The 142,364-nt window shown below is 47.8% G+C and overlaps 1 protein-coding gene across 4 annotated transcripts; it reads right to left on the reverse strand.

Moving 5' to 3' along the window:
• Positions 1–6,976: 6,976 nt before the first annotated feature.
• LOC140393834 (mitogen-activated protein kinase 13-like) lies at positions 6,977–113,745 on the reverse strand. 4 transcript variants are annotated; one of them, XM_072480342.1, is made up of 14 exons: positions 113,280–113,745; positions 112,996–113,125; positions 99,838–99,890; positions 99,408–99,474; positions 84,886–84,944; positions 82,872–82,977; positions 81,343–81,372; positions 50,565–50,612; positions 50,190–50,304; positions 45,347–45,418; positions 43,425–43,504; positions 41,889–41,967; positions 8,666–8,839; positions 6,977–8,304 (listed from the first exon to the last, which is right to left on the reverse strand). In XM_072480342.1, the coding sequence occupies exons 1-14, from the start codon at positions 113,393–113,395 to the stop codon at positions 8,228–8,230; spliced, it is 1,206 nt and encodes a 401-aa protein (XP_072336443.1). In that variant the 5' UTR covers positions 113,396–113,745; the 3' UTR covers positions 6,977–8,227. The 4 variants fall into 4 exon arrangements, with proteins under 4 accessions (XP_072336443.1, XP_072336444.1, XP_072336445.1 ...); XM_072480343.1 differs by lacking the exons at positions 99,408–99,474; positions 99,838–99,890 and having other exon boundaries at positions 113,280–113,740; XM_072480344.1 differs by lacking the exons at positions 99,838–99,890; positions 113,280–113,745 and having other exon boundaries at positions 112,996–113,065.
• Between the last annotated feature and the right edge of the window lie 28,619 nt (positions 113,746–142,364).

The raw sequence follows: 142,364 nt of genomic DNA on the forward strand, positions 1-142,364 counted from the left end.
ATAGCGCCCCGTAAAATTTTATGATAATGAATGTATTTAAAATGGTTTAGGTAAAATTGTGTTGCATAGGATAGGACAGTTGTAATAACCTGCACAGGACTCATCCACCTGGGGATGATTGTTCCCTGTGTTCAATTGGACTGAGTTAACCTAGCACTTGCATAAAAGGCAGGCAGCTGTAGAGCCAGCTAAAAAGGAATGAGGACCCGGTGAAAGGGAACAGGGCCCTGTGTATGTATGATGCTGTTGCTGAAATAAAGGACTTTTAAGAAGCTAGTTGGACTCCCCTGGCTTTATCGCATTGGCGACGATGATGAATTGGAGCTGTTGGCGTGCTGCTTGTTCGGCTGAGCTACCTCCCGGGAATTTTTTTAAACAAAAGAGTGGATTATGGTACCGAGTTTGTTTCTCTGGTTTTTTTTAGAGCCTCTAATGTTATGGAAGGCGAGAGCCGGGTCAAATTTTTTTTTTTGCTGCCAGCTTGTGAAGTGTGTCCGCTGGGAGTGATCTGGAGTCTGATGTGTCCGGCAGCACCTGATGCGGTATCATTCTGGTGTGGGTCGCGTAGCGTTTCGTCCGTCTCTGTCTGCTGTTGTTTCCTGATGCTGGCAGAGTGGTCCACCGGGGAGTCCGTTCTCGAGTTGCCGCCGCTGTTTTGGAACGTCATTCTGGTCGTGAGAAGAGCGTTGTGTTTGGAAGACTGTTCTACGGCAGCTTGGACTGTGGGATTTGCCTGACAGTTATTGTACGACTGCAGGTTTTGTGCCTGGAGACTCTGGTGTGGAGTTGACTGGACATTCCATATGTCACTTCTGGTCCTGTGGAAGCTTGCACGGAACCCTGCTGTGTTTTTTTATTTGCGCTGTGTGTTTAGTTGCCTGTGTACCTGTAAGAATGTTGGGACGACAGCTCCCTGGGCATTTTGGTATGTGTTTTATTTTTGGGGGTAGAATTTAGAGTGCCCAATATTAAAAATTAAGGGGAGTTTGGGAGTTGCGGGACGTTGAGGTGGATGTTGTCTGATGTCGTCCCCCCACCCCCGTTCCCTCTGTGGCTGGAAGGCATGCCATGCCGATTGGGCCTTGGGTTGATGGGTCCGATGCTGTGGCGCGCGCCGTCCCCGGGTTCGGCTGTTGGCAGCTTCGCCCCCTGTGTGACTGGTGAGGGTGTTGGGCCGGACGTAATGCTTGGTGGAGTACACGCCTGCCCGTCCTGCTTCCCCGTTCGGTGGAGCCTTATCTGAACTAATTTATTTTAGGTTTGTTGTCTGGTCACTGTGGGGTTTGCACCTGTTTGGTCCTCTCCTATCCACTCCTCCTAAATGGCCGTCCTTGTGAGGGGTTTCGGGCTTTGGGGGGGGGGGGTGTAATAACCTGCACAGGACTCATTCACCTGGGGGTGAGTGTTCCTTGTGTTCAATTGGACTGAGTTAACCTAGCACTAGCATAAAAGGCAGGCAGCTGTTGAGCCAGTTAAAAAGGAATGAGGACCCAGTGAAAGGGAACCAGGCCCTGTGTATGTATGATGCTGTTGCTGAAATAAAGGACTTTTAAGAAGCGAGTTGGACTCCCCTGGCTTTATCACAACAGTGAAGAGCCATGGGTGCCACGGTGGTCAGAAGATGAAGACGACATAGGAATGTGATGCTTCGCGTTGAGGATCACAAGGAGGGTGTGTAGCCATCTGGGATGGCCACATCCCGGTTACAAAATGGACACCCGCAAAGAATGCAGGGAAAATTGGACAATGCTAAGAAACAAGCAGGTGCACGCTCTGTCTGTTGATTAGAGCCTTAAACTCACAGACAGGACAGAAACTACCAAACAATCTACATACTAATGAGCCATCTCCGGGGACAAAAGGGAAACATTTAGATACACAATGTTAAGGCAGACTCCCCGGCGCCAGAAGAACAAAGAAAATTACAGCCCAGGAACAGGCCCTTCGGCCCTCACAGCCCGCGCCGATCCAGATCCTTTATCTAAACCTGTCACCTATTTCCCAAGGATCTACTTCCCTCTGTTCCCTGCCCGTTCATATATCTGTCCAGATGCATCTTAAATGATGCTATTGTGCCCGCCTCTACCACCTCCGCTGGCAAAGCGTTCCAGGCACCCACCACCCTCTGCGTAAAAAAACTTTCCAAGCACATCTCCCTTAAACTTTCCCCCTTCACCTTGAAATCGTGACCCCTTGTAGTTGACACCCCCACTCTTGGAAAAAGCTTGTTGCTATCCACCCTGTCCACACCTCTCATGATTTTGTAGACCTCAATCAGGTCCCCCCGCAACCCCCGTCTTTCCAACGAAAACAATCCTAATCTACTCAACCTTTCTTCATAGCTAGCACCCTCCATACCAGGCAACATCCTGGTGAACCTCCTCTGCACCCTCTCTAAAGCATCCACATCCTTCTGGTAATATGGCGACCAGAACTGCACGCAGTATTCCAAATGTGGCCTAACCAAAGTCCTATACAACTGTAACATGACCTGCCGACTCTTGTACTCAATACCCCGTCCGATGAAGGCAAGCATGCTGTATACCTTCTTGACCACTCTATCGACCTGCGTTGCCACCTTCAGGGTACAATGGACCTGAACTCCCAGATCTCTCTGCACATCAATTTTCCCCAGGACTCTTCCATTGACCGTATAGTCCTCTCTTGAATTAGATCTTCCAAAATGCATCACCTCGCATTTGCCTGGATTGAACTCCATCTGCCATTTCTCTTCCCAACTCTCCAATCTATTTATATTTTGCTGTATTCTCTGACAGTCCTCCTCGCTATCTGCAACTCCACCAATCTTAGTATCATCTGCAAACTTGCTAATCAGGCCACCTATTCGTCCAGATCATTTATGTATATCACAAACAACAGTGGTCCGAGCACGGATCCCTGTGGAACACCACTAGTCACCTTTCTCCATTTTGAGACACTCCCTTCCACCACTACTCTCTGTCTCCTGTTGCCCAGCCAGTTCTTTATCTATCTAGCTAGTACACCCTGAACCCCATACAACTTAACTTTTTCCATCAACCTGCCATAGGAAACTTTATCAAACGCCTTACTGAAGTCCATGTTTATGACATCTACAGCCCTTCCCTCATCAATTAACTTTGTCACTTCCTCAAAGAATTCTATTAGGTTTGTAAGACATGACCTTCCCTGCACAAAACCATGCTGCCTATCACTGATAAGTCTATTTTCTTCCAAATGTCAATAGATTCTATCCCTCAGTATCTTCTCCAACAGTTTGCCTACCACTGACGTCAAGCTCACAGGTCAATAATTCCCTGGATTATCCCTGCTACCCTTCGTAAACAAAGGGAAAACATTAGCAATTCTCCAGTCCTCCGGGACCTCACCCGTGCTCAAGGATGCTGCAAAGATATCTGTTAAGGCCCCAGCTATTTCTTCCCTCGCTTCCCTCATAAATCTGGGATAGATCCCATCTGGACCTGGGGACTTGTCCACCTTAATCCCTTTTAGAATACCTAAAACTTCCCCCTGCCTTATGCCGACTTGACCTAGAGTATTTAAACATCCATCCTTAGCCTCAACATCCGTCATGTCCCTCTCCTTGGTGAATACCGATGCAAAGTACTCATTCAGAATCTCACCCATTTCCTCTGACTCCACGCATAAATTCCCTCTTTTGTCTTTGAGTGGCCCAATCCTTTCTCTAGTTACCCTCTTGCTCCTTGTATACCAATAAAAGGCTTTGGAATTTTCCTTAACCCTGTTAGCCAAAGATATTTCATGACCCCTTTTAGCCCTCTTTATTGCGCGTTTGAGATTTGTCCTACTTTCCCGATATTCCTCCAAAGCTTCATCAGTTTTAAGTCGCCTAGATCTTATGTGTGCTTCCTTTTTCATCTTAGCTAGTCTCACAATTCCACCCGTCATCCATGGTTCCCTAATCTTGCCATTTGTATCCCTCATTTTTACAGGGACATGTCTGCCCTGCACTCTAATCAACCTTTCCTTAAAAGACTCCCACATTTCAAATGTGGATTTAAACTTAAAGAGCTGCTCCCAATCCACATTCCCTAGCTCCTGCCGAATTTTGTTATTCTTGGCCTTTCCCCAATTTAGCACTCTTTCTTTAGGACCACTCTCGTCTTTGTCCATGAGTATTCTAAAACTTACAGAATTGTGATCACTATTCCCAAAGTAATCACCGACTGAAACTTCAACCACCTGGCCGGGATCATTCCCCAATACCCGGTCCAGTATGGCCCCTTCCCGAGTTGGACTATTTACATACTGCTCTAAAAAACTCTCCTGGATGCTCCTTACAAATTCTGCTCCATCTACACCTTCAACAGTACATGAGTCCCATTCAATGCAGGGGAAGTTGACACCTCCCATCACGACCACCCTATTGCTCCTACATTTTTCTATAATCTGTCTACATATTTGTACCTCTACTTCACGCTCGCTTTTGGGAGGCCTGTAGTAAAGTCCCAACAATGTTACTGCACCCTTCCTATTTCTTAGCTCTACCCTTATTGCCCCAGTGCTTGAATCCTCCATCGTGCCCTCCTTAATCATAGCTGTGATATCATCTCTGACCAGTAATGCAACTCCTCCACCCCTTTTGCCTTCCTCTCTATCCCTCCTGAAGCATCTATACCTTGGGATATTTAGTTGCCAGTCTTGCCCTTCCCTCAACCAAGTCTCCGTAATACCAATAACATCATATTCCCAGGTACTAATCCAAGCCCTAGGTTCATTTGCCTTACCTGCTACACTTCTCGCATTGAAACAAATACACCTCAGACCACCTGTCCCTTTGCGTTCATCATCTCTTCCCTGTCTACTCTTCCCCTTAGTCACATTGAGTTTATTATCTAGTACCTTATTGGCTTTAGTTGCTGCCTCTTTACTGACCTCTAACTTCCTAATCTGGTTACCATCCCCCTGCCACATTAGTTTAAAACCTCCCCAACAGTGTTAGCAAAAGCACCCCCTTGGACATTGGTTCCAGTCCTGCCCAGGTGTAGACCATCCGATTTGTGATGGCCCCACTGCCCCCAGAACCGGTTCCAATGTCGCAAAAATCTGAATCCCTCCCTCCTGCACCATCTCTCAAACCACGTATTCATTCTGACTATTCTTGAATTTCTACTCTGACTGTCTCGTGGTACTGGTAGCAATCCTGAGATTACTACCGTTGAGGTCCTACTTTTTAAACTTATCTCCGAACTCCCTAAATTCTGATTGTAGGACCTCCTCCCGTTTTTTACCTATATCGTTGGTGCCTATATGCACCATGACAACTGGCTGTTCACCCTCCCCCCTCAGTATGTCCTGCAGCCGATCTGAGACATACCTGACCCGTGCACCCGGGAGGCAACATACCATTCGGGAGTCTCGTTTTCGACCACAGAAACGCCTGTCTACTCTCCTTACGCTTGATTCCCCTACGGCTATAGCCATGACAGTCTTTTTCCCGCCCTTCTGTGCAGCAGAGCCAGCCACGGTGCCATGAGCCTGGCTACTACTGCCTTCCCCTGGTGAGTCATCTCCCCCAACAGTATCCAAAACGGTATACCTGTTTTGGAGGGAGATGACCGCAGGGGATACCTGCACTGCTTTCCTGCTCTTTCTCTGCATTTTGGTCACCCATTCCCTGTCTCGCTCACCAACCCTAATCTGCAGTGTGACCAACTCACTGAACGTGCTATCCACGACCTCCTCAGCATCGCGGATGCTCCAAAGTGAGTCCATCCGCAGCTCCAGAAGCTAAGACAAAGCAGACTGACAGTCACCAGGATACGCCCAGCGATCAGGGAACCACCCCTCTATTGGAGGAAAATCGATACAGATGATTGGGAAAGACCTAATTAGTTGAGGCCAAGTTCAAGGCCCGCCCAAAAGCGCGCAAAGCCCTTTTGAGTATAAAAGGTACCCCCAAGGGAGAAACTCCCCCCTTTGGCTTTGGCTCTCACCGAAGAGAGAGACCTGCCTAGCAGCTGCATCAGACCAAGTAAGTCCCAAATCAACGCACACTACGAGATAGACGCTCCTAGTTGCTACCCTGTAAACAGCTCAACCGAGCAACGGCCATTGTTTCTCTGACTGAGTGGGCACCCAAAGCTAAGTATAGGCTTTAGTAATAGTGGTAGTTTAGTTTGTAGAGTTTATGCATGAGTAGATTTGACTGTGTGTAAATAAATGAGCATTGCTTTTGAACTTACTAACTGGTGTATCGAGTCATTGATCAGTATTCGGTTCTGAACCTTGTGGCGGTGTCGAAAGATACCTGGCGACTCTTGAGCAAACATAATTAAACAGAGCCAACCAAAAGTTAGCAACACCATCTGGTCCCCATTTGTGGAGACCAGTATTGAATGGCGCTCACCCGAAGTCTCTGAGGCGAAGGGGATAGATCCCAACTCCTCGGGTGCCTCGAGAAACTGAATATTAGAGTGAGACTAGCTGTGTCGCTCTAATGTGCAGATTTGCCAAAAAAGTGATCCACACTGGGCAGGATTTACATCACATGTCTCGCAGGGTCGAGTTAGATTTCACAAGGCTTTGCAAGCCTCTATTGGAGGAAAATCGACACAGATGATTGGGAAAGACCCAATTGGTTGAGGCCAAGTTCAAGGCCCGCCCAAAAGCAAGCAAAGCCCCATTGAGTATAAAAGGTATCCCACAAGGGAGAAACGCTCTCCTTTGGCGTTCTATCAGCCACGTTGCGCTGTGACATGCTATTTCTCTGGTGCAGCTTCTTGGCCGTTCGATCGTGCCCAACATCTGAATCCATTATTCACACCTTACTTTGCACATTCTCCCTGTGTCTGGATGGGTTCCACAATATAAAGATGAGCAGGGTAGGTGGATTGGCCATGCTAAATTGCCCCTTAATTGGAAAACAATAATTGGGTACTCTAAATTTATTTTTTTAAAAGACCTTACTAAATGACAAGTATTGTCCACAATAAAATATTCATTACAGTCAGTGTTTTAAATTGTTATTCTTTTATGGTCAGTGGAACTTCAAGGCACACAACAAATGATGCACTGTCTCACAATGTTTCCTTGCCCCGGAGGTAATCCTCCTATTTTTAAACGGTATAAATATGCAACAGGTTTTTAATTTATGGAGTGGCCATAAATGGACAACATATTGATCATCTTTTACATAGATGATTTCCAGGATTTTGAAATCCAGGATTTCCTTTTGATTGAAGTGCAAGGGTCCTTCCTGTTTATTCCCATATTTCCCCTTTCTTTTATTTTGTCGTTATCATTTTTGCTCCATGGGTGATTAATGGACATGTATCTTTAGGTCAAGCAGCAGAGAGGAGTGAGGAATTCAGAAGTTACAGAAGAGAACACTCTGCTAGACAAGGACCCACTCCCACTCTCCAGAAAGGAGAGTGTAATGCTGAAACTACAGACACCTGAATAAATCTACAGTAAAAGCCTCGGACAGAAACCAAAGTTTGAAGAGGAGGAAGGTGCTAAAAAAGACAATCTAAAACAAAGACTCTTTTACTTATGATTTTCACCCCTATCCTTCCCTCTGTGTGTGTGTGTGTGTGTGTATAAAGAGGGTGGGGCAAGTTAAAGTGGGGAATTAGGAATTAGATGATAGTTAACTTGTTGTATTTTCTGCATATTTCATTGTAGTTTTAGTTATTAATGAAAAGTAATTGTGTTTACACTTACAAACCAGTGACTGTAATTATTGGGCAGCCAAGTGTCAAAGCCTTTGGGTATTTTTCTCAGAATTATTGGTTAATTCACTTGTGTTGTGACTCTGGGTCAAGTGGGGCTGGAATTGATCGCGCATTAGCCCAAGGTGCCAACTAGAAGTCATTATATAAAGGAAATGTTGGAACTGGGGCAGTATATAATAGACAGCCAAGGCACTGCCACTTATTTTCCACCACCCAATTAAAATCAGCCCTGGAGATGATATAAAGACGCTAACATTTACATACAGTTTTCCTATTAATTACATTCATGTCAATAATTTTATAGAAAGTTACCAGTTGATTTGAGTCATACATAGATACAGTTTGATTTAAGTGATGAACACTTAGAATTGATACAATTCTGTAACTTCTAAACATAAATGTACAATTCCAAAATTTTTGAATTGATAAAAATACTGTAGCCTGAACACACAGAAATGTTAGCATTTTCCTGTTGCATTATTATCTCACAAACTGCAGGTCAGACTATATTGGTAACAGGGTGGCCATAACTATAATGCTGTTTCCATGGGTCTCTTGTGCAAACTTGAAAAAGGAGCAAAGTTCATCACCTCCTGGAATGCATGTCCTAGAAATAACAGTACAATGTTAAATGTCTTTCTCGTGTGCATCGCAAATTTATTTATTTTACATTTATCTAAGCATTTTAAACAGCTTATATATGATCAGAGTCTTGATTGAAGGAAATTGAATATTATGATTAACTATGATCACATATTTGTGCTGTACATAATTACATTTTTCCTTTTTTAACTTTCCATGAACTGATCGGTATCAATCAGTGCATCAGGAAATTACACATGTATCCAGTTTGTTCATTATGTTTGCAATAAGCTAACATTTTAATGTTTGCATTAGAAATACATTGCATTTATAATGTTAAATTAACTTGACATGGGCTAGTTATTAGACATTCTATAATTACTCACTTTTCCACAGATCAACTGACAATTTCAGCTGGTCCAAAGAATCATCAAAAGGCTCAGGTTTAGTCTCTTCTTCTAGATCTCGGAATGGTTCAAAGTAGGGATGACTTAAAGCTTCAGCAGCCGATAAACGTTTGTCCGCATCCAACACTAACATTTTCTCCAGGAGGTCCACAGCTGAGATAAGTAATTGAAATTTATAAAGGAAGGAAAGTTTAAACTCCTTCATCTAAAATTCATATTTAGAAACACATTTATGCAGATTTCATTCACACTTCTATTAACATTTCTATTCTATTTAGCTTTATTCTTCTATAGAAGGAGGTCAACTGCAGTAAGGTCAGTAAAATAAAATGTCTTCCTCAACATCAATTTCACAAGTGGTATGTTGTTAATGGCAGTCGGTTCAATTCAGTTCCTCATTCTTAGAAGGCAGCGCAGTGGTTAGCACGGCTGCCTCACATCACCAGGGACCCGGGTTCAATTCGGCTTTGGGTGACAGTGGAGTTTGCACGTTCCCCCATGTCTACATGGGTTTCCTCTGGCTTCCTCCCACAGTCCAAAGATGTGCAGGTTAGGTGGATTGGTGATGCTAAATTGTCCCTTCGTGTCTAAAGGTTAGGTGGGGTTACAGGGATAGGGTGCGGAAGTGGGCCTAGGTTGGGATGCTCTTTCGGAGGGTTGGTGTGGACCTGATGGGCCGAATGGCCTCCTGCACTGTAGGGATTTTATAATTTGAATGAAGTGGTATAACATTTTCAGGAGGAATAAAGAGTGTTTTTTATTCCTCATGAGATTTTGCACATCTGGTAGATAATCTTTCACTTAGAGATGGCAAGATATAGAGCTTTAAAAATCAATAATTCTGAAAGCATCAAATCCACACAAAAATCATAAATAAAAATTAATAGTCTGATTGGCAACTTAAGAGTTACGTTAGAAATTCAGATGAAACCAAAATTAGCGGGTGGAGCTAAGCCAAAAGCACATTAGTATGAAAATGCCCAAGGCCTCATCCCAATAATGCAAGTGCAGCAGAGCAGAAACTCGGTCTATCCTTATCCAAGGCCAGATATCCCATCCTGAATTTTGGGGATTAAGTCATCTGCCTTGTGAGGCGAGCAGCTGGTTGCTGAAAGTGTGTATCAGTGGTTGCTGCTGTGCCCATGATTATTTTCGCTTCTAATGGAGTGCAAAGTCCTCCCTAGGTCCAATTTGTTTTCTAATGCCACTGAAGCAACTAAATGTGAGAAGGGGCGGGATTCTTCGACCCCCGCCGGGTCGGAGAATCCCCGGGGGATGGCGGGAATCCTGCCCCGCCACTCCGACGCCGGCTGTCGTATTCTCCGGCGCCAGTTTTCGGGCGTGGGCAGGGATCACGCCGCGCATGTCGGGGGCCGTTGGCAGCGGCCCCCCCAGCAATTCTCCGGGCCCCGATGGGCAGAGTGGCCGTCGGTTTCTGGCCAGTCCCGCCGGCATTGATTGGCCATGGTCCCACACTGCGGTACCTGGCAGGTAAGTTGGCTGGTGCGGTCCTCGGGGGGGGGGGGCGTGCGGGGATCCGACCCCGGGGTGGGCCCCCACGGTGGCCTGGCCCGCGATCGGGGCCCACCGATCTGCGGGCGGGTCTGTGCCGTGGGGGCACACCTTCCTTCCGCACCGGCCCCTTTAGGGCTCCGCCATGGCTGGCGCGGAGAAGACACGGGGGGGTTGATCTGCGCATGCGCTAGAATATGCTGGTCGATCTACGCATGCGCTGAACCACGCCAGCAGGTCTGCACATGCGCTAACATGCGCAGTCTCTTTGGCGCCGGCTGGCACGGCGCCAACCCCCCGGCGCTGGCCTAGCCCCCAGAAGTGCGGAGAATTCCGCAACTTCCAGTCGACCCGATGCTGGAGTGGTTCACGCCGTTTTTTACGCTGGCGTCGGGCCATCGCGCGGATTCAGAGAATCCCGCCTAAGGTATTTACCCCCTCCAGGACTGAGTACTGTAGGAAAGCTAATCATATATAAAGAAATAATTCCTGGTCTCAACTAGTTTGTTCCACTGAGACATTAAGGGCATAAAGCAACAAATTTCTTCAGAGAACTCTTGTGTAAGACAGTAACTACATTGGTCCTCCTACACCAACAAGTATGGGGATGGGTGAAAGATCTGCCCATGACCCTTCAGCCTTAAAGTTAAAAACCCAACCTAATTGAGGTGGAGTCCTTAGCCTATACAGAGCATGTCTTCTCCACAAATTTCCAATCATTGTTTGAATGATAAACTGTGATTTGTTAAATTTAACAATAGGAGGGGGAAATATATTTAACCAGAAATGTGCTGTTCTACTAACTTTTTTTGTGGGGTGGGGAGAAGAGAGAGGAAGTATGATATTCAATATCCCATGACCAGTTGTGAGATTAGGAAATTTCATTATTTTGAATCTAATTTTGGTGGGACAACATGAGAGTCTGAAGCCATGTGCAGTTAGACAATCTCATATCTTTAAAAAACGTGAGAATCTCATAACCTAATTGGTTTTTAAAAATGTTTAGAGTACCCAATTCATTTTTCCAATTATGGGGCAATTTGACGTGGCCAACCCACCTATCCTGCACATTTTTGGGTTGTGGGGGTGAAACCCACGCAAACACAGGGAGACTGTGCAAACTCCACACGGACAGTGACTCTGAGCCGGGATCGAACCTGGCACCTCGGCGCCGTGAGGCAGCAGTGCTAACCACTGTGCCACCGTGCTGCCCCCATAACCTAATTGTTTAATCCAGGATACTAGTAAAAGATAGATCGGTTGATTTACAGTTTTGCTATCCTCGGTAGATTGACATTTTAGGACTGACAAAGTTGTGACTTGTAAATAGCTAATGTTTCCCATGTCATGTATTGCCTGCTTGGCATAATATCCATGTGTTTCTCCTTGTCAGCCTGTTAATTCTATAGTTCAATGGGACAGTGAATGAATGGATTTCTGCTCAACTGGTATTCAGGAACAGAAAGGTTGCTGGTTTCAGATGTGTACATACAAGTGGTTCCCCAACAAAGATACCATCAATATGAATGGATGGTCTAACTCGGGGCTTCCCAAACTGTGGGTCATGGCCAGAGTGCAGTCGCGGTACAAGTATTTTGGGGTGGTGAGCTCTTACGTAGCAATGGTAGTTGTGGAGCGGAGACTATTGGCGTGATCTGCTGGCCATGTTGCACTCCCATTCGGGTGCACCGGGGGGGGGGGGGGTGGGGGGTGGCAGGCAGATGCCGGGAGAGGCCTCTTCCAGGATCTATCCGGCTCGCCACACCTCACGAGATCTAATGGGATCTCGCGAGACATCGCAATCTGGATCCTGCCCATTGTGGTTGGGATCAGTATTTGGCAAATCTGTAAATTAGAGTGAGCAGCTAGTCTCACTCTAATATGCATATCACCTGATCTATCCGCGGTGTTGGGTTTTAACCCCTTTGCCTCGGAGACCTTAGCAGAGCGCTGTTCAGTACTGGGCCCCACAAACGGGAACCAGGCGGAACAGCAATTGGGGGGGGGTGTCCTCCCATGGGATTGGAGGCCCTCTGGTGGTTGGCCTCCATGCAGGGTAGCACCCTGGCCTTGCTGGTGCCACCTGGGCACCTCGGCACTGCAAGCCTGGCAGCACAATCTGGGCGCCAGCCTGTCACTGCCAAGGTGCCCAGGTGGCACTGCCAGGCTGGCTGGGGTTCGCATCAGGGGCGGTGATCGAGAGATCAGGTACCATTTAAAAATGGTATCTCACTCTCCTCCTCCTCTATACTGAGGATTTCTGACGAGTGGAGCTCTTCAGTGCAGGAAATTGGACTAAGTGTGGCCTCGGCGGCCCATTCCCCACTGAAGTCCTGGATTGCAAAAGAGTCCGGTTTGATAGCATAATCTTTCCCGTCGATACGGGACTCTGCTGCAATTCGATTCGATTGTGCCCAAGATTTGACAATCCTGGGATCGGCTGCAAGGCGTCTTTATATATACATGATTTATTTTTTGGTGGACATACTGATGAAGTGAAACTCAATCTTCATCACCAGAGCTTGCAAGATAGTCGAGGTCCTTTTTCAGGTTTCTTTTGTGCCTGTCCTTTTTCAAATCAACAATGTCCCCTTAAACACCGCAATACTGGGGTCACACCAAGTATGAAGCATTAAAATGAAAAAGTGGTCACAAAGAGTGGCACTGTAGCACAGTGGTTAGCACTGTTGCTTCACAGCGCCAAGGTCCCAGGTTAGATTTCAGGCTTGGGTTACTGTCTGTGTGGAGTTCTCCCCGTGTCTGCGTGGGTTTCCTCCGGGTGCTCCAGTTTCCTCCCCCAAGTCCTGAAAGACGTGCTGTTAGGTAATTTGAACATTCTGAATCCCTCCATGTACCCGAACAGGCGCCGGAATGTGGCGTCTAGGGGCTTTTCACGGTAACTTCATTGCTGTGTTAATGTAAGCCTACTTGTGACAATAAAGATTATTATTATTATCAGGAAAAATTGAGAAGCACTGGTCTAATTCAAGTAATAACATAAATAAGTAAACAGTATCTTAAATTACAGTGGTCAGATTAACTTGACGGAAGCTATCAATCTAATTTTGCATTGTACGTTCTATTTATGCTTCTTTCCAGGGTCTACACAATGGAGGTCAAAACTTAGATGCAGCATGATAAATGATCACATGCATCCATTGGCTGTCTGAAAACTAACAAGGAGAAAGGGAGCTTAAACTTGTGATGCATCTCCTTCAAACAGTTAAATGAAGGCTGTAAACTCTGGTGTTGCACACAAGTGTCAAATACTCTTCTGCACTTGATGCAAAGGAGCACATACCACAGCAAGCACTCAACTAAGTGACTATAATTCAGAGCTTCCATTTGACCTGAAATTTAAGATTTTACTCTGCAAGCGGTTTAATTTTCTCAGCTGGAGTGAAAAATATAAATAGGTAAAACACTTTGTCAACAAAATGAATGCAAATAACAAACCAAATTCAGTAAAGCTTGATAATTCTACAAAATCAATTCCTATGCAGTTGTGGCAGTGGACTGTTTGGAATGTCAGGAATGTTCTGAGGAGCTGCCCGAGGTCACAGTAAGTTACAAGGATAATTTAAATACAGGTCTGAATCACCATGAAGCAGATTGATGCCAAAGATGAATAACCAGCAGATTAATGGAAAAACGTATTCCTTTTTTGATCTTAAACTGGTTAAATCTTTGAAAGCATCTTCAAGAAAATAGTAAATTCTCATATTCACTCTATTTAGAGGATATTGCTTTGTGCCGTTGATATGCCACTGATTGCTCAGTGTTTTGTTTTTAACCATCAGTCAGCTATTTGAAAACTCAATGAAACAGAGAAAAAACAAGACATTATTATCACAACTGAGTTTTGAACATCGATAGCTTTATAGTAGTTTTACGTCTATAGGAATGAGAGCACCCAAACATGATGAATTGGAGCTATCCTGATGTCACACTACCCAACAGACTGACGTTACACAATTCCATGTTTGAACAACGCAAGTCCTGCCTGTATTGTCCACTCAAAAAAGGAAACAATAAACAGCAAGACGGGCCTGCAGTAGCATTACCAAAGGGTCAAGCACTCTGATTGCAGGCAAGTTAGATTTTTGGAAAGTGGTCTATTATTTTTGGAGATGTTTTGGTAAATTGCTGGAAAATGCTGCCACATACTTACAGTGTCAGAAGGGGAAGTAGTTGATCTGTCCACACAAATACTACAACAGGAATGGGGATAACAGTAGTAGTGCATCTGGATCAGGAGCATGACACACAAATGGAGCAAAGGCTGGGGAGCTCGCAAGCTTCATAAGTTGGAGCCTGAAGCCTCCGTGCTCCTTGACAGACAGGAGGCTACCCGGCAGACCAGCCAATGCACTGAGTAGTTCATGGTACATGCCTGTCATGATATGCACTCATGCACATAATGAGATACAGACAGGCAGTGACAGACACACAGGACAGAACACAACCAATCACCAGGCAGAACACTACAAGGTGGTTTCCCACTATAAAACACACGAGGCATCAACACTCTGCCTCTTTCCCACTGGTGACAACTGGAGTGACAGTCAGGGTGTATATATCAGTTAGCACCTTCTACACGTGGCTCAGAGCTAGTCTGGTCTAGTTAGTTATAGTAAGCACGCTTAGATTAGAAGAGTGTCAAACCCACGGCGAACTGGGTGCACTGCTTAACAAGTTCAATAAAGTTATTGAACCAACACCAAAGTTTAGAGTCTACTTTCAAGTACAACTGCATCCAGTTGCAGTCTGTGTTACCCCTGGGTGATTAACACGACATGGTACCAGTAGTCTACTATCTCGAAGTGGTTTACCTCGAGTGATTCCGTGATGACCAGCAAGTGCCTTCCAGGGGAATGGAGAAGGTCCAGCCCCCTCCACAGCTAAGGATCTTCGGCAATCTCGGTGCCAACTGGCGGGTCTTCAAGCAGAGGTTCCTTCTCTACATTGAGGCCTCAGACCGCGAGGATGCGTCCGATGCCAGAAAATCACGCTGCTCCTATCAACTGCGGGGGACCAAGCCATCCAGATTTTCAACTCCCTTAATTTTACCATGGCCAGGACAAGACCAAATTGGAGAAGTTCAACAGTCACTGTGAAGTCGAACCAAACGAGAACTTTGAGCGCTATATCTTCCAGCAACACCTTCAGGGTAAGGATGAACCGTTCCAATCCTTTCTAACTCATCTCCGTATATTAGCGCAGACCTGCAATTATGGTGCAACCGCTGATTCCATGATCAGGGATCAGATCGTGTTTGGGGTGCACTCCGATTCCTTGTGGGAGCAACTCCTCAAAATTTAGCCCATGACCCTGCCAGTTGCAATCGAGACGGTAAAGTGCATGAACAGGCGAGAAATCAGTACTCAGAAAATCAGAAAAAATTGCCTCCCACGAGGCAGGGAGTGTACATGCCATCGCCCGGATGCAGCGCCTCAGTATCGATGAAAGCAGCCATTTCACGTGCTTTTCTCGGGGCCCCATGCATGCGCGATATGAACGGGAGAACGAAGTGGCCGAAAACCAGGTGCGAACGTCAGCTGACTGCACTGCGCATGTGCGACGACGCACGGAACGTAATGACGTCAACGTCATGACTTGCCCGAACTGCGGCACCGCCCACTTAAAGCGACAGTGCCCTGCAAAAGGCAGGCGATTGGTTAAATTGCGGGAAGCCTGGACATTATGCAGCCTTGTGCAGGTCTGCACCACCAGTCAAGGGCCAGCGATCCCAATTCCAACACAAGCACGTTCGATGTGTACAGCAAGGTTTACTGGATTCTGATCCTGGTAGCACCACGGATCCAGAGGACGACTGCCTGGAGTCCCCCTATAGTGTGGGCATCATCACTACATGTGAGTATGCCTCTTCAAATTCAGCAAGACGCCTATCTATCCTCAATGTGGATTCCGCGGACGAATGGCGTGCTGTCATACAAGTTAATCAATGCAGCATCCAGTTCAAGCTGGACACTGGTGCTTCTGCCAATCTCATCTCTCAAGGTGATTTTGACTGCATTAAAAAGCAACCTAAAATTCTTCTGCCAGCCTGCCAGCTCCTCGATTATAATGGCAATGCCATAACTGCACTAGGATCTTGTCATCTATTCGTCTCCAACAAGACCATCAATGCCACACTGCAATTCAAAATCGTCAAGCCTGATAAGGCATCCCTGTTCGGTGCCCATGCATGCAAGCTACTCAACCTCGTACAGCGAGTCCATGCCATGTCTTCTTCCAATGTGGATCTTCAGGCTGACATTGATGACATCCTTGCTCAATATCCAGATGTGTTTGATGGAATGGGCACTCTGCCATACTGCTACAAGATCCTACTCAGGCCTGATGCCACACCTGTAAACCATGCACCACGCCGGTTGCCGGCTCCTCTGAAGAAATGTTTAAAGGCACAGCTGCGGGAGCTCCAAGACCAAGGCATCATTTCCAAAGTGACGGAACCGACTGACTGGGTCAGCTCGATGGCCTGTGTGAAGAAGCCCTCAGGAGAGTTGCGGATATGCATAGATCCCAAAGATCTTAACCAGAACATAATGCGGGAACACTACACGATCCCGAAGCAGGAGGAACTGACCAGTGAGATGGCACATGCCAAATTCTTCACGAAGCTAGCTGTATCGCGTGGTTTCTGGCAGATACAACTGGATGAGTCCAGCAGGAAGCTCTGCACATTCAACACACCATTTGGCAGGTACTGTTATAACCGTATGCCGTTCGGCATTGTCTCAGCCTCTGAAATCTTCCACAGGATCATGGAGCAGACGATGGAGGGCATTGAGGGTGTGCGTGTCTACGTAGATGATGTAATCATATGGTCCACGACCCCCGAGGAACACATATCTCGTCTCAAACAAGTCTTTCGACGTGTCCATGCAAACGGCCTCAAGCTGAACAAGGCCAAGTGCTCCTTTGGCATGTCAACCATAACGTTCTTGGGCGACCAGATATCCCAGCAGGGTGTGTGACCAGATTCGGACAAGGTCAAGGCCATTAACGCCATGAAGATCCCGGCAGACAAGAAGGCGGTACTATGCTTCATCAGGAATGGTGAACGTCTTGGGAAAATTCAATCCCAACTTGGCCTCACACACCACGGCTCTCAGGCATCTGGGGAAGAAGTCCACTGCATTCCAGTGGCTACCCACACATCAAGAAGAGTGGCTCGAGCTCAAAGCAAAGCTCACCACTGCTCTGGTCCTAGCGTTTTGTGACCGGACAGGGAAACAAAAATCTCCACGGACGCAAGCCAGGACGGCATTGGTGTGGTGCTCCTCCAGAGGGACGACTCCTCGTCCTGGGCTCCAGTTGCTTATGCGTCAAGGGCCATGACTCCGACTGAACAGAGGTACGCCCAAACAGAAAAAGAGTGCCTGGGCCTCCTAACCAGCATTGTAAAGTTCCATGACTACATCTACGGTCTACCTATATTCACAGTGGAGACTGACCACAGACCCTTGGTCCATATCATTCATAAGGACTTGAATGACATGACGCCCAGGCTTCAGCGCATTCTCCTTCGACTCCGAAGGTATGATTTTGAGTTAGTATACACACCAGGCAAGGAGCTGATAATTGCGGATGCCCTGTCCCGCTCCATCACCTCGCCCTTTGAACAGGTTGACTTCATCCGCCAGATTGAGGCACAGGTGCAGCTGTGTGCCAGCAACCTCCCGGCCTCAGATGAAAGAGTGGTCAACATTCATGAAGAGACTGCCAAAGACCCTCTTCTGCAGCGTGTAATGCACCACCTTGCAAATGGCTGGCAAAAAGGGCAATGCTCTCAGTTCGTTAATGTGAAGGACGACCTGACAGTCATCGAGGGGATCTTCCTCCAGCTAGATCATATTGTTATTCCTCACAGTCTGCAGAGCTTAGTATTCAAACAGATCCACGAGGGACACCTAGGTGTTGAAAAGTGTAGGCGCAGGGCCCGAGGCGCAGGGCCCGGCAGGCTGTCTATTGGCCTGGAATCAGCCAGGCCATATCCAACATGGTTCTCAATTGTGCGACCTGCCAGTGCTTCCAGCCTGCTCAAACAAAAGAAACACTCCAGCAACACAAGATCGTGACCTCGCCGTGGTCCAAGGTGGGACTCTACCTTTTTCACGCCAATGGGCGTGACTGTGCTCATCATAGATTACTTCTCAAATTACCCGGAAGTTGTGAAACTGTCAGACCTCACATCAAGGACAGTCATCAAGGCCTGCAAGGAGACATTTGCCAGGCCTGGTATTCCACTCACTGTCATGAGTGACAATGGTCCCTGTTTCCACAGCCAAGAGTGGTCCAATTTCGCCAAGTCCTACCAATTCAAACACATTACCTCAAGCCCACACTACCCGCAGTCCAATGGGAAGGTCGGGAAAGGGGTCCATATAGTGAAGCAACTGCTCTGCAAGGCTGCGGACTCGGCCTCTGACTTCAACCTTGCGCTGTTGGCGTACAGGGCAACCCCTCTGTCCACCGGTATGTCTCCGGCTCAACTCCTCATGAATAGAGACCTGCGGACGACTGTTCCAGCCATTCATTTACCAGACCTGGATCACGTCCCAGTGCTGCAAAAGATGCAGCACCTCAGGAACTGGCAATAGCTGATGTACGATGCTCATGCTACCGATTTGAAAATGAAATTAAATGAAAATCGCTTATTGTCACAAGTAGGCTTCAATGAAGTTACTGTGAAAAGCCCCTAGTCGCCACATTCCGGCGCCTGTTCGGGGAGGCTGGTACGGGTTTGCCTGTGCTATCTCTGGAAGATGCTGTTCGGATCAAGCTACCTGATGGAGGCTGGTCAGCTCCAGCTGTTGGTGTTTGACAGGCTGCTCCCAGATCGTTTGTAGTTCGTAAGGCTGATGGCTCCATTGTCAGGTGCAACAGAAGGGCACTGCGCAAAGTTGCCTGCCCACCACCAGATCCTACTTTTCCATATGTTGTCGTGCCTCCTCCGGACACCTCGCACCACGAGGCCACCAATCTGGCAGCAATCCCGCCTGTCAAGGCGCCGTCGTCCCCACCTCCACCTCTCAGGTGGTCGACAAGGATCCGACGCCAGCCCCAAAGATTGGACTTATAGACATTTATCTTGTAAATTTTGTTCTGTATCTGCACGCTAGACACCTCTTATGTATATATTCATCCACTCGCCATTTAATGTAAATAGTTCTACATGTAAATACAGTCGCATATGCTTCAAGCAACCAACATTTTTTTTCTAAAAAAAGGGGAGATGTCATGATATGCACTCATGCACATAATGAGGTACAGACAGACAGTGACAGACACCCAGTACAGCCAATCAACACACAGGACAGAACACAATCAACCCCTTGTGTACATGCAGAGATAGAGATCACTACAGCAGGGTCTGTCAGTGCTGGCTGCATCACCAGAATGACCGGCACTGAATTCCGAAAGAAATGAATGACCTCTTTAGGGCAGATCAGGTGGGTCATGTGCGCCTGGATTCACTCCCGACCATTACTACTGACATCAGTCCCAAATCCCTTGTTGTTGTTGGTGTTGTTGGCCTCTAACATTTCGCAGTGCGGAATAATAATAATTATAATTATTCACATCATTCAGGGACAATTAGGGATGGACAACAAATGTTGGCCCTGTCAGCTATGCTCACATTCCGTGAAGAAAAAAAAAATATTTAAAATAATTTAATTCACCAAGAGGGCGAACTCTGATGGTGATTAAACCTAACACTTGTTAAACTTGCAAAGCACGCCATTCTTATATACTGCTTTGAACCATACTAAATTATAGCTAGTGATAGAGAAGGACAAAAAGGGAACATGCTTGCAGAACACTCCTGTTCGGTACTTGAATCAGGAATTAACCAGACTTAACCAGGGCAGCACGGTAGCATTGTGGATAGCACAATTGCTTCACAGCTCCAGGGTCTCAGGTTCAATTCCGGCTTGGGTCACTGTCTGTGCGGAGTCTGCACATCCTCCCCGTATGTGCGTGGGTTTCCTCCGGGTGCTCCGGTTTCCTCCCACAGTCCAAAGATGTGCAAGTTAGGTGGATTGGCCATGTTAAATTGCCCTTAGTGTCCAAAATTGCCCTTAGTGTTGGGTGGGGTTACTGGGTTATGGGGATAGGGTGGAGGTGTTGACCTTGAGTAGGGTGCTCTTTCCAGGAGCCGGTGCAGACCCGATGGGCCGAATGGCCTCCTTCTACACTGTAAATTCTATGATCTAAATTAAGTCAAGCAAAAGAAGTGAGCAACTCAAAAGTTCCAACATAGTACACTGTGCTAGCTTTCAAACTCAGGCATTGTGGCACCTGAGATATCGAAGGGACTCGGTTGATTGGTTGGCTGGTGGCCAATGAATTGGCCAAAAAGCCATATTCTTCCTGGTGACAGGCGGTGATTGGGTCCTACCCAAGTGGGATGGATTTCAGACAACCAAGGAAAGGACAAATTTTCCTGGACGCTCAGAGGGAGGAAACTTCTCTTTCTCCAGAAAAGCTGCATAGCTGCTGTATTACTGAACCTGCAGAGAGCCTGGCTGAATCTACAATTTAAACCATTCCAGAATAAAGCAGAAACTAGAACTGAAAGACTGGACTGAAGGAAGGTGTGCTAGAAACCACCTGAAACAAAGACTCTTATCTTTTAACTTTCATTATTATTTTTACACCCCTCTTTTCCCATCTGTGTTTGTTTGTCTCTCTTGTGTGTGTGTATAGCCTACTTGTTACAATAATAAAGATTATTAGATAGATATTAGTTAAAGAGGGGGGGTAGGAATTAGATAATAGTTAACCAGTTGAATTTGCTGCATATTTAACTATAGTTACTGTTATTAATCAAAAAATAATTGTGTTTAAATTTACACACCTTGTGACTGTACCTATTGTGCAGTCCTTGGGTGTTTTTCTAAGAATTATTTGTTAATTTCAAATTGTGTTGCGGCTTCCAGTCAAGTGGAGCTGGAATTGACCGCGCACTAGCCCGGGAGGTCGTAACATAACATCTATGGTAAAGAAAACGTTAACATCACTAAGAATAAAATCACTACATACTGAAAATGATAAGTAGCAGGCACAGATTTTAAAAGTTACCGCCGCGCATGGCATTTTGGTAATGGACATGATAGCTGTAGGAAATGAAGTGCACATCGGATGCAGGGACTTTCAGGAAGCCTTTTACAAGATGCCATATTGGAGGTTACTGGATAAGATTTAAGGGATATGGAATTAGTGGGAGGAGCGAAAAAGGGATGAAAAATAAAAAGGTGTCAATTTCAGCTCAATGGTAAAACTGATTCTGTGTCAGAAGATGTGGGTTCAATCCAGAGATTTGAGCACATAATCTAAATTGGAACTTCTGTAGAACTGAGGGAGTGTGGAAATGTTGGACGTGCTGTCTTTCTGATAAGACACCAAACTGAGGTCCTGTCTGCCCTTTCCGGTGGATGAAAAAATATCACAACTAGTGTAGAGGTATTACGGTACCTGGTAATGCTGGAACACCATTGGTAGATATTGTATGTTTCCTATTGGTCAAGCTGTATGGTAGCTCCGCACTGCAAGGCGGGGTATAAGAGCCCGTGCTGCCCCAGCAGCCTTCTTTCTGTACCTGAGCTGCTGGGGGAAACATGTAGCCTATTAAAGCCTTCAGTTGGTCTACAACCTCGCTTTAGTGGTCATTGATCGTGCATCAATTTGATAAGCTAGATTTAAAAGGATGGAGCTCCGAATCAAGCCGGAGTGTCTGCAACTCAGCCCCCACGCGGTGAACTCAGCAGCAACCTTCAAGCACTGGCTGGCGTGTTTTAAAGGATATCATGGAACGGCCGAAAACACACCACGGGAGAACAGAAATTGCAAGTCCGGCACTCGAGGGTGAGCCCGGAAATTTACACCCTCATCGAGGACGCGACGACTTCGATGCAGCAATGGAGCTGCTAAAAGGACATTATATTCGCCCGGTAAACCAGGTCTATGCCCGACATCTGCTAGCAACGAGGCGACAAATCCACGGGGAATCGCTAGAAGAATTCTACCGTGCGCTCCTGGTTTTGGGGAGAAACTGCAGCTGCCCGCAAGTTTCGGCGAGCGACCACACAGAACTCTTGATCCGGGACGCTTTTGTGGCAGGTATGCTGTCCTCCCAAATCCGCCAGCGATTGCTGGAAAAAGACACCCTAGGCCTCAAGGAGGCACGGGTCCTTGCAGGCTCCCTGGATGTGGCCTGCCGAAACGCCCGCGCTTACGTTCCCGACCGCGCGGCAGCCCCCTGGGCAGCGTGGAACCCCTCCACAGCCGACCTCAAGACATCCCCCATCCCCCCATAAGCTTGTGCTGCAAGATGGCCTGGCAACCCCGGGGGGCCCCGCTGCTACCTTTGTGGGCAGGCCAAGCACCCCCGGCAGCGCTGCCCGGCCCGCGCATCCACCTGCAAGGGATGCAGTAAAAAGGGCCACTTCGTGGTGGTATGCCAGGCCTGTGCGGTCGCGTGGTCTCCGGTGGCGAATGCAGACCGCCACCACAAACCTCTCCACGGTCCCCGTGCGGCCAGCGGGCGCCGCCATCTTCCTCCTCCAGGGCCATGTGCGGCCCCCGGGCGCCACCATCTTGTCCCGCAGACGCCACGTTTGATGGATGGGCACAGCCATTTTGTGCACTCCCAGCCATGTGCGACCAATGGGAGCCGCCATCTTGGATGGACTCCCAGGACCCCAGCTCGGCTGACCGCACACCGCCCGAAGAGAACACTCAACTGCTGCGATTAGCCTCGGTGACCCTGGATCAGTCCCGGCCTCGAACACTCTCAACTGCTACAACAACAGTACTAATCAACGGGCAAGAGACGTCCTGCTTAATCGCCTCTGGGAGCATGGAGAGCTTTATACACTCCGACATGGTAAGGCGCTGTTCTGTCCTCGTCCACCCCGTTAGTCAAAAAATCTCCCTGGCCTCCGGTTCCCACTCAGTAGAGATAAAGGGGTTTTGTGTAGCAAACCTCACGGTCCAGGGAAGGGAGTTCAAAAATTACTGGCTCTACGTCCTTCCCCACCTCTGCGCGGCCACACTCCAAGGTTTAGACTTCCAGTGTAATCTCCAAAGTCTAACTTTCAAATTCGGCGGCCCTATACCGCCACCCTCACTGTCTGCGGTCTCACGACCCTCAAGGTCGATCCGCCTTCCCTGTTTACAAACCTCACCCCGGATTGCAAACCCGTCGCCACCAGGATCAGACGGTACAGCGCCCAGGATCGGATCTTTATTAGGTCAGAGGTCCAAAGGCTACTGAGGGAAGGAGTCATTGAAGCGAGCAACAGTCCCTGGAGAGCTCAAGTAGTGGTGGTAAAGACCGGGGAGAAGCATAGGATGGTCATTGACTACAGTCAGACCATTAACAGGTTTACGAAGCTCTTACCCTCTTATCCTCTCCCCCGCATATCCAACCTGGTAAACAGGATCGCGCATTACGAGGTCTTCTCCACGGTGGATCTTAAGTCCGCCTACCACCAGTTCCCCATCCGCACTAGTGACCGCAAATACACTGCCTTCGAGGCAGATGGGCGGCTCTATCACTTCTTAAGGGTTCCCTTCGGTGTCACCAACGAGGTCTCGGTCTTCCAGCGCGAGATGGACCGAATGGTTGACCGGTACGGTTTACGGGCAACATTCCCGTTTCTCGATGATGTCACCATCTGCGGCCACGACGAGCAGGACCACGACACCAACCTCCGAAAATTCCTCCAGACCACAAAGGTCCTTAACCTTATGTATAACAAGGATAAATGCGTGTTTAGCACCGACCGCCTAGCCATCCTCGACTACGTAGTGCAAAATGGAGTTATAGGCCCCGACCATGAACGCATGCGCCCCCTTATGGAGTTCCCCCTCCCTCACTGCTCCAAGGCCCTGAAGCGCTGCCTAGGGTTTTTCTCTTACTATGCCCAGTGGGACCCCAACTACGCGGACAAGGCCCGTCCCCTGATCCAATCCGCAGCTTTTCCCCTGTCGATAGAGGCCCGCCAGGTCTTCAGCCGCATTAAAGCAGACATTACAAAGGCCACGATGCACGCCATTGACGAGTCCCTCCCCTTCCAGGTCGAGAGCGACACGTCTGACGTAGCTCTGGCGGCCACCCTCAACCAAGTGGGCAGACCCGTGGCCTTCTTCTCACGTACCCTCCATGCTTCCGAAATCCACCACTCCTCAGTCGAAAAGGAGGCCCAGGCCATAGTAGAAGCTGTGCGACATTGGAGGCATTACCTGGCCGGCAGGAGATTCACTCTCCGCACTGACCAACGATCGGTTGCTTTCATGTTCAATAATGCACAGCGGGGCAAGATAAAAAATGATAAGATCTTGCGGTGGAGGATCGAACTCTCCACCTACAACTACAAGATCTTGTATCGTCCCGGGAACACATGTGCCAACGCACAAGTGGACCGACTCCGAGCCCTCCACGAGGACCTCTGCCACCCGGGGGTCACTCACTTCTTCCACCTTATCAAGACCCGCAACCTGCCCTACTCCATTGAGGAGGTCAGGACGGTCACCAGGGACTGCCAAATCTGCGCAGAGTGCAAATCGCACTTCTACCAGCCAGAGAAAGCGCACCTGATAAAGGCTTCCCGTCCCTTTGAACGCCTCAGCATGGACTTCAAAGGCCTCCTCCCCTCCACCGACCGCAACACCTACTTCCTGAACGTGATTGACGAGTACTCCCGGTTCCCATTCGCCATCTGCTGCCCCGACATGACCACAACCATCGTCATTAAGGCCCTCCATAGCATCTTTGCACTGTTCGGGTTTCCCGCTTAAATAGATAGTGAGAGGGGGTCCTCCTTTACGAGCGACGAACTGCGTCAATTCCTGCTCAGCAAGGGCATCGCCTCGAGCAGGACGACCAGTTACAACCCCCGGGGTAACGGACAGGTAGAGAGGGAGAATGGAACGGTCTGGAAGACCGTCCTACTGGCCCTACGGTCCAGGAATCTCCCAGTCTCCCGCTGGCAGGAAGTCCTCCTGGATGCCCTCCACTCCATCCGGTCACTGCTTTGTACCACGACCAACCAAACACCTCACGAACGTCTCCTTGTCTTCCCCAGGAAGTCCTCCTCTGGGACCTCGCTCCCGACCTGGCTGGCAGCTCCTGGACCCATCCTGCTCCGAAAACACGTGATGGCACACAAGTCGTACCTGTTGGTCGAGAGGGTCTATCTTCTCCATGCTAACCCCCAGTACGCCTACGTGGCGTACCACGACGGCCGACAAGCTACGGTCTCTCTACGAGACCTGCCGCCCGCCGGAGCCCCACGCACACCCCAGCCACCAGTCCCACCCTCCCTCCCACCGGTGCACCTTACAGGAGGATCGGTCCTTCCGCCGGCCCCGTCTAGGACCCCCTCCCCACCCACCGACGCACCCTGCAGACGCTCCATTCCCAGATCAACCATTTTCCCCACCAGCGCCGTCTAGGGGTGTTGAAGCTGCCACAGAGATCGAGGCCACGCTCCCAGAGTCACAGACGCCCGAGCCTCCACCGACGTCACCACTGAAGCTTCGACGATCACAGAGGACGACCAGGGTCCCCGATCGACTGATTGCTTCATTTTAAAGTGTATAGTTAATTGTGAATCTGTAAATAGTTACAAAATGCTGTACGGAGGTATTACGTTCCCTCCATAACTATAATTTCTACCACGTTACCATGTTGTAATATCAAGCCACCACCCCGGCCGGACTCGTTTTTAGCAGGGAGTGAATGTGGTAGTCTGTGTAGAGGTATTACGGTTCCTTGTAATGCTGGAACACCATTGGTAGATATTGTATGTTTCCTGTTGGTCAAGCTGTATGGTAGCTCCGCCCTGCAAGGCGGGGTATAAGAGCCCGTGCCTCCCCAGCAGCCTTCTTTCTTTACCTGAGCTGCTGGGGGAAACATCTCGCTTATTAAAGCCTTCAGTTGGACTACAACCTCGCTTTAGTGGTCATTGATCGTGCATCAACAATATTATCCAAAGAAGAACAGGGGAGCTCCCAGTGCAGTGACCAATATTTATTCCTCAACCAACAAAAAATGATCAGCTAATTTCTTTAATTGTTGCATGCAGAACCTTGCTGTATGCAAATTGGCTGTGTGTTTCAATACTGACTACATTTCAAAAGTACTTCATTGGTTATAAAACACTTTAGGCCAAGAATTTCAGAATGGCGAGGTTTTCCTTCCTGCCTTCCAAAGAGTTGGAGGAGAACACATCCCGCAGACATTGCCTGCCCTACAGTGATTCCATGCCCCAATGAGCATTAATTGGCTGGAGGTGGGCCTTTCGCCTCTTAATTAGAAAGCCCTGCCTCAGAGAACTGCTGCCAAACTGATTAGCTGGTAGCTCTCTAGTCCCTGCAGTGCCAGAAGCTGCAGTGGAGGGGACTGGAACTGCATGCAGCCACCAGAGCCCAAGTCCAAGGTTCCAGGAAGAGAAGAAGAGAAACATTTTATTTTGGGGAGGATGGGGTTGTGGGGGTGAGGGGGGTACAGGGTGTGGATAGTGGGAGACATGTGTGTTGGAAAAATGTCTGGGGTGGGAAGGGGGAAGACTTGCGGTTACCAGACCTTAAGGCAAGGATGAGAGGGTGTGGGCACCTGATGTTAAAAGGAGGCTGTTGATGGAGATTCCTCCCACCTTCACGCTGAGGCCTGACCTCGATTATTTGTGAGCTTCCCTCATATCCCAGAATTCCTCCTACCAGACTAAAAAGTAAGGCGGAGCTGGAAATGCCCCTTAATTGGTCACTTAAGGGCCTCAATTAGGGAAAGGGTGGGTGGGCCAGCTAAGACCTCGCTGGACCCAATATGAAATTGCAGAGAGATCGGGTCGGGCAGCAACCCAGCAGGAAGCCCATCTGAGGAATTCTGCATTCATTCCCCCACCTACAAACCCACCAGCTGGGTAGGGTAAAGTTTTGCCCTAAATTATGAAAGGCACAGATGCTGCCAGACCTGCTGAGTTTTTCCAGCATTTTCTGTTTTTATTGCAGATCCCCAACATCCGCAGTAATTTGCTTTTAACCCTGCAGTCTTTTTTTCAGTCCTCAGCAGATCCACGGGGGAACAGTGCGCTCTGGTGTGCTCACTCCTAACTGGCCTGGCCACCAGCACCTGCACTTGTGCATATGTGTATTTTGCATCGCCAACAGAACCCTCACTCTCCAACTCAGTCGCTGTACCAATGTTTGTGATGGTGCTCGAGGGTGATGGTGGTGACATGTGGTGGTGGCTCCTCAAAGATCACACTCTTCTGAGGGGTATTTTTGAAGAGAGATCTGACACAGTTGCAGAACACACGCATCAGTGCAATTTGAAAGAGTCAGGCTGGCTGAATGTGCCAAATGAAGAGATACAGATAATTGTCAGAGATTCTGTTCAATTAAGGTGTCAACCTCAAAAAGCCTGATGTGTACAGCCCTGGAAGGCCCATAAATTTCCACAGCTTGTCACTCAGGTTTGTTGATGATCTTTGGGTTAGCTGGTCTTCCCACCACAGACTTGCTCCTCTCCGTTAGTATGCTGTTTCATCTTACAGAAAGAGAGGGATTGACTACAGTGCATGTGTGTGTGGGGCTTATGTTGATACTGCTTCTTTGCCCTCTTGGCATATGCAAGAAGAATGAGGAAGCATTGTATGGGATGCTCATGTGTACTGTATGAAGTGAGGAAGAATTGCTGCGAGAAGTTAGTAAAGATTGTAAGTAAACAAAAGGCAAACACACTCATTAACACCACATTGAGTACTAGTATTGAGGCCTTATGAGGAAGTGTGATTTATTTCTCAAATGATACGTCTTTCAGCACCCGGCAAACGAACGAAGCCCGAATGAAATGCAACCTTGCTTTAAGAGGTGCACCCAGAAATTGCATCTGGAGTGGGCAGGTTTCCAGTTGGGATTGGAAAGCTGCAGGTGAAGTTATAATGAGGCCCAGGAGTAAAAATAACCTGGATTTATTTTTGGCTGCAAGGATAGATTTTAAATTGAAACCAAAACTTATCCACTGAAAAGTGGTCCAGAGTTAAAGTCTGGGCTTTATCTCTCCCTTTTTCTCTCTCATTCACGCTGAACTTTTCTCGTCTCTGTCTAAACTTTTCTCACTGTCTGTCTGAACTTTATTTCTTCAACTGAATTTCTTTTTCTTACTCTTGACTTCCCCTTAACCCTTTTATTGACCCCAAGTTCACTTAACTGTTTCTTTCTTCTCGGCCGTGGCTCAGTGGTGGCACTCTCACCTCTTTCAGGAGGTTGTGAATTAAGCTACATTCCCGATGGACTAATACTTCCGTGTTGTACTGAGGGAGTACTTAATATGTGAAGGGGCATCTTTTGGATGAATCAAGGTCCCACCCGGCCTTTGCAGTAGATGTAAAAGATCTCATGAAACTACTTGAAGACGTTCTCCTGGTGTCCTCGCCAATATTTATCCATAAACTGCCACCACCACCACCAAAACTGATTATTTGATCATTACTCTCATTGGTATTCATGGGACCTGACAAATTGACTGTTGTTTTTTTCCTTATAAGTGACTAACTACTCTTCAAAAACTATTTAATTAACTGTGAAGCTCTTGGGATCTGGGATAATATATAAATGCAAGTTCTTCTTTTCGTTCTCCTTGCACCCCCCCCCCCTCCCCTCCCCCCCCCCCCCCCACCCCCCCTCCCCCCCCCCCCCCCCCCACCCCCCCCAACCACCCTCAGCCCTGGAGAGGTGGCCGATAGAGGTGGGCAGAGTTGGTGTTATTAGCATTTTAAGATCAAAGGTCTTGCAGCTGGTGAAGAATATCTGTAACCTCAGACACGATCAGAGTCTGAGCCAGGCATGGTGGATTTTATGTGGCTGCTGCTTCTGATTTGCTGCCTCTTTACTCTCGGTGACTTTGTGGATCCTATCCACACTGTTGTTTCCTGCTCACTTCTGCCTCAACTGCTTTTACCTCTGAATTACCAGTAATTTAGGTGGGGCATTGGGGTCTGATGAGGGGCTGTTACCATGCCACTGTTGATGAATGTGGTCTAAATGCACTGATTGCAGCAAATGAACAACCACCCAGCCTGGGAATTCAAACCGGTAAAACCAGCTCATTGCAACTGAGGAAGCAAATAGAGAAGGAGAAGCGCAAATTTACAAAATAAAACATGTAAATTTATGACTGGATGCCCATCCCTGCTTGTTCTCTCATAACACATAAAAAAAGCTGCTGTGGCAGTAAAGCATGTGTTTAAATGTATGTTTTTGTTCTGCATTATTATGTGTACACGGCCCTATCCCGGCTGGCAGTATGTGTGTATTTAACAAATGTGCTTCAGACACTACAGCTACTGGTTTCAAATTGCTGGAAGTTTCACTTTAGCCATAAATATAACCTGAGAAAAGATAGGCTGTTGTAATCTGACCCAAAATATTGGAACAAAGACCCATTCCAAAGCATATCCATTTGTGGTAAACACCACTGGTAACACATTGCATGTATTACGGTACTGCCACTGTATTACAGGTACCACAGTAAATCCCAGCCTGCTGGCTCCTCCCAGCAGGCGACGTGGAGTATAAATGTGTGTGCTCTCCTGCGCTGCTCCCATTCTGGTTCCAGCTGCAGGAGGCACAACATCTTGTGCAATAAAGTCTCGATTGTTTCACCATTCTCGTCTCGTGGTAATTGACGGTACATCAATTTGTTGCATAAGATTTTAAAAGACGGACTTCCTAATCAAGCCTGATCGCCTGGAGCTGAGCCCTCACGCAGCCAACGCCACATCCGCCTTCGAGCACTGGCTAGCCTGCTTTGAAGGCTACCTTAGAGCAGCCACTGAAGAACTCTCGGACCCACAGAAGCTCCAAGTCCTCTACTCACGGGTGAGCCCTGAAATGTTTCCCCTCATCCAGGATGCGCCCACCTACACAGAAGAGATGACGCTACTAAAGGGACAGTACATTAAGTTGGTGAATCAAGTGTATGGCAGGCACCTCCTGGCCACGAGACAGCAACTCCCGGGGGCAACTCTGGATATTTCTTGCGGGCTCTACAGATTCTCGGTAGGAACTGTGACTGCCAGGCAGTTTCGGCAGTCCATCACACCGAACTACTAATCAGAGACGCTTATGGCACGAGCATTAAGTCTACGTACGTTCGCCAGCGGCTACTGGAAGGGGGTACGCTCGATCTTGCAGAGACTGTGCAGTTTGCCAATTCCTGGAAGTGGCCTCCCGTAATCTGGAGGCCTACACCTCCGACCGCGCGGCACCCTCGTGGGCATCGTGGGCCCCACCAGCTGCCGACTCGAGTACACCGCAAGCCTGCGCCGCGCGGCAGCAAGCCAACTCCAGAGGGCCCAAATGTAATATTTGTGGCCACAGCAAACTTCCCAGGCTGCGCTGCCCGGCGCGGAGCGTGACCTGCAACGGGTGCGGGAAGAAGGGCCACTTTGTTTCCGTTTGCCAGGCCCGGTCAGTCGCCACTGTTTCCAGGCCCAGCATTGCTACACCCCCCACGTGTGATCCAGGAACGCCGCTATCTTCTCCACCACAAGCCACGTGCGGCCCGTGGGCGCCGCCATCTTTGGCGCTGCCCGCCATGTGCGCCCCTTGGGCGCCGCCATCTTCGGCGCCATTTTGGACCACGCCTCAGGATCCCTCTCGTCGGGCTGTTCGCTGCCCGCTGATACCTCCGCCACCGCTGATCAGCCCGGGACCTCCCAACATCTTCTGCATCCATCACCCTGGATCAGTCTCGACCCCGCAACCTCGCGACCGCAACGACGACGGTAAAGATCAACGGGCACGAGATGACCTGCCTCTCTGACTCCGGGAGCACAGAGTTTCATCCACACTGTTACGGATGGCTGCTCCCTCCCGGTACTCCCCGTCACCCAGAAAATCTCCCTGGCCTCCGGATCCCATTCTGTGGAAATCCGGGGGTACTGTCTCGCGACCCTCACCGTTCAGGGCGTAGAGTTCAGCAACTTCAGGCTCTACTTCCTCCCACATCTCTGCGCTGCCCTGTTACTTTTTAAAAAATATATATATTTATTAAAGTTTTTTAACACAATTTTTCTCCCTTACAAACAATAACCCCCCCCGTAACAAAAAAAAAAACGAGAAATCGCGCAGAGCAAGATATATACATGGCAAAATGATATATTTACACAGCTTTGTACACTGGCCCTCACCCGTACGTGCCAGTTTCCCCAACCCTTCATGTTATTTCTTGCACATCCACCCTCCCAGGCAGTCCCCCGTTCCCCTCCCCCCTGCCTCCCCTCTCCCAGGACGTGTCCCCCCCGCCCCCCCACCCCCGTCCCCCAAGGTTGCTGCTGCTGCTGACCGACCTTCCTCTAACGCTCCACGAGATAGTCTAGGAACGCTTGCCACCGCCTGTAGAACCCCTGCGCAGACCCTCTCAAGGCAAACTTAATCCTCTCCAACTTTATGAACCCAGCCATATCATTTATCCAGGCATCCAGGCTGGGGGGCTTCGCCTCCTTCCACATTAGCAAGATCCTTCGCCGGGCTACTAGGGACGCAAAGGCCAGAATGCTGGCCTCTTTCGCCTCCTGCACTCCCGGTTCGTCCACTACTCCAAATATTGCTAGCCCCCAGCTTGGCTTGACCCGGACTTTCACCACCTGAGATATTGCTCCCGCCACTCCTCTTCAGAACCCCTCCAGTGCCGGGCATGACCAAAACATATGGACATGGTTCGCCAGGCTCCCTGAGCACCTTCCACATCTGTCCTCCACCCCAAAGAACCTACTCAACCTCGCCCCTGTCAAGTGCGCTCTGTGGACCACCTTAAATTGTATCAGGCTGAGCCTGGCACACGATTAGGAGGAATTAACCCTACCTAGGGCATCAGCCCACAGAACCTTCCTCGATCTCCTCCCCCAGCTCCTCCTCCCATTTACCCTTCAACTCTTCTACCAGCGCTTCCCCCTCTTTTTTCAACTCCTGGTGTATTTCCGACACCTTGCCCTCCCCGACCCATACACCCGAGATCACCCTATCTTGAACTTCTTGTGCCGGGAGCAACGGGAATTCCCTCACCTGTCGCCTCACAAAAGCCCTCACCTGCATATATCTAAAGGCATTTCCCAGGGGTAACTCAAACTTTTCCTCCAGTGCCCCTAGGCTCGCAAACGTCCCGTCGATGAACAGGTCCCCCATTCTTCCAATCCCCGCCCGATGCCAGCTCTGGAACCCACCGTCCATCTTCCCCGGGACAAACCGGTGGTTACCCCTGATCGGGGACCACACCGATGCTCCCATTGCACCCCGGTGCCATCTCCACTGGCCCCAGATCCTTAGCGTTGCCGCCACCACCGGGCTCGTGGTATACTTTGTCGGCGAGAGCGGCAGCAGTGCCGTCACCAACGCCCCCGGGCTCGTTCCTTTACAGGACGCCATCTCCATCCTCTTCCATGCCGCCCCCTCTCCCTCCATAACCCACTTGCGGATCATCGCCACATTTGCTGCCCAGTAGTAGCTCCCCAGGTTTGGCAGCGCCAAACCTCCTCGGTCCCTACTGCGTTCCAGGAGCCTTCTCCTTACTCTCGGGGTCTTATTCGCCCACACAAACCCCATAATACTCCTGCCTACTCTCTTAAAAAAGGCCTTAGTGATCACGATGGGAAGGCACTGAAACACAAACAGAAACCTCGGAAGGACCACCATTTTGACCGACTGCACTCTACCCGCCAGCGAGAGCGGTAACATGTCCCATCTTTTGAAATCCTCCTCCATTTGCTCCACCAACCTCGTCAGATTCAGTTTATGTAGGGTCCCCAACTACTGGCTATCTGGATCCCCAGATACCGAAAGCTCCCCTCCGCCCTCCTCAGCGATAGGTCCCCTATCCCTCTTTCTTGGTCCCCCGCCTGTAATACAAAGAGCTCACTCTTCCCTACATTGAGCTTATAGCCCAAAAACTCCCCAAACTCCCTTAGAGTCTCCATGACCTCCACCATCCCCTCCATTGGATCCGCCACGTACAGCAACAGGTCATCCGTATATAGCGACACCCGATGCTCTTCTCCCCCTCGGACCATCCCCCTCCATTTATTAGACTCCCTCAATGGCATGGCCAATGGTTCGATCGCCAATGCGAACAACAGGGGGGACAGGGGGCACCCCTGCCTCGTCCCTCGGTACAGTCGAAAGTACTCCGACCTCCGCCGGTTCGTCACTACACTCGCCATCGGGGCTCTGTAAAGGAGCTTAACCCAATTGATAAACCCTACCCCGAACCCAAACCTACGCAGCATCTCCCAGAGGTACTCCCACTCTACTCGGTCAAAGGCCTTTTCCGCGTCCATAGCTGCCACTATCTCCGCCTCTCCCTCCTCCGATGGCATCATTATCACGTTTAAGAGCCGCCGCACATTGGTGTTTAGTTGCCTGCCCTTTACAAATCCCGTCTGGTCCTCGTGGATTACCCCCGGGACACAGTCCTCGATCCTCGTGGCCAGCACTTTTGCCAGCAACTTTGCATCCACATTGAGGAGCGAGATCGGCCTGTACGATCCACATTGCAGTGGGTCCTTGTCCCGCTTTAGGATCAAAGAAATTGTCGCTTCCGACATTGTCGGGGGCAGGGTCCCCTCCTCTCTTGCCTCATTAAAGGTCCTCACCAGTAGCGGGGCCAACAGGTCTGCGTACCTCCTGTAGAACTCCACCGGGAATCCGTCCGGTCCCGGGGCCTTCTCCGCCTGCATGCTCCCCAAACCCTTGCTCAGCTCCTCCAACCCAATTGGTGCCCCCAAACCAGTCACCTCTTGCTCCTCCACCCTCGGGAATCTCAGCTGATCTAGGAATCGTCTCATCCCCTCTTCCCCCGCTGGGAGCTGGGATCTGGACAGCTCTTCATAAAAGGCCTTAAATACCTTGTTTATTTTCGAACCGTGGCTCCCCTTCCATCTTTGACTCCCCCTATTTCCCTCGCTGCCATCCTCTTACGGAGCTGGTGTGCCAGCATCCGACTAGCCTTTTCCCCATACTCGTAGGTCGCCCCCTGCGCTTTCCTCCACTGTGCCTCCGCCTTCCCTGTGGTCAACAGGTCAAACTCTGTCTGGAGCCGTCGTCTTTCCCCAAGTAATCTTTCCTCCGGGGCCTCTGGGTATCTCCTGTCCACTCTCAAAATCTCCCCCACTAACCTCTCCCTTTCCATACCCTCGGTCTTCTCCCTATGAGCCCAGATGGAGATTAGCTCTCCCCTGATCACCGCCTTCAACGCCTCCCATACCACCCCCACCCGCACCTCCCCGTTGTCGTTGGCCTCCAAGTACCTTTCGATACACCCCCTCACCTTCCCACACACCACCTCTTCCGCCAGCAGTCCCACATCCAGCCGCCCAACGGGCGTTGGTCCCGCTCCTCTCCCAGCTCCAGTTCCACCGAGTACGGGGCATGGTCTGAAACGGCTATGGCCGAATACTCCGTCCCCTCCACCCTCGGGATGAGCGCCCTACCCAGAACAAAGAAATCTATCCGGGAGTAGGCTTTGTGTACATGGGAGAAGAAAGAAAATTCCCTGGCCTGCGGCCTTGCAAACCGCCATGGGTCCACTCCCCCCATCTGATCCATAAACCCCCTAAGTACCTTGGCCGCCGCCGGCCTCTTTCCAGTGCTTGATTTGGAGCGGTCCAGTGCTGGATCCAACACTGTATTGAAGTCCCCTCCCGTTATCAGGCCTCCTATCTCCAGGTCTGGAATGCGCCCCAACATGCGCTTCATGAATCCTGCATCATCCCAGTTCGGGGCGTATACGTTTACCAACATCACCCACGTCCCTTGCAGCCTACCGCTCACCATTACATATCGCCCTCCATTGTCCGCTACAATAGTCTTGGCCTCAAATGATACCCGCTTTCCCACCAATATTGCCACCCCTCTATTCTTCGCGTCCAGTCCCGAGTGGAATACCTGTCCTACCCATCCCTTTCTTAGCCTGACCTGGTCCGCCACCTTCAGGTGTGTCTCTTGGAGCATGACCACGTCCGCCTTCAGTCCCTTTAAGTGCGCGAACACTTGAGCCCTCTTCACCGGCCCAGTCAGGCCCCTCACATTCCACGTTATCAGCCGGATTGGAGGGCCTCCCCCCCCCCCCCCCCCCCCCCCCGGCCGACTAGCCATCTCCTTTTCTGGGCCAGTCCCGTGTCCACACCTCCCTCACCCTCCAGTCCCCCAGAGGGGGGATCCCCGTTCCGACCACCTCTTCTGTGTCCCATTCCCTTTCGGCCAGTGCAGCAGCAACCCTTTCCCCCCCCCCCCCTCCCCTCCCCCCTCCCCCCCCCCCCCCCCCCCCCCCCCCCCCGCTAGACCCCTGTCTAGCTTTTTTGCTCCCCCACGTCACTCCTGTTAGTTAACTAACGCCTGCTGACCCCGGCTTCCCCCGCCGTCCCATTGACCTTCCCGTGTAGGAGTCTCCCAATCCATATGCATTCCTTCGTTCCCCTTCCCGCCTTTCTTCCCGCGCACGGGAAAACACCCCGCGCTTTCCAAAGCCCGCTCCGCCCCCTCTGGCGCAGCTCCTGTCGCGGCCTTGTCTCGCTCCCCCAGCCCATGTAACATTTCCTGCGCATGATTGACCCCCTATATACAACAACCATTACACATCAAACCCCAAAACATCCCCCCCACCCTCACAAACCCTCAGTTAGAGTCCAACTTTTCGGCTTGTACAAAGGTCCACGCCTCTTCAGGCGTTTCGAAGTAATAGTGTTGGCCCTTGTATGTGACCCACAGTCGCGCTGGCTGCAGCATTCCGAATTTCACTTCTTTCCGGTACAACGCCGCTTTGACCCGGTTGAAACCCGCTCTCCGCTGTGCAACCTCCGTGCTCCAGTCCGGGTATATTCGGATCTCTGCATTGTCCCACTTACTGCTCCGCTCCTTCTTGGCCCATCTCAGGACCCACTCTCTGTCCGTGAACCGGTGGAACCTCACCACCATCGCCCTTGGCGGCTCATTTGCCTGGGGCTTCTTCGCCAGCACCCGATGTGCCCCGTCCAACTCCAGCGGCCTCTAAGGGGCCTTCGTGCCCATCATCGCCTCGAGCATCGTGCTCGCGTATGCCCCGGCATCAGCCCCCTCCACTCCCTCAGGGAGACCCAGGATTCGCAGATTCTTTCTCCTCGACCTGTTCTCCAGGTCTTCGAGTCTTCCCGCCCACCTCTTGTGTAGCGCCTCGTTCTGCTCCACTCTCACCGCCAGGCCCACGAGCTCGTCCTCGTTCTGACTGACTCTTTTCTGTACCTCCTGGATCTGAGCTTCGTGGGCCTTCTGGGTGATCCCGAGTCCTTCAATTGTCGAAAGCATAGGCGCCAACATCTCCTTGCGCATCTCCTCGCGCTGCTCCTCGAAGCAGCGCTTGATGAACTCCTGCAGCTCCCCTTTGTCCCTGGCTGCCGCCATTTTGTTTTCTTTCCCTCGCTTCTCCCGTTGCTCCAGTGCCGCTCCTTTGGCCGTTGCACTTCTGGTCCGTTTCATAGAAGTTGGAGGGGGACCTCTCTCTTCCCTTCCCCACGGGTTGCATCAAAAAAAAAAAAAAGTTCCGGTGTGGCTCCTCTAACGAGCCTGAAAGTCCGTGGTAGCGGGGGCTGCCGAATCATGCGGCTTAGCTCCGCATAGTCGCAACCGGAAGTCTCGCCCTGTTACTTTTAATGTCACCTCCAAAGCCTTACTTTGAAATTCGGCGGACCCCTGCCTCCCTTCACCGTCTGCGGCCTCACGATCATTTAAGGTCGATCCACCTTCACTGTTTGCAAACCTCACCCCGGACTGCAAGCCCGTCGCCACTAGGAGCAGGTAGTACAGTGCGTAGGACAGGGCCTTTATCAAGTCGGAGGTCCCAACGGCTTCTGCGGGAGGGGATAATTGAGACCAGCAACAGCCTCTGGAGTGCTCAAGTAGTGGTAGTAAAGACTGGGGGGAAGCACAGGATGCTCATTGACTACAGTCAGATCATCAACCGGTACACGCAGCTCGACGCGTACACCCTCCTACGCATATCTGACATGGCCAATCAGATTGCGCAGCATCGAGTCTTCTCCACAGTAGACTTGAAGTCCGCTAATCACCAGCTCCCATCCGCCCGGAGGACCGCCAATACACTGCACTCGAAGCAGATGCCGCCTCTATCATTTCCTTAGAGTTCCCTTCGGCGTCACCAATGTGGTCTCGGTCTTCCAGCGAGAAATGGACCGAATGGTTGACCAGTACGGGCTGCAGGCCATGTTCCCATACCTAGATAATGTCACCATCTGCGGCCACGATCAGCAGGACCACGACGCAAACCTCCAAACATTCCTCCATAACGCCAAACTCCTTAACCTCACCTACAATAAGGAGAAATGCGTGTTCTGCACCAACCGCTTAGCCATCCTTGGCTACATAGTGGAAAATGGAGTCCTAGGGCCCGACCCTGACCGCATGCGCCCCCTCCTGGAACTCCCTCTCCCCCACTGTCCCAAGGCTCTGAAACGATGCCTGGGGTCTTTTCCTATTACGCCCAGTGGGTCCCTAATTGTCCGGACAAGGTCCGCCCACTCATCAAGTCCACAGTTTTTCCTCTGACAGCTGAGGCCCGCCAGGCCTTCAACCATATCAAGGTGGACATCGCCAAGGCCACGATGCACGCAGTCGACGAGACCCTCCCTTTTCAGGTGGAGAGCGATGCATCAGACGTAGCTCTGGTCACCACCCTCAACCAGGTGGGCAGACCCGTGGCTTTCTTTTCCCGCACCCTCCATGCCTCCGAAATTCATCATTCCTCTGTCGAAAAGGACGCCCAAGCCATTGTGGAAGCTGTGCGACATTGGCGGCATTACCTGGCCAGCAGGAGATTCACTATCCTCACCAACCAACGGTCGGTTGCCTTCATGCTTAACAACACGCAGCGGGGCAAGATCAAAAATGACAAGATTTTGAGGTGGAGGATCGAGCTCTCCACCTATAACTATGAGATCTTGTATCGCCCGGGGAAGCTCAATGAGCCCCCTGATGCTCTATCCCGCGGTACATGTGCCAGCGCACAAGTGGACCGACTCCGGGCTCTCCACACTAACCTCTGCCACCCGGGGATCATCCGGGGATCACCCGATTCTTCCATTTTGTCCATTGAGGAGGTCAGGACCGTAACCAGAGACTGCCAAGTCTGCGCAGAATGCAAGCCGCACTTCTACCGGCCAGATAGAGCGCGTCTGGTGAAGGTCTCCCGCCCCTTTAAGTGCCTCAGCATGGATTTCAAAGAGCCCCTCCCCTCCACCGAGCGCAACGTGTACTTCCTCAACATAATCGGTGAGTACTCCCGATTCCCTTTCGCTATCCCATGCCCCAACATGACTTCTGCCATGGTCATCAAAGCCCTGCACAGCATCTTCACTCTGTTCGGTTTCCCCACCTACGTCCACAGCGATCGGGATCCTCCTTCATGAGTGATGAGCTGCGTCAGTTCCTGCTCAGCAAGGGCATCGCCTCGAGCAGGACGACCAGCTACAACCCCCGGCGAAACTGGCAGATGGAGAGGGAGAACGGGACGGTCTGGAAGGCCGTCCTGCTGGCCCTTCGGTCTAGAGATCTCCTGGTCTCCCGCTGGTAGGAGGTCCTCCCCGATGCGCTCCACTCCATCCGGTCGCTCCTATGCACTGCTACTAATGAGACCTGTTACGAATGTGTGTTTGCCTTCTCTAGGAAGTCCACCTCCGGGGTCTCGCTCCCAACATGGCTGACAGTTCCTGGACCCGTCCTCCTCCGGAAGCATGTGCGGAGCCATAAATCGGATCCCTTAGTTGAGAAAGTCCACCTCCTCCATGCAAACCCGCAGTGCACCTACGTGGCATACCCCGACGGGCGACAGGACACAGTCTCCCTCCGGGACCTGGCACCCGCTGGGTCCCCACCCACAACCCCTGACCTGATACCACTCCTCCCCCTCCCGGTTGCCTCATTCACCCCTGCACCACCCACCCTCCCACCAGCGAACCTCACCCCAGCCCCCATCCCAGCAGGATCCGTCTCCTCACTGGATCCACTAAGGGGTGACAAAGAAGAGGACAACACGCTCCCGGAGTCGCAGGTGACCACGTCGGCACCCACATCACCACCAGGACTGTGGCGATCGCAGCGGAGGGTCAGAGCCCCCGACAGACTCAATCTGTAACGTTTTTCTTCACCCCCGCCGTACTCTTTTTTAAGCAGGGGGTGAATGTGGTAAACACCACTGGTAACACATTGCATGTATTACGGGAGTGCCACTGTATTACAGGTACCACAGTAAATCCCAGCCTGCTGGCTCCTCCCAGCAGGCGGCGTATAAAAGTGTATCCTCTCCTGCGCTGCTCCCATTCTGGTTCCGGCTGCAGGAGGCACAACATCTTGTGCAATAAAGCCTCGATTGATTCACCATTCGCGTCTCGTGGTAATTGATGGTACATCACCATTTTTAAAAAACAAACAGGATTATCTCACACTTTTAATGAAATATCCAAAACATTTCCCGATACTGCAATAATGAAAAACATTTCTTAATGGCCCCAAACTTCCATGGAGGGGCAATCACTGTCGACTGTCACTCTGCTCCTTTTTACTTACTATCGTCTCGCCTGGACTTCCAACCCAGGCTTGTTGAGACCTGTGCGGCGTAGGAGCTCCGGGAGTCCCTTCTGTGGTGCAGATTTGTCGGGGGAGGTGAAGCTACCTCCTTTTTTATGGCAGCAGCTGCTGTAAACTGGTAAGTTCGAAAGTCGCAGCCACCGACAGGAGAGAAGGTAAGTCGGGGGGGGGGGGGGGGGGGGGGGGGGGGATCGAGGGATGGGGGGGGGCGTGATCGAAGGATGGGGTGGGGGGGGAGAATGGCTAGACAGGGGGTGGTCAGCTAGTCAGGGGTTCGGGAAGTTGGGGCTGGGGCCAGTCAGGAGTAGAGGTGAGCACTGTCGATGAGGGCGAGGGTGAGGGGGGACGGGGGGGGAGGGGTTGAATATTGCTGTGTGTGTTGGAGTGCCTTTGACATTCCAGCTGGTTTACTTAATAGTTCATCTGTTGGTTTTATACCTGCTATGAAAAACTCTGAAGTAAATCTGTGTAAAAAACAGGGTAAGTATTGGGCAAACAGCCCAGCCCTGTGTGATTCTGGCCAATCACTGGGAAATCTGGGCAGGTTAAACTTATGTTCAGAAGTGTAAACTTCCCATCTAAGAACTGGGAATGTGCTTACGTCGGGACATCTGATGGGCCCTGTACGCATCCTTCAGTGTACCTCCGTCCGGAGACCGGTGAATCTGAGCCAATATTTACACAGGTCTTTGTATCTTTGGATAACCTGTTGTGTATCAATATGATATGTAAGAAAGATGGAAATTCACTTAAACGCTTCTCAAAGTAAGTGTCCTGGGATCCCATAGAATTTTAGTTTTCATGTAACCATTGCCTCAATAATTTACATGTCATTAGTGTTGTGATTGAGCCATGGATAATAATTCTGATTTTCTAATTTGATAGCTGAAGTTAAAATAAACAATTTCTACAGCAAATGTCACACAAATCAGTATTTAACAAGATAGTAAAGGTTTGACCATATGGACTGCAGCAAACTCCAAAGGTTTAAAATTACAAATGAGGTCAAATGTTCAGAGTGGGGAGAAACAGTTCGATTAATATTTTAGTAAATGCTATAAATTGAATTGGCATTATTTTCATGGGGGACGTGATGGCAAAGTGGTTAATGTCACTAGACTGGAAATCCAGAAGACACGTGGGTTCCAATCCCACCATGGCAGGTGATGGAATTTAAATTCAATTAACAAAATCTGAAGTAAAGAGCTCGTCTCAGTTATAGTGGCTGTGAATCCATTGTCAATTGTTGTAAAACCCCATCTGACTCATTTGTGCCCTTTGGGTCAATCCTTACCTGGTGTGGCCTGCATGTGACTCCAGACCTATAGCAATGTGGTTGACCCTTAACTACTCTCTGAAATGGCCTAGCAAACCACTCAGATGTAGCAAAGCTCTAAAAAGTCTGCAAAAAGGAATGAAACTAGACAGGCCCAGGCACCAGAAATTGCAATGGAAACCCAGCCCTGTAACCCCCAAAATCCTCCTTACTAACATCTGGAGCTTGTGTTAAAATTGTGTGAGCAAGCAACAGCTTGACATAGTCACTCTCCACTTGACTGGATGAGTGCAGCTCCAACAACACTCAAGATGCAAGTGGGCCACTTGATTGGCACCCCATCCATCACCTTATATATTCACTCCCTGCACCACCAATGCACAATTGCAGCACCATTTACAAGATGCACTGCAGCAACTCACCAAGGCTCCTTTAACAGCACCTTCCTTACCCACAACCTCAAAGGACAAGGTCAACAGACGAACGAGAACACCATCACCTGCAAGTTCCCCTCCAAGACACACACTATTCTGCATTGGAACTATATTGCTGTTTCTTCACTGTTACTGGATCAAAATTCTGGAACTCCCTTCTTAACTGTTTTGTAGGTGTACCTACACCATATGCAGTGGTTCAAGAAGACAGCTCACCATCACTTTGTTAAGGGCAATTAGGGACGAGCAGTACATGCTGGTATAGCCAGTGACACCAAAATCCTGTGAAAGAATACAAGAATCAAAAACTTACCTAAAGGACTGGCATTAGAAAATAGGGAGGTAAAATCTTTTTTCTTAATGTAGGGTAGAGTTCTGATATAATTTCGGGCCTAAGAATGAAAATAAATACATTAGAGATTATAGGAAAGCCATAAATTATTTAATTTTAAAGTTACATTTGTGCCAACTTGAAATCTATATATGTGGGAATACCTCAATGTATGAAACAAATGAAGTTGACAGACTGAGAAAGGAGGGAGAGAAGACAACTGAGAAAAAGAGAAATCAGCTTTTGGGACAGCGTGTACAGAGAAATATTGAAAATTAGTTGAGCAGCAAAGAGAATAACAAAATTCTTCAAACATTTACAAACGGAAAGAAATAGAAGAACAGTGTGGTATGAAGACATAATACATTAGAGATTTGGTAAAGCAATGAAGAAGAACTTTAAAATATATATTGTAGACCCATGCTTTAAGCAGAACTAAATTGACTCAAATTTGAAAGTAATGAGCAAGAGGGCTGGATTCTTCTGCCACCCCCACCCCAAGAAAGCCACGGGCGAGCCGCGGACAATAGAGAAGTCCATTGACCTCGGACGAGATTCTCCGGTCGCCGGGCTGACGCAGCCGGAGAATCCTACCCAGAGTTTCCTTTTTGGATACAATCACCGATCTGGGTGAAATTTGCCCTCAAAATTCTAGTTTTGCAAGTACATTTTTTGCACAAGTTTTCGCTCACAGTTCACTGAACATAAAATCTGCCATGAATCAGTGTAATGAAACAGCTTTTCAGACTGTATATTTTTAGATTTTGCATCGGAAGTAATTCCTTGATATTTTTATATCAACCTGCAGCAATTTGATAAAGACAGCTGAAAATTAGCACATCACAAAAAAAATAAGCATTTTTAATCAGACTTAGTTTACCAGCTGTGAATACCACAATGTTAAAGAACTGAACAATATTTTCAAAAACTATACAGAAGCACGTACTAGTTACATTGGTGTACAGTACTGCAGTCCATTCCTTTGTGAGTTAAAAAGTTAATACTTAAAAGCTTATTAGTTAGTGCCTGTGCCGAACATGGCTTAATTTCAAGAGCCTCTTCAAAGTTTCGCAACCAGATGCAATTAGCGGAAACCTGTCATGGTGATTAATACAATCTAGTGCATGGCCTGTTGTGTAGGTGGGGGGACTGGTTTCCAGTAACATGTTTTTAAATTAGTGTAAAAGATTGTGGAAACTGCATTTGCTTTCGGCACAATTTGCACTTGAAATTCTTGATCCTTTGTATGATTGGGCCAATTTTGGAGGAATTATGCTGAAAATATGAGTGTAATCCAACTGAAACTCCAGGCCCTTATATAGTAGTTGATGTTTAGACATTGAGAGGTGTGAGGGGATGTGGAGAAAGAAGACTGACCTTGCAATTCTTAATAGAAGCACATGGGCAATTTGTAAAAAAAAACCATTAATAATGGGATGAACTGCTTCACAATTTAAGTATACTATATCACACTGAATGCCATGTTCATTCTGTAAAATCATTGGAATGTTGCATTACCTCCATGCTGTCTAATTTTTGAATGAAATCAGAACTGGGAGTTCCTGTTATCTTCATAATCTGTGCTAGCTGATCAAGGTCTAGTTCTTTGAGTCAAGAATCAATTACTGTTTTCAAAACAACCATTTATCAAATACTTAATTTGTCTATAACTGTTAACAAAAGTATGTTAAATTAAAATATTCTAACTTCTGGCACGCATTATATAATTGCTATCGTAATTCAATAGAGAGATTAATTCATAAATGGGACTAATTTGCCGAATCGATTTTTTGCAAAAAATAAACATCCAAATTAAATAAAGCACTTGAATCAATAAGAAATACAAAATGTACAGGAAACAATTGATCAGAGTCCGAACGTGAAGAAATGGGATAAAGAAAATTAACAGAGGTGTCAGAAAACACATTCCACAAGTCCAAAAGCCAATGGGGTTACATATTTCTCAATGTCTCCCACCTTATTGCATTCTCAAGTTGGTAACAATTTTCAGTATCAATTTATTCCACTCGTTTACAGAAATCATGGACTCGTGTTCAACTATGAGGTCCCATGATTCTGAAGAACAATAGAGAAATATTCCCCCCATGAGGAATTCTTACCCTACTTTGCTCCAGTGCCTGATTGGATGCTGATTCAGATTCAGGCTGCATTTACACTTTAATTGCAGCATTGGTACAAAGCATAATTTCTTCACATCAACTCAACAGCTGTAGTATAACTGTATGTTAAGTGGTCACTCTTCATTTGGCAAAGAGTGAAAGGCTGCTTAACTGAAGGAGATTATACTGCCAATCCAAGCTGTCCCGATCAGACAATTCAGCAGGAATCAATGGACAGAAATATACCTGAGGAATGCTGACAATTTGTTCCTTCCTGACCCAGGGAAATTGATGTAAAGTATTGCACCCTTATCGTAATGTAAAACCGCCATAGTCCCAGATGACCATAGGCTGCTATCCCCTTTGAGGGGGAGAGTTGATTGGCGGTGATTGAACCTGAGGATCACCACACCTCTTACGAGAGGCAAGTTGAGAAGGTGGGCCTTCATGAATAACCTGAGCCAGTACGAGAATTGCATCTGTGCTGATAGCCTCGTTCTGCATCACATATCAGCTGTCCAGCCAACTGAGTTCAACTGACCCACTCCTTCATAATATACCTGGCTGGGACCATTTAAATCAGCATAGACCAGGGGCGGGATTCTCCATAGCCCGATGCCGAAATCGTGATTGGCGATTGGGCGGAGAATGGATTCCGACACCGTATTCGGGGCCGGCGCCTGTTTGATGCCAGTCCGCCATGCTCTGCCCCCTCCAAACTGCTGTCATTGTGATGTGCACTGCGCGCTGTTTCAACGGCATGTCATCGGTCAGCCCACACACAATGCTCTGCCCCGATGGGCCACGTTCCCAACGGCGCAGGACACGTGTGTTCCCGTATGTGCTGGAACACGACGTGCGGGCTGCGGACTGTGTCCAGCGCCATCACACTCGGCCAGGATCCATGCCGCTGGCTTCCGCTACGGCTGGGGGGACTGTGGAGTGTGGCCAGAGGGTGGGCTGTGGGGTCCCAGTTGGCTGGTTGGGTTCGCGCATGGCCGACGCGTTGTATGGCGCGACTGGTGCAGGTCGTCAGCTGTGCGCATGCCCGCCCCGGTAGCCGGCCATTCTCTGGCCGTTTTCGGCACGGTACACGGGAGTTTCAATCGTCGCTGGTGCTAGCCCCTCACCAGTACCGGAATCTGTGAGTGTTTCAAGCCAATTTTCCATTCGTGAAAGACCAAACATGCTCCGCTGGCGTCAGCACTTAGTGTCCCAAATGGAGAATCCAGCCCCAGATATTTGAATCTGCTACCTTTTAAATCTGTATAGCTTACACTAGGTACATGAGTTGCATCACCAATGCTGGATAAAGGATACAGTCTTTTCCTTTGAACAGTATCTTGCCAGTGATCATTTCAGCAAAAATACAGCCAACAGACCAAATATCAACTGAAATTGAAAACAAAAAAGGGGTTATCTACATTACTTACAAAATAAACAAAATATTGCACTGTATTATGGACCATATGTTACATCCTGTTACTTCAACCAAAGTTAATGAAGTATATATAATAGTACATATACAAGTATATATAGCTGTTGGGGCTAAAGGGATATGGGGGAAGGCGGGATCAGGATATTGAACTTAATGATCAGCCATGATCATAATGAATGGCAGAGCAGGCCCAAAGGGAAAATAGCCTTCTCCTGCTTCTATTTTTTATGTTTCTATGTTTCTGTATATAATCCAATATAAATCTGGGCCCAAATCCTCTGGTCCCCAGTTCGTCGGAGACTGGAGGGACGACAGAGATGCACATTGGGTTCTATGGAAGTCCTGATACATGGACCCACGTGGCAATTGCCTGGTTCAACTTCCAAAAATCAATTCTCCAGCTCCTTGGACCCTCTGCAAATGTCGATCTGTGAGATAGAGTCGGAGATTTCGGATAGTTACCTGTATAATTACCCAGGCAATGTTAGACTGATTAAAACCTAGTCTAACATCTGGGTAACTACACAACCGACCCCTGAATCACTCGCACTGATCCCAACTCCCCGACCACCCAGCCACCTCCCTGACAACACAACCCCACCCCGAAGCCCAAGCCAGTCCCCCCCCAACCACACTTCCAGACCTGACCCCACTAACCTTCAACCACCTGACTACCCCTGCCTCCCACCCACCCTACCATTTGAACCATTCCATTCACTAACGTTAACACTGGACCTTTAAGCCTACCATACAGCAACTAGTGCCATAGAATGAGGGTGTGTCCTGTCTTTCCACTGGCCCCCCAGTCCTCCCGAATCTACTCCGCTTTGAGGGAGCTCTCTGAAGATGCTGCGCTATGCATTTCTGAAAAAGCCAGGCACAGAAGATCCTAGAAGAAATGTGAGCAGCGTTGAGTTGGGGGACATTTTGAGGGAAGCACCAATCCGACGATGATTGCTGCTCCTCGGAAGATCTGTGCCTACATATACTTTTTAATAACACTCCTATAGACTGTATATGCAATAAAGGATAACAACAATTTCTTGTTTAATTGCAGAAATTGAAATTTATCAACTAAGCTGTGGTTAAGCAACAATATAGATCCAGCTAAGCTGTGATGTATGTCCACACTAAGGAAATAAGCTTCCTTCAGTGGCAGATTTTCCTCAGGGAGCCTTTAGTATTTATTCACAGTGGGCTACAGGCACCATTCGTGCCATTTATGGACGAGCTACCTCTGGAGCTTTTGAGACAAATTCCACAGGAGTCGACCCACCACCACCTTGTCAGGGGAACTTGGGATGGGGAAGTTAAAGCTGCGTTGCTAGGGTCACAACCAGCCAGAATGTTGTTTTTTGAAACAAACAGCAGGATGCTGTGCAGGGTACTGCAGCATATCAGAAATGTGTTACTTATTGGTTTTATCTGTCTGTCAGCCATATAAATTAATATTTTAAAAAGTGGCATCCATATCCAACAGAATTTAGTTGGATGTCCATGATTTGGACAATGGATCTGCCACAAGCACTCGCGGCAGCCATTTGTTACTGGTTCTATAAGTCTGCATTACATTACTGTCTCAGACCCTAATGACTGCAAAGAATGCAATCCAAGAATCAAACAGGATATGGAACAAAATAGCTGAGGGGACAAAAGGATGCATCAAATGAAGACAGATGACATTACATCTGGATTATAACTGGTAATATTGCCAATGCTGATCACTGAATAATGACAGAGATACCAGCAACTGAGGATTTTAAGGCATCGAGGGCCATAAATGCAACATAATTTTGCTTACCGTGTGTATCACTGAGTCACTGAATCTTAATGTTATGGCTTATGGCTCATAAAACATTTTTGTTTTTAAAATATTTTTATTCTCCATTTTCACAATTTCTTCAGAATTTACACCCCACCAACAAACAGTAAACGGTAACAAATACAATGTCACACCCCTTATCAACAACGATCCCATCCACCCACCACCCCCCAAATAACGGCCCGCCTGACAATATAAGCATCAAATAAAACAAATCCTCCCAAATGTGGGAAAAGAAAGGAAAAAAGAAAAAGGAATCAGGAATCGCCTATGGTCACCAATGACATATACAATCCCCCCCCCCCCCCACAAACCCACCCCCCTAATATTCAATGGCATACAATCCCCGAAAGAGTACATGCACCAACACGCAGTGAAAAACTAAAGTTACATGAGGCTACATCGGTACACGACCGTTTCTCAATTCTGCCACAGTCCTTCTGCCTTCGCAAACTCCTCCGCTGCTTCCACCGTGCCAAAATAAAAGTCCTTGGATTTGTAGGTCACCCTCAACTTAGCTGAACCTTGCTAATGTACAGTGCCTTCTTCACCCAGCTGAAGGCAACCCACCTCCTCGCCAGCTCCACTGTAAAGTCTTGGCACATACGTATACCAGCTCCAGCCCACTGCACCTCTCGCTTCAGTTTTGCCCAGCACAGGACTTTCTCCTTCACGCTATACCTACGGAAACACACAGTTTCTACTCTTGGCGGCTCACCCGCCTTTGGTATAGGCCTCCACGACCGATGAGCCCGATCCAGTTCATATCGGGAGGGATCGTCCACCTCCCCCAATAGCTTCGCCAACAACGTGGCAAAATACTCCGTCGGCCTCGGGCCTTCCACCCCTTCGGGCAGACCCACAATCCTCAGATTCTGTCGCCTGGATCTGTTTTCCAGGTCTTCCATTTTGGCTTGCTAACCCTTGTTGGTCTCTATCACCCTCCGCGACTCCTTCCCCATCGAGGTGAGTTGATCACTGTGCTGCGATAATGCCTCTTCCACTTCCTTCAGTGTCTCACCTTGCTTCCGCACCTCCGCCGCTGCGCGCGATACCGCCGCCTTCACCGGGGCAATCGCCTCCTCCACCAGCACTTTCAATACCGCCCCCATCTCCTTCTTCATCGCTTCCATGTGTTTTGTGAACTGTTTTTCAAGTTCCACAGCCATCACCGTGGTCATTTCTTCTGCTGTGAACGATGCGGCCTCCCCTGGTTCTCCAGCCTCCGTTTTCCTTACAGTTCCTGCGCTGACTTTTTCACTCACCTGCGGACTTCCGTTAACCCCCTTTATCACGGCTGTCTTTCTCCCAGATTTGGATATTTCTCCTCCCTCTGCCTTCGTACAGCCTTTTTGACTGAAGGCACAGTTAAGGGTCCAGGGAACGCGTGTTGGGGCTGAATGACCTCACCCTTCTGCGACGCCCCCTTTTCACGCTGCTCACCAGCCCACGTGTCAAAAATAGAAAAGCGAATTACTGCGGATGCTGGAATCTGAAACAAAAACGGAAAATGCTGGGGGGAGGGGGGCATCTCCTCATGTCATGCTCGATCTTTCGGCCGTGCCGCTTCCTTTGTTGTGACTTTTATTATATCAAGAAAGCTCCGACTTTGTTGCAGAAACTTTTTTTTTGGAGGGGAAACCAGAAAGGTGTGGTGGTGGCTAAATCCATAAAACATTTTTATTACTAGGACACACAACTCGCATCCCCCCACACCCCCTCACAAATCTAACCTTCTGTTCACTAGGTTAGTTACATTTTGCAAGTAAATTCTGTTCACAACCAGCAGCTAATTCAATTTCAAATAATTTTAATAGCATTACAGAACGCCATATGTACCTTAATAAAAAAATCTATATTTTTTGAATTGCAGAAATAAAACTCATCATTTTATAATAATAAATTCTACCAATGCAAGAAATCTGTCAACAGAACGGTTTCTGCTTTTCAGTGCTGAGGTCCCAGGTTCGATCCCAGGCCCGGGTCACTGTCCGTGTGGAATTTGCACATTCTCCCCATGTTTGCGAGAGTTTTACCCCCACAACCCAAAGATGTGAAGGTTAGGTGGGTTGGCCACGCTAAATTGCGCTTTAATTGAAAAAAATGAACCGGGTACTCTTCAGTTTTAAAAAAACAAAAAAAAAACAGAAGGGTTTCACACCTAAACTATTACACAGTCTTTCGTTCATAGACTTTACTATTCCAGCATACGCCAGGCTGGCATTCCACATTTTTCACAAAACTCTGCTGCCCATAACCTACCAAAGCAAGCCCTGTTTGTTCTTGACCACTCTGTTCGCTAACCTACATTGGCTCCAGATGAAGCAACGCCTCGATTTGAAAATTTCAGGCTTGTTTTCAAATCCCTCCATGGCCTTTCTCCTCCCCGTCCCTGCAATCCCCTCCAGCCCAACAATCCTTCGAGATAACTGCGCTCTTCTAATTCTGGCCTCTTGAGAATTCTTGATTTTAAGCACTTCACGATTGGTGTTTTCTGCTGCCAAGGCCCTAAGGCCTGGAACTGCCTCCCCAGATGCCACCCCTCTCTTTTTGTTTCTTTAATATTCTCCTTAAAACATATCTCTTTGTCCATATTTTTGCTCACATTCCCTAACATCGTTTTACGTGGCTTGGTGTCGAATTTTGTTTGTAACAGTCCTGTGAAGCGCCTCGAGATGTTTAATATATTACAGGTGCTATTTGAATATAAGCTGTTGTAGTATTTTGTGTTTGCAGGTGTTGACTGATCTGCTGTGTATTTCCAGCATTTAGTTCTCACCTTATTTAGTTATAGCAATGTATTTTAAACATTTATACAAAATAAACTTTACACGTGCCACGGCGGAACTACTTTGAATCGGGGAATAAATTATTTTTTGCAATTAAGCATTAAGGGGACTCACCAGACTGAGCGTAGTGCCTCCAGTTCAGGATGATCTCAGGTGCACGGTACCACCGTGTGACCACATACCCCGTCATCTCCGAATCCGTGTGTCTAGCAAGGCCGAAGTCAATGATCTACACAGTGTCAGAAAAATATGCAGATCCAATTTGAAACATTTCTTTCTGGGTAATTCAAGGTCTTTTTTTTAAATAATGGAAAAATATAAATGAAGCCAATAGATCTCTGTACTCTTCTATCAGTCTACAACCATATTACATTATTCAGTTAAACTAACTGAAATTTAAAGTTACCAAATGGAGAAAATTCCACTTGAAACTTCTGGATATTAGACAAAGCAACATACATTTACAACCAGTCAAAAAAAATCAATTACCTTCAAACCACAGTCTTTATTTATAGCCAAATTACCAGGTTTCAAATCCTAAAAGCAAAATAAAGTGTAACATAATTTTAAAAGTCTTTCAGTGCAATAACAAATATTTCAGGCGCGATTCAGCCACCCTGTTGTGCCGCTTACCAGGCAAAAGAAAAGGACGGTTTAGAGTTCATCACCAAGCAGGGAGTTGTTGAGGACAGAACTCTTGTTTGAAGAAATAGTGGTGAGTAAAAACCAAGGAATCACCAGAGGGTACCCTTGCTACTGGAAGTCCATTTAATTATGCTCAGAAGATTGAGTGAAAGGTGAACACTGGAAAATTCACCCTGGTGGGGCAGTGATCAGAGATCTGACTAAAACTGGGAGGAGCTTGGGATTTTTAAATTACAAATGTTTGGAATTATTTTAATTAAAAAAAAATTTAGAGTACCCGATTCATTTTTTCCAATTAAGGGGCAATTTAGTGTGGCCAATCCACCTATCCTGCACATCTTTGGGCTGTGGGGGCGGAACCCACGCAAACACGGGGAGAATGTGCAAACTCCACACGGACAGTGGCCCAGAGCCGGGATCGAACCTGGGACCTCGGCACCTTGAGGCAAAGGGCTAACCCACTGTGCCACCGTGCTGCCCAAATGTTTGGAATTATGATATTACGGACTTTAATGGACAACTATTTTTAAAGGACAACTATTTTTAAATGAACATTTCTGTTTTCAAACCTTCACATTGCATTTTGAAGCTTTTTTAAAAATGCAAGTACGGACAGACTTCCAGTGTTTGTTCAAACCTTGCTAGACTTGTATCACTAGAGCTGTTATTAAAGAGTTGTTAAAAATGCAAAGCCCCTCCACCAATGCTCATTGATTTCTAAAAAGTTGTGAAAAGCCCTCTTACTTATTTTATTTTATTTTAAAATTTTTAAATAAATTTAGAGTAGCCAATTATTAGTTTTTCACTTAAGGGGCAATTTAGCGTGGCCAATCCACCTAGCCTGCGCATCTTTGGGTTGTGGGGGTGAAACCAACGCAGACAGGGGGGAGGAATGTGCAAACTCCACATGGACAGTGACCCAGGGCCGGGATTCGAAACCGGGTCCTCAGAGCCATAGTCCCAGTGCTAACCACTGTGCCAAGTGCCACCCCTAAAAGCCCTCTTACTTATGAGGGAACAGGAGCCAGGAAGGGACTGCACAGGACCTCAGCATAATTAACTTCTTTGCTTCATCAAAACTAACATAGCAATCAAGTTACAGTTTGGAACTACATAAAGTTTGTTTGAGAACAGCCACTTTCTGTGCAGAACCCTAGGAAGAGCTCTGAGAACTAACATGAGGGGATTCTTGGCTAAGGGAGGACAAAGAGGAAGGCATTAAGAAATCAACTGCTCTTCTGCTGAAAGAGTTCAAGAAAACTACAAGCGCTGTAACTGAAGAATTAGTAAGGAATAGGAAACCCTGGGCTGAATTCTCCGCCGTCGGGATTCTTCATTTTGCTGGCAGTCCGGGGGTATCCCGATGGCGTGGGGCTGCCCCACAATGGGAAACCCCATTGACCAGCCGGCGAAATGGAGAATCCCGCCCCATATCTCTCTCTTTCTCTCCCGCAACAACCTGCCGAACGGCTGAGTCCACCTGAAAAAAGGCAACCATTGACTGGTCGACTGCAGAAGCCACCGCAGCTGCGAAACCAAAAGTTTCAACCCCTTCACTTCAGAATAAAGGGACTTGAGCAACAATCCCACAATGCTAATTCAAAGAGACTGATTTGAAATCTCATCTTTAAGTATCTTTTTCCTTTCCCTGCATTTTAATCTTTGTATCTGAATTTTTAGTTCATAATTTTATCAATTTTACTTAAATAACTTGCAGCAGTAGTTTTGTAATAACTAACGTTTATCTTGTCTGCTGGATCATTTTAAAATTGTACCATTCAAATTAAAAGGGGGATAAATACACATACAAATTGTGCCAAAATATGAGATTAAATATTTGCTGTGTGCAAAATTATGTATAAACATAGCTAGGGTTCTTGGTTGTGTTAAAAAGTTAATAAGGAATACCTTTTCTTTAGCTTAGTGTATTAGCTGCCTGCCAGATAATGTTTAGTCATTGATTTTAGTTTGGTTAGTTGATTTTAGTTTGTTTGTTACAGTAAAGTCTTAAAACGTGAAATCCTATCATACAATTCTTTGGTTTGGTCTGGGAAATTCAATCCGCATTTAAAAGTATATCTGTCTTGTCAGGGATCAGAGTTTTACTTTTACTGTAGTTGCAAATCATGGTGCAGTCCAAATAATATTCCAGATTTTGCACTTTTTGTTAAATTCGAACTGACCATATTGACCTTTTATTTTCTGACATTGTGCACCTGTGTTCGCTGCAAGTGCCAAACGGCACAAAATCTCACGAAACTCAAAAAACAAGAATCTTGCCAGAGAAATCATGGGCGGGATTCTCCACCCCCACGCCGAAGTGGCCGCGCCGTCGTGAACGCCGTCGAGGTTCACGACGGCGCGGAACGGCCGGCGTCTGTGGAGGGAGGTGGCAGAGGCCGTCACCGCTGTGGCCCTGACACCACGGACAGGCACCCAGTGCCACAAGAAGGTGAACGACCTCGTCAGAGCAGCCAGGGTGAGCCTCCCCCCTGCCCGATATCCATATCCCCCTCCCCCATATCCCCCCTCCCCCATATCCCCCTCCCCCATATCCCCCTCCCCCATATCGCCCCTCCCCCATATCCTCCATATCCCCCCTCCCTCATACCCCCCATATCCCCCCTCCCCCATATCCCCCTCCCCCATATCCCCCCTCCCCATATCCCCCCTCCCCCGTATCCCCCCTCCCCCGTATCCCCCCTATCCCCCCCTCCCCCATATCCCCCCTCCCCATGTCCCCCCTCCCCCATATCCCCCATATCCCCCCTCCCCCATATCCGCCTTCCCCCATTTCCCCAAGTGAATCCAGCCCTAACCTTAACCTCTGCAATACACGCGCAACCGATGGCGTGCATTCATATACCTGTCTAACACTGTTGCCTTTTACCCCTGCCACCACCCCCCCCCCTCCCCCCGCCCCCCACAGGAGAAACGCGCACACAACAATAAGGAGCATGTGAGGACTGAAGGAGGCCCCGCTGATGAGAGGCCACTGACCGAACACGAGGAAATGGCCCTGGAACTGGCTGGCGGACCTGAGGACCGGGAGGTTGCTGATGCAGAGGTCGGGGGCGTACTAGTAAGTGAGCCACCGACAGCCCGCCCCCATATCCCCCCTCGCCTATATCACCCTCCCCCATATCACCTGTGTGTCTAACCATGCATGCTTCATTGTGTATCGCAGGAGCAAACGTCGAGGCACCCATCCCCGCAGATGCAGACCGCCCGCATGATGCCCCTCGGAGGCCACGGGAGACGGAGAGACCCGGACCCTCCGGCATGCGATGCCCGCAGGATGCCCCTCGCACACCACAGGAGACGGAGAGACCCAGACCCTCCGGCATGCGACGCCCGCAGGATGTCCCTTGGAGACCACTGGAGACAGAGAGACCTGGAGCAACAGGGAGACGACGCCCCCGTCTCGTGCAGGTGCGACGACGCAGGCGAGTGCCACCCAGCGACGAGAGGGGCAGCCACAGGCCCCCGTCACAGCTGAGCCAGGACACCACTCCCCAGGACACAACTCCCCAGGACACCACTACCCAGGACACCACTACCCAGGACACCCCTACCCGGGACAGCACTACCCAGGAAAACAAAATACCGGACAGTGACACAGAATGGATGGGTGGAGACGAACCCCCACCCCAAAGTGCCATGGACTCAGAGTGGGACGAAGAGCACGACACAACGCCACTGCTGTCACCAACACCCTCCACCATCGCAGAAACACTCACCTCGGTTGGGCACTTTAGTGATGAGGCGTCTGGTATCATAGAATTATCATAGAATCATAGAATTTACAGTGCAGAAGGAGGCCATTCGGCCCATCGAGTCTGCACCGGCTCTTGGAAAGAGCACCCTACCCAAGGTCAACACCGCCACCCTATCCCTAATAACCCAGTAACCCCACCCAACACTAAGGGCAATTTTGGACACTAAGGGAAATTTATCATGGCCAATCCACCTAACCTGCACATCTTTGGACTGTGGGAGGAAACCGGAGCACCCGGAGGAAACCCACGCACACACGGGGAGGATGTGCAGACTCCGCACAGACAGTGACCCAAGCCAGAATCGAACCTGGGACCCTGGAGCTGTGAAGCAATTGTGCTATCCACAAGGCTACCGTGCTGTCCCAAATTTCTCTCAAGGAAGGGCAATCATATTTTGCAAAGGTGCCCTCTATAATGCACTATACATGATTATACACTACCTGTAGGTGATATCCAAGTGTCTAGTTATGATCATGCTGCACTGCAAACAAGGCAGATTTGGAGTTGAAGTAGTTGGGAGTTTAGGCTTGGGAATTGGTTGCGTATTGGGTAAGATGGAGAAAAGAAGATCCTGCTTATTTTCAGCCATACTAAAACGAGATGCATCTATTTGCATTGAATGAATCAGTGTGACCATTCCTATCAACTCAATTTAAAATCAGACCAATTAATTGGAAACGATAAGTAGTTTTTCCGTGATGAAAACTACTTGCTATTAAGAGGGTATTGAAGAGTACACTCACTGGTGCGCACAACACAGCTGTCCCGGTACAGCAGGTGGAGGTAGGAGCAGCAGAGGGGCCGGGCGGTCGGAGGGCAGCCCAGCCCAAGCGAACATCTGCCGCCCAGATGGATCCCGGGTTCCTGGAGTTACCACACCCACCCATAGATCCGATGCAACCACCGAACTGGAGACAAGCGAAGAGGGTGACGGCCGGCTTGCGGCGGCTGCAGTCGCAGGTGGAGGAGTCCACCCGCGTCCAGGAGCTGGGAGTGGTGCCGGTCATGCGTGCCACCCAGGCCGACACCGCACGGGTGGCGCCGCGGTGGAGGCAATGGGTGCGACGGTGTCAGACATGGGGAGCGGTTTGCGAGGCCTGGGGCTTTCCGTGCAGGCGGCGCCTGTGGGCCAGGACATGGCTGCCCTCTCACAGGAGGCCATGAGCCAGCGCCAGCGGCAGATGGCAGAGGCACTCAACGCCATGGCCCAGTCTCAACAGTCCATAGCCCAGTCTCTGCAGGCCTTGGCCCAGTCTCAGCAGGCCATGGCCCAATCTCAGCAGGCTATCGCTGAGGGCATCGGCGCCATTGGCCATGTGCGAGCCGGCTTCGCACAGTCACAGACAGTGTTTGCCAATCCCCTGAGCTCCATGGCTGCAAACCTGCAGACCCCTGTCGATACCAGCACGGGCCTCCAGGACTGGCAGCGCCAGATGTCGGGGGGGCGTCGGATAGCCAGTCCGTTCGCATCCCCCACCCATGTAGAGGCCTGGGGGCCATCGGGCACCCCAAGGGAGGAGGAGGTGCTGTGGTCCGTCCCGGGTCCCCCTGTAGGGGAGGTCCCGGAACACCGCGACACCTCGGACTCCCCCCCCTTCCGTCCCAGGTGCATCTGGTGGGCAACGGGCAGGACAGGCTGGCAGCTCGCCATCCCAGTCACCCGGGCCGCAGCCTGGCCCATCTAGGCCAGGACGCCCCAGGAAACGGCCGCCAAAGGGATCCCGTGTCAGAGGGCAGGAATCACAGGAGTCCACCTCCAGTTCTGCTGTGCCGTCTGGGGAACCACGTGGACGTAGTCAAAGGGCCCGTAAGGCCAAACAATTAGACACTGAGTAAGTTGGCATGGGTGCAGGGCACAGATGAGTTTTAGGGGCTAGGGCACGTGCATGAACTCCTTTGGTTATTAAAGTCAATGTTACACCTACAGAAGCTGCCTTTGTGCTCTGTCCAAAGCGTGCGGGGGTGTCATGTACGTTGAGCGCAAGTGTGTGTGTGAGGGGTGGTCTTGCCTCAGCCCCAGGTGAGTCTGCCCCCTTCCCCCTGGGCCGCCATCAACATCCCCCCGGGCAGAGGACGGGACCGTGCGCTGCAGTGTCACAGCCGCATGCATGGATGGTCCGGGTGGATGGTGGTACTGTGGCCATGGGTCAGACATAGTCCAACGATGTGGAGCCAGGAGCTCATCGCAGGGCGGGTTGTCATCATCCTCCATGGCCTGCAATAGACACGCGTCCACCGGCAACTGTGTGAGCCCGGCCGTTGTGCCGCAGGTGGATCGGCAATGGGGGGGTGGTGTGCATGCGGGTGGGGTGGGTGGGGTTGGGGAGGGGGGTGAGGGTGCTGGGTGGGTGGATGGGTGGGGTGTGTGGGTGGTCGGCTGTTGCCATGGTGTGCGGTCTGCGGCCATACAACCCGATTGCCACGCCCATCTAGTCAGTGAAGCGGGCGGCTATCAGCCTGTCCCGTGCCCGCAAGCCCAGCCGGTAACGGTGGACAGCCACCCGCCCATGTCTAGCCCGTCTGGCCTGACCATTGCCCCCATCCCCCTCATCTGGGGAGGACTGCGCCTCTTCCTGCTGCTCCTCCACTCCGCCCTCCTCTGCCTGCGGCACATCGCCCCTCTGCTGGGCTATATTGTGCAGGACGCAGCACACCACAATGATGCGGCCGACCCTATTTGACCGATACTGGAGGGCGCCCCCAGAGAGGTCCAGGCACCTGAAACGCATCTTCAGCACGCCAAAGCACCTCTCTATCACTCCCCTTGTCGCTACATGGGCATCATTGTAGCGGTTCTCCGCCTCATTGCATGGCCTCATTATAGGCGTCATCAGCCACGATCGCAATGGGTAGCCCCTGTCGCCCAGCAACCAGCCCCTCAGCCGGGGATGGCGTCCCTCGTACATGCCGGGGGTGCATGACCGTGACAACATGTATGAGTCGTGTACACTGCCCGGGTACCGGGCGCAGACGTGCAGGATCATCATGCGGTGGTCACAGACCACCTGTATGTACATCGAATAGGTCCCCTTCCTATTGGTGAACACGGCCCTGTTATCTGCAGGTGGCCGCACGGCGACGTGCATCCCATCAATCGCGTCCTGGACCATGGGGAACCCGGCCACGGCAGAGAAGCCCACGGCCCGGGCATCTTGGCTGGCCCGGTCCACAGGGAAACGGATGTAGCAGTGCGCCATGGCATAAAGGGCGTCTGTCACTGCCCGGATGCACCGATGTCTGCGATATGCCGGACAGGTCCCCACTCGGTGCCTGGAATGACCCCATTGCATAAAAGTTCAGGGCTGACGGACACGGGGAGAGGGTGTCCCCCGCCGGTGCCACACGGTGACAGGTGTGCCAACAGGTGGCAGATGTGTGCCACGGTTTCCCGCCTCATCCGGAATCTCCTCCTGCATTCCCGGTCCGTGAGGTCCTGGTATGACTGCCGGGGCCGGTACACACGGGGCGCCCTTGGGTGCCTCCGTTGCCGTGGGGCCGCAACGTCCTCCTCCCCCTCCTCGTCCTGTCGGTCGGGTGTCCCTCCAGCCTGGGCGGCTGCCGCCTGCCCCTCTGCGGCAGCCTGCGCCGCCTCTCTGGCACGCTCCTCCTCCTCCTCATCCAGGGCAACATAGACATTAGCGGCTGCCGCCACGGCGGCCAAAATCGCTGGATGATCGGAAAACATGACGGCCTGGTGGGGGGGGGGGGGGCGACGACATGTCATCATTGCCCATACCCCCTCCTCCCCCCAGCCAGGTGGCATGGACCGCATGTGTCCAACTGTTGGAGGCTGGCACCTGGCCAGGTGGACCAACTCGCTTGCCCTCGCACCCCCCCTCCCCAGCACGGACCCCCCCCCCCCCCCCCCATCCCCCCTCCCCGGCACGGACCCCACCATCCCCCCTCCCCGGCACAGACCCCCCATCCTCCACCCCGGCACGGACCGCCCCATCCTCCTCCCCGGCACGGACCCCCCCCCCATTCCCACCTCCCCGGCACGGACCCCCCCATCCTCCTCCCCGGCACGGACCCCCCCACCCCCCTCCCCGGCACGGACCCCCCCCCCCATTCCCACCTCCCCGGCACGGACCCCCCCATCCTCCTCCCGGCACGGACCCCCCCTCCCCGGCACAGACCCCCCTTCCTCCTCCCGGCACGGACCCCCCCATCCTCCTCCCCGGCACGGACCCCCCCCCCCCCCAACACCCCCCTTCCTCCTCCCGGCACGGACCCCCCATCCTCCTCCCCGGCACGGACCCCACCATCCTCCTCCCCGGCACGGACCCCCCCCCCCCAACCCCCTCCCCGGCACGGACCCCCCATCCCCGGCACGGACCCCCCATCCTCCTCCCCGGCACGGACCCCCCCATCCTCCTCCCCGGCACGGACCCCGCCCCCCCCATCCTCCTCCCCGGCACGGACCCCCCCATCCCCCTTCCCCGGCACGGACCCCCCCATCCTCCTCCCCGGCACGGACCCCCCCATACTCCTCCCCGGCACGGACCCCCCCCCCCCCATCCCCCCTCCCCGGCACGGACCCCCCCCCATCCTCCTCCCCGGCACGGACTCCCCCATCCTCCCCCCCGGCACGGATCCGTCCATCCTCCTCCCCGGCACGGACCCCCCCCCATCCCCCCTCCCCGGCACGGACCCCATCCTCCTCCCCGGCACGGACCCCATCCTCCTCCCCGGCACGGACCCCCACATCCCCCCTCCCTGGCACGGACCCCATCCTCCTCCCCGGCACGGACCCCATCCTCCTCCCCGGCACTCACCCCCCCTCCCGGCACTCCCCCGGAGCCCAGCCCACTCTAACCACCCCCCCCCCCCCCCCCCCCCCCCCCCCGCCGCACACACACACACAAAACCCTACACACACCTCTCCCCCACACATTCAGACTGCGGCCACGCCATTGCCTCTCCAGCGCCCAACCCCCCAGGCCGTCACCCACCTCCACGCTGGTCGGCGTAAACCTTGAGCACAGGTTGACGCCGATTGAAAGGAGGTTTGATTTACGTCGACGTGAACGGTCATCACGTCGACGGGACTTTGGCCCATCTGGACGGGAGAATATCGGCAGGCCCAAAATCCATTGCCTTGCGCCCACCCGTGCCATTCTCCGAGGTCTGCGGCGCCATTGACGCCCCGCCGACTTTTCTCCCTTCGGAGACTTCGGCGGGCGGCGGGGGCGGAATTCACGGCGGCCAACGGCCATTCTCCGACCCGCTGGGGGGTCGGAGAATGACGCCCGAGATTCCCACCCAAGAAAGGTCGGAAATCTCATTTTAATAAATTATAAATATAAGTCAAGGGCCTCCCGGGTATCACACCCCCCTCCCCCGCCCCAATTTTGGAATTACTCTCTCGCCAGCGTGATGTTACGTCGATGAGGTTGACAACTGCTTTTGCAAAAGGTGAAGGGATCTCTGTACTAGGGGCTCCCTCTGGGGAGCTCCATTGGGGATGGGGTTCCCCTTATCCATGGGGCGGGGGGTGGGGGTTGCCCTTGTGTGTGTAGGGAAGGGTTCCCCTTATGGGTTGGGAGGTGGGAGAGGGGGTGTATTTAAAAAAAATTGTTGCCAGCTCTATTAGGCCCCACCCCACCGGCGTGACAGCACAGACCACACCGGGAGATTTGTTTTGGAACAGAAGTCTGTAAAACGTGGCGATAAAAGCCTGCTGTGCAGCCTGCGATCTGCTTTCTTGCCTCAGCCAGCACTCTGTGCAAATAGTGGAAAATTCTGCCCTATGTTACCGAGGCAGAAATTTCCCTGCGGGTGTCTGAACCCCCGATCCCACTCAAATGGGGGTTGGAAGCCCATACTGTGGGCTGGATGTTATGCAGCACGACATGGCAGGAACCATGATGGCCAGGCCCACAATTATGGGAGGGACCCCACAGTCTCCTTGTGTCGGGGAAACGTCTCCCGATTAAGTAAGAAACTAAATAGATCCCCAGCTGTACGTTTCTAATTAGATTCTTTAGTGAGGCAATTGACACCCATTATCCCTGAGCCCACCACGATTTAGCGGTGGCTCACTGTTCAAACGGAGGACACATGGTTTCCTGCATGCTCGGAAAGCCACCCAGCAAAACCTGGCAGGTTTGCCAGTGGCCTCCCCAGGGGGTCCCTTGCTTAGTTTGTGCCTGATCAAGGGACCACACAGCAGGAGGGGGGGATGGGGCCTCTAAGCCATCCCCTGCCCTTCCCTCTGACTGCAATCCATAACCAACCGTCAATCACCTGTGGCCTGCGGCCCCTCCACAATCTTGGGCCTCAGGTGGGTGTAACCACCTCAACTCCCGTTCCAGCTGGCAGCACAAGGAGCCTCCGATTTGCCAGCAATTGGGGATCTCAATCTAGAGTACAGATTTTCAAAGTCAAAACCAGCACATGTTTAAAAACCCTGGGAAGGCAGGACTCTAATAATTAAAAAGGGTGGTTATTTTAAGAACAAAGCAGATCCATCATCACTGCCTATTAAATCGGAGGGCAATATAAATGTGTTAGGAGTACGTAAACTGCCCAGAGACCAAACTTGATTTGCTTCGATTAACAAGTTCGACAGCGACCATTACTTCCGACAAGTGATTGACAGGTTGCAGGGCCACAAAGGACATAATGGCAGACTCCAACTGACCAATTGGAACTTCATTGTATTCACCTTTCGGGCAAGATGTAATTCTTTTTTTGGGGGGGGGACGGGACATGAAAAAGTATTTTGAGAAATTGTTTTTTTCTTGTGGGGTAAGATATAAGAGGTAAGAGTGTAAATAAACTTAATTCAGCTGAAGACTGTACCAGAAAACAGTTGGAAGAACACCGCGTCACAGTGGCTAGCAATGCGACCTCACAGCACCAGGGACCCGAGTTCGATTCCAGACTCGCGTGACTGTGTGAAGTCTGCACGTTCTCCCGTGTGTGCGTGAGTTTCTCTGTGTGCTCCGGTTTCCTCCCACAGTCCAAAGATTAGGTTAGGTGGATTGGCCATGCTAAATTACCCCTTAGTGTCCGAGGATGTGCAGGTTAGGTGGGGTTACGGGGATAGGGCAGGGGAGTGGGCATAGGTAGGATGCTCCTTCAGAGAGTCGGTGCAGACTCATTCGGCCAAATGGCCTCCTCTGCACTGTATGGATCCTATGAAATGTTTAACAGTTAGATCTGTCCTACTGAGGACTCCAGATGTTCGAGAGGAGGGACTCTGTGCATTCAGGAATGTTCCGTCCCATCCTCTTATTGGTGGGTAGCTATGGCCCCCAACACCTTAGCCAATCTCCAGGGAAATGGCCCACTATGGGATAGAGCCAAACAAAGATGTTGATAGAAACATAGAAAATAGGAGCAGGAGGAGGCCATTTGCCCCTTTGAGCCTGTTCCACCAGTCGTGATGATCATGGCTGATCGTCCAACTCAATAGCCCAATCCCGCCTTCCTCACAACAATCCTTTGATCCCCTTCGCCCCAAGTGCTACATCTAACTGCTTCTTGAAAACACACAATTGCTTTGTGTGGTAGTGAATTCCACAGGCTCACCACTCTCTGGGTGAAGAAATACCTCCTCATCGCAGTCCTGAAAGGTCTACCCTGTATCCTCAAACTGTGACCCCTGGTTCTGTACACCCCCACCATCAGGAACATCCTTCCTGCATCTGCCTTGTCTAGTCCTGTTAGAATTTTATAAGTTTCTATGAGATTCCGCTCCCTCCCCATTCTTCTGAACTCCAGCGAATACAATCCGACCCAACTCAGTCCCCTCATACGAGTCCTGCCACCCCAGGAATCAGTCTGGTAAACCTTCTGTCCGGATGTGTTGTCAACGGAGAATCGATTCCCGTGATGTGCTGAGAGCAATTCTGAGGTGAGGGGTAATTAGTGATTTGTCCTCCAGGTGGCGTGTGTGTTTTCTTTTTGATGCACTGAGTGTCTGGTTCGGCCATTTCAGAGAGGGCAGTTAAGAGTCGACCACATTGCTGTGTTGGGGGAGTGGGGTCTGGAGCCGCATATAGGCCAGACAGGGGCAAGGATGGCAGATTTCCCCTTCCCTAAAGGGATATTAGTGACCCTGATGGGTTTTTACGACGATCGATGACCTCTGGATTACCAAGCCAGTGACAATACCACCATCGCCCCAGTGGATGGATCCGTACAGAATATACCCAGCCCCACTCACTACTCAGTTTACACTGACTTCAACCACCGGCCGGCCCTCCCCACCAATGGGATCTTCCAGTCCCACATCAGGCTTTGTCGCTGTAATATTGCTTCCATTCAATCAGATTCTGGCTGGTACTTCACCTCATTTACTCGCCCTGACTCCATAACCCCTACTTAACATAAATCTATCCAACTAAGTCTTCAAAATGTTTCCATGGGAGCCCCACCTATTTCCGGAGCGAGATAAAGTTCTGGATTTCCACCCCACTCTGTGAGGAAAGTGCTTCCTGACCTCACCCGCTGAACGGCTTGGCTATCATTTTCCCTCCCGCCCCTTGTTCTGGACTCTTCGCAACCCCCTCCCCCCAACCAGAGGAGATAATTTCGCTGATCTACCCTGTCAACTTCTTCAAATAGATTTTACTGTTAATCTTCCAAATTCAGTCGAATGGGGCGTCAGGGATGCAAACATCTCGCCCCCCACCGCTCCCCACCCCCACCCCCACCCCGCCCCCCCCCCCCCCCCACCCCCATGAGGTCAGGGGTTGGGACATCTCCCTCCCCCTCCCCACCCCCACCCCCGCCTCATGGAGTCTGACGTTGGAACATCCCCCCTCATGGGGCCAGGGGTTGGGACATCTCCTCCCCCCCTCACCCCGCCTCATGGGGTTCAGCGTTGCAACATCTTCCCCCACCCTCATGGGGTACACTGTTGAAACATGGTTTCAGTGTTGCAGAGTTTCTTGATTGCAAGCAAATAAAAGACCCTCTTTTGGGGGGTCGGTGTAGATTCGATGGGCTGAATGGTCATCCTCTGCACGGTAGGGATTCTTGGATATCGTAATTATGTAATCTGGCGAACACACCCTGATTATTAAGGTTTAGTACTCATCAACGCACAAGCTGCTGATTCTGCTTTTATGCTTCAGAAAACACAACAATCACTGTTGCTACTGGAAACGGCCTTGGTTGTTCACAACGCCAGCAAGAAAGTGCAGAGTCGATTTTTTTTTTTTAAAGACTATGTTACAACGTTGCTCCAAATATCAATCACAAACTATGAAAGATTAAATGGCAGTACATATTACTTGCTTAGGTAAGCGTTGTCTACACATCCTCCCCATGTCTGCGTGGGTTTCACCCCCACAACCCAAAGATGTGCAGGTTAGGTGAATTGGCCACGCTAAATTGCCCCTTAATTGGAAAAAAAATTATAATTAAGTACTTAAAATTTAAAAAAATAAACAAATAAAAGGGTAAGCGTTGTCTATAACCAAGTGCCTTGGCAAACCGTTTCAGTTTCTCACTCTCTCGCTGTCTTAGCCTTTCTTGGCTTTCCTGTGACCCGAGCCCTGTAACTTTTCCCTCTCAATGTATTTGCTCTTTATCTATTTACTGTCGCTGGTGTTCAGAATATTCCTCACTCGCTTGTTCTATGTTCCAAATACATAAACGTACAACTTTGCTATGTTGGAATAAGACATTTTTCATTTCCGGGGACATTAAAATTGTAGAACTTCTTTCTGTCCTTCTTTCCTCCCCCAATTCTCAGGGTTTTCAGATTCTAAATTAGCATTGCCTGAATCAGATCACCTTGATTTACTTAAAATGCACCTGCTTTGAGTTCTGGAGGCTCAGATCCTTCAATGTAGGTAATATTTTTTAACTGTCTGAAAATGCTACAGTGCAATGAGAAACAAATTTTCATCATAAAATGCCATCTATATCATCAACATGAAAGTGATGCGCAATTGTTTCAAATATTCGCTCTCCATGAACTCATTACAGTCAGAGAAACTGTATGGAAAGAACTGGGCAAAGTCTGAAAAGTGGTGAATAATTTCTTAAAATTTCACAGTAAAACTGGAAAATATATGATTTTATTCTCACTCAACTTACATCATATTTACCAGAGCATACCCCTCTGTTTAGACAAACCAGTCATTTGATGGAGGCTAAAATCCATTGCCTTAGGCTGGGTAGATAATTTGAAGATACAGAAAGCAAATACATTTTTCTGAAAAAAAACCCTAACAGTCTCACTAACAAAATGCTACTGGCAGAAATGTGCTGGTGATTTTTCAATACACAATTCTTGTGCAGGAGGCTGCAATCAGGAAAAAAGTGCTGGGATTGCTAAGGCTATCGCAAGGAAAGGTCTGGGTGCATTGAGAATTGGCAAGGGGCAACACAAGACTTGAATATTGTAAAAGCTTTGCAGATATCACAGGAATGCCTGAATAAACAGAATAGGGAATAAGTAACATCACAGTGATGTATTAAGCGTGATTTCCAGAGATTAGGATTGTGTCACGTTGCTGAAATGAAGTAGAATAAATCAGTACCAATCGGTGAGCAGTTTTGGACAATTTCCACCCCAGTATGCTCACGGCAGGGATGACTGTATACCTGTAATGAATCTTATGATTTTTCGATACGCCCTGTTCAATTTTGCTCCATGTGCTACACCTGGGGCGCGATTCTACGACCCCCCACAGGGTCGGAGAATCGCCGGGGGCTGGCGTGAATCCCGCCCCCGGCGGTTGCCGAATTCTCCGGCACCGAGGGGCCGAAGTCCCGCCGCTGTCAACTCACGCCAGCCGGCGTGGATTGAACCACCTTTGGCACGGCGGGGCACGGCGGCGTGGGTGGGCTCCGGGATCCTGGGGGGGGGTGGGGCGATCTGGCCCCGGGGGGGGGGGGGCCCCACGGTGGCCTGGCCCACGATCGGAGCCCACCGATCCGCGGGCAGGCCTGTGCCGTGGGGGCACTCTTCCGTCTCCACCATGGCGGAGGCGGAAGAGAGTCCCTCCACTGCGCATGCGCGGAGATGCCGTGAGCGGCCGCTGACGCTCCCACGCAATGTCATTTCCGCGCCAGCTGGCGGGGCACCAAAGGCCTTTCCCGCCAGCTGGCGGGGCGGAAATCAGTCCAGCGTGGGCCTAGCCTCTCAAGGTTAGGGCTCGGCTGGTCAAGATGCGGAGGATTCCGCACCTTTGGGGCGGCGCGATGCCGGACTGATTTGCGCCGTTTTTGGCGCCGGTCGGCGTACATCGTGCCTATATCGGAGAATCCCGCCCCTGATAAGAATCTTTATTCTTGTCATATGTAGGCTTACATTAACATTGCAATGAAGTTAATGTGAAAATCCCCTAATCGCCACACTCCGGCGCCTGTTCGGGTACACAGAGGGAGAATTTAGAATGTCTAAATTACCTAACAACATGTCTTTCGGAACTTGTGGGAGGAACCAGAGCACCCTGAGACAACCCACGCAGACATGGGGAGAACATGCAGACTTCACACAGATAGTGACTCAAGCCAGGACAGGAACCTGGGACCCGGGCGCTGTGAAGCGACAGTGCTAACCACTATGCTAACGTGCCACCCTATCTGGGTCTTTATACTAAATGGAATAACAAAAAACAGTGGCCGGGATTCTCCGAGCCCCCGCGCCGAAATCGTGCTCGGCGTGGGGACGGAGAATGGGGGTCTCAGACCCGCGATCAGATCCGACGACAGGGCGCGATTCTCCAGCGACCAGAGAATCGGCGCCAGTCGCACGTGCGGTCGACGCGGCGCCAGTCGGGGGCCCTTGAAAGAGGCCCCCCGCGGTGATTCTCCGACCGGCCAAGTTCCCGTTGAGTTCCGCCGGTGTGGTTCCCGCATGGTTTCACCCGGCGGGAGCTCGGACTCGCGGTGGCCATCATGGTGGGGGATCAGACTCTGGGGGGACCTTCATGATGGCCAGGCCCGCGATTGGGAGCTACTGATAGGTGGGCGTGCACGATGCGGGGGGGCCTATCTTCTTCCGCGCCGGCCCACTGTGTGGCTCCGCCATGTTGCGCAGGGGCCAGCGCGAAAACGGCGGCCACGCACATGCGCGGACCCGCGGCCGGAAGTGCAGGGCCCCATATCGGCAGCAGGAGCTGCGGGGTGCACACCGAGGCCCTGCGATCCCTCTTGAAGACGGAGAATCACTCCGGACTTTTTGAAAAAAGTCTGGAGTGATTGGCACCCGTTTTCCGCCGGGTGTGGGATCGTAGCCCCATTTTCAGAGAATCCCGGCCAGTGTCTTTGAACCAGTTGGTGACTAAGGAATCGGACTGCTGTTTCTGAACAGATTAAGTTCTTCCTGTACATTCCTACTTTTAAAAGCAACTCTATTAATGATTAAACCTGCTTAATCTTCTGAAGTGTGCTCAGACCTAATGGAATTCTTATTTGCTGCCCAGGAACAATGAAAGAGTTAATTGTTCACTCATGGCATGTTACATTAGAAAATGAACATGCTTCGTAGCCAGCAATAAATCGGGTAACCAAAGTATACTGGCCTAAGGAGCTAGGTTTACCCTGTTGCTCCCGGTGAATATAACCACTCCGAAGCTGTTACAAAACAACAGACTAGCCCTTTGGGGTGGAGTACCTGGAAAATCTGGTGGGTAATAGTAGAGCCATTGTTGTAGCCCTTAAAGGAGACAAGTTAAAGATGGCACAAGCCCCATAAATATGTAAAGATTATTCTGAAAGATTGCATAGGAGAGCAAGAGATGGCCTGAGCCTCTTCTATTCTCTTTAGTAATCTTACAGCTACTGCACACTCAGGACCATGCACCCTCTTCTGTTTCAATGACAGGTTGCAGTATTTCAGAATGTAAGGCAAGAACATTAATTGGTTTCTTAAGACTCTTTCCTCACAGGAATTGAAATACAGCAGGATAGCTGAGGAGTAGCTGGCCAAGTTTCCTAATTGGAAGAGGAGGGTAGAAAGAATGTCTCAAAGGGTGGATTTATGGGAAGGCGATGGCATAGTGGTATTTGTCATGATATTCAGGTAAACATCATGGTACAAACATACATACATACTGATGGACAGATCAACGGACCAATCAACACACACAGCCAATCACAGGCAAGAGCATACACAGTACAAAACAGGGAACACGGCACTTCCCAGGCATTCCAGCAGGAGACAGCTCAGGGCACAGAGCCCACAGCAAGCCACTCAGACATACACCATGTGCTGAGTGCCATTACAAGATAGTATTAGGAATAGGTCCACAGATTCTAGGGTTATGATCGAACCTCAGTAACCAGTTTACCACTGTAAATAAATGTTAGTCATAAAACTGAGTTGTACCATTCGCAACCGTGTTGGTTTGTCTGTGTAGCAGAGTACCCAACACATCAGTATTGTCACTAGACTAATAATCCAGAGACCCAGTGTAATGCTCCAGGCTCCTAGATTAAAATCCCGCCACTGCAGGTGGTGAAATTTTTTAAATTTTATTTTGAGTACGCAAATCTTTTATTTCCAATTAAGGGGCAATTTAGCGAGGCCAATCCATCTACCCTGCAGATCTTTGGGTTGTGGGGGTAAGACCTACGCAAACACTGGGAGAATGTGCAAACTCCACATAGACAGTGACCCAGAGCTGGGATCGAATCTGGTACCTCGGTGCCGTGAGAGCCACCGTGCTGCCTCTCGATGAAATTTGAATTCAATAAAAATGTGGATTTAAGAGTCAAATGATGACCATGTATCGATTGTGGTAAAAAACTATCTGGTTCACTAATGCCCTTTAGGGAAGGAAATCTGCCTACATGTGACTCCAGATCCACAGCAACATGGTTGACTCTTAACTTCCCCCCTCATGGGCAATTAGGAATGGGCAATAAATACTGGTTCAGCCTGCCATGTCCATGTCCCATGAACGAATAAAAAAAGGAATTTGTCAGCGAGCTTCCCACCCCATTTTTCCCATTAACCAAATGAAATTGAGTGGTACAGTAGAGTATAATCAAGAAATCTTCACAATGCCAAATAATCTTTGAACACAAACCGTCTAATTACAATTGTTATTCAATGTTCAGATTGGTTCTGTTGCATCATATACTAGAAATTGTTCTGGACACCACCATGCATTCCAGATCTCAACTGTTAGAAAACACAAGATTGAGCTAAAAAGTAATTAATCCATATTTATGAGGAAGCAAAATTATACAGATGTAAAACTGACAAATGTGATATAAAATAGTTAGTTTAAATATTAGTTACAGTAATGTCGATGTAGGCCAGTTTAATTCTAGTGAGTTCACAAAGGACAAAGCACAAAGGATTTCAGAAATCATGGCAAGGAAGGGGGAGGGGTGTCTGGTAGAGGAGGGGAAAAGGATGCTGGGTCACAAGAGGCCCAGGGTTAAGGAATGAGAAGTGAGCCAATTAGGATGTATGGCCAGGTCAGGAGGGGTATAGGATGACCTATGGGAATCGTGTATGTGAACCTGATGCCATTTGAATGTATTTGCAGAGATCCCTTTGTCTCTGACCTCATTCATTTTCCAAGGGGTCCAGGAGACAGTTTCTGTGTTCTGTGTCCCTGTGAAGCGAGTCAGCCTTGCAGGTTGGTTAAAATAAATAATACTATACCTACAAATCCATCTCGAGTTTTATTGAGGCCAGACTGACGGGTAAAGAATTCAATATTGTCAAAACCATCAACATTTTACTTAGATTGTGCTTTACCTCATCTGTTTAAAACTATAAAAGTTTCAAAGCCTGTAAAATTTAGCTTTGCAACTTTTGAGCTGTACGTCCACGATGAAAAGCATTGCATGTGGCTGAATTTATGAAATATTCTTTATCCCCACAGTAGATCAGAAACAAAGAATAACCCTGAGGCACAGAGGTTGCCAGCTCAGACATTATACCCCTCTTCCCTTTTCAAACAACGGTAGCACAAAAGTAAAAATGTCGGCAATGAATATATATCACATATTGTGGCATATAAGTCGACCTTGTGGCGAAGACAACCTTATTGACCAGCACCAAAATGCATGTCTCGGCCAATACTTTGCGAATAAATTTCCTCAGTCTACCTGGATTATAGCAGTTTCAAAAGCACCAATTTTCAAAAATGTTTTGTTGGGTTGTCACTGCCTGTGATGTGCACTGCTTAGACACCATTAAGCCGTCTTGTAGAAGTTACCAAGAAGTCTTTGTTAGCATTACAGAACTATGTACATATTTGCAACAGAAGGTACAAGTATGGGGAGGACTCTATGGGCATGCCCTTACATGTTGCTACCGCTCTATAGCCTGACCTAAGTTCTAGGTCAGGTGACTTCTTACGTCACCCAGGGGAGAGCAGTACTGTTCTCAGTCTCAGGTTAGCCCATGATGTACTGGATCCTTCTACTACAGTTGAAATGCAGTATGACTGTATGAATTCAATCATACCATGGGGAAACATCATTGAAATTTATAGTTACATGATTTACAACTTTTAAAGAAATCATTTACTAAAACCATATTGAGAATTTACAATTAAAATGTTAAATATTTCACCCTGGTTACTAGCATTTGTCATTCCATTTCTTGTCAGAGGAAGTGGGTGAGATCCTTAATGAGTATTTTGCATTGGTATTCACCAAGGAGAGGGACATGACGGATGTTGATGTTCGTGATGGGTGTGTGAACACTCTATGACATGTCAGGATAATGATGGAGGAAATGTTAGATACCATAAAATGCATTAAGGTAGAAAAGTCCCCTGGGCCGGATGGGATACATCCCAGGTTACTGTGGGAGGCAACAGAGGAAATAGCTGGGGCCTTAACAGATATCTTTGAATCATCTTTGACCACAGGAAAGGTTGCAGGGGACTGGAGAATAACCAATGTTGTACTTTTGTTTAAGAAGGGAAGCAGGGAAAATCCAGGTAATTATAGGCGGGTGAGCCTGATATCAGTGGTAGGGAAGCTGATATTGTTGGAGATGATATTGAGGGACAAGATTTATTCACATTTGGAAACAAATGGACGTGTTAGTGATAGACAACATGGTTTTGTGCAGGGAAGGTCATGACTTGCCAACTTGATAGAGTTTTTTGAGGAGGTGCCAAATTAATTGATGAGGGAAAGGCTGTGGATGTCATCTACATGGACCTTAGTAAGGAGTTTGACATGGTCCCTCATGGTAGGCTGGTACAAAAGATAAAGTTGCATGCGATTCGGGGTGTTCTAGCTAGATGGATAAAGAACTGGATTGGCAACAGGAGACAGAGAGTAACAGTGAAAGGGAGTTTTTCAGAATAGAGATCTGTAACTAGTGGTGCATCACAGGGATAATGCTGGGACCACTGTTGTTTGTAATATATATAAATGATCTGGAGGAAAATGTAGATGGTCTGATGAGCAAGTTTGCAGATGACACTAAGATAGTTGTTGAAGATAGTGAAGGGGACGTCAGAGAATACAGCAGAATATAAGTAGAATGGAGAATTGGGCAGACAAATGGCAGATGAAGTTCAATCCCAACAAATACGAGGTGATGCATTTTGGAAAATCAAATTCAGGTGTGACTTATACAGTAAATGGCAGAACTCTTAGGAACATTGACATACAGAGGGATCTGGGCATGCAGGTCTATAGTTCCATGAAAGTGGCAATGCAGGTGAACAAGGTGGTCAAGAAGGCATATGGCATGCTTGCCTTCATCAGCCGGGGCATTGAGTACAAGAGCTGGCAGGTCATGTTACAGTTGTATAAAACTTTAGTTGGGCCATATTTGGAAAACTGCGTGCAGTTCTGGTCACCACACTACCAGAAGGACGTGGATGTTTTAGAGAGAGTGCGAAGAAGGTCTATCAGGAGGTTGCCTGGTCTGGAGGATGTTAGCTACACGGAGAGGTTGCATAAACTCGGATTGTTTCCGTTGGAAAGACGGAGGCTGAAGGGAGACCTGATTGAGGTCTACAAAAGTACGAGAGGTATAGACAGGGTGACTGGTCAGATCCTTTTTTCCCAGGGTGCAAGACTCATTACAAGGGGGCACAGGTTCAAGGTGAGAGGGGGAAAGTTTAGAGGAGGTGTACAGGGAAAGTTTTTCACCAGAAGGTGGTGGGTGCCTGGGACACATTGCCAGTGGAGGTGGTGGAGGCAGGCTCGATAGCAATGTTTAAGATGTATCTTGATAGACACATGAACGGGCGGCGAATGGAGGGATACAGATCGTTTGGGCAATAAGTAGTAGGTCTAAATAAGGAATCTGGATAGGCGCAGGGTTGGTGGGCCGAAGGGCCTGTTCCTGCGCCGTAATGTTTTTTGTTCTTGTGGCTGTAAAGCTAGTCAGTGGACAAACACCATCGGTTGCATGTGTACATTTTATCCCCTCGACTCTGGGATTGCCCTAACCTGCAATAGATTTATGGAGATCTTGTTATTTGCTGATACTCGAAGCAGGGACACTTGTGGACAGTAAAAGTGCCTTAAAAGAGATTGGCGTTGTGTGCAGATCTAAAAAGAGTCTGAGTTGAAAAAAAAAGGTAAGGACAGTTTGGACGAACGAAAACCAGGAACATTTCATTTAAGGCATTTTGCAGAACACACGATGTGACCAAAATAAAAGAAACATTGGCAATCTGGAAACGGGCCCACAGCGAATAGATTTGAAATGAATAGATTCTATGTTCAGTGAGCGTGCATGATTTTAATTAATCTGAAAGCAGGAACAAATTTTTTATGGAGTTACAGGTGCACCAATCAGTCAAATAAAGATGGATGGTCTCCTATAAAAAAGCGAAATACTATTGATGCTGGAAATCTGTAAAAGCAGGAAATTCCGGAAAACCACAACCGGTCAGGCAGCATCTGTGGAGAGAGAAAGAGAGTTAACGTTTTGAATCCAATGAGTCACATTGGACTTGAAGCATTAACTCTGTTTCTCAATGGTCGCCTGTGTTGTTTTTGTATCGGTAGGTCATAATGAGGTGAGAGAAAAGCTTGAATTTCACCACTGAATTTAAATATATGTTCAGTACATCTCTCGTTTCCTTTGCTGGGTGTAGTTACATGGGTGGAAAGTAATTCATTTTATTTTGCCACAAATGTCTATCGCAAGGTACGAGAACAAGTTAGATTTAACAAAACATTGAAAATATTCCTCCTTCCCCAAAAAGAGAAAAGTTCAGCTTTTCCATCTTCCAACTAAGCCGTGTACCATTTTTCTGTGCCTCCTAAGGCTTCGTATTTATGTTCATTTTGCTGCTTGGCTTGAAATATTTTACACTTTGCATATAAGTCGACTCCCATTATTAGAAACAAGGAATTGTTATGGTACAGGAGGCACCCCTCGGCCCATTGTACCTGCGCCAGCTCTTCAATGAGCATTGTGACTTAGTGCCTTCCTCCTGCCTTTTCTCCATTCAAATAACCATCTGATGCCCTCTTGAATACCTTGATTGAACCTGCCTCCACCACAGTTCCAGGCAGAGCATTCCAGACCCCAACCACTCACATCACATTTGCCTCTTGTGCAAATCACATTCAATCTGTGCCCTCTTGTTCTTGATTCTTTGACGAGAGGGACAGTTTCTCCACATCTACTCTGTCCAGACCCCTCTTGATTTTGAATACCTCTATCAAATCTTGTCTTAGCCTTCTCTTCCCCGGGGAGAAGCGTGCAGCTTCTCCAATCTCTCTTCATAACTGAAGTTTCTCATCCCTGGTATAATTCTTGTAAACCTTTTCTGCACTCTCTCCAATGTGTTCACATCCTTCCTGTAGTGTGGCACCCAGAACTGTACACAGTAGTCTAGCTAAGGTCTAACTATTGTCTTATACAATTCAGAATAACCTCCTTGCTGCTGCACTCTATGGCACTGTTAATAAAGCCCAGGATACTGTTTGCTCTATTAACTGCTCTCTCCATCTATCCTGCCACCTTTGATGATTTATGCATGGATACACCAGGGTCCCTCTGCTCCGATACACTCTTAAGAATTGTACCCCTTATCTTATATTGGCCGGAATTCTCCCATCCCGCTCAGGACAGGTTTGGTGACAGGCGGGAGCGGAGAATCCAACGGGAGCTGAAAAATTGGAAACATGCCAGCGTAAAAATATTTTGAAATTCTCCCAATTGCTGGTTAATGGCAAGTTGGTTATCCCGCTGCCTGGTGGCGTGAACGCCATTTGTATTCATTCACATCTCATGAAAACAGCTGCTCGCCGGAATTTCCTCATGCCCTCCAATCTGTGTAATGTCAGCAGGAAATCATGTTAGCCTCAAACCTGTTTGAAAAAGAATGGTGTGTACAAGGCTGAGCTCAGTTCACTAGAGACTTTGAGGGGAGTACAACATACAAAGCCTATCTGCCGTAGTGCTGCACCATTCCTGATGCGCTGAACGCCACTCTGCTGGGGCAGACCGGTTGGTGCCCTGCTGCTCAATACCGAGCTGGTCTTGATGGACAACATTATGCCTATGGACCCTTCCCCAGGGTTAGGGAGTGCAGCGGTCTTCTGCTCCTGGTAACCACACCATTGTCTGTCTGGACAGTGCTGTGCTGCGGGACTCGTGCAGCCTCCATGGATTGAACTGAATTTCAACCAGTGGTGTGATGCAGCTGATGATGGCGGGGCGGGGGGGGGGGGGGGCAGGCAATGTCGAAGCAGGGCTGTGCAAGGGTGGGTTGGGGAGGGGAGGGAAAGTGAGGGACACAATGGCAGTTGGGAGGCAAGGAAGTGAATGAGGATGATGAACAATGGAAGGCAGAGGGAAGACCAATGGGAGGGGAGCTGGATACCGACAAGGTTGCATGAAATGCTGACAAAGGGGTTAAAGGAACACTACATTGTTTACTGGAAGGGGATGCACACAGACTCCAGATGGGTGGGTAGAGGTCCATGAGGGACATGGGTGTCTCGCAGGTGATGGACTCGGGAGGAGGGGGTGGGAATGTCCACCACAACAATACAGGATCCAGTATTAGTGGGGAAGGATGGAGAATAACAGGAGGCTCCAGGTAAATCAGAGGCATCTGGATGGTGAGGGAGGGAGGGTCAAACTTCATCCTGTAGTAAAGGTGAAGCACTACCATCTTGGTCATCTTGGAACAATGGCATTGCGTAAAAACAAAAGTATGATCAATTCTTTCTAGGAGGGGTGTGAGGCAGTATGGAGGGACCACTCCACTGGGCTACAAGTGGTCACAATCCAGATGGCTTAAAAAGGACAGAGGCCTCATACATCAATATGCCACATTTTTCATGAAGACCTGATGCCACAAGAGGCTGGAGGATTCCCCCTGCCAGTGGCCTTGAAGGGGATGACAGCAACCCAATTTCTTTGCCTCGGGGTCCATCAAGGGATCAACAGGGGACCTATGCAGCATCTCTCAGTCCGCATCAGATCGCTGCATAAAGGAGGTGACCAGTGCCCTTTACAGGAAGGCCCATCACTATGTCAGGTTTGTTCTGGACAAAGATAGCCAGTCTGAAAGATTCATCGACTTCACAGCCATCTCAGTCTTCCCAAGAGTTTAGATCTCCATCGGCTGCACCTATGTGGCTGTACAGTGTCCTTGCCGGTGCCGCCTAATGTTTAGAAAAGGCTACCATTCCATCAATGTGATACTTGTGTGTAAACATCGCAAGCACATCCTGAACTTGTGTGCATGCTACCATGACTCCAACATCTACAGTTGCTCTCAGGTGCCTGGGATTTTTGAGAGGTCAGAATGACTGTAGGATGATTGCTGGGGTATAAGAGGGTGCGGGAGGCGCGAGCACGGGACTGGCCTAAGATAGGAGATGGCTAGTCGGCGGGGGGGGAGTGGGGGGGGGGGGGGTGGAGGTAACCCCCCAATCCGGCTGCTCATGTGGAATGTGAGAGGCCTAAATGGGCCGGTAAAGAGGGCCCGAGTGTTCGCGCACCTAAAGGGACTGAAGGCAGACGTGATCATGCTTCAGGAGACACATCTGAAGGTGGCAGATCAGGTCAGGTTAAGGAAGGGATGGGTGGGACAGGTGTTCCATTCGGTGCTGGATGCGAAGAATAGAGGGGTGGCAATACTGGTGGGAAAGCGGGTGTCGTTTGAGGCCAAGAGCATAGTAGCGGACAAGGGAGGCCGATACGTGATGGTGAGTGGTAGGTTGCAGGGGACGGAGGTGGGACTGGTGAATGTATATGCCCCGAACTGGGACGATGCTGGATTCATGAAACGGATGTTGGGGCGTATTCCGGACCTGGAGGTAGGGAGCTTGATAATGGGTGCGGATTTTAACACGGTGCTGGACCCAGCATTAGATCGCTCCAGATCTAGGACGGGGAAGAGGCCGGCTGCGGCCAAGGTGCTTAGGGGGTTTATGGATCAGATGGGGGGAGTAGATCCGTGGAGATTTGCCAGGCCTCTGGCCAGAGAATTTTCTTTTTTCTCCCACGTACATAAGACCTACTCCCGGATAGATTTTTTTGTTCTGGGCAGGGCATTGATCCCGAAAGTGGAGGGAACGGAGTATTTGGCCATAGCCATTTCAGACCATGCCCCGCACTGGGTGGAGCTGGAGCTGGGGGAGGAGAGGGACCAACGCCCGTTGTGGACGTTGGATGTGGGACTGCTGGCTGACGAGGAAGTGTGCGGGAGGGTGTGGGGGTGTATTGAAAGGTATCTGGAGGCCAACGACAATGGGGAGGTGCAGGTGGGAGTAGTATGGGAGGCGCTGAAGGCGGTGGTCAGGGGAGAGTTAATCTCCATCAGGGCTCACAGGGTGAAGAGAGAGGGCAGGGAAAGGGAGAGGTTAGTGGGGGAGATTTTAAGGGTGGACAGGAGCTATGCAGAGGCTCTTGATGAGGGACTACTCAGGGAGAGACGAAGTCTCCAGACGGAGTTCGACCTGTTGACCACAGGGAAGGCAGAGGCACAGTGGAGGAAGGCACATGGGGCGATATATGAATATGGGGAGAAGGCGAGCCGGATGCTGGCACACCAGCTCCGTAAGAGGATGGCAGCGAGGGAAATAGGCGGAGTCAAAGATGGCAGGGGAACTACGGTGCAGAGTGCAGGGAACGTGAATGAGGCTTTTAAGGCGTTTTACGAGGAACTGTATAGGTCCCAGCCCCCAGGGGGAAAATAGGGGATGCGGCGATTCTTGGACCAATTGAGGTTCCCAAGGGTGGAGGTGCAGGAGGTGGCTGGTTTGGGGGCGCCAATTGGGGTGGAGGAGCTGGTTAAAGGGCTGGGGAGCATGCAGGCAGGGAAGGCCCCGGGGCCGGATGGGTTCCCGGTGGAGTTCTACAGGAAGTATGTAGACCTGTTAGCCCCGTTGCTGGTAAGGACTTTCAATGAGGCAAGGGAGGGGGGTCCCTGCCCACGACAATGTCGGAGGCGACGATCTCTTTGATCTTGAAGCGGGATAAGGACCCACTGCAATGTGGGTCGTATAGACCGATCTCGCTCCTTACTGTAGATGCTAAGTTGCTGGCAAAAATGTTGGCCATGGGGGCTTCACAGCGCCAGGGTCCCAGGTTCGATTCCCCGCTGGGTCACTGTCTGTGCGGAGTTTGCACGTTCTCCCCGTGTGTGCGTGGGTTTCCTCCGGGTGCTCCGGTTTCCTCCCACAGTCCAAAGACGTGCAGGTTAGGTGGATTGGCCATGCTAAATTACCCGTAGTGTCCATAAGGGTTGGGAGGGGTTATTGGGTTGCGGGGATAAGGTGGAAGTGAGGGATTAATGTGGGTCGGTGCAGACTCGATGGGCCGAATGGCCTCCTTCTGCACTGTATGTTCTATGTAATATGAGGATTGAGGACTGTGTCCCGGGGTTGAGTCACGAGGACCAGACGGGATTCGTAAAGGGTAGGCAGTTAAATGCTAATGTGCAAAGGCTCCTAAATGTGATAATGATGCCATCGGTGGAGGGAGAAGCGGGAATAGTGACAGCCATGGACGCGGAGAAGGCCTTTGATCGGGTAGAGTGGGAGTATCTCTGGGAAGTGTTGAGGAGGTTTGGGTTCGGGGGAGGGTTTATTAGTTGGGTTAAGCTCCTGTATAGAGCCCCGGTGGCGAGTGTGGTCACGAACCGGCGGAGGTCGGAGTATTTCCGGCTGCACCGAGGGACGAGGCAGGGGTGCCCCCTGTCTCCTCTGCTGTTTGCATTAGCAATTGAACCTTTGGCCATGGCGTTAAGGGAGTCGGGGAAATGGAAGGGGATGGTTCGAGGGGGAGAGGAACATCGAGTGTCGCTGTACGTAGACGACCTGTTGCTGTATGTGATGGATCCAGTGGAGGGGATGGTTGAGGTAATGAAGATCCTACGGGAGTTTGGAGACTTTTCGGGCTATAAGCTCAATGTGGGAAAGAGTGTGCTCTTTGTGATCCATCCGGGGGACCAGGGAAGAGGGATAGACGACCTACCGTTGAGAAGGGCGGAAAGGAGCTTTCGATACTTGGGGATTCAGGTAGCTAGGAGCTGGGGGGCACTGCACAAACTTAATTTGACGCGGTTGGTGGAACAGATGGAGGAGGATTTTAAAAGGTGGGACATGTTGCCACTCTCGCTGGCGGGTAGGGTACAGTCGGTTAAAATGGTGGTCTTCCCGAGATTTCTTTTTGTATTCCAATGCCTCCCAATTGTGATTACTAAGGCCTTTTTTAAGAGGGTAAGCAGGAGCATTACGGGATTTGTGTGGGCGAGCAAGACCCCGTGGGTAAGGAGGGGGTTCTTGGAGTGTAGCAAAGATAGAGGAGGGTTGACGTTGCCGAATTTGGGTGGTTATTATTGGGCAGCCAATGTGGCAATGATTCGTAAGTGGGTGATGGAGGGAGAGGGGGCGGCATGGAAGAGGTTGGAGATGACGTCCTGCAAAGGAACAAGCCTGGGGGTGCTGGTGACGGCACCGCTGCCGCTCTCGCCGACAAGGTACACCACGAGCCCGGTGGTGGTGGCAACGCTAAAGATCTGGGGGCAGTGGAGACGGCACAGGGATGTGACGGGAGCCTCGGTGTGGTCCCCGATCAGAGACAACCATCGGTTTGTCCCAGGAAGGATGGACGGGGAATTTCAGAGCTGGCATCGGGTAGGGATTAGAAGAATGGGGGACCTGTTCATTGACGGGACGTTTGCGAGCTTAGGGGCGCTGGAAGAGAAGTTTGGGCTACCCCCGGGAAACGCTTTCAGGTACATGCAAGTGAGGGCGTTTGTGAGGCGGCAGGTGAGGGAATTTCCGCTACTCCCGGCACAGAGTATTCAAGATAGGGTGATTTTGGGCGTATAGGTCGGAGAGGGCAAGGTGTCGGCGATATACCAGGAGATGAAAGAAGAGGGGGAGGCTTTGGTAGAGGAGCTGAAGGGTAAATGGGAGGAGGAGTTGGGGGAGGAGATTGAGGAGTGGCTATGGGCTGATGCCCTAAGTAGGGTTAATTCCTCTTCCTCGTGTGCCAGGCTTAGCCTGATACAATTTAAGGTGGTTCATAGAGCGCATATGACGGGGGCGAGGCTGAGTAGGTTCTTTGGGGTGGAGGACAGATGTGGGAGGTGCTCAGGAAGCCCGGTGAACCATGTCCATATGTTTTGGTCATGCCCGGCACTGGAGGGGTTCTGGAGGGGAGTTGCGGGAACAGTATCTAAGGTGGTGAACGTCCGGGTCAAGCCAAGCTGGGGGCTAGCACTATTTGTAGTAGTGGACGAGCCGGGAGTGCAGGAGGCGAAAGAGGCCGGCATTCTGGCCTTTGCGTCCCTAGTAGCCCGGCGAAGGATCTTGCTAATGTGGAAGGAGGCGAAGCCCCCCAGCGTGGAGGCCTGGATAAATGATATGGCTGGGTTTATCAAGTTGGAAAGGATAAAGTTTGCCTTGAGAGGGTCTGCGCAGGAGTTCTACAGGCGGTGGCAACCGTTCCTAGACCATCTCGCGGAGCGTTAGATGAAGGTCGGACAGCAGCAACAGCAACCCAGGGGGGGAGGGGGGGGAGAGAGATTGTTCGAGGGGGGGAGGGAGGGGGGGGGGGGGAAGGGGGGGGGGGGGGCATTTGAGCAAGAAAACACATGAATGATCCGGAAACTGACACGTACGGGAAGATTCCAATGTACAAAGTTCTGTATCTTATTGACTTGCCATGTTCATGTCTTGCCACGCGAGTTCTCTTTCTTTTCTTTGTTACGGCGGGGGGGTTTGTTTGTAAGGTGGAAAATATTGTTGTTGAAAAATTCTTAATAAAAACATATTTTAAAAAAAAAGAAATTGTCCCCTGCACACCAAGATCTAGATCATTAATGTATATCAGGAAGAGCGAGGGTCCCAATACCGACCCTTGGTGAACCCGACTACAAAATGTCCTTCAGCCTGTTAAGGTAGAAATTGTACATGGAGAAGTTAAAATTAAGGGTCTCTCTGTTTTAATTCTGCTTGCAATAATGTAACTGGGATTCTGCAAAGATCAGGTGCAGCTTGCAATAATGTGATTGGAAGATTCTGCAAAGTTCTGGATACAAAAGTGCAACAAACTAACCGTTTACTGTTGAGACACCTGCTATTCTTGTAACAAGGAGTTGTGGACATCAGTTATCGAATGCTTTCAGAGGAATGTGATTGGAAGCTAATTGTTGCTAGGGGGACCTCATTGGTCATGTATGTAACCCCTTCAAGCTTATGAGGAACATGTATAAAAAAGGCTAACTGCCGCTGTGAAATTGACACGGTGACTGCGAGCACTGCGGAGTGCCGGCTCTTCTCCCAAAAGCTTTTGCCAATAAATGGACTTGACTCAACTCTTTGGCGTGGACAGGTTATTACCCACTTCAAGCCCGAAAAATATTTCTTTACTATTACTTTCTGTTACCTATTACTCAGCCAATTTTTTTTTTTTTTAATTTAGATTTCCCAATTATTTTTTCCAATTAAGGGGCAATTTAGTGTGGCCAATCCACCTACTCTGCACATTTTTGGGTTGTGGAGGCGAAATCCACGCAGACACGGGGAGAATGTGCAAACTCCACACGGACAGTGACCCAGAGCCGGGATCGAACCAGGGACCTCAGCGCCGTGAGGCAGTTGTGCTAACCACAAGGCCACCGTGCTGCCCGTTACTCAGCCAATTTTGTATCCACTTTGTTACTACCCCTTTTATTCCAAGAGCTATAATTTTGCAACACTGTATCAAATGCCTTTTGGAAGCCCACGTAAACCACATCAACAACATTACCCTCATCAACCCTCTCGTCACCTCTTCCTGTAGGAAATCCATGCTGGCTATTACTATTCGACCCAACTTTTTCCATGTGACTATTAATTCTATTCTAAATAATTGTTTCCAGAAGAATCCCCACCACCAAAGTTAAACCAATTCATCTGTAATTGCTGGCTTATCTTTATACAACCTTTTATGAACAAGAGCATAATGTTTGCAATTCTCTCAATCCTTTGGCACCTTCCTTGGGCTTAGGGAAGACTGAAAGATTGTGGCCAGTAACATACGGAAGGATATTTAGAAGCAATATTTTAAAAGCCCCTCAGATTCCCAATTCCAGTGAAATCACACACAAATTTGGACAGAATGAAGCTACATGTGCGTTGTCTGCAAGGCGTGAGAATGAATGGAAGAGTAAGTTACAGCAGGCTAAGTAGGGGCACATGACCAATAAGTACAGCCAAATGACCAATATTAATTATGTCTTACAATTTGGAGGCTTTATTTTTTGAACACATTTGTTACATTAATTTCTTAATGTGAGTCATTCTACACATCGCATCCCCCCCCACACTCAATTAAAATAGATGCTGACAAACCAGACAAATGTTTATATTTTACACATCTACACATTCTAACATAAAATACTGACAAGTGAAATACTCTCCCGGACGGTACAGCTTTCTCTTCTTAATAACATTGATATTTAAAATCAGCTTACCCGGTGGATAATTCCAGTTGAATGAATATACTGAAAGAAAATGGATAGTATTTATCATAAATATTGTTGCAACTAGTTTATTTAATTAAACGTTCTGGTTTTATTTCAGGAAAGTCATCAATGAGAATGGAAAAATGAAAATAAGTCCAATGTTAACTCACTTAAAACCCATTCATTTATTGACTTAAAACCGGGCACCGGGTATCAAAATAGGTGGAATGGAAAAAAATAGAAAGAGCAAGCACATGGTGTGGTGCAGCAATATAAAAATATGCAGCGTTTAACCGTAACACACGGCAATTTCAGAACTCCAATTTGGCCCCTAATCCCTCCAATTGGTCAGGAGGGAAAAAAAGTTAAATATGGCTGCAGCTATGTTGATATTATCTTTTTGTTCTCTCCTTAAAAATGGACAAGAATCCTCGCACTGACTGCTGAGCTCTCCCCTTTATCAGGCATGGATATCACATGGGCCTTTTTCTTTCAAGGGGGACGAATGAAACAGGCACCATTTAGTCACTCAACATCCAATCTGTAAATGGAAATGCAAGTAGAATTAATGGTCACTACCTGAACCATGGTTATTGGAGCACACAACTGACTTGCCCATGGCACCCTTGTACAAATTCCACATGTCGTCCTCCTGGGTTCTCAGAAACTAGTGTTAAAATTGGGAGACATGTCCCTGAATTATGTTTTCAGATTACATATTATTCTTTCCCTAGGACGGCACGACGGCACGGCGGCACAGTGGCTAGCACTGCTGCCTCACGGCGCCGAGGGCCCGGTTTCTGACCCGACCCCGGGTCACTGTCTGTGTGGAGTTTGCACATTCTCCCCGTGCCTGCGTGGGTCTCACCCCCACAATCCAAAGATGTGCAGGGTAGGTTGATTGGCCACTGCTAAATTGTCCCTTAATTGGAAAAGCATTTTTAAAAAAAATTATTCATATCCTAAAATTAAACTTGGGGCATTATTAAAGATGATGCCCCTTGTGGTGAAGGCCTCCATGTGTTTTTTTTCTGGGCATTATTTACTTTCCTCTCTTTCACATAGTCTCTCCCTTTACATATCAAACAGCAAAGTTCTATTTTGTGGGCAAATTTTCTTTTGGGGTGTTTTAATGAATAGCAATGGCTCAACGATTAAATGATCGACTCACATTTCTCCTCATTGAAGGTTTAGATCTCACTGGAAATCAATGCTCAAAAACAGCATCTGCTGCTCTTATACCATGATGTATACCAGTAAATTGTTTTCCAGTATGTAGTCAAGGACTGATCCACTGACTCAGTGTCACTTTAATATCTTATGCCATTCAGAGGATGCACAAAAGGCCAATTTACCTTATTCAAGCTACACATTCCTGCTGTTCCGTACTTAAACCACTACACTAAAAATTTCCACTGGAGTTCAACATTTACTTTACTTTTAGTTTATGCATTTATGTGACTTCCATACTTGTCATAATGATTCTAAATAATGTTTCCAAAAGTGTTGAAGTTGTCAACTTCTTTTTTATTTCTTACCTTAATGCCTCTTAATATCTGATATAAAAGATATTGAATTCTGTCTTCTGACAGCCTTCCCATGACCTTGTTCAAATCAGCATCCATAAATGGCATAACCAGGTAGCTAAAATTAAAGTCATTCAAGATAAGCAGACATTTTATTTTTTACATAAAATAACTATCAGCGACACAAATTCAGTCAAAGTATTCCAAGTGAATATTGGGTTGCATGTGCTCAGATCAGTCCAATTATTTCAAAATAATCACATGTACCTAACCTTTATTCAAGTGCTTAATGCAAGCTATATCATCACTTGGGACCGGAGGAGTTGGGTCCTCCATTTCCAGACACTATAATGATCAAGTACAGGTTCAAAGGTGACATTTTGAGGATTGCAGGGGAGCAACTACAACTGTGTGACCAGCTGGAAGACAATGGGCCCCGTACCCCACTCTCTTTTTCCTTAAAGATATACTTATTGTTGGCCATTGAGGTTTCGCGGTTATTCGGAGAATGGGGTTGTGGGCATGTCAGTCAGTGGCTTTGCATCGCCTCATGGCACATTTTGTTCCGGAGGCGCTTGGAGAAGACAGCCAAAGAGAAAATATGTGCGTGGAAATCGAGGTGAACAAGGACTGATGGCAAAAGTGAGCTATTTGTGAATGTGGGGGGGGGGTCTGATCAGTAAGCTTGCAGATGACACAAAATTGGTGGTGTGATAATTAGGAAGGATGAAAGCCTTAGGTTACAGGACGACATAGACGTGCCGGTCAGATGGGCAGAACGGTGACACATGGAATTTAATCCTGAAAAGTGTGAGACGGCGCATTTTGGGAGGACTGAAAGGCAAGGGAATGAATAATAGGACTCTAGGAAGAGCAGAGGACGAGATGGTCCTTAGGGTGCATGTCCAAAGATCCCTGAAGACAGTTAACAGGTAGATTAAGTGGTTAAGAAGGCAAATGTGATATTTGCCTTTATTAGTCAAGGCATAGAATATAAGAGCAGAGGGGATATGACTGAACTGTATAAAACACTCGATATGCCACAGCTAGAGTGCTTCGTACAGTTCCAGTCAACACACTATAGGAAGGATGTGATTGCATTAGAAAGAGTGCAGAGAATATTCACCTGGATGTTTCCTGGCCTGGAACATTTCAGCTATGAAGAGAAGTTTGTTAGGCTGGGGCTGTTTTCCTTTGAGCAGAGAAGGCTGAGGGGGGAACCTAGTTGAAGTGTACACATTTCTGAGAGACATAGATAGGATAGATAGTAAGAAACCTTTACCCTTAGTAGAGGGGTCAATAACCAGGGGGCATAGATTTAATGTAACGTGGGGGAATTTGAGGAAAAGCTTTTTCACCCAGAGGGTGTGGGAATCTGGAACTCACTGCCTGAAAGGGTGGTAGAGGCGAGAATCCTCATAACACTTAAGAAGCATTTAGAAGAGCACTTGAGGGGCGGCACAGTGGCGCAGTGGTTAGCACTGCTATCTCGCGGCGCTGAGGACCCGGATTCAATCCCGGCCCAGGGTCACTGTCTGTGTGGAGCTTGCACATTCTCCCCGTGTCTGCATGGGTCTCCCCGTCCACAACCCAAAGTTGTGCAGGGTACGTGGATTGGCCATGCTAAATTGCCCGTTAATTGGAAAAAAAAATAATTGGGTACTCTAAATTAAAAAAAAATAGAGGAGCACTTGAAACACCATAGCACACAAGGCTATGGACCAAGTGTTGGAAATTGTGATTTGAATAGATAGGTGCTTGATGGCCAACGTGGGCATGATGGACCGATGGGCCTTTTTTGGTGTTGTAAAATTCTACAACTCTCAATATGGAGCTAGATATTTGTTAGACTTAAATCATAGCTTAAAGCATACTGATGTTTAATTTCATATTTGATTTTGGCAGTGCAAGTAATGCTGTGTCTATCATTGTTCTCTGTTACTGATTTGAGTATTTATTTTTGACAATAGCAGTGCAGTTTTGACCACAAAGTTGTTTAGACAACGTATGTTTTCAGAACACTTACAAGTCATGAAATCCATCCAATGTAAGAGCTGGTGTAAAGACATCAATGAGACCAATAACCTGGAAATGAATTGTACAGTATTTAGGCAGGCTCTATCTTGCAGTAACCACTTTTTGCCAACTCCTGTGAAAACTAAATAAATTCTGTGTTATGATTGCAGTTATTTTTCTGTTTCCAAAACCTGACCACAACCTCAGGAAAGCTATTAATGTGCACACAAAAGTTTGTTTTTCTAACTGTAAAGTCACCTGAGAAAACCTTTCAAATTCCTGACCTTTATATGTGGTGCTCTTACAAGAAGACGACAAAGGACGAGAGCGGCCTATTGGTTTATTTTTCAAAGAAATTAAATAAGCACCAGAAGAAGTATTCAACATTTGAGAAGGAGACTTTGAGCTTGGTGCTGGCTTTGCAACATTTTCAAATTTATATTAACAGCAATTCGTCTGAAACAATTATATACAGTGATCATAATCCACTGACGTTTTTGGAGCAGTTCCGGAATAACAATGCCAGACTGTTTCGATGGTGTTTATTGTTACAGCCATTACATTTAAAAATAATACATGTGGCAGGATGAGAAATAACGTGATAGCTGTTGCTTTGTCACGAATGTGACGAAGAGAAGAGGGATTCCAGTTGCAAGAAGAAGAACTAAAATGGACTATGTTCTTATAAATGTTTGCGTGTTTTGTTTTGTTAAACCAAAAAGTATATTTACTGTCAATAATTCTTAAAGGAAAGTGAAAAGGTGAAAAATGAAACCATATTGAAGTTGATGGTTTATTTTTTTTCTTGGGGGGAGGTGTCATGTGAGGGTCCCTTTAATAAAAGTATGTTTGATCAAATGGCTGCAATGATGTCATTGTGTGGGTGGAGCTGGGCTGTGATTCAGTCTTCTACTTACGTTTTGAGCTGGAAGCTGCTTTGTGGCTCTGAGTTTTTTTGTTTCGTTTTCAGTTGGGAGCTGCATTTAAACAATGAAGGTGTATTTTTGGTCTCTCTCTGTGCATGTTAAAGAATGTCTCCAGACCACTAGATAATTTTAAAGTACTACCTGTTTTTCTGTAAGGAATTCAAACCTACTGTTTTGGAGAAAAAGAGTTTTTGGCTTTTGGATGTTGATAGGAAAGTTATTAAGGGTTACCTATAGAGTACTGTATCTTTAGGGGGTATTTGTGTTAGTAGTTGATACGATGTTTACTGTGTGTTTATAAAATGTTAACTGAATTCATAGAATACACATTCTTTTGTTTAAAAATACTTAAGATCTCTGTTGCATAACACCTGGAAATTGGGCCCTTGTGATCCTCACAACCAAAATCTATTAAAAGTTGTAGGTCAGGTGAACTATAGAATTTACAGTGCAGAAGGAGGCCATTTGGCTCATCGAGTCTGCACCGGCTCTTGGAAAGAGCACCCTACCCAACCGCACACCTCCACCCTATCCCCATAACCCAGTAACCTCACCCAACACTAAGGGCAATTTTGGACACTAAGGGCAATTTAGCATGGCCAATCCAACTAATCTGCACATCTTTGGACTGTGGGAGGAAACCGGATCACCCGGAGGAAACCGATGTTCACACGTGGAGAACGTGCAGACATCACTCAGACAGTGACCCAAGCCGGGAATCGAACCTGGGACCTGGAACTCCATGATATACTTTGGTGTTCCCTAAACCCTGGCCCATAATAAGCCCCACAACTCCATTCTAACATGAAATTAAACAGACAGTTTAAAGTACAACCATTTGTAAAACGTGGGACAGGATTCTCCGACCCCCCGCCGGATCGGAGAATCGCCAGGGGGCAGCATGAATCCCGCCCCCGCCGGCTGCCAAATTCTCCGGCGCCGGGGATTTGGCGAGGGCGGGAATCGCGCCACGCTGGTCAGGGGCCGTTGGCACCGAGTGGCCGCCTGTTTTCGGTGGGTCCCGCCGGCGTATGTTATGACAGGTACTTACCGACGGGACCTGACTCTGCGGGTGGCCTCCGGGGTCCTCGGGGGGGGGGGGGGTACGGGGGGGGGGGGGATCTGGTCTCGGGGGGGTGCCCCCATGGTGGCCTGACCCGCGACCGGAGCCCACCGATCCACGGGCGGGCCTGTGCCGTGGTGGCACTCTATTCCTCCGCGCTGGCCGGTGTAACGGTCCGCGATGGCCGGCACGGAGATGAATCTCTCCTGCGCATTCATTAGGATGATGCCAGCACACGCTGGCACTCCCGCATATGCACCAACTCGCGCCGGCCGGCGGAGGCCCTTCGGCACCGGTTGGCGTGGCGCCAAGCCCCTTCCGCGCCAGGCGGTGTGGCACAAACCACTCCGCCGCCGGCCTAGCCCCTGAAGGTGCGGAGGATTCCGCACCTTCGGGGCGGCCCGACGCCGGAGTGGTTCACGCCACTCCTTCGTGCCAGAGTTGTCCGCCCCGCCGGTTTCCGAAGAATCCTGCCCCTTATATTCTCAACAATTTCCCCGTGAGACTTAGAGACTAACAATCTTCCCACAGTCAACAAAACTGGACTTGCTAGTGTCTACAAATGTAAAGACATAAAGTATGTATTTAGTTGGTCAGCCATTTCTTTGTTCCCCATTATAAATTTCTCTGTTCTGACTGTAAGGGACCTACATTTGTTTTCACCAATCTTTTTATCTTCACATACCTATAGATCTTTTACAGTCAGTTTTTGTGTTCCTTGCAAGCTTACTCTTGTAGTCTGCTTTCCCTTTCTTTAAAAAAAACAAAAATTAGAGTATCCAATTCATTTTTTCCAATTAAGGGGCAATTTAGTACGCGGAGACAAAGCCTGGTGCGTGTAGATGACGCGGCCCCGATCCTAGCCCATTGTCGGGGCCTGAATCGATCGGGATCGGGACCGTTTCGCGCTGTCATGAACCTCGATGCCGTTCACGACGGCGTGGGCACTTCGGCGCGGGAGTGGAGAATCCTGCCCCCGGTTTGGCCACCTCCCCTGTTTTATTTTTGCACCAGACAGAGATTAACAATGTTTGCCATTGCCAATCCATCGTCATCCTTTGGGGTGACATTCCACAATCCATCATAGCCAACTTGCACCGCATACCATCATAGTTTCCTTTATTTAGATTCACTAAATAGGCAATCCATGGGAAAGAGTATCCATTTTATTTTGAATTGTTCTTTTCTTTTATTAATTCTTGTTATAAATGTTTCTCACAGAAGTAACATTTTGAGTTGAGGTAGCAATCTAAACCTAGAATCGGTTCTGTAGAATTGCCTATATGCAGGACTGTAGGCCCACATCGTAAAGATTCACTCTTCTGTGGAGAGCCTAAGGGCCAATTTAAAAAAGTTGGCTATCTTTTGAATCATTGTCCATTTTCGGCAACTTTCTCATTTGGCATTGGTAGCTTTGAAAAACTAGTTGAACTGAATTCTCAGTTTTACTCACTTTTCTCCTTGGGCAAGTAGATTCAATTTAAAATGCTTCAGATTTGCTTACGTTTACAGCAATGGATATTTGATTGATAACCCTTTAGTTTGACACTTTCAGATGCAAAAGTAATGGGGCGGAATTCTCTGTTCCTGAGACGAAGTGTTGACGCTGTGGCCGGATTCATGGACTGCTATGAAAACAAAACTGCCGCCACACGTGGACCGATTCTGCTCCTGTTGAGGGGCTACCACCGGCGCCACGTGAAACACAATCAATTCCAATGAGAAACGGTGCGGGATTCGCCAGATTCGCTATTGGAATTCAGGACGCCTATAAGCTGCAGCCGCATAAACACACTTCACACCCTACACACCCTCATCCCAAGCAACAGGATGGCATTGGTTGCGCTGGAGCACATCCATCCCGCTGATGGGTCGGCTGGGGCCAGAGGGCACCCAGGAGGATAGCCTGGGGTATACCCATTCGACCTGTGGCCTTAAGTTCACAGTGGGCTGTTAATGGCGTGTGCAGCTGCACAGCTGCCTTGCAGGCTGCAGCAATGGTGTTCCGTGCCCACCCACCCCGACCCCACAGACCACCTTCTGGCCACCCACAGCTACTCCCCCAGGCCCTGGCAGAAGCCCCCCCCCCCCCCCCCCCCCCCCCGGCCAACGGCACAACTATCAGCAAACTATGGCGATGCTAGACACTTTCCGTACCCCCCTCCCTCCCTCAGCAGCCACAATGCCTGTTTCACGATTTTTAAAAGCCACAAGTGAACCTCGCAACCGGGAATTCCCCCCCCAGTGGAGGCAGAGAATGGTGGAGACCCCAGAGAATACAGAGTCAGCCCTGCTAATGATACGCCAACAGCGTTAACTGTACGTGCGAGTGGGACGCATTGACTCTGCTGCCGAGGCACCGGAGAATTGCGATTTGGCGTGAAACCGGCACCGACCACGATTTCGGCGTCAGAACTGATTCTCTGCCCAATCACGTTTCCCCATTCCAGCCTCAGCCGACAGAGAATCCCGCCAATGATGTGGCAAATTCTTTTCAAAAGTAACGCTTTTAATTATGTGTAGAATATATCAATTGCTGCTGATATGTTTTGCCACGAGGGGGCACAATCTCACTGTAATACCTGGAGCAGGAGTATTAGGTCACATTGTTTGTGAGGATATGCAACTTCTCAAAACAATATTTACACTGAAATGGAAGCCAACCCATATAGTATCAAGAGCTGTTTGACATTCAGCCTTCTCGTGCTCATTATCCTTGCAGCAAAATGAGCAACTCCAGAATGGCCGTTGGCTTGGTTTACTAAAACACTTGTGTCACAATTTGGCAAGATATTTCTATTCAAATCCAAAGTGAGGAATTCAGCAAAGAAAATAAAAGAACGCTGATGCTTCTAAAGAGGCATCATTAGAATCCTCAGAGCTGGTCTTGGGAGAGGAAATGTAATGTGATGAAGTTGGATCAAAACCCAAATCAAAAAAGGAAAAATCACGTTTTTAATAAGCCACCATTATGCCTGACAATTATGTCTGAATCAATGCACTTGGTTACCCATTAGCACTTACTGCTCATCCATGCTTGAAAGCCCTCAAATTTTAAAAAATACTTCCAAAAAACTCACATTACACATGTGAAAAAAACATACCACTTTGGACAATGTCAAACCTATCAAACTGTTTACTCAGCCTCAAAATATCCTGTTTTATTTTTACCTGCAACGTACATCTATCAGGAATTATATGCAATTTTCATTTAATGCTCAGTCATTTTCTTCCATCAAAACAAATATTCCACCAGCAGGAGGAAGAGAATAGATCAGTACAAAGGTGGGGAAGATGTCATCCTATGTCTCGCTAAAGATCGATATGTGTGCCTGAGATTCTAAATCTGTAGATACTGTGGCAGCCCTTTTTGACCAGTACACTGACTGTCCGTGAACGGCTGACTTTCTGTACGCTCATGATTGATGGGTGAAGGTTTAATTTTCACTAAAGTTTACTGTATGAGACAGTCGAGACCACAGAAAAATGTAAACAATTCTTTTGGAACGGAACAGAAAAACACGGATTGGAGAACAGAGATAAAGTCTACACGTTGAGTAATTTTGTGTTAGTGTCACTGCAGTTGATTCCTTTTTTTCACTTTTTAAAAATAAATTTAGAGTACCCAATTCATTTTTTCCAATTAAGGGGTAATTTAGCGTGGCCAATCCACCTACCTTGCACATCTTTGGGTTGTGGGGGCGAAACCCATGCAAACACGGGGAGAATGTGCCAACTCCACACGGACAGTGACCCAGAGCCGAGATCGAACCTGGAACCTCGGCGCTGTGAGGCAGCAATGCTAACCACGGTGCCACCGTGCTGTCCTCAGTTGATGTGATTCCTGACATTCATGTTTCACAATGCTCAAAGTGAAAATGGTTAAATATCTGAAAACAGGAACAGCCAACACCATATGTGACATTGCAGGAGCAGTCAGAAAGCAGCTGGAGGGAACATTTTCACACCATATAATTCAGAGCTTTTAATGGCTTTGAATTTTTGTTAAAGCATAAAAAATGTAATGCACTGGAAGGGCATTGAAAATTAATAGCATTAGTCCACTGTGCACTCATAAATGGTAAATTTATCACTCTTGGCAATTAAACCTAGTCATGCCCAGCTGTGTCTGTAATGTCTAATTTCAATCACAGATGCCTTCAACTGATGCTGTCAACTGTTAAATGACCAGAACAGGGATAGCCGATATAGATAGATCCTATTTTGTTTGTTGACATCTAGAATTCTAATTCTTTCCTGGCTAACAGTTTAAATTATATATTTTCAAGTTAACCAAAATAAGATGCTGCAGACATTTCTTCCACTGGAATTTAATGGAACAGCAAAGTACAGGTTGCAGTAATTCTGTCTGTGGGCAGAAGTGCATTTATATTGTTTTATTGTCTCCATACATTCTGCATGATTGAAATGCTATCTTGCTGAGGACTGGCTGGGCTTGAGGTGACTATTTTCCTTCCTTCCATCCACAATACGCCTACAGAATTTAATGTGAAACATCAGATATACTGTGGGCAGGTTTAAACATAGCTCTTCAACTTAAAATTGTTGGGAGTGACATATGGTTTATTTTTATTCGGTTTACTGTCCTGTAGCTGCCAGTACTGGGGTTTACAGCAAATACCACAGGTGGTCTGTACCGCAGAGATCTTTTATTTTTGACCCTGCTATGCCCATTTTTCAGGCGTTGAATTTCCTGCTCAGCCCCCAATAAGGCAAGTAGAAAGCATGAGCAAACTTCCAGCCAGAGGTACAATTAACTGTGCCATTGAAAATAAGGGCCTTTTTGAGGCCTTCACTGTCTGAAGCAGCCAGCACTTGCTGCACTTGGTAAACCATGCTGTTCATTTTTATTTACCCTCGTATGGAGCCTGGGGGAGGTGTTGCGGCGCAGTGATAGTATCCTTACCTCTGGGCCTGAAGCTCCGAGTTCCCACCTCAGGACCTGATGAATGCCCCAGGAGGGTGCATTCATTATGTGGCCAAATCAGGTTGATCAGCCTGGAAATATGTCCAGTACACCTGATGGCAGGTGAGTTTCTTGGTCAGCCAAACGGTAGAAGCAATGACAAATCACTGTAGTAATTTGCCCCTCATAATCATGGAGCAATCTAACGCAAGTCCACGGTTGCCAATGCCCTCTTGGGACATGGTACCTGTAGGAGGGATGCAGAGCTCAGTGTGCACCCCCCCGCAAACCGACTCGCTATTTATAGAAAGCACACTGCCACACTTGAACCCAATCCACCACTCCTCCCCCTAACCCCCACCACTGGCTTGTTGCAACTCACTCCTGAATGCCTGCCTTTTCTCCTCACCTCCACACCATCCAACCAGCTATTAATGCTCTCGCCACCTCACCTTCCAAGTTAACCATCTATCTCGGGGGCAGCATGGCGGCGCAATGGCTAGCACTGCTGCCTCACGGCACAGAGGACCCAGGTTCGATCCCAGCCCCGGGTCAATGTCCGCGTGGAGTTTGCACATTCTCCCCCTGTCTGCGTGGGTCTCACCCCCTCAACCCAAAAAGATGTGCAGGGTAGGTGGATTAGCCATGCTAAATCACCCCTTGGAAAAAACAGAATTGGGTACTCAAAATTAAAATAAATTTTTAAAACCCTTCAATCCCAATTCCTGGCCTCCTAGCCTTCCTTCTGTCCACTCTCTCTGATTTAATGGCCTCAATTAGCTGAGTGCTACACTGACCACAAACAAAGCCCAATCTCTGTTTTCAGCTTGGCTAGTCATGCCAAATGGTTCCCTGTCATGGGGCCCAGAGCCTCGCCGTTCTGGTAAAGTGCTCGCACTCTGTGCCCCTGTGTGACCATGTCTGATTTTCCAGGTCCCTATGCCAATGGCTGGTACCAGTGTTTTAGAAGCAAATCTGGCCCAATAGCTGATCTTTCCCAGCCTGCAAAGCCGGACCGTCTGTTCCTTCTACTGGCAAAAACAGCTGCACTGCTGATGAGCTCATGGAAATTTTGTTTCATAAAAACTTGAGTCAGCGTTACCAACATGTTTGGGCCTTCAGTATTGTGGTTTCCTGAGGCAGGTCATGGCCAATGGGGGAAAGAAAGTAGCACGACTGGAAATGGGAACTTATGTCAATTCACTGCACTCCTGTTAAAGCTCATGGCAGTCTCTGAGGTTTTTCCCATGAGCAAATCGGCAGTTTCCCATCCACAGATTTTTCCAGAGCTGATTATTTTTTGCGAATGTTCCCCCATGAGGTACGCTGACTGCATCTACTTAATAAGTGCTAAACCTGCATTTGCTGGCACACCAGTCTCCACCACAGGTCACAAATGAAGAGACTATGCGATTCCTGCTCCAAACACTTGGCCGCCCCTGAGCATTCCTTCCCATCGTGCAACTCGGTGGTTATTGTTAATCTACCAGCAAACCAAGTTCTGAGTCTGTTGCTTCTACCAACTACCCAAATCGCTGCCAGCTGCCTTAAACTGAGAAAGGTTATACAAGGAAATTATGGGCAGGTTTATCAAGTTTGGAAAAATGTCCATCGTCCGTAGTCTGAGGTGAAATCAGTTAACAGAAAGATAAATTAACTCAGCAAGAACCTTCATAGATTTGTAAATGACGAGTCATGCTTCACTAATTCAATCACATTTTTTGAGAAAATGACAAGTTTTCAAATAACAGGAATGCAATGGAAGCTGTTATATATGGATTTTCAGAGGGCTTGATAATGAGCCAGATACGAAACTTGTTACAAAAATTTTAAAAATCATGATTAATATAACAACACGATGGAGAAGTGGGCAGCAAACAGGAAGTAAGGAAGTGCCACATCAAAGGATTACTACGCAAGATGAGTGAAGAACAAGAACAAAGAAAAGTACAGCACAGGGACAGGCCCTTCGGCCCTCCAAGCCCATGCCGATCATGCTGCCCGACTAAACTACAATCTTCTACACTTCCAGAATCCGTATCCCTCTATTCCCATCCTATTCATGTATTTGTCAAGATGCCTCTTAAATGTCACTATCGTCCCTGCTTCCACCACCTCCTCCGGCAGCGAGTTCCAGGCACCCACTACCCTCTGTGTAAAAAACATGCCTCATACATCTACTCTAAACCTTGCCCCTCGCACCTTAAATCTATGCCCCCTAGTAATTGACCCCTCAGTGACCTGTGGACCTGTACACCTAGATCTCTCTCTGACTTTCAATACTCGTGAGGGTTCTACCATTCACTGTATATTGCCTACCTGCATTAGACCTTCCAAAATGCATTACCTCACATTTGTCCGGATTAAACTCCAACTGCCATCACTCCGCCCAAGACTCCAAACGATCTAAATCCTGCTGTATCCTCTGACAGTCCTCATCTCATCGCTATCCGCAATTCCACCAACCTTTGTGTCATCTGCTAACTTACTAATCAGACCAGTTACATTTTCCTCCAAATCATTTATATACACTACGAACAGCAAAGATCCCAGCACTGATCCCTGCAGAACACCACTAGTCACAGCCCTCCAATTAGAAAAGCACCCTTCCATTGCTACTCTCTGCCTTCTATGACCTAGCCAGTTCTGTATCCACCTTGCCAGCTCACCCCTGATCCCGTGTGACTTCACCTTTTGTACCAGTCTACCATGAGGGACCTTGTCAAAGGCCTTACTGAAGTCCATATAGACAACATCCACTGCCCTACCTGCATCAATCATCTTTGTGACCTCTTCGAAAAACTCTATCAAGTTCGTGAGACACAACCTCCCTTTCACAAAACCATGCTGCCTCTCACTAATACGTCCATTTGCTTCCAAATGGGAGTAGAACCTGTCTCGAAGTTTTCTCTCCAGTAATCTCCCTACCACTGACGTAAGGCTCACCGGCCTGTACCTCCCTGGATTATCCTTGCTACCCTTCTTAAACCCGTGGGCAGCACGGTAGCATGGTGGTTAGCACAATTGCTTCACAGCTCCAGGGTCCCAAGTTCGATTCCCGCTTCGGTCACTGTCTGTGCAGAGTCTGCACGTTCTCCCCGTGTGTGCGTGGGTTTCCCCGGGTGTCCAGTTTCCTCCCACAGTCTAAAGATGTGCAGGTTAGGTGGATTGACCATGCTAAATTGCCCTTCGTGTCCAAAATTGCCCTTAGTGTTGGCCGGGGTTACTGGGTTGTGGGGATAGGGTGGAGGCGTGCTCTTGGGTAGGGTGCTCTTTCGGAGAGCCGGTGCAGACTCCTTCTGCACTGTAAATCCTATGAGTAAACAAAGGAACAGCATTGGCTATTCTCCAGTCCTCCGGGACATCACCTGAAGACAGTGAGGATCCAAAGATGCACATGGTGTCAGAGGTAAAATATTAGCAGGGGGGTGAAGAATTGGTTAACGAACATCAAACAGAAAATAGGGATAAGTGGGTCATTTTCGGGTTGGCAATCTGTAATTAAGGAAGTGTCACAGGGATCAGTGCTGGGGCCTCAACTATTTACAAACTATTTCAATGACTTGGATGAAGGCACCTGAATGTTTGGTAGCTAAATTAGCTGATGACACAAAGTAAGTTGTTAAGAAGTGGTAGAGAGTCTGTGAAGGGATGTAGACAGGTTCAGTGAGTGAGATGGACGTTGGCAGGTTTGGCGAGAGAGAGGGACGTCGACAGGTTCAGCGAGTGAGAGGGATGTCGGCAGGTTTGGCGAGAGAGAGGGACATCGACAGGTTCAGCGAGTGAGAGGGACATCGACAGGTTCGGTGAGAGAGGGATGCCGGCAGGTTTGGCGAGAGGGACGTCGGCAGGTTCGGTGAGAGAGACGGATGTTGGCAGATTTGGCGAGAGAGAGGGATGTCGGCAGGTTCGGCGAGAGAGAGGGACATCGACCGGTTCGGCGAGAGATAGGGACGTCGGCAGGTTTGGCGAGGGAGAGGGACATCGACAAGTTCAGCGAGTGAGAGTGACATCGACAGGTTCGGTGAGAGAGGGATGTCGGCAGGTTTGGCGAGAGGGACGTCGGCAGGTTCGGTGAGAGAGAGGGATGTCGGCAGGTTCGGCGAAAGAGGGATGTCGGCAGGTTTGACGAGAGAGAGGGACGTCGACAGGTTCAGTGAGTAAGAGAGACGTCGACAGGTTCGGTGAGAGGGATGTCAGCAGGTTTGGCGAGAGAGGGATGTTGACAGGTTCAGCAAGAGAGAGGGACGTCTTTAGGTTCAGCGAGAGAGAGGGACGTCGACAGGTTCAGCGAGAGAGAGGGACGTCAACAGATTCGGCGAGAGAGAGGGACGTCTTTAGGTTCAGCGAGAGAGAGGGATGTTGACAGGTTCAGCAAGAGAGAGGGACGTCTTTAGGTTAAGCGAGAGAGAGGGACGTCGACAGGTTCAGCAAGAGAGAGGGACGTCTTTAGGTTCAGCGAGAGAGAGGGACGTCGACAGGTTCGGCGAGAGAGGGATAGGTTCGGCGAGAGAGAGGGACGTCGACAGGTTCAGCGGGAGAGAGGGACGTCTTCAGGTTTGGTGAGAGAGAGGGACGTTGGCAGGTTTGGCGAGAGAGAGGGATGTTGACAGGTTCGGCGAGTGAGCGAAAACTTGGCAGATGGCGTATAATGTGGAAAAATGTGAACTTATTCATTTTGGCAGAAAGAATAGAAAAGCAGTGTACTATTTACATGAAGAGAGATTGCAGCACTCTGCGCTACAGAGGGATCTGGTTGTCCTGGTACAGGAATCATAAAAAGTTAGTATGCAAACACAGCAAGTACTGGGAAGGTGAATGGAATATTGATGTTTATTGCAAGGGGATCGGAATATAAAAGTAGAAATGTTTTACAACAGTCGAGGAAGGTCCCCTGGGGGTACTTGATTGAGTGGATAGCAGGAGTATTTTCCCTCTTGTAGGGAAGACCAGAACGGGGGTACACAATTTAAGAATAAGAGGTCTCCCTTTTAAGACAGAGATGATGAGAATCTTTTTCTCTCAGAGGGTTGTTTGTCTGTGGAACTTTCTTCCCCAGAAAGCAGTGGAGGCTGAGTCATTGAATTTATTCAAGGCAGAGTTAGGTAGAATTTTGATGGACAGGGAAATCAAGGGTTCTAGAGGCAGGCAGGAAAGTAGGGTTGAGATCATTGTCAGATCCGCCATGAAAGGCGGAGCAGGCTCGGAGGGTCAGATATTCCTCTGCTGCTCCCAATTCCTATGTTCCCAATTGAGATAAATGGATGTTCTGGAGTGTTAGCTGGATATGTTAACGATTTGCTCCAAGGACTGCTTTTTCTTTTACAACTATAAAATCATAGAATTGTATTGCATATCAAGGGGCCAATTGGTTCAGTATGTCTGCATGGGCTTACTTGAAGAGGCAGCAATTTAGCTCTTTTCTTCTGTCCTTTCATTTGAACATAGGCACGAGAGAATTGACATGAAGTTTGCTGGTGTTACTAAATTAGGAAGCTTGGCAAACTGCGCGGAAAATGGAGGAGATTGCAAGAGGACAAAGACAGTTGTTTCTAAAGATATTATAGCCCATAAATCTTTCACAATGCATCCGGATAAGAGGTTTGCATTCTACTGAATGCCACTTAGATACCTTGTTGCCTGTCAAATTGAATTTCAAAATTCTCATTTCAGCTGTCTCTTTCAGTCAGCATATACCAGATGTGAAGGCAGTTGGTTCTCAGCATACCCACTTAATAAACCGACCCAGGCACCCAAGGGGAAGCATCCATTTTCTTTTATCACAAACGTGCAAGTAGTTACAATACATAAACTGACACAGACTGCTTTCAACGGGTCAGGTTTCTAATACAACGCACTCTACTCTGGTGAGACAAAATCTCATTTGAAAGTTGGTCAGTTTATTGAGCTGATAACCCATTTTCAGCTCTCTTGCTTTTGACAAGCTGCATACTGCATGGATTCACTTTCCAATTTTGCTTCATAACCAACAAAGCATCAAGTAGTTATTAGAACTCACAGGAACGACATTGTAGTTCACTGCTTGGTCCGTTGCCCAGCATTTTACTTAATTGTACCTTGCATCACATGAGTCATTTTGCTTGCCAAAAAAATCCTTTCTGAGAAAAAACATGAGGCATGTTCTCTAGTAAGAAATTAATACTTGGAACAAGTGCGGCTCAGACTGAACTTGCAGATCAAACTTCATAATAACTTTGGTGATAGTAGCTCGTCAGTAATAGAAAGTTGTTAAGACTATAGGTCTGGCTAGTTTTTATTTCAAGTTGTACAGCTGAATAAATGTGATTGTTCTATTTCTGGAACCCTAGAGACTAGCCTGTGAATATTAGTTACCCAAGTCTGACCAAAGTCAGATGTAATATTTAAGAGTTTCTAAAAGAGCGAAACCACTTGGGGCCATGAGGAGGGGAACTTGTTTTTACTCAGAGGGTTACAGATCTATGGAATTGTCTACCCTAGAGGGCTGTGAAAGCTCAGTCATTAAATATGTTTAAAGCTGAGACTGACAGATTTCTAGATATCAATGACATAAAGAGATCTGGGGATAGTGTGGGAAATAGGCATTGAAGTGGAGGATCAGCCATGATCGTATTGAATGACGGGGCAGGCTAGACAGGCTGAATGGCCTACTCCCATTCCTAATATACATGATTGTTCATAATCAATAACAGAACATTATCCACAACTTCTCAGAGGTAGACAGCAGCAAAGTTTCCTTTAGCATAGTAAAATTCAGCAGAAGATTGATTAAAATGCTACAAGACCAGGTTAAAGCGAGCAACAGACTGTGCTATTAATAGCATGGTGACGAGGCTGAAAACATTTACAATTTATAAAAACTTTCTGAATAATGCCACTGACTCTTATTCAAAGATGCAAACACAGAATTATCTATTTATTTTTATTCTAAAAATAAATTTAGTGTACCCAATTCATTTTTTTCCAATTAAGGGGCAATTTAGCGTGACCAATCCACCTACCCTGCACATTTTTTTTTTGAGTTGTGGGGGCGAAACCCACGCAAACACGGGGAGAATGGGCAAACTCCACACGGACAGTGACCCAGAGCCGGGATCGAACCTGGGACCTCGGCGCTGTGAGGCAGCAATGCTAACCACTGTGCCACCGTGCTGCCCTCGAATTATCTATTTATGAGTGAAAACATTTTGGTAGACAAGACATGAAGATCAATCGTTTATAACTTTGTTTTGATTTCCTAAAGATGTTTATTGCGGTGGTAAAGAAATCTGTCAAAGTAGGGCAGCACGGTGGCACAGTGGGTTAGCCCTGCTGCCTCACGGCACTGAGGTCCCAGGTTCGATCTTGGCTCTGGATCACTGTCTGTGTGGGGTTTGCACATTCTCCCCACATTTGCGTGGGTTTCGCCCCCACAACCCAAAGATGTGCAGGATAGGTGGATTGGCCATGCCAAATTGGAAAAAATGAATTGGCTACTCTAAATTTATTTTAAAAACGAAATCTGTCAAAGTAACCTAGGGATGTGCAAGTACTGACAAATTCAACAGAGCATTTTTGTACAGTAAAAGAGCGCAAGGAAAATGGGAACACAAAAGTCCCTGAACAATAATATTTACCAAGTGCTTTTGCAAGATCAGTGATTTGGATCTGTACTGCAATGGGCGGAATTCCAAGTTGGATTGCCTACAATAGATGGATTATTTTCAGATGAGATGCCAAAAACATTCCCATGGAGCAGAAGTGAACATTTGCTGACATTGCAGAGCTCATTGAAGCAGCACATTGACTATTTTGTGGCAGGGTGCCTTAATGTTTTCCACTCTTCTGGCTTTGTTTTTCATAGGAAATGTAAGTCAGGGTCTCATTTCATTAGTTGAATTGAGAACGGTTCTATTTGGCGTATTTAGATTGCTACTTGGGGGGCAGCACATTAATGCAGTGGTTAGCACTGCTGCCTCACAGCGCCGAGGACCCGGGTTCGATCCCGGCCCCGGGTCACTGTCCGTGTGCAGTTAGTACAGTTTCCCCGTTTCTGCGTGGTCTTACCTCCACAAACCAAAGATGTGCAGGGTAGGTGGATTGGCCACTCTAAACTGCTCCTATAATTGAAAAAAAAAAAATAATTGGGTACTCTAAATTTTAAAAAATGTTTAAAAAAACAAAATAATATTTCTTAGTTCTCAGCTGAATTGCTGGACTACCCATCCAACTACGGGACAAACAAACATTGTCCCTCACCAGCTTTCTCACTAAATAAGTGTCTTTTTTTTTGGTAGAAGAAAATAGCATTGTAATCACATTGTCATTCGAGGCACTGAAGCACCTGAAACCTATTTATCTACAACATAGTAAAATAAAGAAAATCTAGACTGTACAGGTGAGTGACTATAAAGAATAAAGATAAAACTGGCTAAAGTAACAAAACAAGCAGCGCCGCAAAAATATTGTTAAGATTTGTCACCGTATAAAGTTAGCAAGGGGCAGGGTGACAGCCTCAATTGATTTTCATTACCCAAATGGGCAGGAGGAGAATTTGCCAGATTACCACTCACCTTCCACTAATTGGCCTGTGTTTATCTGCTTTCTCAACTCTCCCACATCGTTCTATGGCTTCCTGGTGGGGTGCGGAGTGTAATTGGCATCGCAACTAAGTGGAACAGGCTGAATGACTAGGGTGTCTTCCCATCGTCTTCATGTTTTTGTATGCTCACTATATCTGACCCAGGTATATTAGGCTAAATGGCCTCCTGTGCTGTATTGTTTAAGTGCCAATTGTGCACATAATGTGAAGAACAAGATAAACCTGAATTAATCAATGGATAATTTTTCACCAAACAGATTCTGCACTTTAAGAAATAAAAACCGAAGGAAGTGGAAAAGCAGGCCCCTCAAGCCTACTTTACCATTCAAAAAGATCATGCTGATTTTCTACTTCAACTCCACTTTCCCCCACCCCAGTCCCCATATCCCTTGATTTCTTTAGAGTTCAAAATCTTCAGCCATTAGTATACTTAATGACTGAGCATCCACGACCCATGGAGGTCGAGAATTTGAAAGATTCACAACCCCTTTGAGTGAAGAAATCTCTCACCTCAGTCCTAAATGACTGATCCTTTGTCCTGAGATCATGCCTTTGTTCTAGATTCTTCGGCCATGGGAAACCACCTCACAGCATTTATCCTGTCAAGCCCCTTCAGAATCTACGGGCGGGATTCCCCGACCCCCCGCCGGGTCGGAGAATCGGCGGGGGCGGCGTTAATCCCGCCCTGTGGCTCCGATGCTGGCTGCCGAATTCTCCAGAGCCGTTTTTTTGACGGGGGCGGGGATCACGTCACGCCAGTCGGGGGCTGTTGGCTGTAGCCCCCCGCCCCCGCCCCCCCCCCCCGTCGATTCTCCAAGTCCCTGATGGGCCGAGCGGCCGCCCGTTTTCAGCCGGTCCCACCGGTGTGAAATACACAAGGTCCATACTGGCGGGACCTGGCTCTGAGGGCGGCCTGCGGAGTACTCGGCGGGGCGCGGGGGGATCCGGCCCCGGGAAGGGGGGCGGGGGGGCCACGACAACTGGCATGCCTTCAGATGATGTCATGAGGCATCTATTGAAATGCAGCCATGGATAGATCTGCGGGGAACTCCAGTGACAGTGCTCTCCTCTATGGCTCTGAGGTCTTGCCTGTCTCCTCACCTCCATTCCTTTTCCCCGGGGGCAATTCACCTCTGGATACTCCCGCCCCTCTCTCAGATTCCCTCTCTCCCACACTCACTGCTCCTCCAATCAGTGCTTCCCATTTTAACACTTGATTGTAAAATGTTACTTTATGTACTCATATAGGCCTCAGCTATGCTACACACACGCCATCTCCAAATCTCCTCCCACATTCATTCCTTTAAAAACCTGCCTTCCCACACTAACCAGTTGCTCTCCTCTCTCCCACTTTGGGTCTCATATGCCGGTGTCTCTGAAGTCTGGGGTAGGGAGCCTGTACAACAGCCAGACAGGAGCAGATGTACAGCAAAATTTGAAGCCACCACTCACCTTTCTAGCTCAGACCTGTTTTTTCCTACTTCATACACAAGTCAGTCTCTCTCAAGGCTGACCTCTGCCTATATCCAAGTCAGTGCAGAAACATCCTGAGGCCCATTTGGCATTCGCCACTGTTGCGAGTCGTTCTTATACTCTTTTCTCTGTCCTTTCTGTGGCTCTGTTCCAATTATGGCAATCAGTGAACTTGCCCTTCTTTCTATGTTATCTATGTCCTAATGCTTAGAGTCGCCAGGTATCAAATGATACCACCACAAGGTTCAACCGGCTATCGATCAAAGAGCCCAACACCAGTTAGTTAGTTCAAGATCAAAGGTACTTTATTTACACACAATTAGTCATGCAACATAAACACCAATAGTTAATTACACCTATCGACTAAGACAACCTGTACTTAACTTTGGGCACCCGGCTTAAGTCAGAGAAAAGTGGCCACTGTTCGATTCTGGATCTTCTCGGGTCCGGAGGAGTAACTGCTGCTCAGCTGGGCTCATCCGTCTGGTAACGAGCGTTGAACTTGGACTTGCTTCTGGTGTTGCTGCACTTGGCGATGGCCGTGACCGGGGTACCAGGGCCAAGAGAGGGTGAACATGTGCTGAACTCTTCTTATACTTAGGGGTTTTCGAGCTCTTTTGGGCGGTCCTTCGATTTGGGCCTTACTAATTGGATGATCCCTGATCACTCTGTTCGATTCCTTAACCAATAAGTGGGCGGGGATCTGGATGGCTGGGCGTGTCCCAAGCGGTCACTGACCCCGTTGTTTGTGTTTCCCTTGAACTGGGAGTGGCGCCGAAATGTCTGGGACTGTCCCGGTTGCTCGAGTACCAGTCCTTTGTTTTGGGAAGATGGGCCATCAAATGCTAATCGGCCCCATTAAAATGCTAATTAGTCGGAGTATCGATACCGTCTGGACTTCTTGCTGACAAATATACACTTCAGGCTCTGAGCCTGCCTGAGTCTTGGCTTCTCCATTTTACCTGCTAGGCTTTACGAGTTTCTCTGTACCTAGTTGGAAGTGGCTATCCCAGATGGCTACACTCCGTCCTATTGATCCTCAACGCGAAGCGTGAAAGATCACAATGCTGGGTCTTCTTTGGTCTCTGAAATGCCAGGTACCCTTAACCAAGGACAGGTTCTACTCTACTCTGTCCTATGGGTCAAAAACATTTACCTAATTTTCCCTAAACAACACCCATCTAAGAATTCCTAAGGGGCCATTTAACATTCCTAAAAAAGGGGAACCTCTAACTGTCTCTAACTAGACTACACTCATGCTGCTATTTAACAATCAAAGAACTTATCTTACAATACAAAAATCCGATAGCAGCATCACATTTCTTATTATCACTAACATTCATACAGAGAAAAATAAGCTTTATTAACAAAAACAATAACTGCGGAATTTATTAAAGAGGAAGGTTCAGAAAGAGTGTGGGGTTTGCTGGAGTCCGAGGAAAGGGGCTCTAAAGGTGTATACTGGAGGGCGGCAGGCTCTCCTTCTCCATTTCCGCAATCTAATTGTCTGGATAACACTGTACAATATGGCTATCACTAGTAAGGCTTCCATTGTGCATGACAGGGAATACCACTTAACGAGATACTCACACCATGTGGAGGTATCGGTGGCTGGGTCTATGTGTGGTGTAGTTGTCCGGGCTGGGGGTGTTGTATTGGGTAGTCGTGTTCGGGGCCTGTGTGATGAGGGAGGTAGAGGTGGGTAATGCGCGCAACTGGACTGTTCCAGCGACGGTCATGATGCAGATCATCAGGGTCGTCTTCATCTTGTTCAGGTTTTCCTTCGCCGTTGAGTATCTTCATATCTTCCTAGGGGAACAAGCATAATATCAGTCATTATCTTGCCGCTTAACATCTCGTTTGTCTGTCTGTTTCTCCTTAACGTCAATTTTCCATTACAATTGTCACCATATGTGACTCCCTCATTTTTTTTTTAAACAACCATTTGCGGAGACAAAACATCCGGAAAACAAATTCTGTGTCACAGTGCGAGCACTCTCGCAGCCTCTGGTCGATGGGCTGAGTGGGCGGACAATTTCTCCGTCCTCTGCAAACTTGTTTTTCCACCCAAGTGTTTCTGACATGTAAACAGTATGTGGGGGATAGCAACTGGAAGGTTGCCGGAAAGGACAAAAGTTGTGGCAAAAAGCATTCTTTAAACCACAGCACTGAAAAGAACAGCAAAAGTTTCGAAAACAATTATCCAAATGGGGTGGTGCGTATGATCCGCGGCAGGGCAAGAATGGGTGGAATCCCCGGGTAGGGCGGTGACCAATGCTGTTGCTCCACTACCCGAGCTTGGCTGATCAAATGTATAGGGGGTCCTCAGGCAGGGCGGGATAAGTGCCATTAATCCACTGCACTGAGTGACCTTCCAAGAGCGGTAAGAATTTGCAAATATATGGCTCCAACAAACTTATTTCTCTAACTGCAATGTGACGTCAGAAGAGTAATTATGATTGCAGCAAGAAAGCGTCCATGAGGACGACACTCAAAATCGTACAAGAGAGAACGAACAACATTTAAACACAAACTAAACATAAAAGCGGGCAGGTTCCATCAGAGTATAGGACACCGTGAATCTCAATCGGTTCCTGACTCTCATTATCTGGACATCTCAAGGTTCTATTCCAAAAAGATTTTCAAAGGGGTTACCATGGTGGGAGTCAGACTCGGAGTCATCACCATCTCCCGGGGGCCAAACTCGTTCATGGAGTTTGCGTGCTAACGCGGCGTGTGCCGATGTCGGGTCCATTTCATCATTCCTTGTTAGATGACAGGAATTATTACAGTGCCAGTGTTTCATGTTCCATAGGGAGGTTGCAATCGTCGGGTGGCAGGTCAGGTTCTGGTGTGGGCAAATAAATCGTCTCAAAGCGGCTGAGCGTATCGTGGTCGGGGTCTCTGGGCCTGTAGTGACTGGGGCCTGGTTCGTGGGAGCTTTGTTCGGGTCTCTCGGGGCTTCAGTTGTGCTGTCGCTGTCGCTAGCAGCCGAATCAATCGTCAGGGTGAAATTTGATTCTGGGGGCGTGGTCAAGGTCGTGTCTGTGGACGAGCTGCTGCTGCTGGGGGAGGGTGAAAATGGGTGGTCAGTGGGCGGGTCCTCATTGTCTGCCATCGCCAATGAGAGGTGGTGCGAGTGGCTGCACTGCGTTCCATAAACCTTAAGCTGGTTTACATGGAACTATCCTGATTTTCCGTTCAGATACATGATTTTATAAACTGCGGGGCTTACTTTGCCTGAGATTGAATAGGGTCCTGCAAATTTAGGGGAGAGGAATGAGCTGGGGTTGTATAAGGTGATCAACACTTGCTGTCTGAGTGTATACTCTGTCGGGTGTACTGTTTTATCAAAGCAGGCCTTACTCTGCTTTCGTTTAGCGCCTAGTCAAACAGCTGCAGCGAGCTGTGCTGCTTTAATATTCTCTACCATGTGCTGGACTGCTTTCTCATGGGTCAGGGCGGTGACTGCGGGACCGGCCAAATCAAGTCCGAATAAGTATTCGGTACCCTTCATGGGTCGTCCAGTCATGAGGGTATGGGGGGTATATCCTGTTGAGCTCGACACTGTGTTGTGAATAAACATCAGTGTGCATGGGAGCACTGTGTCCCATGTCGTGTTGTGCTGCTGCACCATTTTTCTAAGTATGGCCTTTAGTGTCTGATTCATGTGCTCCACAATGCCGCTGGACTGTGGGTGATAGGCAATGTGGAACTTTTGTTTAATCCCAAATATCGTCATAATATTTTTCATGACCCTGCCCGTAAAGTGGGAACCTTGGTCCGACTCAATACTACGGGGGAGACCCCATCTCGTAAAAATTTGTTTGGTTAAGATCTTTGCCATGGCCTTGGCTGTATTTGTTCTCGAGGGGAACGCTTCAACCCATTTCGTAAATGTGTCTATCACCACTAACTCATACTTGTATCCATTTCTGCAGGGGGGGAGGGGACCAATATAATCCAATTGAAGGTTTGTCCACGGGCCATTTACAGGGCGGGTGTGTCGTAGCTGGGCTTTTTTTGCATACCGATCGGGGTTGTTTTGAGCCCAAATTAAGCAATTTCCGACGTAATGGGTCACGTCGGTTCTCAAATCAGGCCACCAGCAGAGGGGTCTGAGGTGGGCAAGGGTGGATTCAATCCCTTGGTGTCCATGTCTGTCATGGAACTTACAAATTATCTCATTCCTGTCCTGGGTGGGGACTACATAAATTCCATCAGGAACGAATCGGGGTGCTGGACAATGTAAGCGATGGCTACTAACTCGGCTGCCTGCGAACCTAAGTGTCCAGGCAATTTTAAAGCTATCTCTTCTAAAGCGTGTCCCTGCACATCCTCTACATAAATACCACAGCCTGTTATCCTTTTTCGCTCAAGGACTGTGGCAGAGCCATCTACGTAAATTCTTAGTGCTTGGTCTGTGGGCTGGGGTCCGATACCTGTCTTTCTTGGCACGGACTTGGGAACAAAGGGTGCTGTGCTGTGCTGGGGGGCTATGATCTCGCACTCATGTGGGGTTCCTGCATATGCAAATTATCGGCCAGAAACGTGTGCATTTTTGTCCGTTTTACAGTGATGTTGCGTCTCTGTAGGAGTAGGGTCCATCGTGCTGCTCGAATTTGGCTTACTGTACCGTCTTTTAGTCTGCCGTCCAATAAAAGCTGTGTCGGGGTGTGCTCGGTCAAAATGGTTACTGGGTTGAGTCCGGTTCTGTACGAGAAGTACTGTACTGCCCAGAAAATCGCTAACAGGTGCATCTCGCAGGCTGAAAATCCTTGTTCCACCAGATCCAAGACTCGTGAGGCATAGGCTATGGGTCCTAGACGATCGTGCCTTTCCTGCAGGAGTACGGCCGAAAGGGTTCGGTCTGTGGTCGCTACCTCTATCGCGTCTGGGGAGTGTGGATCTGGGGCTTGCAAAGCGGGGGCTCTACTCAGGGCGCGTTTCAAAGCATCCACGGCAGCCGTGTGCTGTGGAAGCCATTTGTATGGGGCCTGTTTCTTTAGGAGCTCGGAAAGTGGGGCTCCTTTTGTGGCAAATCCGTCTATGTGGTTCCTACAATATCCAATCAGTCCTAAAAATGACCGGAGTGCTGTAACGTTTTGGGGCAAGGGCAATTTGACAATGGAATCTATGCGTTTGAGTTCTATCTCACGCTTCCCAGGCGTGATGACCGTACGTAAATATGTGACTTTTTCCTGTAGGATTTGGGCTTTCTTGGGGTTAATTTTGCATCCAATCGTTGTGAGCAGTTCTAATAATTCAGAAAGAAGCGAGATGTGCTCTTCCTTGGTGTCGTCTGTAGGAGCAAGCGTCCACATACTGAACAAGTCATTCGGGGAGGGAAAATTTAGATAATCCGTTTGCCAATTGTCTGTGAAAAATGGAGGGGGAGTTGTGGAAGCCTTGTGGAAGGCACGTCCACGTGTACTGCTGTCCTTGGAAAGTGAATGCAAATTTATACTAACATGCTTTGTCCAGTGGTATGGACCAAAAGCCATTGCTGATGTCCAGTACATAAAAAGTTTCGACTGGAGTCCCTGTCTCAATATGGTCTCGGGACTCGTGGCAACGGTGGGGGCTGCTAGGGGAGACACTTTGTTCAATTCTCTGTAGTCGATGGTCAGTCGCCATGATCCATCGGGTTTTCTTACTGGCCAAATCAGGGCATTATTCGTCGATGCGACCGGTCGAATCATGCCTTGATTCAATAAACTTTGAATTACCTTGGCTATCTCTCCCTCGGCTTGCTGGGGAAGCCACACTGTTTCTGGGGCTTGGGATCGGTACCTGTAATGTTTACTACACCTGGGATTTTGCCGTAGTCGTGCTTGTGCTGGGCAAATGCAGCTTTATGTCTTTTCAAGACCTCTCCAACCGCTTTGTCTGTGGTAATGGTTTGTGGATCAAACCAGTACTCTCCGACTGAGCTGATTCTATGGGCATAATTTCCTACTGTGAGAGGGGTGGGGGCTCGCACTGCTCTAGCCATTTTCCATATGCATCGGTTGACTGGGTCGAATGAAAGGTTGTGTGCACTCATGAAATCGATGCCTAGGATGTGTTCTGCTGCCTGGGGCAAATCTACTAAAAGAAATGAGTTTTGGAGGAGTTTAACGTGGTTCGGGACCCTCCTGTGTCCCAAAGGAATTCTACGGGGTGTCCCCGGACTGTGCCTGCAACTATCGGCCTTCCGGACTTATCCCAAAGGGTATCACAGACCCAGTTGGGGAGCCCGAACACCGTCAGTCGGTGCCATTCATGGCCGAATTATCTGGTCGGGCGCTAACACTGTGGATGGGTCTGGTATTGTTTCTGGGGTGGACATTTGGGTGCTGATTCAGTTACTGCTTTGGGGGGGCATTGCATTCTCGGGCATAATATCCCTTGTGTCCACAATTATAGCATTCCTGTGTCTTGGGGTGCTGCGTGCTACCTCTGCCTTCATTTACCCATGCGGGATTTTGGTGTGCCCTTACTGGGCTCATTGTGGCATCTGCTCTCTCATGCTCTGTCTTTTTCTGTACAGACTGTTCCCAAGCTCTGGACAATCACTTTAGAACCAACACTTCATTGTGTGCTGGGTCTGAGGGGTCGTAACTGGCACATGCCTTCTGTCCTGCCTCTATGGCATGGGATACTAACGTACGAGTCCATTTGGCCGTATTGTCTACTGATAAATGGGCACGGGCTAACTCACCAAATACCGCAGTAAAATGGATCCAGAGGCGTCCAGCAAACGCTGTTGGATACTCTGCCTTTTTCTGCCTGCACTGGTTGTGTCCATCTGCCGGGTCTCTTCTATTATATCCTATGGCGTCTAAAATGGCCGTTTTCATTTCTTGGAGGCTACCTCCTCCTACATTTTGTGGGTCGGGAAGGGCTGAACTAACTGACGGGCCCAGGCTCATCACTATGAGCTTTACCTCTTCCTGCTCGTCTAAACCGTACATGAGGGTCTGTTGTTTCACTAACTCGAAAAAGTGATGTGGGTCCGATGTGGGGTGGAAAGCCTCTATCTTCTCGCGGGCATCTCTTAACTGGGTGATAGTTAATGGGGTGGTGTACACAAAATCGGGTTGGCCTTCCGTGGTAACCCTGCGCTGTGTGGTAATGGGGCACATTGGGTTGGGTGCTGCCTGTGCAGTCGATGGTGCGGGTGCTTTTCTTTTCGGGGCCTGGGGGGCTCTATTTTGATTCTGGGTCTCACTTACATACCGTTGGGCCGTTTCACTGAGTTCCTGCCAATCGGGGCTGTCTTCCTGGTCTAGCTGTGGGCCAAAGGTGGCTCTAAACCCATTTTGAACCGATAGCAGGGATTGCAACTTTGCAATTTGCTGCCTGCACTTGGCATGATCCACCAAACTCTGCCTCTGTTCCGTGGTGGAACTGTGGAGTGCCTTTAGATCATCGCACTGTTTCCTTAACTGTTGTACCTGATTCTCTGTCTCTTCTCTTACCATTACAGCACGTTGTGTGTCCTGGTAGGCCTTATCGTACTGGATTTGGAAACTGCTAAGGTGGGTGAGACAGGATTGATGTGCCCTCTTGACATCATCCATTTCTTTGTCCTTCGCTGCTAACTGCTCCCGGAGCTGTACATTTAACCTTTCGCTTTCACTTAAATCTCCTTCTCTACTTCTCTCCTTCTCCTCAAGCTGCTTACGGAGCGTCCTCACGATCTCCTCTGTGCCTCGCAATTGTGCCAGACAGGACACGATTGCCATCAGCTTACGAACCTTAGTCAAACTCTTCTTATGGATCTCGGTCAGGCTGTCCCACCAAGTCTGTCCTATGCTGCCAAAACCTGTCTCTTCATTGGCGCAAAATTCCGACCATAGGGGCCATCCTTTCCCCTTTAGGTATTTCCTAATCTCTTCTTCCCATACGGGACACTGTTCTGATCTATTGGTCGCTGCGACCTCAGGCTCTTGTGGATGCATAAGGCGTTCCATTGCCTTCATGGCCATCCCTACAATTACTTCTGTCTACCGGAAATTTGGAACAAGGGAGAATAAAGCGGTGGTGCAAACACGGGTATGGCTCAAGCTATTTTCCGGTTTACACAACTCCCGAATGTTTCACGCAACAAAATCTACCGAGTTTCCCTTATATCCCTTTGTTAGTACGCATGCAGATTACACACTTCCGAATTCTGGAGTTTGATCGATACTGGTTTCGCTTGTGGTTTCTTTACTTTGCCAATTTGGATTCTAATTCAAATGCTATCTCTCGGAGCTACATGGTCACTTCTGGGTCGAGTCCCGTCAGATGTCGCCAACAATGTTGCGAGTCGTTCTTATACTCTTTTCTCTGTCCTTTCTGTGGCTCTGTTCCAATTATGGCAATCAGTGAACTTGCCCTTCTTTCTATGTTATCTATGTCCTAATGCTTAGAGTCGCCAGGTAACAAATGATACCACCACAAGGTTCAACCTGCTATCGATCAAAGAGCCCAACACCAGTTAGTTAGTTCAAGATCAAAGGTACTTTATTTACACACAATTAGTCATGCAACATAAACACTACTAGTTAATTACACCTATCGACTAAGACAACCTGTACTTAACTTCGGGCACCCGGCTTAGGTCAGAGAACAGTGGCCGCTGTTCGATTCTGGATCTTCTCAGGTCCGGAGGAGTAACTGCTGCTCAGCTCGGCTCATCCGTCTGGTAGCGAGCGTTGAACTTGCACTTGCTTCTGGTGTTGCTGCACTTGGCGATGGCCGTGACCGGGATACCAGGACCAAGAGAGAGTGAACATGTGCCGAACTCTTCGTCTTATACTCGGGGTTTTTTCACGCTCTTTTGGGCGGTCCTTCAATTTGGGCCTTACTAATTGGGTGATCCCTGATCCCTCTGTTCGATTCCTTAACCAATAAGTGGGCGGGAATCTGGATGGCTGGGCGTGTCCCAAGCGGTCACTGACCCCGTTGTTTGCGTTTCCCTTGAACAGGGAGTGGCGCCAAAAGTCTGGGACTGTCCCGGTTGCTCGAGTACCAGTCCTTTGTTTTGGTGAAGATGGGCCATCAAATGCTAATCGGCCCCATTAAAATGCTAATTGGACGGAGTTTTGATACAGTCTGGACTTCTTGCTGATAAATATGCATTTCAGGCTCTGAGCCTGCCTGAGTCTTGGCTTGTCCATTTTACCCGCTAGGCTTTGCGAGTTTCTCTGTACCTAGTTGGAAGTGGCCATCCCAGATGGCTACACCACAAAAGTATTTTTTAAAGTTAAAGAGCCGTTTGGGCTCACTGTCCATCAGTGGGATTGATCTAATGAGTCAGGAGCTGTCCCATCTTGCCTCCAGACTGGGTCATCTCCACTCCACAGTTGCCATTGCTGCTCAGAAGAGGGGGCAGCTCGCAGCCCCAAATGTAACCTCTAAGATGGGACGTCATGGCCCACAGTTTGGGAACCACTACGAGGTACTTCCACCAAATGCTGCATACATGCTCCTCAATTCAAAATTACTATCATAAAACGTATCCTTCCTATAACAACGTACAGTGCGAAAGCTATATTGATAATTAATCATAATAATAATCTTTTATTATTGTCACAAGTAGGCTTACATTAACATTGCAATGAAGTTACTGTGAAAAGCCCCTAGTCACCACATTCCGGTGCCTGTTCGGCTACACTGAGGGAAAATTCAGAACGTCCAATTCACCTAGAAAGCCCGTCTTTTGGGACTGTAGGAGGAAACTGGAGCACCCGGAGGAAACCCACGCAGACATGGGGAGAACATGCAGACTCCTCACAGTCAGTGACCCAAGCCAGGAATCGGGCCCGGGTCCTTTGCGCTGTGAAGCAAATGTGCTAGCCACTGTGCTACCCTGCTGCCCCATATGGTTCTTTGTTCCCAGTTCCTCTTTTTTTAATCTATACTTATCTGTTTTCCTGAAGGAAACACTCCAGGATAAGATGCCACAGTGACCTCGCCATCAGTATTCATTCAAATGATATCTGTAGATTTTTTTAAAATTGCTGTTTTTTTACAAAACTTTAGGACCACCATCACCATCTTCCTGTTTCTAAAGCTGGGTGTTATCAATATTTGGTTTATTTTTTGGTCCATATCCTTAGTTCCGCGTTCCTGCAGTGTTTATTGTTTTCAGTTACATAGATCATTTTCACTTTTCACATTGTTTCAAAGACATTCAATTTTGCAAAGAGGACCTTCTAAGAAAATGGCTATTCACTGGCATTATCTAGGAACCTGTCAATGGCACTTCACCATCAGCCAATAGAAATAGATTCATTGACCTGTCACCTTCTCCCACAACTCTCTTGCAGAATATCTTGTCAATGCTCATTTAGCAGCTTGCAATCAGCTTGCTTAATCAATGTGCACAAGACAGTCAATTTGTGAATATATAACAAGGGCCCACAAACTGTACCAGCTAATTTGTTCAGAGATGATGTTGGCTGAAGCTTATACATTGGTCAAGGAGGACTACCCTCCTCGTCCTCAAAATAACGTATGGAAATCTTAACAACATCAACCGCAAGACCCTGACCCCCCCCCCCCCCCCCCCAATTACTTCCCTACATTGTACTTACATTTTATGTTAAGGTGTGTATAAATCTGTGGTTCATTTACATTTTATTTCATTTTCATTGATTTTCATTTCATTTTTACTGATGTGCTCTAAAGGCAGCGCCTTGTGGCAACAACCTCTTGCCATTTAACTGGTTAGCTCCACCATCTGTGCGTATTTTTGAGATATGTCTTCTAGCATTTAATATCACAATCGGTATTTTTAAAAAGCTGCCTACAGTTTTCAATTAACCTCAGGATCTTAGATATTAGTGACCTTAGAGTGACACTCCACGTAAACCAGTGACCCTTACCGCAAAATAACACACTGGTTATGAAGCGGCCTGTGTGTCTGTGAGTTCCATAAAATAGGGCACACCCAGATTTGGGGTGCAATTCCATGGGATTTACTGTGAGATGAATAAACAACTAAGAAAGCAGAAATATTTCAACTGCCCCCCCCCCCCCCCTCTGACTTCAATCATCCCCACTTCCAAAGATGTTTGCAGCTAATGACATTGAACAAATATTAAACTTTCGCATTGAGCGCAAAACACAAAAGGAGAGTGTTGTTCAAAGGGGGGGGGGGGGGGGGAAGGACTTACATTTTCATGTTTCATGTGTTTCAGTAGTTTCAACTCTCTGTAAGCCCGCTTGGCGAAAATTTCAGACTGAAATGGGCGGTACAGTTTCTTAATCGCGACTTTGTTCCCCGTTCGCCTGTCCATTGCAGAGCTGTTGATATCAGAATGTGAATAACATCAATATTTACGTTCCTCTCTCAGCGTTTCTATCAGGCTGCAGAGATATTTTTACGTGACACGGCTTAAGATCAAAGCAAACCATCTGTCCCAGTCACCCAGCATATATACACTTCTTGTAAATTTACCAAACTGTGCCATAGGCTCCGGATCCTATGGGAGAAAGATTCACGTATCGTTCTCGCACTTCCCAAACGGTGTTCTCGATGTCTTGACGGGAGGAATGTGTTTGCGGGTCGTTCATGTCGTCCTGTTGTTCTGGGGTGCGGTGGCGGGGGAGATGGTTAAAACATGAAACTTGCGAGATCAACGATTGCAACAAAAAAAAACACCCAAGATTCTGCAAACTTCTTGAACAATGGCTGCAGTGAAAAGTTTTTGCAATGCTTCAAGAAATCCAGTTATCACTTCCTGTCTCCCAAAATGCGAATCGCTCCAGGTAGAGGGTGTGTACCCAGTCACAGGGTAATATCCACATTTGGTAAAGGCACAGGCGAAATCAACTTGGCAGAAACTTGCATCTTGCGAATAATCGAGCTTAACAAATAAACCAGCATCGAAAATGAGAACAGAAAAGGCTAAAACAGTTCTTCCACAAATGTTGATGCGTTTGAATACAGTATTCCTGGTTTTTTTAAAGTGCAATTGCATAACACTCAGTGGACGGCAGCCAAACACTAAGTTTTGCTTTTGGGAGTTAAATGGGTTGTCTGGCATTCACTTACTTGGATGATTCACTTGCGAAACCCTGCTCACATTGGGGGAAAACGATTTTGACCTTTATATTAGTCAGTTAGTAGTCCTCCACTTTACTATTTAGTAGGATTACATGAACTCCCATTCAAACTAACAAAAAAATAAAACTTCTCAGAGCCAATCATAGTCCAAAGATGTGCATGTTAGGTGGGCAATTTTCCCCTTAGTGTCCAAGGATGTGCAAGTTAGGTTAAGGGGGTTTGATGGGCTGGTGAGTGGACCTAGGTAGAGTGGAGGGTCTGTGCAGACTAGATGGGCTAAATGGCCTCTATGATTATGTAGAACACATTTTTATTATTTCTCGCTCATCTGTAGCTCACAGCCTCCCCGCACTGCACCCCTTCTCCTATCTCCTCCTGTACCAAAAACCTCCCTCACTACAATGTTCTCTTGGGCCACTGAACCGCTAAAATCAGAATCGCACAAGGTGTAACACCTGCCCCTTTACCTCTTTCATGCTTAACATCCCAGGCCCAAAACACTCATTCTAGGTTAAACCAGCGTTTCACTTGCATCTCTTCCAATTTGGCCTACTGCATTTGCTGCTCCCAATGTGGTCTCCTCTATATCGGAGAGACCAAAGGCAGACTGGGTGATGGCTTTGCTGAGCATCTTCGGTCTGTGTGCATTCAGGACCCTGACCTTCCTGTTGCTTGCCATTTTAACAAAAGACCCTGCTCCCATGCCCACATGGCCTGCTGCAATGTTCCAGTGAAGCGCAACGCAAACTGGAGGAACAACATCTCATCTTCCAGTTAGGCACGCTACAGCCTTCCGGCCTGAACATCGAATTCAACAACTTCAGATGATCAGCTCTACCCCACATTGATCCATTTGTTTTCATTTCATTTTATCTGTCTTTTACCATTTCTGTCTTTCTTAATATATATATATTTAATTCTCCCCCCAATCCTATCCACCTTTCCTTCATCTTTCTCCTCCTTGCTTCCCCCTTCCCCTCCCCCCACATCTACAGTTCATCCTCTGATGTTAGTTTCCCTACTGTTTGACCTTTCACATCTTTTGGCCTCTCTGGGGACTGCCATTAGCACTCTTTCCCCTTGGTTTCTGTGGCCATTAGCATCCGGTTTCCCTGGGTTTCTGTGGCTATGACTCATCTTTCATTCTCACTCCACAGTATAAATATTTCCCACTTTCTCTGTCTGTTAGCTTTGACAAAGAGTCATCGGACTCGAAACGTTAGCTCTTTTCTCTCCCTACAGACGTTGCCAGACTTGCTGAGATTTTCCAGCATTTTCTCTTTCGCCTCTAAAATCAGACCCTCATCAAGTTAAGGCTCGATTTTGGATTGGAATGGTTTATTCCCACCTGTACCGAGGTACAGTGAAAAGTGTTGTTCTGCGTACAGTTCAGACAGATCATTCCATACATGAAAAGAAATACATAATAGGGCAAACAAAAAAACCACAATGTAAATACATATACACAGATGAAGCATCCAGGAGTGTAGCACTCCTCGGTAGAGAATTTGTGTGAAGAGATCAGTTCAGTCCATAAGAGGGTCGTTTAGGAGTCTGGTAACAGCGGGGAAGAAGGTGTTTTTGAATCTGTTAGTGCGTGTTCTCAGACTTCTGGATCTCCTGCCCGATGGAAGAAGTTGGAAGAGTGAATAAGCCGGGTGGGATGCTTGAACTCATCCAAAATGCCAGGGCATATATCCTCAGCTACATAAACCCTAATGTTCCATAATCCCTGTGCTTGCAACACGTCAATGAATTCCCCAGATCCCAGTGTGTTGATCTCCAAATTGCATATTACAGCTATGCTTCTCCTTGGTGATCTAAACCTTCCTGCCAAGATCACTGGTTGCCCTAACCATTTGACCCCTACTTGCCCCTTTCCATGTGACTGCTTATTCCGGCCACTGAAGATGTTGATTAAATGGAAATGTGTAGTTGGAAAAGGAAGGTTTCGCGAACATTGTTTTAAAACGGGGTCGTAAGTGACAAAGCAAAGATAACTGGGTCGAAAATCCCAGACAGCTGGAGCATAGCTCTCAGTTGCATAGGCCCTAAAGCTCGAACTCCTTCTCTACATCTGTCCACATTTTTACCTCACTTTCTTCATTTCAGATTCTCTTTAGGACCTACCTCTTTAAGGTTTTGGTCATCTAACTGATACTGTGGGCACGATCTAATGAAAGAAAAACAGAGTACGTTCTGGGCGGGATTAGCACCGGGAACTTCCCCGCTATTTAACGGGGTTTTTTCGTGTCTCACCGGGGAACGCCCCATCGAGACCGCACTCAGTGGCATTTCCAGCACTGAGGAGCTCCACTCGTCAGTGTAGGAAAATCTCTCGACCCCTGATGCGATCGCCAGACTTCCCCAATGCCCCAACTCATCAGTTTAAGGATCGTCAAGGCCCACCGCACCCCACCTCGTATGGCCAGGGCCTGCTCCCCACGTGGGAAAAATGTTCCCTGGTCAATTTGGCACTATCAGCCTGGCATCCAGGCAGTGCCCCTGCCAACCTGGCAGTGCTGCCTAGGCACTCTGGCAATGCCAAGGTATCTGGGTGGCATCAGCAATACCAGGCTGTCACCTGCCCAGCTACCAACCACCCAGAGGCCTCCAATCACCTTGGAAAACCCCCCACCCCCAAGTTCCATTCTGCCTGGTCCGCATTTGTTGGCACCAGTGCTAAATGACACCCAGCTGCAGTCTACTCAATTAGGCCAGTAGATCCCGGGTGCCAGTTAGATCTGGCATTGGCAGAGTTATCTTTGGAAGTCTGGGTGTCGCCATTTGGGGGCAGGATCCAGATCGCGATGGTCTTGCGAGACCTTGTTAGAACTCACAAGGTTAAGGACCATTCAGAATCCCGTTAGAGGCCTCTCATGGCCAGCATGGTAGCACAGTGGTTAGCACTGTTGTTTCACAGTTCCTAGGACCCAGGTTCGATTTCTGGCTTGAACCACTGTCTGTGCAGAGTCCACACATTTGCCCTGTCTCTGCATGGGTTTCCACTGGGTGCTCCGATTTCCTCCCACAAGTCCCGAAAGATGTGCTTACTAGGTGAATTGTGTCATGGGAGTGTCCCTTTAAGAAATGTTTTTGTCTTTTCACATGGCTTCAGTGATGTCATTGTGTGGGTGGAGATGGGCAATGGCCCTATGGGTTTTACTTTCGCTTTGAGATTGGACTGGTTTTGAGCTGCACATGTTGAAAGAAGGGCTTCTCTATCTTCATTTTAAAAGCTGTTTCCAGACTGCTTGATAACTTATAAGAGATAGTTACTTTCTGTAAGGAATTCTAACCTGCTGTTTGGAAAGGAGAACAAGAGTATCAATAACAAGTCTTAAATCAGTCAGAATGCTGTCTGTTGGGCCACACCTTTGAAAAGGGGTTTCTGGTTTTACTTGGATTTTGTTATTGAATTGGAACAGTTAAGGGGAATCCATTAAGGGTTATACATAGATTACTGTAGCTTTGTGGGTCTTTGTGTTTGTAGTTGATAAAATTCTTAGTGTGTGTGTTTATAAAAATGTTAACTATTCCGTAGAATAAAGCTTTTTTAAAATTAAAAGCGCCTAAGAACTCTGTTGAATAACACCTGAAAGACTCATCGTAACCAAAATCAATAAACAGTTATAGGTCAGGTGAACTCCATAATATACTTTGGTGTTTCCTAAACCCTGGCCCATAATTGGACATTCTGAATTCTCCCTCAGTGTATCCCAAACAGGCGCCGTAGTGTAGCAACTAGGGGATTTTCACAGTAAGTTCATTGCAGTGTTAATGTAAGCTTACTTGTGACACTAATAAAGATTATTATGTTATCATGGTATCTACTACTGCATCCCATCCTGGTTCCAGTGGGACGCGGCTGGTAAATTACACCCAGTATCTCATCTGGGTCTGTGTCATATTTTGCTTTATAATGCTCCTGTGAAGAACTCAGGGATGTTTTATATTTATATTGTCACGATCCCCTGGGCTAATGCATGGTCAATTCCAGCCCCACTTGACCCGGAGTCGCAACACAATTGAAATGAACAATTTAATTCTTAGAAAATACCCGGCATCTTTGATCTCTGGCTGCCCAGTAACTAATCACTCAGTTTGTAAATTTAAACACAATTGATGTTTATTAATGACAGTAACTATGACTAGCTAGCAAATACAACTGGTTAACTACTAATTAATTTCTAACTATTTTTATCTCACCCCACCCTCTACACGTACACATAAGACAGACAAACACAGAGGGGAAAGAGGGGTGTAAAGAAAAATAATAAGTAAAAAGGATAAACGTTTCTTTTCAGATGGATGACTTCCAGTACACCTTTCTTCAGTCTAGACCTTCAGTTGGAGTATTTTTCAGCCTGTAATGGCTTTCATGATAGATTCATCAAGTCCTCAAAACTTCTCTGCATTTTCAGAAAACAGCAGGCTGGCAGCATTTTTGGAGACAGCAGCTCACAGCCTCTTCTCTCAGCATCCAGTACCCTATTGTCCTTCCCGGGTTCTCTGAAAATGATCCCACACGGGTATGACCCTATCACCACATGACGCCAGGCAGAATATGACATTTGGCCAATTCATTGGCCACCAGCCAATCAATCGAACCAAATCCCTCTGATCTCGGGTGCCAGAAAGTCTGAGTTTTTCTGTTCAAAAGCAAAACCTTCATAGCGCAATGTACTATTTTTCAACTTTTGAGTTCTGCACTCCCTCTGCTCAACTTAAAGTTATATGTCCATTAAAAATCCACGGATCAAAATTATAAGCACAAAATAAAAGAAATGGAAAATAAGGGAATCAACAGGAAGGGCCTTCCAATATTTAATCTTTACATAATAACATCTGTTTCCCCATGCAGGGTGTTCCCTAAACCCTTTGACCCCACCCTGGATGTGAGGAATGTAAGTAAATACAACTCATGATGTTAAAGAACAAACATTAAAATGTGATTAAATATCATAATAGATTATAAGCACCTACGTATCTGTGTTGATGACCCACAACTTAATATGGAGGCTACATTGTGCAGTATTTATTCATAGCATTTTGCATACTGCATTTTGTCAACACAGAAGGACAATATTGCCAGAACCCACAACTTTTCCTGTGTCCAGAGAACTTTGCCACTCTATATCACATGGAGTAAACCAAATAAAAAAATAAATTAATAATAATCTTTATTGTCACAAGTAGGCTTACATTAACAGTGCAATGAAGTAACTGTGAAAAGCCCCTATTGTGAAAATAATGTAGATGCTTGAATCCATAATGGTTAAGTGAAACCTCGCATGAAAGCAGTTAGATAATCAATTTAATGTGGTTCTGATATTAAACTCCATCACGGATAATGTTCCCAGCATGGAACTGAGAAATTGTCTTCATAAGGACTGTGTTGTGGTCTCTTGCACCAATGCTATTGGAGATAGCTATGTCTGTGAAAGGACAAAACCAAGTAAATTACTTCATGCTGGTTTCCTGAGCACGTATTTCAGGCCTATCTGGCAGTTGTGTTTTGATGTCCAGTATAGGCATGTTGTATTTGGAAGACACAGTCAATACTTTAAAAAATTGGACACAAGCTGTTAGGATGACTGTTTCAAACCATGAGACTTTTGGCATTTTGACTACTGTCATTATCAAGTCTCCAGTGAATACCTAATTGAATATAGACAGTCATCTGTGGAATTCAACCATCTCATTGCTTAAGGATGGACCAACACTTGGACAAAGGGAAAGATGGAAACTCAATGGTCACTATCCCATTGTATTAAATTAACCCCATCCAAACCAGTTTGGGCGAACCTCAGAGGTGGTCATGTGATCGAAACTCATTTTGGCAACTGCACCCTTATTACCCAGAATCCAGTAGATTCATCAGAACCATCAATAATCAACCAGACGCTGAAATAGCTGCAACTCATCAAGCAGCCAAAGATACTTATTCTATTCCGGTTTCAAAGTTCACCCAGGACCTACCTCCTAGCTATTTGACTACTAAAAACCTCATGACCTCCTTTATAGGACCATCATTTGAAGTTAAATCAAGTCCATTCAAGAAACCACAGGCCTGCCCCACAGCAGACTGAAAATGTAATCTATAAAAGTGCACTTTATTTATTTGTATCCAACGAAGAGTGCTGGAGGGCATGCTAAGAGCAGCACCAGGCATACCTTGAAATGTGGAGTAAACTTGGTGAAGCTACAGCAGAGGATTTCTTCCGTGCTCAACAGCACAAGCAGCAAGCGATAAACAAAGCTAAGTGATTCCACAACCAACTGATCAGATCCAAGCTCTGCAGTCATAGAGTTTTACAACACATAAAGAAGTCCTTCAGCCACTTCCGGTGGCGGATATGAAGGAGTAAGTCGCAAATTTGGTGGCTCCCGCTCGGGTCGGACTTTTGGACCTTTTCGCCCGATTTTCTACCGGACTTGAACTGTAAAACTGAAGACAGAGGCAATTGTGTACTGAATTCCCACATCGGTGCATGGAGAGAAAGACTAGAAGTGCTCGTAAAGGCAGAAACAGAAAGACAGAGAAGGCTTGGGCTGAAGCTGCAGCGGGAGACAGCATGGCAGAGGACCAGACCTCTGGGTTGTCGATCCAGCGGTCAATGGAGCAGCTGATGCAAGTTATTCAGGAAGGCTTTGCTGAACAGAAAGGGGACTGCTTGGACCTGATAAAAGAGTCGATTGAGCAGCTGGAGCTTAGATTGGACCCCCAAAATCGGGTGATCCAGAAGGTGGAGAAGGCGCTGGCTGAGCAGGAGGAACATCAAACTGCGGTGGAGTTGGAGGTGGGGATGCTGAGAGACCAGCAGAAGAAGCTCCTGGAGAAGGTGGAGGACCTAGAGAATAGGTCCCGCCGGCAGAACTTGAGAATCGTTGGGCTCCCAGAGGGGTCCGAAGGAGCGGACGCTGGGGCATACATCGCAGATATGTTTGAGAAGCTGCTGGGGGATGGGGCATTCTCTCGACCCTTGGAGGTGGACAGGGCTCACAGAGCACTCGCGAGGAAGCCGCGAACGGGAGACCCCCCCGAGGGCAATGGTGGTGAGATTCCACAGGTACCTGGATAAGGAGCGCAATCCACAGTGGTCCAAACAGCCACAGAGCTGTAAGTGGGACAATTGTATCCTGCGGGTCTACCAAGACCTGAGTGTGTAGGTGGCCAGGAGAAGAGCAGGCTTCAACCAGATTAGGTTGATCCTTTTTAAGAAAAAGGTGAAGTTCAGACTGTTGTATCCAGCCCGTCTCTGGCTCACGTACAAGGAACAGCACTTTTATTTCGAGTCGCCTGAGAAAGCGCTGGAGTTCGTGAAAAGGAAAGGACTGGTGGTGGACTGAGAAAGTTTGAACTTTGCTGCAGCGTTCATGTTTTTTTTCTTTTAGTTTCTCTGTTCTTTAAAAAAAAGTTTCTCATTTGCTGTTTGTAATGCCTTCTGTATTGATTTGCGACCCGTGGCAGACCTGAGTGAGTTAAGGTTTTCATTTGCACTGTTGGGGGATGGAGGTGTGCTTGTTTAGATTTTGGTGTCTTTCTGTCGGGCAATTATGTGGGGATTGTTTGATGTTGGAGTATGTTTGTATGAGCAGGGGCAGGGGGAGGGGGGAACAATAGGTGGGAGACTATCCGGCGCAAGGGAAGGGGGCCACCAAGCTAGCTGGGCGGACTAGCTCATGGAAGCGCAGTGGGGTGTGTGCCTATGTTCGGTTTATTAAAGGGGTTGGGTTACAGAGTGTTGTTCCTTGGGGGGGGGGGGGGGGGGGAATGTTCTCCTGACGAGGGAGGGAGTTGGGCCAAGGGACAGAGAGGAGGTTGGGGCGGAGGCTGTCTGGGGGCGGGCCGGTGGTAGCGCGGAGCATGGGCTGGAGGCGGGCCCAAATAAGGGGATGGCTGATCGGCAGAAGGCGAGGGGGAGGGGGGGGGGGGGAATTGAGCCTGGAATGTTCGAGGGTTAAATGGGCCGGTCAAGAGGGCATGTGTGTTCGCGCATCTTTGGGGACTGAAGGCGGATGTGGTAATATTGCAGGAGACGCACCTTAGAGTAACTGACCAGATTAGATTGAGGAAAGGCTGGGTCAGTCAGGTCTTTCACTCGGGACTGGATTCAAAGACGAGAGGGGTCGCGATCCTGATCAATAAGCGGGTGGTGTTTGAGGCGGTAGAATAGTTTCGGATGTGGGAGGTCGGTACATTATGGTCAGTGGGAAACTGGAGGGGGTGCAGGTGGTATTCGTAAATGTGTATGCGCCAAATTGGGATGATGTGGAGTTTATAAAAAGGATGCTGGGGAAGATACCGGACCTGGACTCGCACAGGTTGGTCATGGGAGCGGACCTCAACACAGTTATTGACCCTAGCTTGGACCGGTCAAGGTCGAAAACGGGCAGGGTGCCCGCAATGGCAAAGGAACTAAAAGGGTTCATGGAGCAGATGGGGGGAGGGGGGTGGGGGGGGGGGGGGGGGGGGGTGGATCCATGGAGGTTTGGGCAGCCGAGGTGAAGGAGTTCTCCTTCTACTCACACGTGCATAAAGTGTACTCCCGGATTGATTTCTTAATTTTGAGCAGGGCCTTACTGGCAGAGGTGGTGGACATGGGGTACTCGGCGATCACAATCTCAGACCATGCTCCGCACTGGGTTGACCTGCAGGTTAGTAAGGACAGTAACCAGCGCCCTCACCGGAGGTTAGATGTGGGACTTTTGGCTGACGAAAGGGTGTGCGAGCGGCTGAGGAAATGTATTCAGAACTACCTGCAGGTCAACGACATAGGGGAAATTTCAGCACCGACTGTCTGGGAAGCACTGAAGGTGGTGGTCAGAGGGAATCTGATCTCGATATGGCCCACAGGGAGAAGGTGGACAGGGCAGAGACGGACCGACTGATTTCGGAGATACTACAGATCGAAAGGAGGTATTTGGAGACCCCAGAGGCAGGGCGTTTAAGGGAACAGCGGAGGCTACAGGCAGAGTTCGGCTTGTTAACCACAGGGAGGGCGGTGGAGCAGCTGAGAAAGGCGAGGGGGGGCGATCTATGAGCATGGAGAGAAGGCCAGCAGAATGCTTGCACAGCAGCTGAGAAAGAGGGAGGCAACCAGGAGATAGGGAAAGTAAATGACGGAGATGGGAACCTGGTTGGAGATTCAGCAGGGGTGAATAAGGCGTTTAGGGATTTCTACAATAGTCTGTATAGGTCGGAACCCCCTATGGGGCTGGAGGGGATGAGGCACTTCTTGGGGGGGGGGCTGAATTTCCCAAAGGTGGACGAGGAGCTGGTAGAAAGGTTGGGGGCCCCAATCAGGTTGGAAGAGAGATAGTGGAGGGTCTGAAGGCCAAGCAGTCGGGTAAAGCCCTGGGGCCGGGCGGGTACCCAGTGGAATTTTCTCAAAAGTTCTCTGGGATATTGGGGCCGGTGTTGATGAGGATGTTCAACGAGGCAAGGGAAAGAGGGGTGCTGCCCCCGACGATGTCACAGGCCACGATTTCGCTGATTCTGAAGTGGGACAAGGACCCGGAGCTGTGTGGGTCTCACAGGCCGATGTCCCTGTTGAATGTGGACGCCAAATTGCTGGCCAAACGTTTGTCCTCCAGGATTGAGGAGTGTGTTCCGGACGTTATTGGGGAGGATCAGATGGGGTTTGTTAAGGATAGACAGTTGGTGGCCAATGTAAGAAGGCTGTTAAATATGATCATGATGCCCCCAGAATATAGGGAGGTGGAGGTAGTGATCGCGATGGATGCAGAAAAGGCTTTTGATCTGGTAGAATGGGATTATCTGTGGGAGGTACTGGGATGGTTCGGATTCGGGCGGGGCTTTATTGACTGGGTCAGGTTGCTGTATCAGGCTCCTGTGGCAAGTGTACGGATGAATAGGACAACATCGGACTATTTTAGACTGCACCGGGGGACGAGACAGGGATGCCCCCTCTCCCCACTGTTGTTCGCGCTAGCTATAGAGCCGTTGGCAATTGCTCGAGAGCCTCAAGGGGCTGGTCCGCCGGGGGGGGGGGGGGGGGGGGGGGGGGGAAGGAGGTTGGAGCACAGAGTCTCGCTCTATGCAGATGACCTGCTTGTGTGTATCGGACCCATTAGAGGGGATGGAAGAAATCACGAGGATTCTAGGGAAATTTGGCCGGTTTTCAGGGTATAAGCTAAATATTGGGGAAAAGTGAGAGGTTTGCGACCCAGGCGAGGGGACAGGAGAGGCGATTGGGAGAGTTGCCGTTTAGATTAGTAGGGGGAAGCTTTAGGGACCTAGGCATTCAAGTGGCGCGGGAATGGGACCGGCTGCAAAATTAATTCTGGCCCGGCTAATTGACCAAATGAAGGACGATTTTCGGAGATGGGGCACACTCCAGTTGTCATTAGCTGGGAGGGTGCAGACGGTGAAGATGACGGTCCTCCCGAGATTCCTGTTCGTGTTTCAATGTCTCCCCATCTTTATTCCGCGGTCCTTTTTTAAACAGGTCAACAAAGTGATCTCTGGCTTTGTTTGGGTGGGCAAGACCCCGCGGGTAAGGAAGGTAATGCTTGAGCGGAGTCGGGGAGAGGGCGGGCTGGCGCTGCCAAATTTTAGTAACTAAATTGGCGAATATAGCCATGATCAGGAAGTGGGTGGTGGGGGAGGGGTCGGCCTGTGAGCATATGGGGAGCATATGGAGGCGGCTTCATGCAAGGGCATCAGTTTGGGGTCGTTGGTAACTGCGCCTCTGCCGTTCCCGTCAGCAGTGTACTCAGCCCCGTGGTGGTGGCAGCCCCGAGAGTCTGGGGGCAATGGAGGAGACATGTGGGAGCAGAGGGAGCATCGGTATAGTCCCTAATCTGTAATAAACACCAGTTTGCCCCGGGATGTATGGATGGGGGTTTCCGGATATGGTGGAGAGCAGGGATTGAGGGGATGGGGGATATGTTTATAGAGGGGAGCTTTCCGAGTATGAGGGCGCTGGAGGAGAAGTTTTGGTTGGCAAGGGGAAACTAATTCAAGTTTCTGCAGGTGCGGGACTTCCTACGTAAACAGGTGTCAACCTTCCCGCTCCAACCAGGACAGGGTAGTTTCCAGAGGGTGGGTAGGTTAAGGGAGCGGCTCTGACATTTACAAGGAACATCTGGGGTCAGAGGAGACACAGACCGAGGAGCTGGGAGGAGAGATAGAGTATGGTCTATTGGCGGCCACGTTGAGTAGAGTCAACGCGTCCGCAACATGTGCCAGGCTCAGCCTGATACATTTTAAGGTCATTCACCGGATTCACATGACAGTGGCCCAGATGAGAAGATTCTTTGGGGTGGAAGGCAAGTGTGCAAAATGTGCGGGAGGACCAGCGAACCATGTCCACATGTTCTGGGCATGTCCGAAGCTTAGGGGATTTTGGCAGGGGTTTGCAGATGTCATGTCCACGGTGTTAAAAATAAGGGTGGTCCTGAGTCCAGAGGTGGCGATTTTCCCGGTGTCAGAAGACCCAGGAATCCAGGAGGAGAAAGAGGCAGATGTTCTGGCCTTTGCTTCCCTAGTAGCCCGGAGACGGATACTATTAGCTTGGAGGGACTCAAAGCCCCCGAAGTCAGAGACCTGGCTATCGGACATGGCTAGCTTTCTCTGTTTGGAGAAAATCAAGTTCGCCATGAGAGGTCAATGTTAGGGTTCGCCCTGAGGTGGCAACTTCGTTCGTCGACTTCTTCGCGGAAAATTAATCGTCAGTAGGGGGGGGGGGGGGGGGGGGGAGTTAATTCAGCTTAGAGTAGGGAGTTAATAAAGGTGGGACCTGTAAGGGAGGGAGACGGCTTTTGCATTATGTTTATAGTTTCATGTACATTGTTTATTGTGTTGTTATACCAAAAAATACCTCAATAAAATGTTTATTAAAAAAAGAAATCCTTCAGCCCATTGTGTCTGTACCAGACATCAAGCACCTATCCATTCTAATTCCATTTTCCAGCACTTCTCCTTGACATTGTACACTACGGTGTTTCTCGTGATCATCTAAATGCTTCTCGAGTCCTACCACATCCAGTCGGTGATTAGTGGTTGACAATTAAACAACTTACTGGAGGAGAAGGCTCCATACATATTGCCATCCTCAATGACAGAGGAGCCCAGCACACCAATACAAAAGATACGGCTGAAGCACATGCAACAATGTTCAGCCAGAAGTGCCGGGTGGATGATCCATCTCGGCCTCCACCGGAAGTCCCCAGCTTCACAGATTTCCCCAGTCTTCAGCCAATTCAATTCAGTGTATGATATCAAGAAAGGGCTGAAGGCAGCACGGTGGCGCAGTGGGTTAGCACTGCTGCTTCACGGCGCCGAGGTCCCAGGTTCAATCCCGGCCCTGGGTCACTGTCCGTGGGGAGTTTGGAAAAAATTAATTGGGTACTCTAAACTTAAAAAAGAAAGGGCTGAAGGCACTGGTTATTGCAAAGGCTATGGGCCCTGACAATATTCCGGAAATAATACTGAAGTCTTGTGCTCTAGAACCTGTCATGCCCTTAAGCAAGCTGTTCTAATAGAGCTACAGTACTGGTATCTACCCAGCAATGTGCAAATTGCCCAGGTATGTCCTGTACACAGAAAGCAGGACAAATCCAACTCAGGTAATTACTGCTCCATCAGTCTACTATTGATCATCAGTAAAGTGATGGAAAGGGTTATTAAGTGTTACCAAGTGACACTTGCTCAGCAATAACCTGCTTACTGTTGCTCGGTTTGGGTTCCGCCATTAGCTCCTGCCCTCATTACAGCCTTGGTTCAAACAAAGACAAAAGAGCTGAACTCCAGATGTGAGGAGAGAGTGACTGCCTTGACACCAAGGCATCATTTGATCGAGTATGGCATCAGGGAGCCCCAGCAGGTCAACGGTAATCAGGGGGAAAATACTCCACTGGTTGGGATCATACAAAGGAAGATGGTGGTGGTTATTGGTCAGTCATCTCAGTTCCAGGACATCACTGCAGAGTTCCTCAGCTTAGTGTTCTAGGCCCAAGCTGCTTCATCAATGACCTTCCTTCCATTGTTATGGGAGAGGTGTTTTCAGAACCCCAAAATGTATCATGGAGTCCAACCAACCTTTAATGGATTGTTGCTTTTGAAGCACACGGCTTGTGGTATTACAATTATGGACGTGGTTTTTAAAACAAAACAATATTTATTCCATGAACTCAACTTAACCTTTAAATAAACATTGGATCTCTTAACACCCCTTACTTCAAAGATAACCCCGAAAATCATACAACACTACCCAATCCTGCAAACTGTTCTTTTAAACCTCCAAAAGACTTCAACCCTTCAAAAATAGGAGAACAGGTTACATTCAATATATTTATAGTCTTTGGATTTGCAGAAATCACCAGACCAGCTCTTTTCCTTCCTGCTGCTCTCAGCAAACCAGCCAGGCACTGTTCAGCTGCTCTCTCAAACAGAAACTTAAAAATGCAAAATGGCTGATCTAAAGCCCAGCTCCACCCACACTCTGACATCACTGCATTTCTTAAAGGTACATTGCTTAAACATCCATTTCTTAAAGGCACTCTCACATGACACCATCATAAGGTCAGAAGTAGGGATGTTCACTGGTGACTTCATAATGTTCAGCACCATTCACGACTCCTCAGATACTGAAGCAGTCCATGTCTAAATGCAGCAAGACTCGGATAATATCCAGGCTTGTGCTGACAAGTAACATTCTTTTCATACAAATGCCAGGCCATGGCCATCTCCAACAAGAGAAAAATCTAACAATTGTCCCTTGATATTCAGCACCTTCTAAATTCACGACCACTACCATCTAGGGCAAGGACAGCAGGTGAATAAGTGCAATACCCCCCAGACGTTCCCTTCCAAATTATAAACCACCCTGATTTAGGAATGTATCATTGTTCCTTCACTGTTGCTGGGTCAAAACTGTGGAACACATTCCATAACAGCACTGTGGGTGTACCTGCACCACAATGTTATGGGTCCAAACCAGAACCCCAATTTTGGTTAAGATCCTGGACTGGAACCCAACTATTTGTACTTGGTAAAACAGTGAGGAAATGTTACTGCACCACAGGAGTAATAACACTCACAGCTTTCATGTTAAAACAAATTTCAATTTGAGTTGCAGAATTAAGCACATTTAGCAACAAAGAAATAGCTTTACAGTTACCCGTTACAACATCTTAACTTGCTTCCTGAAAACTTGCCTCTAGATTCCAATAAAGCAAACCCATGTAGCCTCTACATTCCAATTAAGCAAACCCATGTATTTCAAATATCACCGAAGTTAGCAATCAGATTTTACTTGCTTATCTTGGTGCAAAGTCCTTGGCGAGAGAAACCTTAGAGGACTGAACTGAAAACACTTCTGCCCAGCTTTGTGTCCAGTCGGAATCTGCCTTTTCAGACAAACCTGGCTCCTCCCATTAGCTATTTTGTTATACTCAAAAAACACTATTCTTTTGCCTCCTGTTACAGGATGTTCCTTGACTGGTCTAGCCAGGACCAAACACAATACCTCACTTTTAATCACAGTTCTGGCAGTCATACTATCTGCATGCATTTTATCCCAGGTTTTTAAATAACATAACTGCAAAAATACAAACTATAAAATATGATCATTTCTTATATTCATCACAACCTGGACTGCAGAGGTTCAAGACGGCAGATCACCAGCTTGTTATCAAGGGCAATCAGGGACAGGCAATAAATTCTGACCTATCCAGTGGTGCCATATCCCATCAATGAATATAAAAGTTGCATTTAAAAAATAGCATCGTGTGCATTGCATGCATGAGACAGAATGTGTGATGTTCTGTTAATTCTGGGGTGTGAGCATAAATAACCTTTATTTTTAAACTCAGCCGCTTGCTGCTAAATTATTTAATTGGAATGCAATCTCCAAGGGCAAGAAAAGACACACTTATTTCCATACAATGCATTGAGGCAGTAAGAGTGCACATTTATTCTGTCCATTACACAAGTCTCAGTTTGTTCAATCACTTTTGTTACCAAAGAACAGACTCTAGGCTAGTAATATTGAAATTCCCCAACCAAAGTATATTGTGTGCACTTGTTTACCTCAGGGTTTCCTTCAAGTGATAATCATCAGGGGGGAGGAGTGAGTTGTCAATGAGGCTATAGATGGTTGTCAGCAGCAAGTTGGTAATGTTATTTGTTAGTTTGCAAATGTAAGTATGCTCAGTATGAATGTAGAATCTGCAGCATTCATAAATATGGATTGAGTCAGCATTGCCATAGAGGTGCAGTCCATTGCCTTAAAACTAAACTTCTCAGCACATCACTCCTTCACAAGTCTTTCCTTCATTTAGAATACATTTATGAGTGTAAGTCTTGCTGAAGCAGGGCATCTCAAAGCGTGCACCATAAGCTGGACTTTTCCTGCGCCCAACAGTTTCTCGCCGACAGTGAGATCAATGCATCATCTGGGATCTTAGGAACAAAGGGACCAAGAGTGTTTCTCCATAATCATTGAGCTTTTAAAGGGTTTAGAAAATAACAAAGTAACAATGGAGGACAAACTAGAACGGGTGAAATAGAATTAAATCAGGTACAGAAAGGGAAATAATGATTGCATTGACAAAGGAGAAAACATAAAGGAAAAATGATTTTGTTTAGAAAAATCTCGACACATGACATCTTGTGGATTTCAACTATTGTCTCCTATATCACGAGCAGACAAAAGATGCATTTTCAACATGAAAGACGTTTGGAATTCAATGAATGTTTAACAAATGTAAGTAGACATCACTGACTTTGATGGTTTTCCTTCACACGCAAAGACATTGACTGATGAGAAACTGTAAGGTGTGAAAGCCACCACAGCAGGTGGGAGGATGTTACAGACTGGAACAAGGTGATCATAATGCCTTATTTGGAAGATAATTTGGCATCTGTTACAGGGCTACATAGTACAATAGTCATTCTTGCTCCATGTCAAAACTTTACCAGACTTCTAAACTGCCAAGCAGACAGACCTTTATCGCACAGGGAGATGGGAGACCAACAAGTACAACCACCAATTTGCTGTAATCGACCAGACTTTAAAAAAAAAAAAACACCCTGCAGTTCGGTGAATGAAAAATTAAAAAACACCTCCTCTCCCCTACCCCACCTGCTCTGCCCCAACTTTTTAAAAATAAATTTAGAATACCCAATTCATTTTTTCCAATTAAGGGGCAGTTTAACATGGCCAATCCACCTACCCTGCACATCTTTGCACTGTGGGGGCGAAACCCACGCAAACGTGGGGAGAATGTGTAAACTCCACATGGACAGTGACCCAGAGCCGGGATCGAACCTGAGACCTCGGCGCCGTGAGGCAGCAGTGCTAACCACTGTGCCATCGTGCTGTCCCTTGCTCTGCTCCACCTTCACGCTTACCTGTGAAACCATCTCCACAGATCAAAGGGGTCATCGCAACTACTGAGACATTTCTGTAATTTTAGAGCCTTCACTTCAGACAGCTACAATCAGGCTATGAATAACAAGCCTGCACTGACATAGACACTGAGCTTGATAGACACAGAGTATTGTTTATATTCATTTTTATTCATTTGCAGGATGTAGGCATCGCTGGCTGGCCCAGCATTTACTGCGCATTTCCAAGGACAAGAAAAAGACACACCTATTTCCATACAAACATACAGGTAGTAAGAGCGCGCAACTTCATCTGTGCCTAGTTTTGAGAGTGAGGCATAGTTTTCTATAGTTACCTCCAGGGGAAGAGTGTGAAAAAAATAAACTCACTTTTTTTTCCTCCTTTTTGAATACAAAAGTCTTGCTGCTGGGTCATTAAAATTTGACTCACTCACTCCAAGGGTAAGAAATAAGCACATCCGCAGACAAGCATATTTGATCATGGAACATAAAAGGTAACACCTTAAATTGGCTGTGATGACTTGCTTTATTTTATGAAGGTTGAAATACAGCTGACTGACAAGAACAAGTACAAGCTTGCAACAGAATATTAGCTTTATGGAACAGGTCAGGTCTTCTTCCTTGAAATCCACATCTTTTATACCCTGTTGCACTCTTCTGAATAATACATGCTCCAGCTAATTCGAAACCAAAATATGCAAAATTAAATGGACTTTTTAAAAAAATGCCACATTCTTAAAGTTAGAGCGGCAAAGCACTTTTATTCTCCAAAGTGACTGGTTTGTGAAGACAATTGTTTATGGGTTCACATATATGCATGAATCATGTTACTAGACTGAGTCCCGCCAGAATCTGAATAGTCTCAACATTATATTTGCTGAAAAAACAGCGATGTACCTTCCTGAAGAGAATACTGTTCCGGTGGATCAACCTCCAAATATTCTGGGGAGGAACAAGGTATGGTAATTTGCATAGCTTAGATCAAAACTGGGTTGAATTTACCAATATACTCAACTCTCTTTCAACCACCCTCAAATTCTCAACTTTCTCCAGTCTGATCATCCATCCAGCAGCACATGACAGGGGCAATGACTGGCCTCTAACAACTGCAACCATTTTCAGTTATGCCACAAATGATTTCAATCATTGAAGAGTTTTACCTCTGATCTGCACCGATCTGTTTGCTCCGACTCTCTGGTGACACATTCAGTAGATAGTTGCCTTGGTGTCGAGGGCAGCTACATTGAAATCTCCTCTGGCATTTCATTTCTGTGTCCTTGTCTGGATCAATGCATTACAAGATCCACAGTTCAATAACTTTAGAGGATTCAAACTGAACGTTGGTGGGGAGGTCACTGGTGTCTCTGCATACAGGCAAATTCTCTAGCATGTGACGTTGTGTGCATATCATTGATGTTTATATTCAGCACAACTGACTAAACTTACACCACAGCAGTCTGGTTCACAATTATATATTGTCCTTCATTTCATCAGATTCTTTAACCTTAAAAAAGAAACATTTTCTTCCTTTTTATTTGTTCATGGGATATTTGTGTTGTTGGCTAGGCCAGCATTTAATACACATACCTAATTACCCCTTGCAATGTGGTGGTGAGTGGCCTTCTTTGGGCGACAGGGTGGCACAGTGGTTAGCACTGCTTCTTCACAGCGCCAAGATCCGGGTTCAGTTCTGACCCCTGATGACTGTTTGTGTGGAGTTTGCATGTGCTCCCCATGTCTGCCTGGGTTTTCTCCGGGTGCTCCGGTTTCCTCCTACCATCCAAAGATGTGCAGGTTAAGTGGATTTTTCATTCTAAATTGCCCCTTAGTGTCCAAAACGTTAGTTGGGATTATGGGGATAGGGCGGGGGATTGGGCCAAGGTAGAGTGCTCTTTCAGAGGGTTGGTGAAGACTTGTGGGCTGAATGGCCTCCTTCTGCACTGGAGGGACAAGACTATTTTCTAAATGGGAATGGTTTCATAATTTTGAAGCACAAAGGGATTTAGGAGTCCTAGTTCAATATTCTCTTAAGGTTAGCCTGCAGGTTCATTTGGCAGTTAAGAAGGCAAATGCAATGTGAGCATTCATTTTGAGAGGGCCAGAATACAAGAGCAGGGATGTACTGACGAGGCTTTATAAGGTTCTGATCAGACCCCATTTGGAATATTGTGAGCAGTTTTTGGCCCTGTATCTAAGGAAGAATATACTGACCTTGGAGGCAATCCAGAGGACTTTCACAGGAATGATCCCTGTTCAAGATAAAGATAGATAGTTATTTGAAGAATAAAGGAATAAAGGGTTATGGTGTTCGGGCGGGAAAGTGGAGCGGAGTCCACAAAGGATCAGCCATGATCTCATTGAAAGGGCAGTACAGTGGCACAGTGGGTTAGCTCTGCTGCCTCACGGCGCTGAGGTCCCAGGTTCGATCCCGGTTCTGGGTCACTGTCCGTGTGGAGTGTGCACATTCTCCCCATGTTTGCGTGGGTTTCGCCCCCACAACCCAAAAATGTGCAGGGTAGGTGAATTGGCCACACTAAATTGCCCCTTAATTGGAAAAAAAAATGAATTGGGTACTCTAAATTATTATTTTTTAAATGATCTCACTGAATGGCGGAGCAGGCTCGAAGGGCCAGATGGCCTACTGCTGTTCCTCGTTCTTATGAAGGGTCTGTCATACGAGGAGTGGTTGAGGACAAGGGTCTGTAGTCAATGGAGTTTAGAAGGATGAGGTGGGATCTGATTGAAACTTACAGAATATGGAGAGGCCTAGATAATAATAATCTTTATTGTCACAAGTAGGCTTACATTAACACTGCAATGAAGTTACTGTGAAAAGCCCCTAGTCACCACATTCCGGCGCCTGTTCGGGTACACAGAGGGAGAATTCAGAATGTCCAAATCACCTAACAGCACATCTTTCGGGACTTGTAGGAGGAAACTGGAGCACCCGGAGGAACCCACGCAGACAGGGGGAGAACTTGCAGACTCCGCACAGACAGTGACCCAAGCCGGGAATCGAACCTGGGATCCTGGAGCTATGAAGCAATAGTGCTACCAAGCTGCCATGATAGAGTGGACGTGGAGAAGATGTTTCCACAAGTAGGAGAGGTTAGTACCCGAGGGCACAGCCTCAGACTCAAGGGACGCTCCTTTAAAACAGAGATGAGGAGGAATTTCTTCAGCCAGAGGGTGGTGAATCTGTGGAACTCATTGCCTCAGAAGGCTGTGGAGGCCAAGTCACTGAATGTCTTTAAGACAGAGATAGATAGGTTCTTGATTAATAAGGGGATCAGGGTTTACGGGGAGAAGGCAAGACTGTGGGGATGAGAAACATATCAGCCATGATTGAATGGCGGAGCAAACGCAAATGGGCCGAATGGTCTAAACCTACTTCCATATGGATGTCAGCATTGGTTCAAGTGTAGCATGATCACCTTCATGTCAAAACATTGTGGGGGCAAGTCCCAATCCTGCAATCTGAGTACATAAACTAGGCTCAGACTCGAGTGCAGTACCGAGGGAATGTGGCACCAGAGTCAGCTTTCAGAAGTGATGTTAAACAAAGGTCTGCCCTCTCCTTTATATTTCCAAATATTTCTTAGCATTATTTTGAGAGAATCAGGGGACATCACCCTGTGCCTTGATCTATTTTCCTCCCTCATCCAACATCACAAACAGATTATTTGGCCATCATCATGTTGGCTCTGGAACCCCACTGAGCACATATTGACTGATGTGTTTTACATTACAACAACGACGAGACATCAAAAAGTATGTAAATCAACAACCAATTAAAATGTCCTGACCACTGTTCCAGTAAGGATACACAACAGTCTACAAGTTACCATCCAGGTTTTGTTCTGGGAAAAGTGATACACATGCATGGCCACACTATTTAAAGGTATAGTACACTAAAAACCTGGGTCCTGCGTAAAACTAAATTTTAATGAGATCACTGGTCCCGAAACCCTGAAAGGGATAGGTAATGCATTTTGGTCAAAAAAAACAATTGCTTTTTATCTTAAGTATCCTTCTCTTGAGTCCTTGCCCACCTATAATAATAATAATCTATATTGTCACAAGTAGGCTTACATTAACACTGCAATGAAGTTACTGTGAAAGCCCCCAGTTACCACTTTCCGGCGCCTGTTCGGGTACACAGAGGGAGAATTCAGATTGTCCAAAGTACCTGACAGCACGTCTTTCGGGACTTGTGGGAGGAAACCGGAGCACCGGAAACCCATGCAGACACGGGGAGAATGTGCAGACTCCGCACAGACAGGGACCCTGGCGCTGTGAAGCCATAGTGCTAACCACTATGCTACCGTGCTGCCCTATCTCCTTATATTACTGTTTGTTTTTGCATGTGTGACTTCTCCAGTGCCAATTGCCATTTCAACTATTTTAGATTCTTTGACCCAATCAATTTTTTAACCATGGATGCAATCTTTCTGCAACGTTGTCCCTCGCCAGGACGACCTTCAAGCTCTCCACTTGTTCTTTGAACGGCAGCCGGAACAGGCCCCGGCCCTCCACCACGCTTGTGGTTAATCCTGCTCTCATTTCAAAAATGCTCCTTTCCATTCACTTCCTCTGAATCAAAGGTGTCTCTTTGGCAAACCACAGGGGTCCAAGCTAAGCCTTACTTTTTGTGGGCTGTATGGAATGGAATGTTTTCCAATCCGACTCAAACTCTGTGATCTTTTCCTCTCTTAAAATGATAGCAACACTTGTGATGCTTTGTACTCTGGCTCCAGTCTACAGAATTTCATTCATTATGTTTCCACTTTGTATCCATTCCCATCTTGGGTCTCCCCCTCGTTAACACAATAGAATTTCCATTCCCATCTGTTGTCAACTCATCTCCCTTGATGTTCCCATTTTTGGCACGGTGGTACAGTGGTTAGCACTGCTGCCTCACAGCACCAGGGACCCAGTGTCTGCGTGGATTTTCTCTGGGTGCTCCGGCTTCCTCCCAAGGTCCAAAGATGTGCAGGTTAGGTGGATTGGCTATGTTAAAAACCTGTTTCTTAGCATCCAAAGGTGGGGTTACAGGGTTAAGGCAGGAGAGCGGGCCCGATGGGTCAAATGGCCTCCTTCTGCACTGTAGGAATTCTATGGTTCTTTTCTGAAGAATCCATCCTCTCTCCCAGTTTTTTTTCTTTAATCTCAGAAAGTCACCTCCACCCTGTAGTGACCAACCAGGTTATTTAGTTTCATCGTAATATGCCTCTGATTCACCACTTTGAAATCCCCCTTTAATCACTCCCACTGCCAGAGTCCTGCACCGTTCCAATAAACGTTGATACAAGTTTCAAGAACAGTATCTCATCCACCTGCTAGGCACTCTACAACAGTCTAGTCTCACCACTAAGCTTAGTGACAAGGGACTTTACTTGCACCCTTCACAGCATTCAATGTTTACGATATGGGAATCCCCATCACTACGAGCTGATGCCCTTTCATTACTGAACAGCACAGGTGGGGGCTCTGCACCTTGACAGACTTGGTTCATTTTTCGCTTCTACCATCATTGGCAGATGCAAAATATTGTGCTTGTTTTTTGTTTAAAATTTTAAAACTCAGATCATTTTCTTTTCTATTTATGGATAATTTAACATGGGTGAAACCTCATGTCTTTTTGCCTTCTCTCATGCTGCTCCCACACCTACCGCATCATTTATACACTTTCCCCAGCAAATTATCGCACTTATGTTGTATTGTGCAGTTTGCATGTCATTTAGCACGTGAATTCATTCTCCTATTGGTGAATCTGCCTATTTTCCTACCCAGCCACTTTCCCCACTCTCTGCTATTTAAAGAAACAAAACGAGTTGACAATCTCTCTAAAGACCATTGTATTTGCAGCATTTTCATTTCATTTGATGTCTAAAAGGGACTCAACCCAAAAGCTAACAAAGTCTAGTTAAATGTACATGAACACACCAAACGTGGGCTGCAGGATGGGAACATGTCACCCTAGGCTGGCACTAAACCCGTTCAACATTACTTGCAGGAGAAGGCACCCTGGTAGTATTAATATTTAGGTACATTTCGGATACAAACCTGGATGAGGCAGAAAACCATTTGTTGTCTGTGTAGCTCCTGGAACATTACTGTGCCTCCTGCAGAAAACGTTTTGTGTTTAAGGACCCAAGCTCGGTTTAATTTTCCACTATCAAGTGAATTTAAGAAAAGATGAAAAGGCAAGAATATAATGATATTTACATTGCATAACCAACTCTTCAAACGCACAGTAAAAGGTCATAATCTATTCCTTTGTGGTTACCTTTTGTATGTACAAGTGTGCAGGACAACCCAATAATAGGACTTGCACATTGCAAAAAGCTTTAATTCTTATCTTGCATATTCAGCTGTAACCTGGACTGATTTAGGTTGGATATTCCTGTGCATTTATTATGAGTACTTGCTTTGTGACATTTAAAATACAAAACTGAGATGTGAGAGGGAGAGTAGCAGGACTTCATAAAGAGGCACGAGAGAGAGAGCATGGAGAAGCTACATAAAGAGGGCGAGAATGAGAGTGGAGAATCCACACAGAGGTGGGATAGGGAGAGGAAATACGATTAGCGATAGGGAGAGGAAATACGATTAGCGAGTGACAGATGAGTAAGCACTAAAGTCATGCAGACACAGTTCCCTCGACGACTACATCTGCAGGAAGTATCGTCACCTGCAGAAACCGGAGCAACGGCTGGGTTCATTGTGGTGCATTTACAAGGCTCAGGACTACGTGGACAGCACAATTAAAGAGGTGGGCGAACTGCAGCTAAGAAGCACACAAGCATAGGAGGAATGGGTGACCGCCAGAGTTTACAAGAGAAACGAGCAAGTATGGCAGGAGTCTCCCAAGGCTCTCCCGCTCTTTAACCCCTTTTCCATTTGGATATTGGTGATTTGAGATGATTCCTCAGAGACTGCAGCAAATGAGTTGGTTCAGCTGCACAGGGAGGAGGAAGAGTCTAGGTGCTATAGTGATAGACATTCAACAGTTGAATGAGCAGACATGCATTTCTACAGGCGTGACTCCAGAATAGTATGTTGCCTCCCTGGCGTCAGGGTCAAGGATGTCACCGAGTGCTGCAAGACGTTTTATTTTTGGAGTCTATTCAGTTATTCTGTGCAGTAGGCTTGTGAGTCTGTGTGAAAATAATTTAAGCTAGGGACTGATTGTTTGGTTGGGTTTGAGACATGAAAGGAAGTGGGTGTTAAAGGCATGCATTTGAAATAGGTTTGGCCACGTGAATATTCTGCAAGTGAACAAGTAGTGGGAAGAAATTTGAATCAGGAGATAAGTAAAGGTTTGGATTTTCAGCTGCTAAATTTCAAAGGGGAGTAAAATATTTTACAACTTGGAAAAGATAATAAATAAACAGGGAAAATTATAAAATTTTATAACCCAAAAATGGGGGCAGTAGAGAGAAGTTAGATTTTTATAGTTTGGGCGTATGTTTCAAAGAGGTGCGCAGGACAAGGCATTGAAGATGAATGAGTGAAAGGATATTTAAGGAGAGATGTTCAGTGGTGGCTATATGAAACCTTCTAGGGCACAGCTCAGTGCTGGGAAAAGAGCTAAGAGGCAAAGTTTGAGGCAGTCATTCTAGTCAAAACAGAAAAGTGTCTGTTCTTCAGAAAGCAGAGGTTTATTTCTGAAGTTCCTTGAATTTCCACAGCAGAATGGAAAACAGTTTAAGAAGTCCTGTGTTTTTACTGGAATTTTGTAGTTAAACACGTATAAGGGAGTGTTGCCTACAAAGTGTTTATCTGTGTGTGTGAGGTTCCTTTGAAGACTGTTCTGTGAGCAAATGTCAACTGTGTAACTGCAATCTTGTGTGTTTAATGTTTTTTTTCTTTTGTTAATGAATATTTAAAATCCCTGAAGTGTTTTGAGTAATTTGTGGTTTATTAATTCGATAGACCATTCCTCTCATTGTTAGGATAAGAAAGGTTGTGATACATGGGCCACGTTTCTCTTTGGGATTTGATTAGCACAGCAATTAACATCTGTTAGGTCATAACAGTAGGCAATAGCAAGTCATTAGATGGAGTCAGAGCACAGGGAAAAAAGGTTAAAAAGCCTAAATCAAGGTTAATGTGGATATATGCCAATGTACAAAGTGTGGTGAATAAGAGGCACAGGTTGGCAAATGGAACTATAGCAACACACAGAGACCTTGTTCCAACAAGGGCAGGACTGGGTGTTAAATATTCCTGGATACTAGGTGTTTAGGGGAGAAAAAGAGGCGTGTATGTGCATGTTTTTGAGGGGGGGGGGGGGGGGAGGAAAGAGAGATCAGCAAACGACTAAAGATGGCATTGCAGTTCCAGAGAGAGATGTTCCAGAGGGGCCAAGGACAGAATCTTGCTGCCTAGAGGCATGGAATGAAAAAGGTGCAATAACGTTGATCGGTGTGATATATAAATCACCAACTAGTGGAAAAAATGTACAGGAACAAATTTGCCAAGAAAATACATAGAGGTGCAAGAATTATAGATTAATATAACATAGGGCTTCAATTATCCAAATATAGACTGGGATAGGTACAGTGCAAAGGGACAAAAGGATAACAGCTCTCGGAGTGTGTTAAAGATGTTTCTGCAGCAGTGAGGTTTCAGTCCACAAAAAGGCATGCACTGTTGGATCTGGTTCTGGGGAATGAGTTGGCTCAAGTGGATCAAATAACAGTGGGAGAGCATTGTTTAGTGGCCATTGTATGTGATGAACACAGGATTTTAGATATATTGGATTAAAGACATCTGGCAATTTAAAGGTTAAAAGCCTACAGTAGTCATGTTTTTAAAAAATAATCTTATTTTGCAAGACCAGAAAGCTTTTAGGTGAAATTGACCAAAGTAAAAAGCCTGGGCTAATGCATTGTTCCCCCTAGTCAATGTGTTTTCAGCCTGGGGAGTTCATTGATTTCAAGCTTGGGGAGATTATGTCATTGCTGGGTGAGTCCAAGGAATTCAGACATTTTGAGTTGAGTTCTGATGTGGCTAGCACTGAATCCACAAGCAAGGTATTTTGCTCCCCCAGTAGGATAGTTTAAAAAAAGAGTAATAGTATTTAAAGCAGTGCAGCTTTGTCTGAGGACAAGGGGAAAGCTGAAACAAACTAGTTGAAATTACATTTTGAAGACATCCAGCCAGAGTCTGCAGGAATTCTAACAAGAGCCAAATCTGTCCTGGAAAGCAAGTATTAAGCTGTACATTCGGGATGTAGGATGGATTGTGAAATGTATGGGTTTTTTTTTCTTTCTTGTTTAATTGGGAATAGAGATAGTAGTGAAGTGTATTGTTTTGACTGTATTTAGCAGTATTGTTTAAGGGATATTTTCAGGTGTGATGTTAAAGAGTTTAATATTGCATTACTAATAAAGTTTTCTTTTAAAATAATAAATCCCTATTTCTTCATGCAATCACTCCTGGAACTAAGTATTCTTTCCACACTGTCTTACAAATTAAAATAAAATATTGGAGTTTCGGTCTAGTATCCTAGCCATGGGGCTGGTTTAGCACAGGACTAAATCGCTGGCTTTGAAAGCAGACCAAGGCAGGCCAGCAGCACGGTTCAATTCCCGTACCAGCCTCCCAGAACAGGTGTCGGAACGTAGCAACTAGGGGCTTTTCACAGTAACTTCATTTGAGGCCTACTTGTGACAATAAGCGATTTTCATTTAATTTCCATTTCACTGTTGGGGTTGGATCTGGGATCGTAATAAAATTGGGGGCCCTTTACTGGGATTTTAAGAATAATTCCTTGTTTGACTTGGGATTATTGAATTTAAAGACAATGAGTGTATGTGGGACGATTGCATTCTTTCATGTTTTGAAGTCTAAATAGGGAGTGATTTGAGATGGCTCTTTCAGTTGCAAACCTTTTAGTGGGTGTGGAAGAGATTACTCAGGATGGTTGAAAAAGTGAGGCTAAACAAAACGTTTTGGTTTGGCCGAGAAGCTGCAGTTAACTATCTAGAGATAATAATAAGGTTAAATTTGCCAGAGGCACAGCCTGAATCATTTAATTAGCTCAAATTCAATTAAAAATGAAACAATTAGAAATGCAGGGAAGAGATAACAGAAATAGAACTGAAGAAATTGGAAATGAAAGAAAAGGAGGCTGGCAATGGCAGAAGAAAAGGAAAGAAGGGAGAATCTGAACTTCACAAAATGGAAATGAGAGGGAGTTGGAAAGGAAAAGAGAATGTCAACCTAAATTACTGCAGTTAAAGCTGAGGAAGGTCTTGGGGAGGAGAAATACTTCCTACTCAAAAGCTCAGTAGGGGTATCTTTAAATATATTCAAACACTGCCAAAATTTGATGAGAAAGATGTGGAAGCCTTTTTCATCTCATTTGAGAAAGCTTCTAAACAATTGAATTAGCCAAAGAGCATATGGGTAGTGTTGGCTCAAACAAATTTGGTAGGTACAGCCAATTAAGTGTTTGCATCACTATCAGAGGAAGTATCTAGGGATTATGATGAGGTGAGGAAAACCATATTAAGTGCAAATGAGCTAGTGCCAGAAGCCTACAGACAAAACTTTAGAAATCTAAGGAAAGAACCGGATCTGACATACATAGAAGTCAAAAGAATTAATTTCGATAGGTGGATCAGAACATTAAAAATAGACCAAACGGGGCGGCATGTGGCGCAGTGGTTCGCACTGGGACTGCGGCACTGAAGACCCAGGTTTGAATCCTGGCCCTGGGTCACTGTCCATGTGGAGTTTGGATATTCTCCCTGTGGAGGATTTCACCCCCACAACCCAAAGATGTGTAGGTTAGGTGGATTGGCCACATTAAATTGCCCCTTAATGGAAAAAAATAATAATTGGGTACTCCAAATTTATAATAAACAAAATAGACCAAACAACTCTCGATGGTGGCCATTGAATCAACAATGCAGGAGGCCATTCTGCCCAGAGTCTGCATTGGCCCTTGGAAAGAGCACCCCACTTAAGCCCATGCCTCCACCCAATCTCTGTAACCCAGTAACCCCACCTAACCTTTTTGGACACTAAGGGCAATTTAATTTTCTAACATTAAAAAAAAATAAACATTTTATTGAGGTATTTTTGGTATTGTAACAACAAAATAAACAATGTACATGAAACTATAAACATAGTGCAAAAGCCATCTCCCTTCCTTACAGGTCCCATCTTTATTAACCCCCTACTCTAAGCTAAACTAAGCTCCACCCCCCCCCCACCCCCTTCTGCTGACGATTAATTTTGCACGAAGAAGTCGACGAACGGTTGCCACCTCTGGGCGAACCCCAACAGTGACCCTCTCAAAGCGAACTTGATTTTCGCCAAACAGAGAAAGCTAGCCATATCTGATAGCCAGGTCTCAGACTTTGGGGGCTTGGAGTCTCTCCATGCTAAAAGTATCCGTCTCCGGGCTACCAGAGAAGCAAAGGCCAGAACATCTGCCTCTTTCTCCTCCTGGATTCCCGGGTCTTCCGACACCCCGAAAATCGCCACCTCTGGACTCAGTGCCACCCTTGTTTTTAAACACCATGGACATGACATCTGCAAACCCCTGCCAAAATCCCCGAAGCTTCGGACATGCCTAGAACATGTGGACATGGTTCGCTAGTCCACCCACGCATTTTGCACAGCTGTCTTCCACCCCAAAGAATCTGCTCATCCGGGCCACTGTCATGTGAGCCCGATGAACGACCTTGAATTGTATTACGCCGAGCCTGGCACATGTTGCGGATGCATTGACTCTACTCATTCTCTATCTCTCCTCCCAGGTCCTTCTCCCACTTGCGCTTCAGCTCCTCGGTCTGTGTCTCCTCTGACCCCAGAAGTTCCTTGTAAATGTCAGAGACGCTTCCTTCTCCTACCCACCCTCTAGAAACTACCCTGCCCTGAATCCCCCTTAGCGGTAGGAGCGGGAAGGTTGACACCTGTTTACATACGAAGTCCCACACCTGCAGATACCCGAATTTGTTTCCCCTCACCAACCCAAACTTCTCCTCCAGCGCCCTCATACTCGGAAAGCTCCCTTCGATAAACATATGCCCCATCCTCTCAATCCCTGTTCTCCGCCATATCCAGAACCCCCC

The sequence above is a fragment of the Scyliorhinus torazame genome, chromosome 17 (assembly GCF_047496885.1).
Source record: "Scyliorhinus torazame isolate Kashiwa2021f chromosome 17, sScyTor2.1, whole genome shotgun sequence".
Classification (NCBI taxonomy): domain Eukaryota; kingdom Metazoa; phylum Chordata; class Chondrichthyes; order Carcharhiniformes; family Scyliorhinidae; genus Scyliorhinus; species Scyliorhinus torazame.

Bases quoted from the DNA above. Each gene is read 5' to 3' on its own strand.
- LOC140393834 (XM_072480342.1), bottom strand. From the start codon at position 113,395: ATGAACGACCCGCAAACACATTCCTCCCGTCAAGACATCGAGAACACC. The intron at 84,945-99,407 runs GTAAATATTATT...ATTCATTTCCAG, and splicing joins TGATCTTGCAAAAGCACTTG to GTTATTGGTCTCATTGATGT. The intron at 50,613-81,342 runs GTAAGCTGATTT...TTTTGCTTTTAG, and splicing joins CAACTGGAATTATCCACCGG to GATTTGAAACCTGGTAATTT.